The 139,071-nt window shown below is 52.0% G+C and overlaps 5 protein-coding genes across 13 annotated transcripts in view; 3 read left to right on the top strand and 2 right to left on the bottom strand.

Annotated features, from left to right (window-relative positions):
- The first annotated feature begins 19,018 nt into the window (after positions 1-19,018).
- PDE6B (phosphodiesterase 6B) lies at positions 19,019-54,635 on the top strand. 2 transcript variants are annotated; one of them, XM_040490117.1, is made up of 22 exons: positions 19,019-19,622; positions 23,840-23,992; positions 24,296-24,385; positions 41,261-41,401; positions 41,492-41,566; positions 42,518-42,582; positions 43,458-43,524; positions 43,703-43,750; positions 44,452-44,601; positions 44,894-45,037; positions 45,491-45,556; positions 45,956-46,102; positions 47,335-47,442; positions 47,799-47,908; positions 48,093-48,180; positions 48,527-48,627; positions 48,768-48,875; positions 49,458-49,521; positions 49,844-49,918; positions 51,049-51,132; positions 52,403-52,559; positions 53,473-54,635. In XM_040490117.1, exons 1-22 carry the CDS (start codon positions 19,083-19,085, stop codon positions 53,532-53,534), a joined length of 2,643 nt encoding a protein of 880 aa, XP_040346051.1. In that variant the 5' UTR covers positions 19,019-19,082; the 3' UTR covers positions 53,535-54,635. The 2 variants fall into 2 exon arrangements, with proteins under 2 accessions (XP_040346051.1, XP_040346058.1); XM_040490124.1 differs by lacking the exon at positions 19,019-19,622 and adding an exon at positions 22,564-22,824.
- A 597-nt stretch (positions 54,636-55,232) lies between these two features.
- On the bottom strand, positions 55,233-56,855 carry ATP5ME (ATP synthase membrane subunit e). Its single transcript, XM_040490135.1, has 4 exons — positions 56,722-56,855; positions 56,472-56,526; positions 55,809-55,907; positions 55,233-55,317 (listed from the first exon to the last, which is right to left on the bottom strand). Exons 1-4 carry the CDS (start codon positions 56,755-56,757, stop codon positions 55,292-55,294), a joined length of 216 nt encoding a protein of 71 aa, XP_040346069.1. The 5' UTR covers positions 56,758-56,855; the 3' UTR covers positions 55,233-55,291.
- A 3,323-nt stretch (positions 56,856-60,178) lies between these two features.
- On the top strand, positions 60,179-63,794 carry MYL5 (myosin light chain 5). Its single transcript, XM_040490106.1, has 7 exons — positions 60,179-60,313; positions 60,868-60,975; positions 61,164-61,239; positions 62,022-62,126; positions 62,597-62,675; positions 63,294-63,342; positions 63,630-63,794. The coding sequence occupies exons 1-7, from the start codon at positions 60,311-60,313 to the stop codon at positions 63,729-63,731; spliced, it is 522 nt and encodes a 173-aa protein (XP_040346040.1). The 5' UTR covers positions 60,179-60,310; the 3' UTR covers positions 63,732-63,794.
- Positions 63,536-73,525, bottom strand: SLC49A3 (solute carrier family 49 member 3). Of its 5 annotated transcripts, XM_040490058.1 has the most exons (11): positions 73,505-73,525; positions 73,324-73,388; positions 69,011-69,169; positions 68,613-68,826; positions 68,374-68,450; positions 67,238-67,375; positions 66,985-67,101; positions 66,090-66,242; positions 65,691-65,848; positions 65,355-65,464; positions 63,536-64,820 (listed from the first exon to the last, which is right to left on the bottom strand). In XM_040490058.1, the coding sequence occupies exons 3-11, from the start codon at positions 69,137-69,139 to the stop codon at positions 64,648-64,650; spliced, it is 1,269 nt and encodes a 422-aa protein (XP_040345992.1). In that variant the 5' UTR covers positions 69,140-69,169; positions 73,324-73,388; positions 73,505-73,525; the 3' UTR covers positions 63,536-64,647. The 5 variants fall into 5 exon arrangements, with proteins under 5 accessions (XP_040345992.1, XP_040345962.1, XP_040345954.1 ...); XM_040490028.1 differs by lacking the exons at positions 73,324-73,388; positions 73,505-73,525 and adding an exon at positions 72,222-72,416 and having other exon boundaries at positions 63,536-64,780; XM_040490020.1 differs by lacking the exons at positions 73,324-73,388; positions 73,505-73,525 and adding an exon at positions 72,222-72,413.
- A 10,725-nt stretch (positions 73,526-84,250) lies between these two features.
- PCGF3 (polycomb group ring finger 3) overlaps positions 84,251-139,071 on the top strand; it is a 56,320-nt gene continuing 1,499 nt past the window's right edge. The window contains exons 1-11 of one of the 4 annotated variants that reach the window (XM_040490078.1): positions 84,254-84,435; positions 99,838-99,878; positions 100,203-100,352; positions 104,696-104,813; positions 106,076-106,172; positions 109,597-109,652; positions 118,728-118,838; positions 119,777-119,865; positions 129,669-129,806; positions 136,022-136,102; positions 136,556-139,071. The exon at positions 136,556-139,071 is cut by the window's right edge and continues 1,499 nt beyond it. In XM_040490078.1, the coding sequence (XP_040346012.1) occupies positions 104,705-104,813; positions 106,076-106,172; positions 109,597-109,652; positions 118,728-118,838; positions 119,777-119,865; positions 129,669-129,806; positions 136,022-136,102; positions 136,556-136,603 (729 nt within the window). In that variant the 5' untranslated portion in view covers positions 84,254-84,435; positions 99,838-99,878; positions 100,203-100,352; positions 104,696-104,704 and the 3' untranslated portion in view covers positions 136,604-139,071. Of the gene's footprint in view, positions 84,436-99,837; positions 99,879-100,199; positions 100,353-104,695; positions 104,814-106,075; positions 106,173-109,596; positions 109,653-118,727; positions 118,839-119,776; positions 119,866-129,668; positions 129,807-130,880; positions 132,558-135,397; positions 135,535-136,021; positions 136,103-136,555 lie in introns of those variants that run through there. The other 3 variants (XM_040490069.1, XM_040490087.1, XM_040490092.1) reach the window with 3 other exon arrangements.

Genomic DNA, 139,071 nt, shown 5'->3' with positions numbered 1-139,071 from the left:
TGTGAACTTTCTTATGTGTGTGCACTGATGCACTTTGGTGTGCATTTTGTTGGATCATGAGTCATATATATGTTCAGATTTGTGCCCTTTTTTACTGAGATACAATTTACATGCAGTAGCAATCAATAATTTTAAGTGTACAATTCCGTGAATTTAGACAACTGCACACAGTGTGTAAGTCGCCACCCCAGTCATGACGTGGGGCCAGTCCAGCTCCCCCCGAAGCACCTCCTGTCACTCTAGCTCCCGTGCACCTGCACATCTGTGTTCTGTGCTATAGTTTTAGGGTAAAATTTCATATACCTGGAGTCATAAAAGACATATTCTTTTGTGCCTGGATTCTTGCCTCTGGTATAATGCTTTGTTTTTATCCATTTATTCATATTGCTGAGCAGAATTCTGCCAAACTTTGTTTACCCATTCACAAAATGGAGGACATTACAGTTCTTTTCCCATTTGGAGCTGTTATGAGTAAAGCTGCTACTAACATTCACGTACAAGTCTTTTGTGAGCGTGTGTTTTCATTTCTGTTGCATACACACCTAGCAGTGGGATTGCTAGGTCGTATAGTGAGTTTGTATTTAACTTCATAAGAAACTGACAGACTTTTCCGGAGCGGCTGTGACATTTGACATTCCCCACAGCCGTGTATGAGAGTTCCATACCCTCACCAGATCCTGATGTTGTCACTGTCTTCTTAACAATGGTGACCATGCTGCTGGGTCTGCAGTGGTACCTCACTGGAGTTGTAATTTGCATTATCCTGATGACCAATGATGCTGAGCCTCTAATATTTCTTCTTTGGTGAGGTGTCTGCTCCCATGAGCTCCTAAGAAGTTAATAACTTATGGCATTTCATTTATCTTCTTTACTAAAATATCTTTCTGATTCTTTTGCCAGTTTTTAAAAATTGGTCTGTTTTCATTTAGTTGCGATATAAGAGCTCTTTGTGTATTCCAGACACAAGTTCTTTACCAGATACTTGTGCAAATATCCTCCCTGTCATGGACTCGACTTTTAATCTGCTTGTCATTATCTTGTAAAAAGCAAAACCTTTCCATTTGATGGAGTCTAATTTATTACCTTTTTCTTTTATGAGTTTTATCTAGGAAATGTTTGCCAAAACCAATGTCACAAATATTTTGTGTCTTTCAACCGTTTTATAGTTTTAAAACATACATGTTTTCCATACATGGAATGGTCCACTTTGAGCTAATTTTTATGTGTGGCCTGGGGTGATAGTAGAGGCTTTTACTCTTGTGTGTGATGTCCAATTGCTCCAGCACCATTGCTGAGAATACTCACCTTTCCCATTGGACTACCTTGGCACTTGTACTGAAAGTCATTTGTCTGTAACACTGTGGGTCCATCTCCATGTTCCCAGTTCTGTCCCAGTGACCTATACGTCTGTCTTACACCGATACCCTACTGTGTTTATTATTGTTGCTTCCTACTAAATCTGGAGATCAGGTGGTGTAAGTCCTCCAACTTTGTTCTTTTTCAAAATCATTTTGACCATTCTAGACCCTTTGAATTTCCAGATAAATTTTAAATTGGGGCATAACTGATTTGTTAGCAATGTTAAATTTTCTGACCCACGCACATGAGTGGCCTCTGTATTTATTTATGCCTTTATTAATTTCTCTCAATGTTTTACAGTTTTCAGTATACAGGCCCTGCACACATTTTGCTAAATTTATCTATAAGTATTTCATATGTTTAATGCTTTTGTGAATGTTACCTTAAATAATGTTACATTGTCCGACTGTTTGTTACTAGTATGTGGAAATACAACTGACTTTTTAAAATTGCCTTTTTATCCTACAAGCTTGCTAAATCCACTTATTAGTTCTAACAGCTATTTTTGTAGGTTCCTTAAGATTTTCTAGCATAATCTTATCATGAGTAAGTAGAAAGAGCTTTACTGCTTCCCTTCCCACCTACACGCCTTTTATCTCTTCTTGCTGGGGTGCACCTGCTTGGCCCTCATGCAGAGCAGAGGTGGTGAGAGTAACATCCTTGCCTTCCTCCGGATCTCAAGGGAGATCACTTGGTCCTTCATCCTTCAGTCTGATGGAAGCTGTAGGCTTTTGTAGATAACTTTTACCTGGTTGAAATCTCCTGTTTGCTGAGAGTTTTTATCATGAATAGGTGATGAATTTTGTCAAATGCTTTTTCTGTTGTCATAATCTATTATCCTTTTTACACATAGTTGGATACACATATCCTTTTTGCATATTATTTTGTTGAATGTTTTTGAGTCTGTGTTAATAAGGGGTATTATTTATGGTTTTCATTCTTGTAATGTTTTTGTCTTGTTTTAGTGTCAGAGTGATGTTAACTTCATTAAAGGAGTTGGGAAATTCTCCCTCATTTTCTCTTTTCTGTAAAGGTTAGTATAAAATTGGTATTATTTCTTCATTAAGAAATACTTAAGAAAACACTTCCTTAAGTGTTTGGTAGAATTCACTTGTGAAGCCATCTGGGGTTAAAGTTTTCTTTCTGGGATGATTTTAACTATAAATGCAAATAAATTCAAAAAATTTCTAAAAACAATTTTAGGGATATTCAGATTAATTTTTTATTTTTTTTTCTTTTTTTTTTTTTAATTTTTTTTTCAACATTTATTTATTTTTGGGCCAGAGAGAGACAGAGCATGAACGGGGGAGGGGCAGAGAGAGAGGGAGACACAGAATCGGAAACAGGCTCCAGGCTCCGAGCCATCAGCCCAGAGCCTGACGCAGGGCTCGAACTCATGGACCGTGAGATCGTGACCTGGCTGAAGCCGGACGCTTAACCGACTGCGCCACCCAGGCGCCCCTCAGATTAATTTTTTAAATGAATGCTAATAGTTTGTGTCTTTCGAAGAATTTGTCCATTATATTTACATTTTTAGATTTGTTGGCATAAAGTTGTCCACAATATTCCCTTATATATTGTTGTATCTGTTGAGATTATTGTATGGTCTTTCTTTTTCAGTCTGTTAAGTTGGTAAATGACATTTCTCAAGTTTCAATATTAAACCAACCTTGCATTGGGGTGCCTGGGTGGCTCAGTCGGTTGGGCGGCCAACTTCGGCTCGGGTCATGATCTCACAGTTTGTGAGTTTGAGCCCCGCGTCGGGCTCTGTGCTGACAGCTCAGAACCTGGAGCCTGCTTCGGATTCTGTGTCTCCCTCTCTCTCTGCCCCTCCCCTGCTCATGCTCTGTCTCTCTCTGTCTCAAAAATAAATAAAACATTAAAAAAAATTTTTTTTAATAAAAAAATAAACCAACCTTGCATTCCTCAGATAAATCCCATTTGGTCATTGTCAAGCAAGTAGCATCTGTTGCCTATTATCAGGAGGAGAAGTACAAATACTTCTGCCCACTACATCTTGGCATTGGAGTCACAAAAAAGAAAAAAAAAAAAACCCACAACACAGTCAAGTACTGAATGGAACAGGTTCACTCATAATAGAAGTCACAGACCAAGATCAGCTTCAGTGGTGAGTGTCAATCCTCCACGGCCAGTGAGTCCCTCCCAGTGGCTGATGCATGGCCAAGGACCTGCGTGCACCCTTCTTATGCTGCAGCAGGAGAACTCCAGCCCTCGCTGCATGGACAGATATAGCAGTGGACTGGGTCAGGTACCACATGGCACATACACTTATGCAGAACAATGGAGCACACACTGAATCTAAAACAAGGAAAGATATTCCCCCACAAGATGATAAGCCCATGGGCATTTAGAAGTGACTTTCTCACTTCCTCCCACATTAGCCATTGCCACAAGTCAGTTGCCTGAGGTCAATTGCAACGATGGAGGGGGTGGATCTCAATCCTGTTACCAGAGTGTTGGCCACTGCTTTAGGGTCCCAGCTGGGCAACAGTGTCTTATCCTGGCTCCAAGTCCTGAAGCCACCTTGCTTGCAGCTATAGTTTGTTCTGGGCAAACTGATCCTTCGAGCCAGACTATTCCATCAAGGGGCTTTTAGATCTCCCTCTTGGTCCTTGGGTCTGTGATCATCACTTGAGTTTCTCTCTCCCAGTCCTCTGTAATCACACATCTTCTCTGAATTGAGGAACTTGTCCCTTAGTACTTATTTTCTAATGCACTCCATCTATCTCTTCAGTCTCACTTCTCATGGTGAGTCCTACTCTGAGATTCCAGGCTTGAGACATGCCAATCTCCTTGCCCGGCTGAGGAAAGGGGATGAGGAGGGCAACGAAACCTATGGTAAACTCCAGTCCTCAATGGTGCCAGCAGTGCTTCAACCAAAGCCTGCCCCAGCAGGTGCCATTGGATGTTTATGGGACCCGATTTTTGTTCAAACATTCATCTTCTTCCAAGTAGCCCAGGGACAATGACCCTCCTGTTAGTTTGCAACCTCTTTGGGAGCTTCCCAGGTGAAATCGGAAACAGGTCTCCATATATGGAGGGCAGGGAGAGACCAAAGAAAGAGGCAATCTACTTCAGGTTGACAAGTGGCAGGTTTAAGAAGCAAGGGAACTTACATATGAGGGTTGTTTTGGGTGGGCACAAGACAAATAGATCTTCACATCCGCCTTCCGGAATCTTAAATGTTTACATAGAGGTCTTAACAGGATTCGGTCACATATGCCATCTAGATGATCTCAACACATTACTTTCTCAAGACTGTTCTTTGAACAGCTTCTGGGAATGGAGAAGTGAAGCAGAATGAACATTCCAAGGACAGGCGAGGGAGTGAGCAGCCTCCAATTACCCAGGTCCAACTCATGGGTGAACCAGTAGTCACGTCCTCTCAATCACCCCCTCCACACCTCTATCAGCTCTGGGCGGGGCGGGGAGCTATGATCAAACTAAGCCAGAAGATAGCAAACATTTTCTGTCGAGAGCCAGATGGTAGGGGTGCCTGGGGTGGCTCAGTAGGTTAAGTGTCCGACTTTGGCTCAGGTCATGATCTCACTGTTTGTGAGTTTGAGCCCCTCATAGGGCTTTCTGCTGTCAGAGCAAAAGCCACTTCAGATCCTCTGTCCCCCTCTCTCTCTCTACCCCCTCCCAACTCACTCTCTCTTTCAAAAATAAATAAAAACTTAAATATATATATATATATATATATATATATAATTAAAATAAAAAGAACCAGATGGTAAACATTTTAGGCTTTGCAAGCCACATGGTGTCTGTTGCATGGGCTAACCTACAAGTAGCCTATTGTGTGAAGCCCGTTGTGAGCCACCTCTCCCTGGAGCACATGCCCCTCAGGGGTCCCTCCCCTCTCTGAGGTAGGATCTGACGGACTCTGACTTGTTGGGGGCCCAAGCTAAGCCAGTCAGCACATGGGGTTTGCTGGCCAGTGTGGGCACTTGTAGCCCTGACTGCCACCGCCACCAGCTGGGGATCCCCCCAGTCAATGCTGAGGGGTGCAGAGCTGGCAGGAGGAGAAAAGCCAGAACTTGAGCTGCAGGGACCCCTGGTTACCCACCTTCCTGAGCTTAGGTTGTGTGAGATGCACATTTCCTCACTGTTTAAGGCAGTTCGAGCAGGTTTCTGGTACTGTCCTGGCTGCTCTGAGCAGGACCTCACAGCAGCATTGAGCACCCAGATGGCTGGGTCCCAGGTCACCATGCCCACCCCAGGGCAGCTCCAGCCTCATCTCTGAGGCCGCACCATGTAGCATTCACATCCCATACGTGCGGTGCTGGCAATGGTCTCTGGGTGGGAAAGCCTTGTCTCAGTGCTTGGATGGAACTGGGAGGCCTCCATGTGGAAGCTGAGCAGAAGCTCATGAGACAGAAGCAGAAGGGACAATAATGCACGTCTAAGATCAGGGCTGGCTCGGCCCCAGCAGTCATCTTCAGGGGCAAGCATGAGCTTGGGGTGTCTGGTATAGCTGGGAGACTGTGGTCTCAGAGGGCCAAGTCCCACTGGTTATCAACCCAGCTTTGTAGGGTACAAGAGCTGATCTTTAAGTAGCTGCAGTGGTGAATTTTATGTGTCACCTTGTCTGGGCCACAGGGTATGTAGATATTTAGCTAAATGTGATTTCTAGGTGAGTCTGTGACAGATTAGCATTTGAATCAGTAGACCCGGTAAAGCAGATGGCCCTTTCCAATGTGGGTGGGCCTTGTCCAACCCACTGAGGGCATGCACAAGACAAACACTGGAGGAAGGGAGAATTCACTCCTCTGCCTGACTGCTGAGCTGGGGCATCAGACTCCTGTATTGCATCCCTGGGTCTCCAACTTGTGGACAGCAGATTGTGGGACTTCTTAGCCTCCATAACTACCTGAGCCAATTCCTTAAGATAAATCTCCTTCTTGCTCCCTAACATATCCTATTGGTTATGTTTCTCTGGGGGTCCCTGACTAGTACAGTAACTGAACTTTGATGCACACATAAATAAAACTCTCGCAATGCTTTCCTTTGCAGTTACAGAAAAGCTGCTCAAATGGCTGGAATGACAAATTGTTAAGAGAGGGAAGGTTCCAGCTCCAACCCCCCCCCCAAGTTCTTAGGCTCTTCCCTCCTCTGGTCTTGGCTCCACCCTCAGACTTTCCTACCCCAAAAACTGCAGTTGGGATAGGTCCAGAAGAAGGAAAGAACCGTGATTCCGCAACATGGGCCAGGAGCTCCCTTCTGCACCTGTAGCAGTTGCCGGGAAACATTCATCATGGCTCAGAGCTGGTCCCCAACCAGTCTGGCCAGAAGGCTGAGGCTCAGACCAGACAAACTGTGGCCCTTGGGCCCAACCTGGCCCACCACTTATGGGAGTCATCTAGGACTGCCTTAACCAAGTACACAAAGTGGAAGCTTACAACAACAGACATTTGTTGTCTCTCAGTTCTGAATCAAGACCAGAAGTCCAAGATCAAGAGCAGGTTCCCACTGGGGGCTATGAGGGGAATCCACTCCAGGCCTCTCTCCAGCCTCTATGGTGGTTCAGGCAATCCCCGGTGTCTCTTGGCTTTTAGACCACCCCTCCAATCTCTGCTTCCACCCTCAAATGGCCTTTTCCTCTACGCCTCTTCTTATAAAGACACCAGTGGTTGGATCTGGGGCCCACTCTAATCCAGTGTGGCCTTGTTTTCAAGATGTTTTACATCTGCAAAGACCTCATTTCCAGGTAAGATCACATTCACAAATTCCAAGTTAAAAAGCAAAAGGCACAAGTTAATTCACCACAGCTGCCTTTGTTGTAGTTTTTTTAATATTTTATTTATTTTTGAGAGAGAGAGAGCGCGAGAGCACCAGTGGGGGAGGGACAGACAGAGAGAGAGAGAGAGAGGGAGACACAGAATCCGAAGAAGGCTCCAGGCTCTGAGCTGTCAGCACAGAGCCCGATGCGGGACTCGAACCCACGAGCTGTGAGATCGTGACCTGAGCCGAAGTCGGACGCTCAACCGACTGAGCCACCCAGGCGCCCCATCTTTGTTATAGTTTTGAAAAGGAAAGACAAGGCAAACCCCTGTGTTATGGAGGTGTCGCCCTCTCCCACTGCCCTCTCCTCTCTGAGCACCTATCCCAGGAGGCCACCGCTGGCAGTCACAGCTATTGGTTGGGCGAAGGGAAACCACTGAAGTTCTGCAGGCTTGAGAAACTCCACCTCTTCTGCCCTCTTCCCCTGGATGCGAATCTGGTAATAGCCCGAGCAAGTGCTCTGGCCACCCGGCCAGCACACGAGGCCTCTGTTCTCATGGAGTGCCATCGGCAGCAAGGGGGGAACTCAGGGCTCCTCCATCCACTCTCCCGCCTGTTCCAGGATGGGGCAGAGAACAAGGCATCACTTATTCTTCTTCAGATCACAAACAGAAACATCCTAAATGTCCGTGGAAAGGAGATTAAATAAGCTATGGAAACTACATAATAGAATTCTGTGCAGTCACTGAAACTCGTGATGGGCAGGCTACGAAACGTCGTGTGTCCTGTGGTTTCATCACAGAACAATTCACATCGACATGCGTGCAAAGAAGGGGCAGTCTGGAGAGATCTGACACCATCAATACGCGTGAAGCTCTTGGGGTGGAAATGGCATTGGTGAGTGAGGTGTGCATCTCCTACCACAGACCCTTGACCTCTTCGCGGCAGGTGGAGGCATGATTCTGTCTCTGCATCTCTAGCTCTCCAATGACTCATGCTTTCCTATGTGGCTTCTACGTGTTCTATTTCGAAGGAAAAATTGCGTCCTATTTGGTGGTGATACGCTGGGCACATTGTGTCAGACTCACCCAGGCCCTCGCCTCTGGTCCACCTCAGCCACCTCCGACTGGCCCACTGGGCCCACCTGGTGCTGACCAATCTCTTGCCCAAGGAAGCCACCTTCCCCCCCTTAGCAGGCTTCTGCTGCTTCTGGCTGGGATGAAACACCACCCTCTCGTTTTCTGGATGGCTGCCCAAGAGGGTGGGAGTACCCCCTGCAGGTGTGGAGAGCTCCTTCCCCATGGGCAAACTGACCAGTGCCAAGCAGGAGACTGGACAGAGTAGAGAAAAATTCCCCTCCTTCTGCAGCTATTCTGAGGTGTGGTTTCTCTGCAAGCCTGCTGAGCTCCTAGGGTCCTCGAGAGCCAGGGCTCAGGGTGCTAGTGTGGATTTGCCCCAATCCTCCCCAACTCACTTTGTACCCACCCCCATTGCTACCTGGGATTGAATCACCCTTACAAAGTATTCACACTGTGACACCTAGGGGGTTCAGTCAGTTAAGCATCCGACTTCGGCTCAGCTCATGATCTCATGGTTTGTGACTTCGAGCCTCACATCAGGCTCTGTGCTGACAACTCAGAGCCTGCAGCTTGCTTCAGATTCTCTCTCTCTCTCTCTCTCTCTCTCTCTCTCTCTGCCTCTCCCCTGATCACACTGTGTCTCTCTCTCCTTCAAAACTAAATAAACATTAAAAAAAATTTTAGGGGTGCCCGGGTGACTGTCGGTTGAGCATCTGACTTCGGCTCAGGTCACAATCTCACAGTTTGTGAGTTCGAGCCCCGCGTCGGGCTCTGTGCTGACAGCTTGGATCCTGGAGCCTGCTTCGGATTCTGTGTCTCCCTCTCTCTCTCTGCCCCTTTGCTGCTCATGCTCTGTCTCTCTCTGTCTCTCAAAAATGAATAAACGTTAAAAAAATTTTTTTTTTTACTTTTAAGCATTCACACTTTATCCATGCCCCAGGCTCTATTTTCTAGAGAATCCAGGAGTATAAGTTATATTTTCTGTATGCCCCAAAACTTAGTGGTTTAAATAATTTCATTTGTTCATGGTTCTGTGGGCCACTCATTTGGGTTGGGCTCAGTTGGGCAGTTTTTCTGCCAGTCTTGCGAGAGGTCACATTGTAGCCTGGTCAATGGGCAGTTGGCCTAAGATGACCTTTCTCATAAGTCTGGAAGGTGAAGGCAGCCCGTGGCTGGTTGGACTAGGAGACCTCAGCTGCTGCCACAGCTTCTACCCTTCCCCTCCCTGACCTGCTGCCCCTGGGGGTGGGCTCACCAGGGGCAACCTGTCACAAAGCCCCCAAGTTGCTCTCTGAAGCACTCCAGATCCTGCTGGAATGAGGCAAGGGATGCCCAGATCATCAGAGGGATGTGTGTTCCACCTTCTGCCCCCACATCTGCCCTCAGTTTGTTCTCTGTATTCAAGAGCCTCTTATGGTTTGCCTCCCTCTCTGTTTGTATCTTATTTTTCCTTCCCTTCCTTATGTTCATCTGTTTTGTTTCTTAAATTCCGCATATGAGTGAAATCATATATTGTCTTCCTCTGACGTACTTTGCTTAGCATAATCCACTCTGTTCCATCCATGTTGTTGCAAATTTCAAGATTTTATTGTTTTTGATCCCCAAATAGTGTTCCATTGTGTATATACACCACCTCTTCTTTATCCATTCATCAGTTGGTGGACATTTGGGGTCTTTCCATACTTTGGCTATTGTTGATAGTGCTGCTACAAACATTGGGTGCATGAACCCCTTTGAATCAGGGTTAGGGTTAGGGTTAGGGTTAGCTAAAGAGACTTTTTTCCACTGGATACTCTTTCCTGCTTTGTCAAAGATTAGTTGGCCATACACTTGTGGGTCCAATTCTGGGTTCTCTATTCTATTCCATTGGTCTACGCATCTGTTTTTGTGCCAGAACCATACTGTCTTGATCACAGCTTTGTAGTAAAGGCTAAAGTCTGGGATTGTGATGCCTCCCACTTTGGTTTTCTTCTTCAATATTACTTTGGCTATTCTGGGTCTTTTGTGGTTCCATACACATTTTAAGACTGTTTATTCTAGCTTTGACAAGAATGCTGGTGCAATTCTGATTGGGATCACATTGAATGTGTAGATTGCTTTTAATTTTTTTTATGTTTTTATTTTATTTTTGAGACAGAGAGAGACAGAGCATGAGCAGGGGAGGGGCAGATAGAGAGGGAGACACAGAATCCAAAGCAGCCTCCAGGCTCTGAGCTGTCAGCACAGAGCCCGGCGCAAGGCTTGAACTCACAGACTGTGAGATCATGACCTGAGCCTAAGTCAGACGCTCAACTGACTGAGCCACCCAGGCGCCCCATGCTTTTAATTGACATTTTAACACTATTTATTCTTCCAATCCATTAGCATGGAATGTTTTTCCATTTCTTTGTGTCTTCTTCAACTTCTTTCATAACCTTTCTATAGTTTTTAGCATACAGATCTTTTACCTCTTTGGTTAGGTTTATTCCTAGACATCTTATGGTTTCTAGTGCAATTGTAAATGGGATCAATTCCTTGATTTCTCTTTCTGCTGTTTCATTATTGCTGTATAGAAATGCAACTGATTTCTGTACATTGATTTTATATCCTGCAACTTTAGTGAATTCACATATCAGTTCTAGCAGTTTTTTGGTGGAGTCTTTCAGGTTTCCAGGTAGAGTATCATGTCATCTGCGAAGAGTGTGATATGCAGAAGAATGAAACTAGACCACTTTCTTACACCATACACAAAAATAAACTCAAATGGCATGAGAAACCTAAATGTGAGACAGGAAACTATTAAAATCCTAGAGGAGAAAACAGGCAGCGATGTCTCCCGATTTATCTTTGACTTATCTTTGCCAATTTGTATGCCTTTTATTTCTTTTTGTTGTCTAGTTGCTAAGGCTAAGACTTCCAACACTGTGTTGTGCAACAGTGATGAGAGTGGCCATCTCTGTCGTGTTCCCGACCTTAGGGGGAAAGCTCTCAGTTTTTCCCCATTGAGGATGATGTTAACTGTGGGCCTTTCATATATGGCCTTTATGATTTGAGTTATGTTCCTTCTATCCCTACTTTCTTGAGAGTTTTTATCAAGAAAGGATGCTGCATTTTGTCAAATTCTTTTTTTGCATCTATCAAAAGGATCATATGGTTCTTAACCTTTTTTTTTAATTAATTTCGCATATCACATTCATTGATTTGCAAATATTGAGCCAGCCTGGCAGTCCAGGAATAAATCCCACTAGATCATGGTGAATGCTCCAATCAAAAGAGACAGGATATCAGAACGGATAAAAAAACAAGATCCATCTATGGTGCCTACAAGAGACTCTTTTTTTTATTATGAAATTTATTGTCAACTTGGTTTCTATACAACACCCAGTGCTCATCCCAAAAGATGCCCTCAATACCCATCAACCACCCACCCCTCCCTCCCACCCCCCATAAACCCTCAGTTTGTTCTCAGTTTTTAGGAGTCTCTTATGTTTTGGCTCCCTCCCTCTCTAACCATTTGTTTTCTTCCCCTCCCCCATGGTCTTCTGTTAAGTTTCTCAGGATCCACATAGGAGTGAAAATATATAGAATCTGTCCTTCTCTATATGACTTATTTCACTTAGCATAACACTCTCCAGTTCCGTCCATGTTGCTACAAAAGGCCATATTTCATTCTTTCTCATTGCCACGTAGTATTACATTGTGTGTATAAACCACAATTTCTTTATCCATTCATCAGTTGATGGACATTTAGGCTCTTTCCATAATTTAGCTATTGTTGAGAGTGCTGCTATGAACATTGGGGTACAAGTGCCTGGGTACAAGTACCCTGTATCCCTTGGGTAAATTCCTAGCAGTGCTACTGCTGGGTCATAGGGTAGGTCTATTTTTAATTTTTTGAGGAACCTCCACACTGTTTTCCAGAGTGGCTGCACCAGTTTGCATTCCCACCAACAGTGCAAGAGGGTTCCCATTTCTCCACATCTTCTCCAGCATCTATAGTCTCCTGTTTTGTTCATTTTAGCCACTCTGACGGCGTGAGGTGATATCTGAGTGTGGTTTTGATTTGTATTTCCCTGATGAGGAGCGACATTGAGCATCTTTTCATGTGCCTGTTGGCCATCTGGATGTCTTCTTTAGAGAAGTGTCTATTCATGTTTTCTGCCCATTTCTTCACTGGATTATTTGGTTTTTGGGTGTGGAGTTTGGTGAGCTCTTTATAGATTTTGGATACTAGCCCTTTGTCCAATATGTCATTTGCAAATATCTTTTCCCATTCCGTTGGTTGCATTTTAGTTTTGTTGGTTGCTTCCTTTGCTGTGCAGAAGCTTTTTATCTTCATGAGGTCCCAATAGTTCATTTTTGCTTGTAATTCCCTTGCCTTTGGGGATGTGTCAAGTAAGAAATTGCTGTGGCTGAGGTCAGAGAGGTTTTTCCCTGCTTTCTCCTCTAGGGTTTGGATGGTTTCCTGTCTCACATTTAGGTCCTTTATCCATTTTGAGTTTGTTTCTATGAATGGTGTAAGAAAGTCGTCTAGTTTCATCCTTCTGCATGTTGCTGTCCAGTTCTCCCAGCACCATTTGTTAAAGAGACTGTCTTTTTTCCATTGGATATTCTTTCCTGCTTAGTCAAAGATTAGTTGGCCATACTTAAATTGAAGAAGATATAAAGAAATGGAAAAATATTCCATGCTCATGGATTGGAAGAATAAATATTGTTAAAATGCCAATACCACCCAAAGCTATCTATACATTCAATGCAATCCCAATCAAAATTGCACCAGCATTCTTCTCGAAGCTAGAACAAGCAATCCTAAAATTTGTATGGAAGCACAAAAGGCCCCGAATAGCCAAAGTAATTTTGAAGAAGATCAAAGCAGGAGGCATCACAATCCCAGACTTTAGCCTCTACTACAAAGCTGTAATCATCAAGATAGCATGGTATTGGCACAAAAACAGACACATAGACCAATGGAATAGAATAGAAACCCAAGAGACTCATTTTAGATCTGAACACATTTGCAGATTGAAAGTGAGGGGTTGGAGAACCATCTATCATGCTAGTGGGGGTCAAAAGAAAGCCAGAGTAGCCATACTTACATCAGACAAACTAGATTTTATTTTGCTTTTTAAGTTTATTTGCTTTGAAAGGGAAAGAGAGAGAGTGAGTGGGAGAGGGGCATAGAGAGAGGATCCCAAGCAATTTCTACTCTGTCAGCACAGAGCCCAATGAGGGGCTTAATCCCATGAACCGCTGAGCTGAAATCAAGAGTTGCATGCTTAACCGACTGAGCCACCCAGGCACCCCAGACAAACTAGATTTAAAAAAAAAATCAACATTTATTTTTGAGAGAGAGGGAGAGAGAGAGAGAGTGCAGGGGAGAGACAGAGAGAGAGGAAGACACAGAATCCAAAACAGGCTCCAGGCTCTGAGCCATCCGCAGAGAGTTCAATACAGGGCTTGAACTCACAAGCCATGAGATCATGACCTGAGCCAGAGTCAGACACTTAACCAATTGAGCCACCCAGGAGCCCCATGTCAGACAAACTAGATTTTTTTTAATTTATTTATTTTGAGAGAGAGAGAGAGCATGAAGGAGGGAGGGGCAGAGGGAGAGGATCCCAAGCAGGTTCCACACTGTCAGCACAGAGCCCATTGCGGGGTTCAGTCCCACGAACCATGAGATCATGACCTGAGCCAGAACCAAGAGTTGCATGCTTAACTGACTAAGCCACCCAGGCACCCCAGACAAACTAGATTTTAAAATAAAGACTGTAACAAGAGATGAAGAAGAGCATTACATCATAATTAAGGAGTCTATCCTTAAAGTAGCAGAATACACATTCTTCTCAAGTGCACATGAAGCATTCTTCAGAATAAATCACACACTGGGTCGCAAAGCAACCCTTAGCACATACAAAAAGATTAAGATCACACCATGAGTATTTTCAGATCCAGTGCTATGAAGCTTGAAGTCAACCACAAGAAAAAATTTAGAAAGTCCTCAAATACATGGAGGTTAAAGAACATCCTACTAAACAATGAACAGGTTAACCAAGAGATTAAGGGAGAAATAAAATACATGGAAGCCAATGAAAATGAAAACACGATGGCCCAAACCCTTTGGGATGAAGCAAAGGCTGTCCTAAGAGGAAAATACATTGCAATTCAGGCCTATCTCAAGAAGCAAGAAAGGTCCCAAATACACAACCATCCTAACCTTACACATGAAGAAGCTAGAAAATGAGCAGCAAATAAAGTCTAAAGCCAGCGGAAGGGGAATAATAAAGATTAAAGCAGAAATAAATGATATAGAAACAACAACAACAAAAACAGCAAACAGATCAATGAAATTAAAAGCTGGTTTTTTGAAAGAATAAACGAAATTGATAACCCCCTAGCCAGACTTATCAAAAAGAAAAGAGAGAGGACCCAAGTAGACAAAATCACGAATGAAAGAGGAGAGATCACAACCGACACCACAGAAATTCAAGCAATTATAAGAGAATACTATGAAAAATTACATGCCAATGAACTGGGCAATCTGGAAGAAATGGACAAATTTCTAGAAATTCACACACTACCAAAACTTAAACGAGAAGAAACAGAAAACTTGAACAGACCTGTAACCTGCAAAGAAATTGAATCAATTACCAAACATCTCCCAACAAACAAGAGTCCAGGGCCAGATGGCTTCCTAGGGGAGTTCTACCAGACATTTAAAGCAGAAATAATACCTATTCCTCTCAAACTGTTCCAAAAAGTAGAAATGGAAGAAAAGCTTCCAAACAGCCAGCATTACCTTGATTCCAAAACCAGACAAAGACCAGTAAAAAGGAGAATTATAGGCCAATATCCCTGATGTATCTGGATGCAAAAATTCTCAACAAGACACTAGCAAATTGAATTAACAGTACATTAAAAGATTCACTCACCATGGTCCAACACGGTTCTTACCCAAGGTTTGCCCCCCACCCCAGGCCAGCACGTACCCCAGACAGGTGGCTTCAACAGCCCCTCCTCCCACTGCCTCCAGCTTTGCACGTCTCCCTCTGTCGCCCCTCCACTTAGGCCTCCGTCATCTCCCACACCCCATCCCACCCTTCTCCCCCTGCTCATGCGGGGATGGGGTACTCTGCAGCCTGCTGTCAACAGGATGTGCTGATGCCCATACCACATGCTTTACATCACCCTTTCTCACCCCCCCCCCAAAAAAACATGGCAAGATCCTGTTGGCCAGGAGCCAAGCAGGAGCCCAGAGAAGCTGAGACACTGCCCTGAGGTAAGGCAACAGGTGAGAGCAGAGGATAGAGCCAGGGTTGGGGTGCAAGCCCACCTTCAGCTCACACGATGCCCCAGGCCCCACCCTGGGGTCAGAGTCTGAGGCATCTCCCTGCTCAGCCCACCCCCCACTTTGCCATCTGTCCTTTCCCAGTGGCAACCCAGCCAGGTAACACATCTCCCGTCGTCCCTCTGGCAAAACTCATCCTGTGGACACTCAGGTGCCTCGTGGATATGTCCATTTCTGCACTGCATTACACTTCTGCACTGGAAATGTAATGAGATTTCTGAGTGTGAACTCTGATTTTCACATCCCTGCCATCCCTCTTGACTGGTTAATTTTAATCTCAGAGCATAATGCTCCTTATGAAATTGCATCCTCCCCACGGTTTGGGACAAGACACTGGAGTTCTCTTCATGGAATAGCTATTTAAGACATAGTCCTTGTTATAAATGGCTCCCGGGGTGTACTTGGTAATTCTGAGATTCCACATTATGATGAAGTCAAATTAACAGGAACCTAGAGAGCCCGTTTGTCTTCGAACATCTCCCACGTCCATTTGTGGAGAGCTTACCCGTTGTGTCGGATGGGCCCTTGCACACGGGTGTACATCACAGGGATATCCACAGGCCCGCCTCGCGGGTATATCTCATCGGTGCACCTCTCAGGTGTGCTCTGCAGGGGTGCGTCACAGGCGTCACTGACGGCTACCTCTCAGGCTCACCTTCAGGCATACCTCGCAGATGCACCTCGCAGACATTCATCGCAAGAGCATCTCGAAGGTGTGCTCACAGGCACAGCCCACAGGTGTACCTCAGGCACAAGCGCCCCTCCCAGGTGAGCTCACAGGTGCATTTCATAGGCTTGTCTCGTGAGTCTGTCTCCAACCGAATCAAGAGCCCACCCTTTCAGGGCTGTGCAGGGGCCCCAGGTAACATCAGTGGGTGTGTCAGAAAGTGAGACGAGGGAGGGCAGGAGCCAACCCAGAATGTGTTGCTGAGCAGTTGTCCTGGGGCCCCCAAGGTGGGCAGCTGGGGTATTTACACACAACCCCGTGAGTCACAGGTCAAGGGCTTCTCCAGGGGCGTTAACTTCTGGTGCCTCTGGGCTCCCACACCTGCGAATACTGCAGGCTCAGGGGCAAGGAAACCCACAGGTGAAGTGACACAGGTACCACAGGGAAGGTGTGGTGGGCACACTGTGTAACGGAGGGTTGGAGCAGGGCTCACCTATGCTCTGGGCTCTCTTCTGCTCCAACCCACCACCCCAGGTTTCCGGCTAGCACCCTGAGCTCCTCAGCCAGCCCCTCCTCTGCTCCCCACCCGTTCTGCCAGGAGCCCCCTCTGCTCCACCAACACTGAGTACATCGTGCCTCTGAGCCCATGGCCACGCCATTCCCACTGCTGCGCCCCAGCCCTGCAGTTGCCAGACATAGATGCATCCCTCACCGAAGGGCCTCCCCTGCCCCAGGCAGGTAAGCTGCACATCTACACCCCATTTCCTCAGCCCTGCAAGGAAGGAGCCAGCTGGCAGGAGCGGGGTGCAGAAGCAGGGAGGGTTGTGCAGCCCTGAATGAGCCTCAGGATGGGGCGAGCCAAGGATTTGGGAAGCGTCCCCCACAAAGACTCTGCTGCCCTGGGCCTCTCGGCCAGATGGCTGCCTCATTGGCATGGCCCTCACATCAGGCGTAATTTGGACTGCAGCTCTGAGTGTCTGGAGACAATATGCTGGAAGGCTCTGGAAGCTGTCTGGGGACTGAATTCAGGGCAAGGTGACCCCCAACCCTGGCCCCAAATCCGAGCACCACAGCACCCCATCCACAGCACCTGCCTCCCTGCTCTCCTCCAGTCCCCAGGCAGAACTCACTATTTTTAGGAAAAGTGGGATGCTCAGAGCAGATCCCTGAAAGGAGTCTGCTGCATGACTAAGCACAGGCAGGAATGTCATGGCACAAGGGCCTGCGCCGGCGCTCGGCCAGCTGGGCCCATCGTGGCCAGCCCAGCTGCCAGGCGCCAGCCCAGAGCCCACGCGGAAGGTCCCCCGGAACCAAGGCTTGTGCTGAGAAAACGTGTCTGAGCCCAAGAAGCTCCCTGGCCCCACAATCACACATGCATGCACACTCACACGTGTGTGCATATATGCATGCTCCTACATGCACAAACACATTTTTGCCAGCTGAATGCAGTGAAATTCAGAAGCACACACAAATCCTGCATCCTGGTTAAAAGGTAACATGAGGGAACCTTAGGCCTTTTCCTCAGGCAAGGCCCCTGGTTCGTGATTCCTGGTCCTTGGCTTGAAGAGGCCTAAAGTTCTTCCAACAAAACTGTTCTGCCTCTGCCTCTGCCTCTGCCTTTGTGGACAGAAACGTGGCTGCTGCCTCAGAAGATGAGTCCAGAATGCCAGGTGCCCACCTGCATACCTCATGGACGTACCTCACAGACATTCTGCTGGGTGATGTGCACAGCTGGTTCACACTGCGGACGTAGCTCCGACCCCCAACCTTCCAGCAGTCCCTGGGCATGCACACGCATGCACACTCATGCACGTGCACACCCAGCCCACATGCACACGCAGGCACACGCACGCCCAACACACCTGTACGTGCACACCCAGCGTGAACACACACACTCATGCGTATGCACACACATTGCACACCAGCGGCTGGAGAGCCAGACAGACACAGAACAAGCCACCCAGTTTGAGTCCAACCTTTTTGTCACGTCATGGCCCACAAAGAAGCTAATCCCTGTATGGCACCCAGGCAGGTGGATAAGGAGAGAGGCTCTGCCTGCTGTCCAGGCACGCTGGTCACTGTTTGAGGCACAACCAGGAACAATCTCGTCTATAGAACATGGCAGTACCTGCAGTGTGGTTGTGGACTCTGTGAGGAGGGGGTCTGGCAGTTTGAATAAAGGTTGCCCGGTAAGTAGGAATTGGGCCAGGGAAAAAGATGTGTGGTGGGGGTTCACTGAGACTTCTAAGGGCACTAGCTCTTAACAGAGAAGCTCTGTTGTGCACCCAGGTGACCTATTCTCACATGCAAACCCCTCACCTGCAAGACCAAATGCCCAGGCCACCTCCTCACCATCAGAGAGAAAGGAAGGTCTCTGCAAACCCCCATCTTGTGGCCCGACCTCCACACTGGATGCCGGACCATCTTCCTCCCTTCTCACTTCCTTCCATGAGGACGGAGCCATGGAGCTGCATTTGTTGACCTCTGCCACCATAGGAGGGTCCTCCTCTCCCTGCCTGGGGCTGGGCTGCAGTTCCCCGAGGGGGAGAGCTGGTGCCCCACCTCTCGAGCACACCTGAGCCCAGGTATGAGGGCCAGGAGATGTGGGGATGCCTGTTGGACCATCCAGAATTATCAGGCAATCCCCCAGGCAGAAAGGGTCACGGTGTTTGTGGGATGACCCCTCTGGAGGATTAGGTGTGAGGGGCTCCTCCGGTGGAAGCCAACTCCCTACCCCCAGCTTCCCAGGACCCCTGCCACAGGCAGAAGCCCCTGAGCTCCCATCATCACCCACCCCTGGGAAAATCAGACCAAGTCCAAGATCTAAGGCAAGGGGGGCAAGCGTGGGTGAGTCAGCTGGCGTCCTCCCAGTCCTCAGTAATCGTCATTAAGAAAGGCTTTGCTGATGACAGTGTTTGCTGGGAGTCTGTGTGTGCCTGGGGACCGGCCACGACTCCTGGACGGGCAGTGGGACACCATGAGCCTCAGCGGGGAGCAGGTGCAGCAGTTCCTTGACCAGAACCCCAGTTTCGCGGACCAGTACTTTGGGAAGAAGCTGAGCCCCGAGAATGTGGCTGGCGCCCACGAGGACGGACAGCCAGTGGACTGTGCCAGTTTCCGCGAGCTGTGCCAGGTGGAGGAGAGCACGGCCCTCTTTGAGCTGGTGCAGGACATGCAGGAGAGTGTGAACATGGAGCGGGTGGTCTTCAAGATCCTGCGACGCCTCTGCACCATCCTGCGTGCCGACCGCTGCAGCCTCTTCATGTACCGCCAGCGCAACGGCGTGGCTGAGCTCGCCACGCGCCTCTTCAGCGTGCAGCCCGGCAGCGTCCTAGAGGACTGCCTGGTGCCCCCCGACTCTGAGATCGTCTTCCCACTGGACATTGGGGTTGTGGGCCACGTGGCTCAGACCAAGAAGATGGTGAACATCAAGGACGTGACGGAGGTGGGTTCTGGGCCACGACTGGTGCGGTTGGCGAGAGGTCCCTACCCATCCCACGGCCAGCCTGCAGGCCGTGTGGGGACCTCTTCTTTTAGGAAGGCAGCCTGGGGCAGTGGGGTGAGTGGGGTGAGTGGGGTGGCTTGGTCCAGAGCTCACAGAAAGGAAGGAAGCCAGCCTTGAGGTGGCTGGGAGGGTGGCCCAGACAGGCCCTGCTGCCTCCCTGACGCATAGGCCCCTGCACAGGAGCTTGGGGGGGGAGGGGGTGGGGGGGAAGGGGTCAGAGCAGGGGGCTGTGCAAAGGCCCAGAAAGGAAGGGCCAGTTGACCCTGGAGCCTGGAACTCACAACCCCATAGGAGACCATGCTGCTCGCTCGCACAGGCAAGTTTGGGGGTTCGGGAGAAGCAGCAGGGAGACCAGGGCTGGTCCAGGTGGTGCAGGAAGGGTAGGTGGGAATTCGTGTTGCTGAGAAACAGGACAGGCTCTTGTTGGGTGGGAAGGAGGGCGAGTGTGGGGCTAGCACAACAGGAGGACAGGGGCCCTGGGGTGGAGGCCAGGGCGGGTGGCACTTGAGGGAAGGAGGTGCCTGTTGGACGTGTGTGAGGGGCAAGGGCCTCCAATGTGGGCATGGGGTTGAGGAGCTCCTAGAAGGAGCAGGAAGAGGCCGCTGGGGCAGAATGGGAGCCACTGCCTTCTCCCCTCTTCTCCTTTCTCGCCTCTGAGAGGGGCAAGCAGGAGCCCTGAGCTGGACCAGCCTCTTCCACTTTCAGTGAAGGAATCTAGAGGGGGTTGCCCACCAGGGTGGGCTTCTCTCAAAACAGCTTCTGTCCCCTAGTTCCTGGAGGTGAACAGACACGTGCACGTCCCCCCAGGTCCCTTGGGAAGGAAGTGGTAGCAATCCTCTTAAACTTATCTGCTCTAAACAACCCCAGGTCCAGCGACCTGAATATAGTAATCTCTGGGATTAGCTTCATCTCCACTCCCGTTTAAGAAATGGGTCACCCATGCATCAGAATATCAGGAGCCTGAATTAACAGGAAAATAAGGAATTCGGCAGTGGGGAAAGGTGCGGGGGGCTTGCACTGAGTGACTTCCCCTGCTCCTTCTCTCTCTACATCTTGACCCCTCCCTTCTTGAGTCTGAGGCAGACCCCTCAGCCCCCAGGGGCCTGTCCTCCGACTGGCCTCCCAAGCCTGTGCTGGGTGAGGGTCTGAGTCAGTTGGCATGGCCATCCTGGGTCCTGTGTCTCCTCTATCCCTGGGCCCTCAGCTTCTTCAGACCCTCCCGCCTCCATGAGGACAGCCTGCCCTAATCTGTCCCCCGGTGGGCCAGGGGCATAGCACTGGCCTCAATCTTCAGGGCTGTGCTGGCTCTTCTTTATCTCAGACGCGGTAGAACTGAGAACAGAGCCCACATCAGCCAAAAAGCACATTTCCATTAAGTGTGTCACAAAGCTCTAAGCGTTGCCGATGTCAGGCTCCCAGACCCAGGTTGTCGTCAAATGGGATACTGAGACAGAGCCTTGCTCCGTCCGAGGCTCCAGCACCCTACTCGCAGGATGAGAAAAGCATGGAGGCTGTTTTTGGAGGGTAGTGTGTGCCAGCGGGGCAGGGAACCCTTGCAGGCAGCTAGGACAGCCAGTGTGTGGTGGCAGGAGGACACCGCAGGGCTGCAACATCACCCCACCACCACTTTGCAGCTCCTAAGACCCCCAAGGGTTCATGGCAAGCAACCAGGCAGAAGGGACATGGTTCTGGGACAGTCTCTGACTCCCCTCCAAAGAGCTGTGGGCCCAGAAACAGTCCATCACAAGGGTCCTGCGTATTGCCAAGGCATCCAGACCCCAGTTGGGGCAGCCAGCCGTTGGGGGGTCGAAGGAGGCTAGACTGCCATTAGGGGCACGGCTTTGTGGGGAAGGTCTAGGAGCCAGGCCAACTCTGAAGAGGGAGGAGGGCGACAGCACCAGGCCAGCAGTGCAGAACATGGATAGATGCTGCAGGAGAGCAATGAAGAGGATCTGGGCAGTAGGGACAGGGTTGGGGGCACTTTCGAGCAGTCACAGGGCCCCTAGACCCACTGAGGCCGAGGGGGAGGGAGGTGCCAAGGAGACACCAAGTTCCCCTCCATGGGGTGGTGGGTGGCTTCCAACCCCTGGACTGGGAGCACGAGAGGGCAGACGTTTCGGGAATGAGGTTTAGGATGCCGTGGGGCTGGGGCTGCTCCTACTCTCACACTCTGCTACAGGAAGCTCTGGTTCCAGGGCTTCTGGGAGCCTGAGCATAGCCCCCTGCCCACAGTGTGGTAGGGGCTCTGAGTGAGGTGGGGTCTGCTTCAGCAGAGAAGCCGGGGTGGGAGCGTTGAATGGACACAGTGGAGAAGAAGACGCAGGCAGGGAGCCTGATTGGGCACAGGGTACAAGGGTGTGGCACGCAGGTGACTCCAGCCCTGGGGTGACTCTGCTCAGACCGCACAGCTCTGGGCCAGAACCTTCCTGAGGCTCCCTTCACCTTGTACCTAGGGTGTTGTGATAGCTGACGAGCTACCTGCAGGGACAAGGAAAGGCTACAGCCACGGGCGTCAGAGTTAGGGTCCCAGTGTGGCAAGAACAAGAGGGGGTGTTGGTACGGAGGGGGGGCACCTGGGAGTGGGGGTGCTGCTATGGCGGGGGGCACCTGGGAGCAGGGGTGCTGGTGGGACCCCAGGTGGGAAGAGGGGAACACAGCTGAAGGGCAGGAAGGAAAGTGTGGGGCAGAGTCGAGGGCCTGCCAAGAGACCCAGCCGTGTGGCCAGGAAGGTAACTGGAGAGCTCACAAACACCGAGGATGGGAGCGTGAAAAGGGTCCTGAGCTCGTGCCTGTGCTCGGCCTGGGGTGAGGTGGAACACCCCCCTTTGTGTCACGGAACGCTGGTGCCACTCCCCACGCTGCTGCCACCTCCGGGGCTCAGTACTGATTTCCCTTTGTGGCTGCAGGTGACAGCTACCTCTCCAATCATCAGGCAAGGAGAGGAACTGAGAAGATTGGTGCCAGATGCATGCACCTCTTCGTGAGAACACGGGATGTCCTCGTCCCCAGCAGGCTTCCTCTGACCTCCCATTGGCCTGAACTGTGGCCCGGCTGCCCATGCAAGGGAGTCTGGGCAGCGGACGCAGCGTCCTTGGGCCACATGAGGGCGGAGCCACAGAGAAGGCGCGGGAAGTCACATGGGGTCAGTGACTCCTCTGTCTGCCACAGGACCAACAGTCCTTGAGTAAATCCCAAAGAGCTCTTTTAACAAGTAATAATAACCAAATGTAGGGAGCATTTACGGAGATTGCCTCGCTCAACCCAAGCTGACGGGGGAAGAGAACAGCCCAGGGCTGTCCCACCCTTGCTGGAGGTGACACGGTGGCAAGCCCAGGCCCTGACCCAAGCAGCCCAACTCTGAGCCATCCACTGCAGCTCTGTGTCTGGTCACTTGGGCTGCATGTAAATAAATATGAGCACCAGGAAGTATGAGGGTAGAGCTGGAGTCACATCCACTCCGAAGGACAGTCCCAGTCACCTGGGGGACCTCATCCTGGTGACACTCCGTCACTTGTTCCCTGTGGGAAGTCCGTCAATCAGCTCCCAATCAAGGAGCGACCCGGAGGAGCAACCCTAAAGCTAGCGGGACTTGCCCTGGGGGCCAGATGCGGACACATGCCTTATCATAGGGGCAACGGACCCCACGGAGCACCTGCTGGCTGGAGCATGACCCCAGGAGACTCCCAGGGGACCCTCCACCCCAACTCACACTCACTCTTTATTCAGCCAACACACTTTTTGGGAAGGAGCATGTGGGGGCTGGCCCAGAGGGAGGTGAAGGTAGGAGAGGGCGGCCTGATCTAGGAGGGGCTTTGGGACAGGTATCCAACAGACCTGCTTAACCGGATGACAGCAGGTGCGGAGGGACCCAGGCCTGCCACATCCAGGCTTGTGAGGGCTCAGCAGAGTCTATGATGGAGAGCTGGGGTAATTGGCTCCAAATCGAGGGATAGGGACTGCGCCAGGCTAGAGCCACAAGGACAGGCCACGGGCTACGTCTCCCTGTGCTGCCTGGGCTCCCGACGCCAGCACCTGGGTCTTAGCACTGGCCTGGGCAGTGGACTCTGTGCAGCTTAGGCCCGGCCTCCCCAGGGTCAGGGTGGGCCAGGTCCACAGACTGACTGCCTCTCTTTTCTCCCCTCTTGCTGCCTGCCCAGTGTCCCCACTTCAGCTCCTTTGCTGATGAGTTGACCGATTATGTGACAAAGAACATCCTGGCCACACCCATCATGAATGGCAAAGACGTCGTGGCCGTCATCATGGCCGTGAACAAGCTCGACGGCCCGTGCTTCACAAGCGAAGATGAAGATGTGAGTGTTGGGGGCCCTTGCGGGCATGGGTGCCTCCGTGTGTGGGCCACCCCGTCCCCAGGTCTGTCCTGTGCTGGTGGGGTGCGCTTGTGTTCTCTTGGTGTCTGTGTGTAGACCTCCCCTCCTCTTAGCTCTGAGAGCTCGTGCATGTGTGCTCCTGCACGCCATGGACCTGCGTGCGTTGAGATCAGTGCCGCGTATGGGCCCTGCTCCGGGCAGCCGGGCGTCTCTGCACCCTTGCACACCCGAAAGCCTTCTGAAAACTGGGGTTTTAAACTCCTGCTGTTATAATCCCTGTCTCAGGTTTTCCTGAAGTACCTGAATTTTGGCACGTTGAACCTGAAGATTTACCACCTGAGCTACCTGCACAACTGTGAGACACGCCGAGGCCAGGTACCCGCGCGTGCGCCCGGCCAGGGCCATCCCGCCCCAGCCTCCCAGCCCTCCAAGATGTCCAAGTGTGTCCAGGTCCCCGTGCCAGTCTCTCTGGACAGGGACAGTGCGTGTCCGAGCTGGGCCAGTTCCAGAGAGCTCCAGGGAGTGTCCCATGGCTTTTGTGGTTGTGGTGTGATGCCGTGAGTGGGCCGGCTACAGCGAGGCAGTGTTGGGAAGCCGTCGTGCGGCTGGGACCCCAGAGAGGTTGGGTCTCTCATCCCGTCTGCCCACCCTGACTCTCCCCCAGAGCCCGGGCGAGTATGAGTGCCTGTGAATGCTGCAGGCACTCCTTAGACGCTCCCTCAAACCCTCTGTGGCAGGAGCTGGGGCAGGAGAAGAATGGACAACAGCCACTCATTGCCTGAGTCTCCGGGTGGGTTCAGCCCTTGCTACACAGGATAGCAATTGCTTCCAGGGCTGGAATCTGCTTCCCCCCAGCGAGGAGGGTGTGGGGCCTGATGCAAGCAAGGTGGGGCCTTGTGTTTTGGGAAGAGGTGCAGAGCTCACGGGCGCATGAGGTAGGTTCCCTCTGTGTCCTCCTGCCTCGGGCCCGGGCCCCCTGGAGCCCTGGAAGACAGTGAGTGGGCCTGGCAAGAGGACAAAAAGGCAGCTCCTGTCACTCCGGGCCTTGGGCTGGGAAAGCTGTACGAGACGTGGCCTTCAGGCTGAGCCTCAGAAGATGCTGAGGATGAACTGGTCCTCTAGGCCATCCCCACTGTCTGTTCTGTCTGCAAACGCTGGGTGCATCCTGGGCACCTGCTGTAAACTTGCTTAAAATGACGAGAGGTTCCTGTGCTTCTCTCAGAAAGGTTGTCTGGGAGCCCCCTCCCGACCCACGAGCTACAGAAAGAGCAGCCTAGGCAGGTGGTCTGGGATCCCCTGAGGATCTTTTGGCCAGAGGCCAGCCCTATTGATAGAGAACAAAAAAGCCTCTGACAGAGACCTCCCACAGGCTATGGCCACATGGGGCTAGGGCCAAAGCCCAGGGGGACAAGGCTGGCCATCCTGGTGCTCCAGCATGTCTGTGCAGAGGGGGTGATGGGAGGATCCTCTGGTGAGGACAAGAGGGTGCCCTGGGCAGAAAGAAAAACATGGCCTGAGGCCTGAAAGGACATGATTGCTCAGTTGGGGGCTGGTCAGGCAGGGCACAGAGCCGGCGGGGGAACAGCTTAAAGGGCTGTGAGGCCGGCATGACACTGGCATCTAGAAAGGCCACCAGGTTGACGGTGCCCTTTGGAGGGAAATCGCTGTGAGCCCCACACTGTGGGAACAGGGGTTTGCACTGGAGATATGTCTCCCCTCGCCCATTTATTAATTTATGCAATAATTTATTTTCATCAGTTCGGAGTCCTGAGTATTTTGATTACAACCCTAGTCAACTTTATTGATTTTGTTGTTCAATCTGTTCTGACTGTAGCCACTGGGAGCCTCTCAGTGAGCTCCTATGCCATCTGACATAACCCATTGACCCCATTATTCTGGGGTGTTTTTGTTTGTTGGGTTGGTGGATGGGTAGGTTTCTTGGTTTGGCGGGGGGAGGGTTTGCACATCACTTTCTATTTTAATTTTTTTTTTACATTTATTTATTTTTGAGAGACAGAGAGAGACAGAACACAAGTGGGGGAGGAGCAGAGAGAACATCACTTACTTTCTGATGCTCCAGGGTCATTTGTATATTTCCTGTCCAGTCCTGAAATTAGTAATTCCTCAAGGAGCCCTGGTTCCTTGCATTGGGGAATGTCTTAGAAACAAAGATCTGGGCACTGGGTGTGCTCATTGCTACTGGGGTGTCAGCTTCAAGGTCTGGTCAGCTGACAGAGTAAGGAAGTCTATGTGTGCATACTAGCCTGTGCATAGACACATCTACAAATATTTCTACATGTAACCATGAACCCATATTAAGTTAAACTTGAGTTCTTGCTGGTGTCCACAATGTAACCTGACACCACAAGGATGTTCTGGCCTCCTCCTCTTTCTGGTAAGCAAGTTTCCACTCTGACAGTGAGATACCTGGCTTCTGTCATCCATCACTCATTTACTTAATTGTTCAATTCTAGTGCATGTGCACAGCAAGAACACAATTGTTAACCCATGGGATACAACTTTACTAAGCAGAGGACAGTGTTTAGTCTTACAAGTCTCTGCTCATTTCCAAAAATACTTCCATCAGCACCTTTTCTCTGCCTCCTTCAGTGAGGTAATTTCAAGTTTTACAGTTTGTTTTTTTTGTCAGAGTCTGCATTCTTTCATCCCCCCCCCCCCCCATCTGCTAAATGACTGTGCTATTGGCACACATTAAGGTTCATTCTTTGTGCTGTAAATTTCTACCGGTCTTAACAAATGCATCATGATAGTTATAAACTCTCAAAGTATCATAAAGAATAATTTCACTGCCCTGAAAATCCCCTGTGTTCCACCGTTCACCTCTCTCTCCCCATCTCCACTGAACCACTGGCAACCACTGATCTTTTTACTGTCTCCACAGTTTTACCTCTTCCAGAATGTCATATAGTTAGAACCATGCGTGTGTAGCTTTTCAGATTGGCTTCTTTCCCTTAGTAAAAGGCATTTAAGATTCCTCCACGTCTTGGGGCGCCTGGGGGGCTTAGTTGGTTAAGCGTCTGACTTAGGCTCAGGTCATGATCTCACGGTTTGTGAGTTTGAGCCCTATGTGGGGCTCTATGCTCCCAGCCCAGAGCCTGGAGCCTGCTTCAGATTCTGGGTCTCCCTTTCTCTCTGCCCGTCCCCCCCCACCTCAAAAAAATGAATAAGCAGTAAAAAAAATTTAAGGGCACCTGGGTGGGTCAGTCAGTTGAGCATCCAACTTTGGCTCAGGTCATGATCTTGCAGTTCAGTTCACGAGTTCAAGCCCCACATCGGACTCACTGCTGTCAGCGCAGAACCCAATTTGGATCTTCTGTCCCCTTCTCTCTGCTCCTGCCCTGCTTGTTCTCTCACTCTCTCTCTCTCTCTCTTTCTCTCTCTCTCAAAAATAAATAAACATTAAATTTTTTTTTAGTCTAAGATTCTTCCAAGTCTTTTTATGGCTTGATAGCTCATTTCTTTTTAGTGCTAAATAACATTCCATTGTCTGGATGGACCACATTCACCTATGGAAAGACATCTTGATTGTTCCCAGTTTGGAGCAATTGTGAACAAAATTGTTAAAAACATTTGTGTGCAGGTTTTTGTGTGGATGTAAGTTTTCAATTCAGCTGAGTATATACGAGGAGTGGAACTGCTGAATAACATGGTATAATTATATTTAACTCTTTAAAAATTTTTTTCAATGTTTTTTTTTTTTTTTTGAGAGAGAGACAGAGAGAGAGTGTGTGTGAGCTGGGGAGGGACAGAGAGAGAGAGACACAGAATCTGAAGCAGGCTCCAGGCTCCAAGCTGTCAGCACAGAGCCCGACGCGGGGCTGGAACTCACGAACCGTGAGATCATGACCTGAGCTGAAGTCAGCTGTTCAACCAACTGAGCCTCCCAGGTGCCCCTAATTGTACTTAACTTTGTGAGAAACTGCCAAAAAGCAACTGTGCTATTTTGCATTCCTATCAACAATGAATGAGAATTCCTATCATCAGTTTTCAGTATTGTCAGTTACTTGGATTTTAGCCATCCTAATAGGTGTATCTCATTTTTGTTTTGATTTACAATCCCTAATGATGAATGCTATTGAGCATCTTTTCTTTTCTTTTTTTTTTCTGGATTTTTCTTTTTTCTTCTTTTTAACTTTATTTTTTATTTTTTTAAATTTACATCCAAATTAGTTAGCATATAGTGTAACAATGATTCCAGGAGTAGATTCCTCAGTGTCCCTTACCCGTTTATCCCATCCCCCCCTCCCACAACCCCTCCAGCAACCCTGTTTGTTCTCCATATTTATGAGTCTCTTCTGTTTTGTCCCCCTCCCTGTTTTTATATTATTTTTGTTCCCCTTCCCTTATGTTCATCTGTTTTGTCTCTTAAAGTCCTCATGTGAGTGAAGTCATATGATTTTTGTCTTTCTCTGACTAATTTCACTAGCATAATACCCTCCAGTTCCATCCACGTAGTTGCAAATGGCAAGATTTCATTCTTTTTGATTGCCAAGTAATACTCCATTGTGTGTGTGTGTGTGTGTGTGTGTGTGTGTGTGTGTACCATATTATCTTTATCCATTCATCCATCGATGGACATGTGGGTTCTTTCCATAATTTGGCTATTATTGATAGTGCTGCTATAAACGTGGGGGTGCATGTGTCCATTCGATAATGGCACACCTGTATCCCCTGGATAAATGCCTAGTAGTTCAATTGCTGGGTCATAGGGTAGTTCTATTTTTAGTTTCTTGAGGAACCTCCATACTGTTTTCCAGAGTGGCTGCACCAGCTTGCATTTCCACCAACAATGCAAAAGAGATCCTCTTTCTCTGCATCCTCACCAACATCTGTTGTTGCCTGAGTTGTTAATGTTAGCCATTCTGACAGGTGTAAGGTGGTATCTCATTGTGGTTTTGATTTGTATTTCCCTGATGATGAGTGATGATGAGCATTTTTTCATATGTCAGTTGGCCATCTGGATGTCTTCTTCGGAGAAGTGTCTATTCATGTCTTTTGCCCATTTCTTCACTGGATTATTTGTTTTTTGGGTGTTGAGTTTGATAAGTTCTTTGTAGATTTTGGATACTAACCCTCTATCTGATATGTCATTTGCAAATATCTTCTCCCATTCTGTCAGTTGCCTTTTAGTTTTGCTGATTGTTTCCTTCGCTGTGCAGAAGCTTTTTATTTTGATGAGGTCCCAGTAGTTCATTTTTGCTTTTGTTTCCCTTGCCTCCAGAGACGTGTTGAGTAAGAAGTTGCTGTGGGCAAGATCAAAGAGGCTTTTGCCTGCTTTCTCCTCGAGGATTTTGATGGCTTCCTGTCTTACATTGAGGTGTTTCATCCATTTTGAGTTTCTTTTTGTGTATGGTGTAGGAAAGTGGTCCAGGTTCATTCTTCTGCATGTCGCTATCCAGTTTTCCCAGCACCACTTGCTGAAGAGACTGTCTTTATTCCATTAGATATTCTTTCCTGCTTTGTCAAAGATTAGTTGGCCATACATTTGTAGGCCCATTTCTGGGTTCTCTATTCTATTCCATTGATTTGAATGTCTGTTCTTGTGCCAGAGCATCTTTTCATATACTATTTGACATCTTTATATCTTATTCTTTGGTGAAGTGTCTGTTCAGATATTTGCCCATTTTTAAATTAGTTTTCTGTTTTCTTATTGTTTCATTTTTAAAGTTTTTATAAATTTTGGATGCAAGTCCTTTATCAGATTTCTGTTTTGCAAATATTTTCTCCAAGGGTATAGCTTGCCTCCTCATTCTCTTAACAGTGTGTTTGGAAAAACAGAAGTTTTAAATTTTAATAAAGTCCAACTTATCAATTTTTCCTTCATGAATTATAGTTAGATGTTGTATCTCAAAACTCATCACCATGTCAATTGATACATGAATGGATAAAGAAGACAAGGCATATATATATATATATATATATATATATATATATAGTGGAATATTACTCAGCCATAAAAGAGAATGCAATCTTGGCATTTGTAACAATATGGATGGAGCTAGAATATATCATGCTAAGCTAAATAAGTCAGTCAGAGAAAGACAAATCATACCATATGGTTTCACTTGTATGTGGAATTTAAGAAACAAAACAAACAAGCAAAGGGGAAAAGAGAGAGAGAGAGAAAGGCAAACCAAGAAACAGACTTCCAACTACAGAGAACACGCTGAAGGTTAGCATAGAAGAAGTGGGTGGAGGGATGGGGGAAGTAGGTGATGGGGACTACAGAGGGCACTCGTGGTGATGAGCACCGGGCGATGTCTGGTACTGTTGAATCACTATATTGCATACCTGATTTAACATGGCACTATATGTTAACTAACTGGAATTAAAATAAAAACTTAAAAAAAAACACCTCATCACCAAACTCAAGGTCATCCATATTTTCTTCTATATCATCTTTTAGGAGTTTTATAGTTTTGTGTTTTAATTTCTTTCAATGTTTATTCATTTTTTGAGAGAGAGAGAGAGAACATTGCATGAGTGGGAGGGGAAGAGACAGAGAGCACAGAATCAGAATCAGGCTCCAGGCAGGGCTTGAACCCACAAACTGAGATCATGACCTGAACCAAAGTCAGAAGCTTAACTGACTGAGCCACCCAGGCGCCCCTATAATTTTGTGTTTTATAGTTAGGTCTATGAGTTAATCCTTGTGAAAATTGTCAGGTCTGGGTCTAAACACACTTGTTTGCATATGGATGTCAAATTGTGCAAAGATGAACCTTTCTCCATTGAATTGCCTTTGTTCCTTCATCTAACTGCAGTTGTCTGAGTCTATTTCTGGGTTCTCTATTCTGTCTTATTCATCTATGTGTCTATTTTTTCACCAATACCATAGTGTCTTTATCATTATAGTTTTATAGCCTTGAAATCAGAAACATCAATTCTCCAACTTGTTTTTTCTGTAGTATTATGCTGGCTATTCCATGGGTGGGGGGAGGGGCCTTTCCCATTAAACTTTAAAATCAGGGGCTCCTGGGTGGCTCAGTCAGTTAAGTGTCTGACTTCAGCTCAGGTCATGATCTCACAGTCCATGAGTTCGAGCCCCGCGTTGGGCTCTGTGCTGACAGCTCGGAGCCCACTGCTTGCTTCGGATTCTATGTCTCCCTCTCTCTCTGACCCTTCCCCGTTCATGCTGTATCTCTCTCTGTCTCAAAAATAAATAAACTTTAAAATTTTTTTTCAACCTTTTATTTATTTTTGGGACAGAGAGAGACAGAGCATGAACGGGGGAGGGTCAGAGAGAGAGGGAGACACAGAATCGGAAACAGGCTCCAGGCTCTGAGCCATCAGCCCAGAGCCTGACGCGGGGCTCGAACTCACAGACCGCGAGATCGTGACCTGGCTGAAGTCGGACGCTTAACCGACTGCGCCACCCAGGCGCCCCCAAAATAAATAAACTTTAAAAAAAATTTTTTTAACTTTAAAATCAGTTTGTCTATATCCACAAAGTACCTTGCTGGTATTTTAATTGGGACTTCGTTTAATCTGTACATCAAGTTGGGAAGAATTGGCAACAATAATGGGTCTTCCAGTTGATGAACAGACAATCTTTCTCCATTTCTTTAGATTTTCTTTGGTTTCTTCAGAATTTTGTAGTTCTTGCATATAGATTCCATATACATTTTGTTAATTTGCACCTAAGTATTTCATTTTTATGCTAATATAAGTGATATTGTGTTCTTAATTTCAAATTCCAATTATTTATTGTTGATATGAAGAAAAGTAACTGACTTTTGCATATTAACCTTATATCCTGTGACCTTAAAACAATCTCTTATTAGTTCCAGGAAGCTTTTTTAAATTGACTCCTTGGTATTTTCACATAAACAATCATATCATCTGCAAACAAAGACAGTTTTATTCCTTCCTTCCCAATCTATATGCATTGCATTTCTTTTTCTTGTCTTATTGCACTTGCTAGGACTTCCAGTACAATGTTGAATATGAGTGGTGAGAAGGGACATCCTTGCTTTACTCCCAATATTAGCAGAAAACATCCACTGTCTCACCATTAAGTTTGATGCTCACTAAAGGTTTTTGTAGAATTTTCATCTAGCTAAGGAAGCTCCCCCTCTGTTTCTATTTTGCATAGGGTTTTTATTCTGAATGAGTGTTGGATTTATGTCAAATACTTTTTCTGCATCAATTGATATGATTGTGTTTTTTTTCTTCTTCAGCCTGTTAATGTGGTAGATTATATTAATTGATTTTCAAATGTTGAACCGGCCTTGTATCCCTGGGAAAAATACCACTTAGTTGTGGAGCATAATTATTTTTATACATTACTGGATTGATTTTGCTAATATTTTATTATGAATTTTTGCATCTAGGGGAACTGGGTGGCTCAGTCCATTAAGCAACTGAGTCTTGATTTTGTGTCAGGTCATGATCTCATGGTTTGACATAATTTCTTCCCTGTGTTTGGTAGAATTCATCAATGAATTCATCAAGGACTGGTGCTTTCTTTTTGGAAGATTATGAATTATTGTTCTAATGTCTTTAATATGTACAGTTCTGGGGACGCCTGGGTGGCTCAGTCAGTTAAGCATCCAACTCTTGGTTTCAGCTCAGGTCATGATCTCACAGTTCGTGAGTTTGAGCCCCACATTGGGTTCTGTGCAGACAGTTCAGTGCTTGTTTGGTGTTTTCTCTCTCCCTCCCTCTTTGCCCCTCCCCTATTTGTTCACTCTCTCTCTCACTTTCTCTCTCTTTCTCAAAATTAACAAATAAACTTTAAAAAATGTTAAATGCATACAGTTCTATTCAGAGTATTCTATTTCACCTTATGTGGGTGTTGGCAGTTTGTGTCTTTCAAGGCATTAAAAAAATCATTTTACCTACATTGTCACATTTTGGGGCATAGTGTTGTTCTTAATGTTTACTATTTATGTATTATTTTTTTTCCTGCTTGCTTTACGCTTAAATTGGTTTTCTTTTTCTAGTTTATTTTCTAGTTCTTTTTCTAGATTATTGATTTCGGATCTTGCTTCTCTTCTAATATGTGCATTTAATATCATAAACATCCCTCTAAGCACCACTTTCACTGCATCCCACAAATTTTAATAAGCTGTATTTTCATTTTTATTTAGTTCAAACGCTTTATAAATTTCTCTAGAGACTTCTTCTTTGACCCATGTATTATTTAGAAGAGTTTTTTGTCTCATATATTTTGTAATTTTCCAGCTACTTTCTGTTTAATTTCGGATCCTTAGTTTAATTCCACTGTAGTATGATAATATATTACTCCTTGTGGTTTTTATTCTTTCACATTTGTTAAGATGGGTTTTATGGCCCAGAATATGGCCGATGTTGGTGACTGCTCCATGTGACCTTGGAAGTACATATTTTCTGCCATTGTTGCGTGGAGTGTGTGTTGGTGTCCGCTGTCTCCGGTGCTCTTTTGACAACTCTTACTGATGTTCTGTCTGCCAGATATATCGATTACTGAAAGAAGAGCACTGAAGTTGCCGACCTGTTGCTCTCTCAAGTCCCATCAGTTTTTGCTTCTTGCGATTTGCTGCTCTGTTGTTAGATGCATACGCATTAAGGATGTTATCTTCCTGGAGAAATGACCCCTGTACCATAATGTAATGTCCCTTTTTACACCTGATAATTTTCCTTCTCCTGAAGTCTGCTTTGTCTATAACTGACATGGCTACTCCAGCCTTCTTTTGATTAGTGTTAGCATAGTATATATTTCTCCCTCTCTTTACTTACTTTTCTAATTATCTTTCTTGTGCTAAAAGAAACACTATAAAACTTGGTATCTTAACCATTTTTAAGTCTACAGTTCAGTGGTATTAATTACATTTATATTGTGTAACCGTTATCACCATCCATATCCAGAACTCTTTACACATTTCCAAATTGAAACTCTATGCTCACTAAATACTCACCCCCCCCCAGGCCCCTTGTCCCCAGCACCTGGCACCCATCACTCTACTTTCTATCTGAATGATTCTGACTACTCTAAGTACATTATATAAGTGAGATCACACCGCGTTTGTCTTTTTGTGACTAGCTTGTTTCATTTAACATAGAGTCTTCAAGGTTCATCCATGTTGTAGGAAGTATCCAAATTTCTTTATTTTTAAGGCTGAATAATATTCATTGTCTGGATAGACCACATTTTGCTATCCTTTTGTCCATCAATGGACACTTGGGTTGCTTCCACACTTTATTGTGAATAATACTGTTATAGGTATGGGTGCACAAACATCTCTTTGAGACCTTGCTTTCAATTCTTTTGATTACATACCCAGAAGTGGAATTGCTGGTTCATATGGTAATTCTATTTTTAATTTTTGGGGGAATTGCCATACTGTTTTCCACAGTGGCTACACCATTTTCCATTTTCCCACCAACAATGCACGGGGTTCAAATTTCTCCACATCCTCACCAATACTTGTTGTTTTCTGTGTGTTTTTCATAGTAGCCATACTAATGGGCCTGAAGAGGTACTTCATTGTAGTTCTGGTTTGCACTCCCCTAATGATTAGTAGTTATTGATCACCGTTTCACATGTATATTGGCCATTTGTGTATCTTCTTTGGAATATCTGTTCAAGTCTTTTGCCCACTTTTGAATACGTTTTTTTTCTTTTGTTGTTGAGTTTTAGGGGTTCTCTACATATTCTACATATTCACTCCTTATGAGATATGTGATTTACAAATATTTTATCCCAATTTAAAGGTTGCCTTTTTAACCTGTTGATAGTGTCCTTTGATGCACAAAAGTTTTTAATTTTCAGAAAGTCCAATTTGCCTATTTTTTTTCTTTTGTTGACTATGCCCTTTGCTGCCCTATCCAAGAAATCATTGCCAAATCCAATGTCATGAAGCTTTTTCCCTATGTTTTCTTTTAAGAGTTGTGTACTTTTAGGTCTTATGCTTAGAGCCTTGATCCATTCTTAGTTAATTTTTGCAAATGATGTGAGGTAAAGACCCAACTTAATTCTTGGACTCTCTATTCTATTCCATTGATCTATATGCCTGTCTTTATGCCAGCATTAAGGAAGCTTTGTAGTAAGTTTTAAGTGCAAGAAGTATGAGTCCTCTTTGTTCTTCTTTTTCAAGATTGGCTATTCAGGATCCCTTGAGATTCCTTGAGATACAAACTTTAGGATTTTTTCTAATTTCCACAAAAGAACTTATTCAGATTTTGATAGAGATTACATTGAATCTGTAGGTCACTTTGGGAGGTATTGATATTGTAACAATATTAACTCTTCCAATTCATGACTAAGGCAGTTCTTTCTCTTTATTTATGTCTTCTTTAATTTACTTCAGCTATGTTTTCTAGCTTTCATTGTTACAATAATGCTACATTTTATAATTATCCATGTATTTGCCTTTATTGAAATCTTTATTTATTCATGAAGCTCTGAGTACCTGTCTTGTGTCCTTTCATTTCACCTACAGGGCTCCCTTTAATATTTCTTTCAGGGCAGATCTAGTGGTAATAAACGTCCTCAACTTCTGTTTACCTGGAAATGTCTTAATTTCTCTCGCAATTTTTAAGGACAGTTTTGCCAGATATAGGATTCTTGGTTGACAGAGTTTTTTTTTTTCTTTTAGCACTTTGAATATACCAACCCATTGTCTTCAGACCTCCAAAATTGCTGATAAGAAATCTGCAGACAACCTTACTGAGGATCCCTTGTGTGTGACAAGTCCCTTTTCTCTCACCATTCTCAAGACTCTCTTTGTCTTGGCTTTCAAAAATTTGATTATAATGTGTCTTGGTGTGGATATTTTTAATTCATTTTACTTAGAGTTTGTTGAGCTTCTTGGATATTAATATCCATGTGTTTCATCCAATTTAGATGGTTTCCAGCCATTATTTCTTCACTATTTCTGTGTGTCCTTCTGCCTTGGTAGGGTCTAGCCCACCTCCCTCGCAGCTAGTGTCTTGAGTGGCTCTCATTCTGCCCTTGCTCTGTGGTCCCCTCTTCTCCCAGGAGTAGTTAATGCAGCTTTCTCTTGGTCAGGCCCCTTAACTTAATTGCTGTGAGGACATTTCCCCATTTCTTACCATCAGCTGCTCCCAAGCAGTGACCTCAGACTAAGATTCAAATCCAACCCCATCTTCCCAGGTATGTGCCTCAGAGAAGCAAGTCTGGGAGAATTCTCTTGGCCCTATCCCACCATGCACACTTCCCCCCACTGGGTATTCCTCAGAGGCAGGGGACACGGTTCCCTCCAGGAAAGTTGCATCACAGGAAAAGCCAGGTTTTCAGTTCACTGCCCGTCATATCCTGAGCCCTTACCTCCCTCTCCAGCTACCCCTGCTTGAGTGCTCCCCTTTATAAACACAAATCAGGGCCTTGTCTGTTGCTGTCATGGACACATCACAGGGTCCTTCTCCCTCTGCATCTTGTCAGCCCACTCCCACTCAGCAGTCAGAGCCATATTTTGAAAACTTAGGTCATGTCACTGGATGACCTCAGGGGCTCCCCTGCACTGCCCTTTCCCTCCTTCTGGCTCTCCCCACCCTTGCTCCACCCCAGCCATTGTCCCTCAAAGGGGCCTTTACACCTGCAGGTCCCTCTGCCAGGAACACTGTTTCCACACACCCTGTGGCTCGTCTGCAGAGAGCTCTCCCCTGCCCTGAGCACCCCCACTTGAGCCCCGCATTCCCTACCCAACCCTGCCTCCTGTATCCCCTCTGTCTACTCATCTACTTGCAACAAGCCATAAGGCTGTTTATTCTGTTCATGTTCTAGCACCCCCTGTCCCCACTTAGAAGTGGATTCTGAGACTCAGGGATTTTGGTCTGTCCTGTTGTCCAGTTATGCTAGACCTAAACCAGCAATAAGTATCATTCTGGCAAATGAATTGCCAACGCTTAGGAAATGCATTGTTTCCAGCTCCTCAGACCACACGCATGTACAGACATGCTTTAAGTCAGAGCTCTACTGTGGGCTTCAACAATGGATTCATGTTTCATTTGGGTGCTTTGATTTTCCACTCAGACATCACCTAGTCCTAGTAAAAAGCTCTTTCTGACACCTCATACTATGAACAACGTTTTTAAGAACCCTAATTAATTTGTGCAGAGCACAGGGCTCTACCTCACAATCCCTTTTGGAGCAGAAACTCTAAAGTAAGTGAAGACTGGCACCAACACGGTTTGCAGTTAAGCCTGGCACCTGCTCCTTGCTTTCTTTCGCCCTTGTGCTGTAGGAGAGCAGCTACTTGGGAATTAAAGCAGTTCTCACGAAGAGGGTGTCCCCCCCCCTCCTCAAACCTTAGCAGCTCTCAGGGTCCTCAGACCTGCCCTCCATCCCCCAGTCAAGAACTACTCAACCCTGACTATGCTCCCTGCAGACTCCACCCAGGGCCCCCTGCCAGTCCCTTCCTGAAAACGCCGAGGCCTCTTTAGTCAGAGGCGACAGAACCAACAGGGTGCACATTAGGTTTGGTCGGATACGGTGGAACTCTCCCTGATCTACCACATCAAGCTGACTGGCCCGCTTTCGCTGAGTGATCCCCACTCCCCAGCAGTCCTTGTTGCCTCGTCGGTGAGGACTCTGGCCTCTCCACCTTCTAGGCTGCTTGTGTGCCATGGCCTGCTGGCTGGCTGAGAAGACCAGAGAATGCACGACCCCTGCCAGGACTAGACAATTTCAGAAAACCACACAGACAGTTGGGAGGAGATGTGTCCTATTCCAGATCATCTTCCACCATAAGTTAGCCTCAGGAGCACAGGTGATAGCGAACTGCAGTGGGATAACGAGGAAGCAATAAGGTTGCACATTGGTACATTTGTTTTAATATACTTTTCTTATTTTTGAAGTTTACATCATTTCATTTTAATGATGGCCATGTCTAACCACTGGACATCACAATCTCTGAAGACTGAGCAACCAGTTCTCAAAAGCTTACAACTCACTAAGAGCCCTGGGAGCCAAGGCTGACCAGAGCTCACTGGCTCACCATTCTTGTCTGCCCCCCACCCTCCACACATCCTGACCTCTCCCTCCTGGAGTATGAGTGCCAGGTTGGGCCTCACAAGACCAGCCTCTCCATTCCAGGAGGCTGTACAGGCCTCTGTGTTGTCCGTCCCCACATGCAATTGGGTGCCAGGGCCCAACTGGGCTCCTCACCATCACCCCCATATTTCTCATTTTGGAGCATGAATCTATGAGGGGCAACACTGCAGCCCCCGGCTGATCCTGGCTCCCGGTCCCTCAATCACCTGGTGCTGGGTTCACATAACATGTGGCGGCACTGGTGTGCTGATGACAGCAGGCACAGGCTTGAGGTCAACATGTGGTGGCCACTCCCTGGAAAGGAGCTGAGGTCCAGAAGACGAGAAGTGAGCTGCACCCCGAAAGGTGGGACATGTCCTGAGCCACACAAGGCCCCAGTCTAATTCAACAAGTTTTCCTATGTTTTAAAGGCTGGATTTCACTTAAGAATCTGGGTTTCTAACTTCTCTTGAAAGTCTGAGGCCCATTTACTGACCTTATGTTTACTCCCTGAGGGTCCTGGCCTGCTAATCTCCAGCAGGCAACATAGACGTTGTCGGCCAACGGGTGTCAGAACTCTCCTTGGTCTGAAGCCAGGGGAGGGGGAGGCTATGTGGGAACTGGATGAGCAGGAGCAGCCTCAGATGGTCCCAGGTTGGAATCAAGGCGGTGGCAGAGAGGGCAACCGGAAGGCCCAAGCCACTGGGGATTCAGGAACAGCGCCCCAGAGTGACACAGAGCAGGGACTGGATGAGACACCTCGCTGAAGTTCCAGAGCACTCCGGGGCCAGAGGTCCCAAGAACCGTTGCCAAGACAGAGAGGGTGCTATGTCGACCAGGGACTAAAATGCTCTAAATTCTGACTGCACAGGTGTGTGCCAACATAAAAATCCACCCAGCTGTGTTCCACCACACTCGCCTACTGAATGTGCCAGACTCAACTCAGAAAGTTAAAAAAGGAAACAGGGAGAGAGGGGAATGCAGAGGCCCTCAGTGAGCCAGGACGCCTGGCTTCAGAACACTTGGATGTGTTGCCTAACCTGCTAAGCCCCTATTTCCTCAAGGCCATGGAGAACCTGCTTCAGAGCAGAGTCCAGCAAGTGGCAACGGGCCCCTGGTCTGACTGGAGCAGCCGAGGGGCAGGGCGTGACAGGAGGCGCTCTGCAAGGAGGGCAGGATGGGACAGGGTGGGGGTCGCGGAGGGTGTCCCTCAGATGCTATACTGTGAGGCACAAGTCCTTCTGCTCGCTGTCCTCCTCCGGGGGGGACAGGCTTTGGGGACCAAAGTACTCAGGTGACTCAAAACTTGGATGTGCAGCTCAGGCATACACCCCTCCCTGTGCTCCAGCAGGACTGGGGACAGCTGACCCTGACGTCTCTGAGCACCCAGCCTTCCCCCAGCCTGACTCCCCCAATTCTTATATCTCTGGTGTGTGTTCTGGTCCTAGTCAGGGCTTTGTACCCAGGGGAAGCTTGGTGAGTATCTGTGGAATGGACACCCAGGTGACTAACACACTCATGTGCACACTCATAGACATGGGCTCCTGAAAGCCAAGCACTCTTCTCAGAGCCCGACTCCTGTTCCATCATTCCTCTTCCCAGCATCGTTATCCCCATTTTACAGGTGGGGAGGCTGAGGTCTGGAAGTTAGCCAACCTTCCTGAGGTCATAGAGCTGAGGGGAAGCAGATCAGCACCCTTATTCACCATGTGTGGGGGAAAAGGATGAAGGCTTCTGTGTCCAAGCCATTAGCCGCGGAGGACCAGGTTGCTAAGCCAGCGGCTCAAAGGTGAAGGAGACACAGTATGGTGGGTGTGGGTGACCACAGAGTCCTGCCCTCCCCTGCCGTGCATGTGCAGTCGTCCAGGTGGCAGCTGGCTACAGGACCTGGAATTCAGACAGTCTGCCTTAGAGCTTCAAAGCTCACAGCCTTCTGTGCAATCAAGAAACACACAGGTTGCAAGGCACTCAGGCGTGAAGTACTGTGTAGCCATGAAGAAGCTATGCCTTCTGGCCTCATGGAGCTTGTGGTGGAGTAGGGAGACAATGAAACTGCACCTGCATGAGGTCAGAACAAAATGGAGTGTTGGGAGGGGTCAGGTTTGGTGGGTGCTCAGACACGCCTCCCAAAGATAACTTTAGGCTGAGACCCAAAGATGAGGAAGCCCTGGAATGAGTGCTGTAAAAGCAGAGGATAGAGCTTGTGCAAAGACCCTGTGATCAGTCACAGTGAGTGCTGAGGGCACTTGGTAATGCCTTGGAGAGGGATGGGCAGAGAGGGGGTGGGGCCAGGCCACCAGGTAAGCCTCATCCACCAATGGAGAGTGGTGGGTGGGACCAGATCTCCATGAGCCTTGTGCACCAATGGAGAATGTCAGGGATAGGGTTAGGGTTAAGCGCCTCCTGGTGAGAGGCTCCAGGGCAAGTGGGGCCGCCAAAGCCCATTCTGCCATGACAGTAAAGGGTGGGAGCTGCAGAAAGCCTGAGAGGGGCTGGCAGGAGGGGAAGCAGCATGGCGGCAGGAGGGGCTTGCACCAAGCAACACTCCTTACAGGCCAGAAGACATGTGCGGTGGTGGGTGGCACAGGCTGGAGTCACCTGCCTTTGGGCCCTGGCTGAGGAAATAGAGAAATTCCGCCCGGGCAGGAGAGGGGAGAGCCCCACAGGGTTCACCTGAGCCTGGTCAGTGACCCTGGACAGCAGCCAGGGTTCAGTTGGGGTGTCGACGTCCCGGGGAGGGTCTGGCCAGGGCCTCGTGGAGCATGTCAGTGACCTGTTGCTCTCAACTTGCTTTGTGACATCCAGAACACAATGACCCCATGTTCTCAAAACCCAGCTTCTCAAGGCTGATAAGGGAAGGCTGGTCAAAGCTTTACCTTTCAATTCTAATGCATTCACTCTTTCACTCACTGACCCAGCCCAAGGCCAGCACGAGACAGTGAGGGTCCGCAACGCGGCCGAAGCTTGGAGGGTTTACCTTCCAGTAGGTTTCAGGGCACCTGGGTCAAGGAGCAGATAGCCTTGTGCTTGGATGAAATCCTGGGTGATGGCACTCTGTGGAGATGCTGTTGGGAGGGGCACCATCAACCAGTGTCCCTCTGGGGCTCTGTGGTCAGCTGCATGTGTGCCTGTGTATGTTTGGTGTGACAGTTCACACCCAGGTGCTGCTGTGGTCACACAGGTGTGTGTGTGTGTGTGTGTGTGTGTGTGTGTGTGGCACCACAGGCTCACCAGTGTGCCCCCCCCCCCACCAGGTGCTGCTGTGGTCAGCTAACAAGGTGTTTGAGGAGCTGACAGACATCGAGAGGCAGTTCCACAAGGCCTTCTACACTGTGCGGGCCTATCTAAACTGTGACCGGTACTCAGTGGGCCTCCTGGACATGACCAAGGAGAAGGTGAGGCCCCGCTGTCCCACCAGCCTCCTGGCCAGGCTTGACCTGCTCCAGACTGACTCACTAACTCTCTCCCCTCTCTTCCTGGCTCAGGAATTCTTTGATGTGTGGCCTGTGCTGATGGGAGAAGCTCAGCCGTACTCAGGCCCACGCACGCCCGATGGCCGCGTGAGTCATGGTGGAGGGGGGACAGGTCCACTTGGCACACTGTGGTTTCCCTGACTCCAACCTAAGTTCCAGGGCAGGAAGGGGTCTGTCCCAGCTTGACCCAGGGTGGGAGAGGGAGGGTTTTAGGAAGGGTGTGGGGAGGTGGGAACAGACCACTGGGGCCGGCTGGCTGCCTGACTGCTCTGAGTGCTTGTCTGCTGTCCCGCCTGACTCCACCCCATGCTCTTGGGCCAGGTGGGGCAGGTGCTGGTCTCCCAATAAGTGTCATCAGCCTGGTTGGAATAACCAGCATCCGTCCTGATTGGGTGGTCCTTCCGCTGCCCCTTGAAACCACTGTAGCTTCTCCCTAATGGGGCCATGTGTATGTGTGTGCACACGCGTGTGCATGTGCATGACAGAGGCAATATGAAAAGTGCATGGCAACATGGGCAGATACCCGTGCCCCTTATCATGTGTGCATCCAACCTGGTACACACCACCCAGCCTGGCCATGCTTCAGTCTCCCCACCTGCTAACTGTGCCCTCCTCACAGGGTTGTGTGTCAAGTGTATAGACGAGTTCCTGCACAAGGCTGGGCTGTGACCATGACCTGCCACAGTTTGTGTGTGTGTGTGTGTGTGTGTGTGCGTGCGCGCGCACGCACGCAGGCCTGGGTGGCTGTATGCACATGTATGAAAGGGTATGGGACCCAGTTTTTGTGTGGGCTTGAGTAGGACACAGACAGAATGAAGATAAGTGTGTAATGTATGTTACACAAATGTCATTGATGGTCTGCACGTGTGTGTGCACGTGAGGGTTGTGTATAACTCTGGGTGTGGAATGTGCTGTGTATGCACATGCATGTGTGTGTCTGGGTGGGGCACCTGGGTGGCTCCTCTCACCCCTCAGGGAGGCTCCCGCTGGGAAGCTGGCCCGGGGAGCACCTCACGACTGCTGTGGTCCATTTCACAGGAAATCGTCTTCTACAAAGTCATCGACTATATCCTCCATGGCAAGGAAGACATCAAGGTCATCCCGTAAGTGCCAGGGCTTTGAAGGAAGCACCACCTGAGGGTGGGAGCACCCTCAGACCCATGCTGGGTTGGCTTTGGGGATTTATCACAATGGATTCAGCAGCCTTTGGCCCCTCGCACAGACCATGATGCTCCCTATGCTGTAGGGCAAGGCAGAAATGGGGTGGGAAGGGAGGGTGACTCACCAATATGGGAGGAAATGAGTGAGGATGTGGGGAGGGAGGCACAGAGCATGTCCAGGGCGCACTTTCAAAGGCTCAGGTGAGCTGTCCAGGTAGCCCTGGCAGCAGCAACTGACCTTTGAGGCCTCAAGTCTCATCCTGGTTCACCCAGCCACCCACACAGGTGGGGTCCCCAGAAGGCACACCCAGTGGGGCAAGATAGGGGGGATGCCTGTCCCAGTGGAGGCACAGCTAGGCAGAGGGCAGGGAGGGGCTCCAAACTAGACAGACTGGGGAGAGGTGTTGGCCATTGCCAGCTCTATAGCTGCATGACCATGTGACCCTGCAACCCCATAAGCCTGTCAGGACCCCACCCTGCAGGTCCCACGAAGGGTCTGGGATCCAGGTGCGAGGCCACAGGACAGGTGACTGACACTGAGCCCTGGGGCTGGGTTGAAGCGTGGGGCCCCCAGTGGTGAAGGGGGCTGCTACAGGGTAAGGGGCCTCAGCATAGGCAGAAGAGGGATAAAACAGCACAGTCATCCCCAAACTTAACCCCTGGCCTCCTCCCGATCTCCCTGAGGCACAACCTGCTAGCCTTCCCGCCCCGCCCAGAGCTCAGAAAAGGGAATGAACGTTAACACACACACTGTGCCAAATCTACATGCACGCATCGGACAACCCATCCACCATCTGCCCCTCTGTTCTCTCCCCCAGCACACCCCCAGCCGATCACTGGGCCCTGGCCAGTGGCCTTCCAACCTACGTGGCAGAAAGTGGCTTTGTGAGTCTGCTGAGGCTCTGTCCTCAACTGGTGCCCCAGCCCTTCCCACCAGCACCTGCACCTCTCCCAGCTGCCCTGCTTCGCCTGCTTAGAATCCATCAGGCTGGATAGTCTGGTTTAGAATCATATGGTACATTTGGCTGCTTCAGGTGAAACTGTTTTCCTGATCCTCTTTCAGATCTGTAACATTATGAATGCCCCCGCCGACGAAATGTTCAAATTTCAGGTATCTATCCATTCATTAGAGAAAGTATGCCGTACTTAGGGGAATGATGGGCTGAATTAGTTTTCGCTCCTCAAGAAAATCTCAGGCGCTAACAGCAGCAAACACGTACCTTCCGTGCTCAGGTCTCGGGTTGGTGGGGCAGGGCCAGGCCACGGTGAGGTTTCCTGCCCCTTGGGTCCTCCTCTGGGGACACAAGGCCCAAACACGCTCCTTTCTGGAGGGGGCCAAGAGTCAAGTGGGCCAGTGCAATCGGCCTTTGTCTCCAAGGCCTCTCCCAGGAGCTGGCCACTGCTCATATCTCACTGGCTGTGACCAATGGACGGTGAGACGATTCGTGGGGCCCAACAGAATGGGCTGCAAGGCCCCGTGCTCGACAGCCATGAAACACTTTAAGAGCATGGCAGCAGAGATTCAAATGAGCGTGGGAGCCTTCCAAGAGAAGGATCCCGTGTGACCACAGAACTCACACCATGAAGCCGCCCTGGTGGGCAAAGAGCGTCATCCTTCGCTGGTGGGAGAAGGCACAACACAAACCCATAGACGTGAGGTGCTCGTGCACGGGGGGAGTGAACAGACAGGAACAACAGCCCAGTCACCGCAGTTTGAGGGCAGCAGAAAAGAGGTTCACGCTCTCTGGGTGACAAGCCTGGGCCAGGGCCAGGCTCAGAGTAGCAGGTGTCTCTGGACGCCTCTCCCTGCAGGAAGGGCCTCTGGACGACTCAGGGTGGACCATCAAGAATGTCCTCTCCATGCCCATCGTCAACAAAAAGGAGGAGATTGTGGGGGTCGCAACCTTCTACAACAGGAAAGACGGGAAGCCCTTTGACGAACAGGATGAAGTCCTCATGGAGGTAAACACCTGTCCCAGGTGCGGCTCTCAGAGGTGACACCTGTGTGATGGCATGGGACACAGCCATGTGGAGTCCCGCCCCCTGTCACCTACTTTAGCATTAGGACCCAGCGTGAGGCCCAAGGAGAGTGGGGACAAGGGGGAGCTTGAGGCCCCATCCTGGAACCCCCTTCCACCCCGGAGACCCCATTAGAAGCACTCACTGCCCCAGAGTGACACTCCACACATCAGGACACAGGGCCTGGCACCCAGCGGGCACATGGCGGGTGGTGACGCTGCTTCTCTGTCTGCAGTCCCTCACTCAGTTCCTGGGCTGGTCAGTGCTGAACACTGACACCTACGACAAGATGAACAAGCTGGAGAACCGCAAGGACATCGCGCAGGACATGGTTCTCTACCACGTGAGATGCGACAAGGATGAGATCCAGCTGGTCCTGGTACCGCTCCTGTCACAGCCTGGCCCCCTCTCCACAGGCAGCACATCCCAGTAGTTAGGGCACGTCCTGTGGTCAGAGGGCCCAGCCGGTCCTGGAGTCCCACATGCTCTGCGTGGCCAGGGGCAGTCCCTGCCCTGTGTCCTCAGCTGTGAGCAGCGTCCAGAGCCTCCTGGTTGTGCTGTGCAAGGGCTCCATCAGTTGTCCATGTGGACAGCACAGAACAGTGCTGGGGGTGGGGGGGACACGCAGGAAATGTGAGGTACCCCATAGGCACTGTCACTTACCTCTGAAGCTAGAGGCTCCAGCTGTGGCTTCCCAAGGCAATTGTTGTCTTGTGCCAGATGTCACCTTGTCTCATAGTCATGAGGGGTGTAGTGCTGTCACCTCGTCCCATGCTCGTGAGGGGCATAGCTGGCACTTTCTCTGTCTCAGCGCCTTTGTTTTCTCTCCTAGCCAACAAGGGAACGCCTGGGGAAGGAGCCTGCTGACTGTGAGGAGGATGAGCTGGGGACAATCTTGGTCAGAACCTGACTCCCACCCCTCAGGTGGAGACTGGAGGGGCCTGAGGGTCGGGAGAGACTTCCTCATTCCTAGGAGACCAGAGCATGTCACGTCCTGATGTCTGCTGCTGTCTGCATATCCCTGTGCCTGGGTCCGTGTGTGTGTCTGTGCATCACGTGTGTGCCTGGATCTCTTTACGTGTGTGTTTTTGCATCTGTTTTCCTGACAACACCCCTGTACTTGTTGTGGGGCCTTGGGTGGGGGCTGAAGCGCAGGGCATGTGAGTGTCCCAGCCACAAGCCAAAGCAACCGCGAGGGGGGATGTCACCACACAACTGGGGCATCTGAGGCTGGACAGAGGGTCCTGGGAAGGAAGAGAAAAGCCTGCCTCCCTCAGCCCCACAATTCTTCCCACAGAAGGAAGTGCTTCCGGGGCCCAACAAGTTCGACATCTATGAGTTCCACTTCTCTGATCTGGAGTGCACAGAGCTGGAGCTGGTCAAATGCGGCATCCAGATGTACTACGAGCTGGGCGTGGTCCGAAAGTTCCAGATCCCTCAGGAGGTGGGGTGGAGTCGTGGTGAGGGGTCCCAGATCCACTATGAGGTGGGAGGTCCTGGTCAGGGGGTCCCAGATCCACTATGAGGTAGGGGGTCCTGGTCAGGGGTCCCAGATCCACTATGAGGTTGGAGTTGTGGTGAAGGGTTCCAGATCCAGTAGGAGGTAGAATTTGGAAATGGTTGGGAGCCCCAAACCCCACAAGAGGTGGGAGAGATGTGGTCAGGAGTCCTAGGTCCTATAGGAAGTTTGGCCACATGCTCATTACAGAATACACACAGCAGGTATGCCTAGAACACATCCCCGGATGAATGTATCCACGGATAGATACATGGATGGAATGTCTGATAAATACTTGTTCCTGGCAATTTGATCATCAAGTGCCTTGTTGGGCAACAGCAGGGCTTTGGCGTGGGGTGGAGAGGAGGAAACAGAAGGAGCCCATCAGCTGTGCAGAAAGCACAGACCTCTCAGCCTGAACACAGAGACCCCCAGAAGTCACCCCAGGGAGGAGGGGTGGCCCTCCCAGCTCTGCCCTGAGCTCTGCTGCTGTCCTGTAGTTTTCTGCCACCACACTTCCACCTCGTGTGCCCCCCCCCCCCGAGAACAGGTGCAACAGGCTGGCATTGTCAAAAGAAATTTTACTAAACACTAAAAGAAAACACAAAGGAAAAAGGTGTAGAAATCATTAACTGAATTTCTAAACTTCAGAATCATTTTCTGACACTAAAAATCACAGTGGAAGCAGCAGGGGCTCCCTTGGCCCACATTCTGTTGTCCGGAGATAACCGCCTGGCAGAAAATGTGTCACGTTTTATTTCTGCATCACCCTTGCCAAGTACCCACAAATACTGCCCCATTCAAACACGCATGCCCAAAACAGACCTTTTCTTCTAAAACACCCTGTAGCCCTTGCCTGGGGTCCTCTTCCCAATTTGGGGCTGGGAAGTCAGGTGGAGACCCGGGAAGCCCCAGGAATGCTGGAGCCATTCCTAGCTTCGACTCTGTGCCCCACAGGCTGCCTGCCACCCCTCATGCACCCTGCAGTGACAAGCAAGCCCCTCCCACCCAGGAAAGTCGTCAGGGGCCAGTAGTGTGAAGCGTCGGGACAGAAAGGGTCATGGAGGCCTCGGGTACAGGAGTGAGCAGGGTTTTCACACCAAGCTGTCAGTCTGCGAATGCTTTGGCGGGACTGACGTTCAGTGTCCAGGGCCCGTGTTTCTCTTGGCTTCCCGCAGGTCCTGGTGCGGTTCCTGTTTTCCGTGAGCAAAGGGTACCGGAGAATCACCTACCACAACTGGCGCCATGGTTTCAATGTGGCCCAGACCATGTTCACTCTACTCATGGTGCGTGTACCGTCAGGGGCCAGACATGCCTCCCTGTCATCCCTCCCATCTGGCCAGGGTCCTAAGGCCTCTCCTGGTTCCATGGGCCGTGCCCCAGGTGCTTGGAGGTGGGGATTCCTCTGCGTGGGGGGTGGAGGCCTTCAAGGGCAGAGGGGAGAGGAAGTGGAAGCCCCTCCCACCGGGGTGCACCCCCCGGCCCCGGAAATAGGTACAGAACACCAAGTCTGGGGAGGGCCCAGCTCCCCCCCCATCCTGCTTGCCCCCCCCCCCCCCGCCGCCCCCGGCCCAGTGAAGGGAGGGTGGGCGAGGGGGCTGACAGAGCTGAGCTGCAGAACTGTAGGTGCGTGTCTCCTCAGACCGGCAAACTCAAGAGCTACTACACAGACCTGGAGGCCTTCGCCATGGTGACCGCTGGCCTGTGCCATGACATCGACCACCGTGGCACCAACAACCTGTACCAGATGAAGTAGGTGGCTCACGTGGGCGCCCTGGGGGCTAAGCAGGAGAATCTGTCACGGGGTCCCACGGGAGGCGCCTGCCTACAGCTGGCTGAGGGGCAGGGAGGGGAAGGACAGGAAGCCTAGAAGCCGCAACCAGACACTCTGGGGGCTTTTGACCAAAGTTTCATTTTAGTAAAACCTCTGTAACAGATCCCAGAATCCCTTAGCCAAGCTCCATGGCTCCTCGATTTTGGAACGGCATCACCTGGAGTTCGGGAAGTTCCTGCTCTCAGAGGAGGTTCGTGTCCAGTTAGTTACTCACTCAAGGCGTTTCTCCACCCACTGACCGACTGACTGTCGCCTGCACCCCTGGCCCCTCCCACCTCGGTATCCCGCGGGGGCGGGGGGAGGGGGGCTGGAGGAGGGTCATTGGTGAAGCACCCACCGCAGGGCGGGGTGAGCTCAGCCCTCAGGCCAAGGTGGGGAGGGCCAGGGCTAGGGGTCAGCGAGCCAGGCCACCGGGGTCTGGTGCCCACGACCCAGGGGGAGGAGCAGGCCAGCAACGTGCGAGGGACAGACGGACGGATCCTGGGAGGGGGAGGGGACAGGCGGACCGCTTCTACCACCTGAGCCCCTTCCCGCAGACCCTGAACATCTACCAGAACCTGAACCGGCGGCAGCATGAGCACGTGATCCACCTAATGGACATCGCCATCATCGCCACGGACCTGGCGCTCTACTTCAAGTGCGTGCCGCCCTCCCTGCGGGGAAGCGTCGGTCAGGGGCTCTGGGAAGACCCAAGGGACCCCTAGGAGGTGGTCCTGGCTCAGGGGTGGGGTGAGGGGCTGGGGGTCGATTCTCTCTCTCTTTGTTCTTGGGGTTCAGGAAGAGGACGATGTTCCAGAAGATTGTGGATGAGTCTAAGAACTATGAGGACAGGAAGAGCTGGGTGGAGTACCTGTCCCTGGAGACTACTCGGAAGGAGATAGTCATGTGAGCAGCGGGGGAGACAGGGGCCATCTCTGCCCTGCTTAATCCTCAAACCTCCCGGGACAAAGATAGGAAACCCCACCCCACCCCACCCCACCCCCCACCCCCATGACCCGCAACAAGAACAGCTGATCTCCAAATGGCTTTGACACGTCAAAATAAATGCTCCATCTAACCTGCTCCTCCTCTTCTGGGAAGACCGTACAGGATTTGGGGTCAGACAGTCCATTTCCTTAGTTTGTGGATTTGGCAGTATTTTACTTATTTTATGAACCTCCACAGATGCATGTACAAAATGGAGATTCAGAACTACAGTCCTCCCCCAGGCCTATCCCAGAGATCCACCAAAGAAAACTGTAAATCACGGGCACTTAGAGGCTGCCTGATAAATATTTGTTGATTTTAGTTTGTAGCTGCAAGAAGGAGGGAGAGGTGGAGTATGAGGGGGGTGGGCTGAAGTGTGTGTGTACAGTAAGATGCCTACTACTAGAAGGACTCTGGAGCTTGGACCTGTGCCCAGCGGTGGAGGTGGAGGGGAGGGAGGGAGGCCAGCCTCGGCATGCCTGGAGCTCCATCTCCCTGCAGGGCCATGATGATGACGGCGTGTGACCTGTCTGCCATCACCAAGCCCTGGGAAGTCCAGAGCAAGGTCAGAAGTCATGCAGGGCCCCCACCTCTTGTCAGTGCCTCTTGGGATTGCATCTAGGGGAAGCCTGAGATAGGCGGACAGAGCCTTCATTTGCAAGTAGCACTGAGGGCTGCCCCTTTGCTCTGGGATGGGCCAGCAGCCACCATATTGGAAAGTGCCAATGTGCTCACTGTGTATTAGGCCCAGTCTGAAGAATGGGGATCCCAGAGGGTCTGGGGCAGAGAAGACTGAGGACACAGAGGCTCCAGGCAAGAGCCTCCTTGGTCATTCTCTGACCAAGCACTAAGCTCCACAGGATGACTGCCTTTTACGTACCTCCCAGGTAGCTCTGTTGGTGGCGGCTGAGTTCTGGGAACAAGGTGACTTGGAAAGGACAGTTCTGGATCAGCAGCCCATTGTGAGTGTTAATTCCAGAATCCCCATTGTGGTCCCTGGGAAACTCAGGCCTCACTTAGTGGAAACAGGGGACTCCCAGGGATTTGGGGGTCCTGGGACCTCAGTCTCACTTTGTGGGGCCATGTGACATGAGCTGAGTGTGAAATTAGGTGACTCAGGAAATGGGTAAAGTTATAGAAATAATAGGGTTTGGATAAAGCTGTGGTGCCCATGCAGAGATGGAAAGCCATTATCAAAGCTGGTAGAAGCAGGCTGTGGCCCGTAACCCAGAGCCTCCATGGCCTAGGAAGCTCTACAGAACCTCAGCCAAGCTGTGAGCTGCTCCAGAAAGGCCTTCAACTGGGAAGAGTACGGTGCCAGAGGGAGCCAGTGGCTGCAGCCCAGGGCAGCAGATGGGCAATGCTGAGATCTTCGGGTCAGCAATGTGGGGCCAGGAATATGCTGCTAGACTACAATGGTACCTGCATAGGAACCAAGGGTATGAGGAAAGCATAGTGTTGTCCAAAAGGCATGTGGAAGAAATGGAAAGTCAACTCCAGTCAATGAGTAGCTGTCTCAACCCTATGGGGTTGAGAAGGCTTTGGGGCCAGGTACAGACTGCAGGTAAGGGTATCCTGACCAACCAGCCAAGTCCCTTGGGGGCCAGGCCTTTAGGTCCTGCATGACTCACCCTTGCCACATGGAGCTTCAGACAGTGGGTAGCTATGAAGAACAGACTAGCAAGGGCCAACTCAGGCAGCCTGGAGTGTGTAGACAGTATGGACAGCCCCTCCAGAGGCATCTGAGTTTTGCCCCCCAGGGGTCTCTGGTCAGGTCTTGAGTCAGCACCATGGATAGCTCCCAGGGGACTGGGAGACAGGGGCTCAGGGGACAGGGAACTGGGAGCACCACGGTGGACCTAGCCCTGGAACTACTAGATGGCTCAGAGGGGACAGGGGTGTCCTAGCTGTCTCCTTTCAAGGGCCAGCATCTATCAAGGCAGGCCAGGCCCCAAGGCCAGAGGCTTCACCTTCATCCCATGGACACTGCTTAATCTGTGTTTCTGTGGACATGTTCATCCAAGCTGGGTGGGGCTGAGTGAGCCCTGTGGGCTCAGAGAAAGTGTCTCTGCTCCCCCCCCCCCCAACCAAGCCAATGATGGACCGGAACAAGGCAGCCGAGCTCCCCAAACTACAAGTTGGCTTCATCGACTTTGTGTGCACATTCGTGTACAAGGTGAGCAGGGCCTGACTGGGTTCACAGGAGGAGGAGGGGACTGGTGTGGGTTCACCCAATGGCCTGACTTGCCATAGCCCCTATCTCCTCAGACTTGCACTTAAAATCTGAAATCCTCAGCGTCACCCCAAGGAGAACCTTCCCACCTTCACCTAGCCAGCCCCTCAGAAGCACTTCATGCTTACCCACTGGCTTCCTCCCTCTGGAGGGTCCTCCTGCTCTCCATCAGGTCTCACCTCAAATGTGCTTTCCCAAGACCCTAAGGCACCCCCACTTGTGGCCTGCATGTTATTTTCAGGGCACTGACTGCAGTTTATCTGTGGGTGCATTTGTTCAGTGCCTGTGAACCCAGGAGGACAGGGATGGGTCCACCTGTCACAGCTGGGAATTCCTTGCCCAGCAAACACATGTTGCACAAGTGACAGTGGGACACTGTGCTGAAGACATGTGCTGTGACGTCACTGGCCAGGGAGTATGTTGGCGGGGGTGGGGAGGGCTCTGCAGTCAGAGGGGCCGCCCCCCCCCCCCCCAAGTGATGCCCACATGCCCATGGGCTCCACTCCATCTGGTCCTGGGGGCTGCAGGGTCCCACGCTCTGAGGAGGAGGTTGTCTGGTTCTGAGTAAAGTCACCCCTGACTGGACCAGTCCCACCCCCCCTTTGACCCCCACAGCTCCTGTGCTCCCCTTTACTGAAACACCATCTCCCTTTGCTACCCCCTCATTGGGGCTATAAGTCCTGGGAAGGAAGGCAGGACCAGGATGTACATCCCAGTCCTGAAGGTCACAGGTCACAGCCCCACTACACTGCTCCCCTCCCACTGCCTTCCCCAAGTCCATCCACATGCTCCATAGATTGTATGTGTGTTTGTGTGTGCACACATGTGTACATGGGTGATGTGTGCATAAGAGACCAGAGAAGGAGCCTCGGGACTTGCTTGTCTGCCCCCGTGTTCCCACTCCCTCTGCCAAGGGACTCCCCTTCCGCCATTGTTATTTTCTATTTTATTCTTGGGGGCCTCATCTGTGCCATAAGCATTCATACCCCACATCTCCCCATCCTATCTTCTCCATTTCCAAGGCTTTGCTGGGAAAGTGACGTCTCAGTGGCAGGCAGACCCCCCTCCCAGGTTCTCTTCTTGGGGGAGTGGGGCAAGGTGGTGGGGGGACAGGCTGGTGCCAGCAAGGGCCAAGACGTGGGGAGACCACCTGCCCCAGCGGCCCAGGAACAGTCAGACGGTGTGGGCAACTTCTTCATTCCCTTCATTCCAGGAGTTTTCCCGTTTCCACGAGGAGATCCTGCCCATGTTCGACCGACTACAGAACAACAGGAAGGAGTGGAAGGCTCTGGCTGATGAGTACGAGGCCAAAGTGAAGGCCCTGGAGGAGGAGAAGCAGCAACAGGAGGAGAGGACAACAGTCAAGAAAGGTCTGGGCTGTGGGGGCGGGCACTTGGTTAGTCCCCACGTTGAAGTGTATGAAGAGATGGAGTTAAAGACCAGAGTCAAGTCTCAAGAAAAGGCAGGTGCCAGACAGCACTGTGGCTGGCGTGCTCTGGTTCCTCACGGCAGGGGCGGCCATCCCTCAGGATCGGCCCTGCTCAGGCAGTGCACCCAACACTCCCAGACTGGAAGGTCTCCTTGTGTCTCTAGCCAGGAACTTTCATTTTCCCTAATGAAGTAACTGAATGTTACTTCCCTTGTAAAGGGGAGGAAATCCCAGCCAAACATGGTGAACTCTCAACAGGTCTTTCTTCCACCATCAGGCTGCAGTTCCCTCCTAATTAACTCAGAAAATCTACCTCTACTCCCACGCTACCCTCAGAAACAAAACAGAAGACCTTAAAAAATAAGCGAGCTATTTAAAAAAGAACAAAGAAAATTAAAAGAAAAAAAGTGAGCTAAAAGAGTCAAGTGTGCATGACACCCTTCCCTGTGCCGACTCAGAACGTTTCTTTACCTGTCCGCCCCTCCCCTTGCTGTGGGAATGTGGCTTCATCGCAATGAGTCAGCACACCCCCAAGATGGAATCCCCGAAGTTGTTGCCTGTGCTTGGCCACCTCAGCTCTGGGACTTCTGTTGCGATTTCCCGCTATGGGGAGGGAACCAATGTAAACAAGACTGTTTCAGGGTTGGGGGGCGGGGCGGGGGCGGCAGAACTGAAAGTGTCACCAGAGCTAAGATAAGAAAGGCTGAGCCCGGGCTAGACTAATCGGCTTAGGCTCCCCGCAGGTCCCACACTCTGCCCTTCATCCTGCAGGGCTGGTAGAGGACATGGGGTGGAAGGGAAGGAGCAAGGCCAGTGCACACGGTTCTCACTCAGCGTCTTGTTCTCTCTTGCAGGGGGCACAGAGATTTGCAATGGCGGCCCCGCCCCCAAGTCTTCAACCTGCTGCATCCTGTGAGCTGCTCCGGGGGTTCGGACCGCTCTTTCATCCCGTTCACCTCCTGGGACTCCACCTCTAACCCTTTGCTACAGGTTAGGAAGCCCAACGAAGTGACTGAAGACAATTTTGAATATTTTGAATTTTTTTTTAAGGCTTGCGTTTTTATAAATGAAAGTCAACGATGAATAATTTAAACACTTTAGCCTACCTTACGCTCATCCATCTTTTGGGTACATAGCAATACCACAGAGATCTTCGGAAAGGGTCTGCGAACTGTGTCTGAAAGCATTGGGTGAGAACATTCACGACTGCACATTTATGTGTGTATGGGCAAGTAAGATACGTAGGTACCATTGCCTATCTGGTTTAAGGGAAAATAGGACCAGAAATTCAGAATAAAAACAAAATACATCACCCTTGTTTTAATTCGGCAGAAATTACAGGCACATCACATATGACCTGTTGGAAAATTCTGCCAGAAAGCTCAAGGCCATGAGTGAGGCAGTGATCAGACACAAGTGACCTGTGCATAAATACGTTTAACAGCCCTGTGCACAGAGGTGCACTGACAGACCCTGAGATCAGGGGGCACACTGCCATGCCTAGGGTCTGCCCAACTCCTGTACGAGTGAGGGCTCCCTTAGTATTTATGAATTGGCATAGCCACACCCAAACAGAACACTACTCCCATTTGAAACAGGTACTGATTATCTGGTAGAAATTAAGGGCTTTTAACTTGAAGTCCTTATAATGTGAACTCCAAAGCATTTGTTCCCCAGACACTAGACACTTAACCCCTCCTCTCAGCTGCAGGTTGAGACTGGTCGCTGTAAGGCCAATTCAGATGCCACCCAAGCCCTCTCCTAGAGCTCCAGAGCTCATGGGGTAGGTGGGGAGAGAGAATGGGGAGCACCCCCCACCAAGCCATCCAGTCACAGATGGAGGTAGTTTCCATCTCAGCAGTGACACCTGGTGACCGCCTGAGATTAGGGCCAGGTGCTCCTCCAGAGGGACTCAGCACCAGCTGGCCACACTGGAACAGATCCCACCAAATTCAGGAGGAGCTGAGGTGGCCTCACTCAAACCTCACCAAAACTAAAACCAAGGCTTTAAAGCGTTTATATGCTTGCTTCTCATTTTCTCCTCACATTTGCAAGTGAATTCGTCTTACCAATGAAATTTGGGCTCAAAGCCTAGGGAAATCTGCTCAAGTCCTGTGACTGGGAAATAGTAACATTCCAATACCAGGCCTCAGAGGTTGGAAGGGGCACAGCCAGGAGGGGCAGGACCCGGCTATCAGCTCGGCAAGAGCCGGAGTCCGATAACGAGCTTGTGCAGCACCCCAGTCGGGTCCCCGGGCGGCCACATGCCTTCCTGTGGGTTGAGGAGAGGATTCACAACAGGGGGATAGAGATCCAGGTCCCATCCCGACACTTGCACGGCCCACCCAACGGGTGGCCTAGGGCTTAGCAAAGACCAAGCAGCACTCACAGCACCCAAGCTGGCTGTGTCGCTACTATAAACTGCTCCCTTTGGGCCACCCCCCCCCCCCCAGATGCCCAAGAGAAGTGGAGGAGTTTCACAGGCTCATTTGTGCACTGCATCCTGAGTCTGTGATGGCTAGTCAGTTCTTCTGAATTCCCCCTCCCCATCCCCACTCCCACTGCACATAAACCAAGCCCAAGTCCAGAAATGAGACAAGCGGGGACAGTCCAGGAGAGCATCACATAACAAGAAAGAAAATTTTATTCATCCACACTTCCAGGGAGGCAGGCTCATTTTAGTATGCTGTCATCTTGGGCTGAAAGGTTCAAAAGAAAACATACGTGTTATTACAGCCTCAGGCGATCCCAACAGACCATCTCAGCTCAACATCATCCAGTATCTAGTTACGGTGCAGCCCGACTACGCTCTGCTCAAAGCCTCGTCCTTGGTCTTCCTTGTGCCCGCATGTTCTCACTGGAACCTGCCAGAGCAGTCAGTGGGATGGGTGTGCCTGGTTCCGGTCCTGTGGGCCCCTCTCAGGTGGCACCACCAGGTCACATTCCCAGACAACTAACCTCTAAGGCCCAGGGACCTGAGCCTCACCAAAGGCAAGGTGTCATCAAGTCCCCACACCCACGCCTCTGCTCCACCGCCCCCCCCCCCGCCCCCACACACCCCCAGGACCCACTGGGCCGGTGCTGGATGAAGAGAGGGGGCTTCTCCCTCCGCAGTGGGGCCCCACGAAGCAGCACTGTGTGCCTAAAATCTCGCGGAGGGCAAATCTGTACGATGCAGTAATTCGAGTACCTTCTGCCAGCTCTCTCTCAATCCGTTTCCGTTCATCCTGCTTCTTCTTCTCCTCAGCGGCGAGCCTCCTTTCCTCTTCCGCCCGGGGTTTCAGGTAGCCTGTTTAAGGCAAACGGGAAGGTGGGGAGACACTTGAACTTTCTCACTGAAACGCTGCCTAGCGGGGCTTCAGTCTCTTCAGGTGCACTGGAAATGCCGACGCCCCGGCTTCCCACCCTTTACTTCGACGTAGAAGGCCTGCCGCTGCCGCTCCCGCTCCGCAGAGAGCCCAACCCAGAGGGCAGCTGCAGGGTCCCCGCTGCCACCCGGCTCGTACTTCGCCCAGTCCTTTAGGTCGCCAGAGGCCGCCCCGCGTCAGACCGCAGCACTCCTCCCACACCCACCTGGCACCACGTGCCAACTGGAACTCACCGCTTTTCTGTTCCCCGGGGGCTGCCCTGCATCAGGATGCACTTGGGGTCCTGACCGCCTGAGCCAGTCCCAAATCAACCCACACACCTGCCGCGTCCGCTCGGGTTTCTGGCGCCTCCCACTCTGCCCCCCTTCTCGCCCTTCGCTGGGGTTTAGCAGACGGCCCTGGGGAGCCCCAACAGGCTTTGAGAAGCCCCAGCGCCCCCTCTGCCGTCGGCCGAGACAGCGGCGCGGCCGCCCGAGGTCACTCACTGTAGCGCTTGGCTCCGTAGGCCACGCCGAGGAACAGGGCGGAGTAGCGGCCGAGCTGCGGGGAAAGGGCCGTCAGAGGCGGGGTCAGGGTCCAGTGGGGGTCTCAGCCCGCGGCGGGGTCGGAAGCGCAGGGCGGGGATCGGGGGAGCGCGGGGAGGGGGGAGGGGGGAGGGCAGGTCGCACCCGCGGGGGCGCGGGTCCAGGGTTCCCTGAGGTCGCGCACGCGGCGACGGCCGCAAAGCCTAGTCACCTTGATGAGCGGAGAGACCTGCACCGGCGGCACCATCTTGACGGTAACCTTCACGCCGGAAGCACAATCAGAGGAGGACGCCGCAAGGGCTCGGAGAGCCGCGGAGACGTAAAAGCGTACCAGGGCGAGCGCATGCGCCGTTGGCGACGAGCAAGGGCACCGCTGCGCCCCCCGGTGGGCGGAGGTGGAACGGCGTGCGCCCGCTCGGGGCGGGGAAGTCACCGGGCGCGCTGTTCGCGACCAGCTGCGCGTGCGCGACTGCCGAGCAAGCCGGTTCTGGCTGGGCGGCGCGGGTGATTTTGTCCTGGGTGTGAGGCGCTGGCCTCCCGCCACGTCTCCTGCAGCCCCGGACGCTGTCAGGCCGGGTTGAGCAGCAATCGAGCCCGCCCATTATATGTCCAAATATTTGAAAACTACAAGTCAAAGTCACAAAGTGTAAGACAGATTGCACCGTATCCTCCTGCTTTGCCAGGGCTCTCCCGTCAGGGCCTGGAAAGTCGGGGAATGAGCCCACCACCACCCACGCCGGGCGGCTGGAGTGCGGCCTGAGGCCTCGCCCAGGCCTGTCCAGGTCCCTGGCCGTCCCAGGTCAGCCTCAAGGACCGACTGGGAGGGGGCCTTGGCCGGGAAAGGGGTTTGAGGTTTTGGACAGGGAATACCAAGTCTAGGTACTAAGTGTGACCTGAGCGCTGGCCCCCTGGTCCCCAGGCTCCTCGCGCATTTGGGGGGGGAGGGCGGGGGCTGTGGCCAGACCCTCTGCACTCAGGCCTCGCTGATTATGGTGGCCTCAGAACCCACTGCTGGGACGGCACTGCCTTGGGAGCCCCTTCCAGCCACCCCCCGCCCCCAGTCTCAGTCCCCAGTCCCCTGGCAGAGCAGAGCAGGAGCTTCTCCGGCACAGGGGGCTGGGGTCTTCCTGGGAGCTAGCAGACCTGCTCCCTGACTGCTGCCCTCCAGACCCTGCAGTTCGAAGCTCCAAGGTGCACCTCAGTCAGGGCCCCTGGGTCCACAGAGCCCCCAGATGGGCCCTCATTCTCCCACTTCTGCTGCTTAAGTGGGACGGGTAGGGGGTAAACCTGCCAGTTACTCTGTCCCCCTCAGAGTAGCCGGTTTCCCCCACTTCTGTGGCTAGTCCTGGTGAAGACGTGACAGGTCAGCTGCAGCTGTGCAGAGACTGCCCAAAGGTGGGGCAGTGGTGACCAGCCAGCCAGGCTCCCAACAGCGCTGGCTATGCGGATACATGGTTCCCAAGGCGATCAGGTGGGGGTGGGCTGACAGGAGGACCGCTCACCCCCTTGGGCCCTGCACGGATCCAGGCAGAAGCTCCCTGAGAACCAGAGTTTGGGGCTCACTAGGGCCCCCAATGCGACGGAGGGAGCCCACTTTTCCCTACTCTTCCATACCCTTCTGTTTCCAAAGACAGCTTAACTATAAATCTAAAGAGAATGGAATGCAGAGGCTAAAACTCCAGGGCACAAAGCAGGTGCTCAGTAAATCTGCATGGAGGGAGGCCCTCCTGGCTCGGCAGCTTGCTCTGGAGTCCTGGCTCTGGGACTCCAGCCGAGAAACTGGAAAATCACCTGCGCTGTTTCCTGGGATGGCAGTGGGAATAAGGAGGCCCATCCTACAGGGTCACCAGGCTCTTCCCTAAGGACTCTGAGACCTCTGCCTGATGCCTCCGCTGGTGCTTCTGCCTGGCCTGGGGTGGGGGGAGGGCCTTCCCAAGCCCCCTCATTGCTCCCTGAGGAGACTGTCCGCACATGTTGACCCCACGAGGCACAAAATAACCCTCTTTCACCAACATGCCATGCGGCAATCCAGAGTGCACACCCCTACCCCCTTGAGCAGCTAGGCAGATGACCTCGGGTGATGAGTATGTTTTCCCTTCCCTGGATTTTAAAATAAACAGGACTCCTCAGCAACTCCTGCTTCCAGAATCAAAAATAAATGTCTCTTGGGCTGAAGATGAGGCCAGAGTGCTGGTAGGGAGCACATACCAGTAGCTTCCAGTGGGGCGGGGGAGACGGGGAGGGGACCAGTGGAGGGCACACACAGGCACACGTGCCCTATGTACATGGCTGCCCAGGGAAGACCCCTAAAGCTGAGGGAGACTTCCTTTGGCCCAGGGCCCTTCCTGAAGGCTGAGGGGGCTCCCACCTGGCTCAGAACACTGGGACCGCCTGCTGATGCCCCTGCACCTGTCAGGGCCAGCTGTCCATGTTGAATCCCGATATTCTCCCAGGAGCCAGACTCCACGGCTATCTTTAGTGCTACCAGCCCAGGAAACCTCCCCAGGGTCCCTGCCAGTGTCTTCTGGCCTTCCTCACATCAGGGGCCTTCTGAGCACAGATCCTACGTGCCTTCCCTTCTCGTTGCAGTGGTCCCCACTCCTGCAGCCCTGCTAGGGTCTCCCCAGGCATCACGGTCAGACCCTGCCCAGCTGAGAGTGCAGCCCTGCCTGGGTCTCCCACATTAGTGACAGGTTGTCCCTCTGGGAGTCCTCCAGGCAGAACCCCAGGAAGCCCCCAAGTCCCCCCAGGCATGTCACGCCTCCCTAGGTTCTGCGCAGTGTCTGTTGTCTCATACTTAGTGGAGACCAACAGTGAGCTGCCCCTGGGATCGCCTCAGGGGTGTCACGTGATGGAAGGTATGTGCCCCAAGGGGCACGACCCCTGCTACAGTGGCACTCACATGTGATGTGGTTCCCAGACGCACCTGCAGACTGGCTGCAGCTGATGCTTCCCTACCAGGTGCAGGCACAGGGGCTCTGAGGGCTTGTTCCCCAGGTATGGAACTGCAGAATCCTGCCTGCCCACTTCATTCGGCCACCAAGCGCCCTCCTCCTGCTCAGCCTACAGACCCCACCCCCGTCCTTTCCCACCCCTGACCTTCACTCCCCTCAACCCAGGACCAGGACATCCAGCCCCCGATTCTGTGGTGACCTTGGTACCTGGCACCATTCACAGGTACCTGTGTGCCCTCCCCAGCTTCTGCCTGCTGGGCCCAGATGTAGGGGGGAAACTTGCCCGAGTAATGGCCCAGGGCCCAGCCCATGTGGATGGCCCTTCATCCCAGAAATGCTATCCCCACTGTGTTCCAGGCAAGGAGTTCCCTGCCATGGGGACGGGGCCCTGGGACTTATCTGCCACCGAGGCAGATAGGTGAGGGTGCACACAACATGCTCGAGGAGTGCATGGTGACCAGCCCCCAAGGCCACTCACAGTAACTTTGTGCAAATCTGGGAAAGGTGCTCCTTCCTCTAGTTCCCATAGCTCCCGGGTCTTTGGTCCACATGTAGGTGGCCCTGGAGATGTACAGAAAACAGGAGAACAAAAGCTTCTGGGTGAGGGGCAGTGGGGAGGTGCCTGGAAACCTGGGGGCCCTGCTGGGCAGGGCAGGATGGGCATCTGAGTCACCCGCCAGCTGCCAAAGCTCACTCTGCAGTTGTCCAGTCCCCAGGGTAGCCCTGCGCCTGCCCTTGTAGGGAGCGGCAGCCGGAGCCTGAAGTGTCCTGGGGGACTGGGTAGGAGCTTAAGACAGGCGACCTAGGCAGGGAGGGCACAGACCATCGCATCAGGCAGACCTAGGCATGGTGAGTGTGGCCCGCAGGCCACTGGGGCAGGAGCGAGTGTGAGTGTGTGTGTGTTTATGCACAGTGTGCGATTGTGACTATGTACACTTGCGTCACATGCACAAGCGTGTGGTGTGTGTGTGTGTGTGTGTGTGCACACAAGTTGAGTCTGTTTACATGTGTGAGGGTGTGTGCAGTGGGGAGGAAATCTGTGCTCCGTGGCTGTCTCCATGCAGGTCTGGGGCTGAGAGATGAGGGCCCTGGCCTTCACCCTGGCAGGGTCCCGAGAACAGCCCCACCCACTTGCTGGCCACCTGCACAACCCATCCGCTCCTTGGGTATTCAGGCCCAGCTGGTTCCTCCTGGCTGGATGGCAGGGCAAAGCTCGAGATGAGCTGCAGGTGCTGTGCTGTCAGGGCTCCTCACACCCACACCGGGCGCCTACAGCCATCCCAGCCCAGGGACCCGGGCTTGGGGTTCCCCCGGAGCCCCTGGTGCTATAGTCCCTGCGTCCTCTGCCTTGCCTTCCAAAATGCCAGCCTGGAGGGCCCTCAGCCTTGCTGCTCTCACATTAGGCCAGCAGGAAGACCAAGAAGAAGGAAGGGGGGGGCCTTCGGGCCCAGAGAGCATCATCCAACGTCTTTTCCAACTTTGAGCAGACCCAGATCCAGGAGTTCAAGGAGGTGAGGCTTTGCTCTTGTCCCAGGTCCCCTCCACCCAGAAGCTCCTGACTCAGGGGCCCCCTGGGAATCATAAGGCAGGTGACCCAAAGACCCTATGGGAGCCTCGCTCCAGAGCCAATGAGAGTAGATGCCTGTCCTGACATGGTGTGGCTGGCCTGGCAACCTAGTCACCCCGGCTCCGGTTTCAGGCATTCACACTGATGGATCAGAACCGAGATGGCTTTATTGACAAGGAGGATCTGAAGGACACCTATGCCTCCCTGGGTATGTGCCGTGGCGCAGAACCCCGCCACACCCCACCTCAGAATGTCCTCCAGCCCTGGAGAGCCTTGCTCTACACTTGGGCCCTACAGCCTGACCTGACATCCCACGTCCCATGGGCCATGAGGAGGTGGGCCGGGTCTCCCCTGGGGGACAAATCCCTCTCTGGTTTGGCCAGGGCATCACTAGATGCCCAAGCACAGGCATCATGGATGGGGGGGTTGGGACAAAAGCTCCAGGGAAGGGCCAACCTCCCAGAGGGACACCACTGCCTGGGGAGGCTTGCCCTCCTGCCCCCAGGCATGCTAAGGAAGCCCAGAAACAGACCCAGGAGAGAATGTGGAGCCAACCTATGCTCCTCTGAAGAGCCAAAGACTGGCCCTTTCCCCCTCAACTTCCCATCTGGGGCCATGTTCTCAGCCTGAGGCAGTCCCAGGGGAGGACAGGTAGGTTTCTTTCCTCTGGGCCCCCTTACACCCAGGTAAGATCACAGTCTCCCTGGACCCCATGCGTGGCCTCTTCCTCCTCCTCAGCAGTCCATCTCCCCGGGGCTCAGGTTTTGGGGTTATGCCGACGTGCAGAACCTGTACCCCACCACACTTGGGCCAAGTGTCCCCCCCATCTGCTCACTGCCCTCCTTCTGGTCTCCCCAACTTGATTCTGGGGTCACCTGGAGAATGATGGAGTTGGGAGGCCAGTGGGGACAGCAGACACATCAACAACAAGAACAGCCAGGGTGAGTGTGACATTCCTACCCAGCGTCCCCGGTCTTGTATTGGCAACAGGCAAAACCAACGTCAAGGATGATGAGTTGGATGCCATGCTCAAGGAGGCCTCAGGACCCATCAACTTCACCATGTTCCTGAATATGTTTGGGGCGAAGCTGACGGGTGAGAACCATGGGGTGGGGAGCACCATGGAGCCAGGCTTCTCCCTGGCCAGGGGCAGCCTTCAGGCCAGTCTGCCAAAGCCATCTGTATTTCATTAGCTCCTAACACTTACAAACCCAGGCATTTCACATAAAAATCCAAATTTTCCAATTTGATGAAAAGCCTAGCATTCTGGTACCCACATCTGTGGGCCACACGCCCAGCCTACCTCCCATCTGCCTACTGGTGACAGCCTCTGTCCCTCACTCGCTGAGCACTCGCTCCACCTCTGGGCCTGGGTAGAACTCTAGGGACCCCCAGAACAGTCCCCTCAGGGTGGGTAGAACTCCAGGGACCCCAGAACAGTCCCCTCAGGGTGGGAGCTGCAGAGTCTCCCAGGCGCTCAGGAGCTGGAGGGGGGAAGGCTCTGGGATGGCCCAGAGCAGGACTGGAGCCCTAAAAGCCCCTGGTTCAAGGCCTTTTGTGGGCAGGTACGGATGCCGAAGAGACCATCCTAAATGCCTTCAAGATGCTGGATCCTGAAGGCAAAGGCAGCATCAACAAGGACTAGTGAGTTTGGTCACAAACGCCTGGGTGTCTCCCCTGAGGGGCACCAAGCCCCCCCCCCAACCTGGCATCTCTCCTGAGGGGCGCCAAGCTCCCCCCACCCCGCCCCAGGGTCCAGGTGTTGGGCTGCCTGCCCCAAGGTCCCAAGTCCCTCAGGGTAACTGAGGGCAAAACCAGTCCTACCCACACCAAGGCCGGGGCACCCAGTAACCCAGCTGGTCATGCCACTTGTACGATCACTGGGTCTTCAACCCCCTTTGAGGGCTACATCAGCCAAGCACTGGGAGTGGGCACATTTGGTGTGCCAGGCACTCGCCTCTAATCCCTCCTCAGTCTCCTCCCTGCAGGTGGAGCCCCCCACAAGGGGTAGTGACCCCTGAGTGTCAGGAAGGACTCCCAGTGACCACTCCCCGGTGCCTAGGACTCCCCCTAGAGCCAGGCTTCCAAAAGACACCTGCACCGTGAGTGGGTGGGACTAGAGGGTGAGCGTCCCCCCCCTTGAGGCATCCCACACAGAAGAGCCAAGTCACGCGGCTCCCCTGGGGCCACCCCTCCGGTTCTTCTGGTGATGGTCCCTTTCTTCAGAGCAGCCTAATTTGGCTTCTCCCTCCTTGTCCTCAGCATCAAGCGGCTGTTGATGTCTCAGGCAGACAAGATGACCGCTGAAGAGGTAACGGTCCACTCCGCCCCCGCCCCACCCCCTCCCCCATGACCCTCCGTGCAGCTCCAGTGTGGCCCTCTGGGCTCCAGGGGGGATACTCCCTGGGCCTCCAGAAGCTGCACCATCAGGGTGGGCAGGACACCCAGTGGCTGGGCCCTGGTCCCACCCCTGGCTCCCCACAAGCAAAAACAACACTGGGAGCTGGCTGGAGTGAGTTGCCTGTAATTCAGCGGACCATTTTGCTCCTTCGCCTCCTCCCTGGGCCTGACCCGCCCCCACACCGCCCGGGCTTGCAGGTTGACCAGATGTTCCAGTTTGCCACCATCGATGCTGCAGGCAACCTGGACTACAAGGCACTGAGCTACGTGCTCACCCACGGGGAGGAGAAGGAGGAGTGAGGGGCATGGCCCCATCCCCACCTGGGCTGCAGCCAGTTCAATAAACGTGAACCCACAAACCTGCCTGCCAGTGTCTGCAGAGGGAGAGGAGGATGCGTCACCTGGGGGTGGGACAGTCTACAGGTGGGGAACTTCCGCCTGGGTGGGGGAAGTGTCTGCCTTGGCAGGGAGAGTGTGGGGAGGGTCCACTGTGGGTGGGAGTGTTTGCTTGGAACTAGGAGAGTCTGGAGGGGAAGGGCCTGCTGGGGTGGGAGCATCTGCCTGTGGGGTCCTCCCTCTGCTTCCCCTCCCCACCCAGCCTGTGCCCCCCCCCCCCCCCGCACTGTGCTAGCACTCATCCCAGGGCATTAGGCCACTCAGTGGTCAGCGGAGGTTGAGTAAAGCTACGGGTTAAGAGCCCCCAAACACGGCCTTTCTCACAACTGTCGACTCCAGACTCGGTCATGCTAGGGGCCCCCAGGGCCCCCAATCCCTCCATGTCCCCCTCGGCTCTTGTCTCTCTTGCTAGGTCCACTCCCACACGCTGCTCCAGCACCAGCCACCCTGGGTCTGGCCTGGCCACTGGGGTGTCTGCTTGTCGCACGGCACCAGCAGTTCTTGCCACAGCCACAGGGTCCTCTCTGGGCCACCCTGCCTTGCCCCAAGTCCCCCCGGCACCTGCATGAAGCTGTCACCCTGTGACCAAAGCCTGTCTCTCCTGGCCTCCCCTTCATGTCCCCAGAACCACTTCTTGATGCGCTAACTGCTCTCTTAGCTTCCAGATCTGGTCAGGGACCCTTGTGACATCTCTGCAAGTCCTGAGGGTTCCAGGGGCTCAGGGCTCCCAGGAACAAGAAGGCGGGGCCAGGAGAACAGCTCTAGGGATGAGTGGCCCCAAGCTTCCTAGGGCGCCAGTGCCAGAGGTCGTGTGGATGCCTCAGGGGGTGGCTGCCGGGTGGGGTTCGCGGTCCACGGTCGCAGGGGACATGTCCTCCTGGATGGAGCAGCTCGCACTGGCCTCAGCCTGGAGGCGCCGGTATGGTGTGTGGAAGAAGAGAACCAGGAAGCAGCTGAAGAGGGTGCAGAGGCCAGCCATCAGCAGCATGGACACTGGGGAGACACAACCCAGCTCTGTTCTGAGGCTCGCCCAAGCAGCCAAGCTCCCCACACAGGACCCAGAGTAGCCACACGGCTGGCAGAGCCCCCGCGGACCCCACTGGCCACGACCAGAGAGTGACCTGGAAACAGATCTTGCCCAGCATCCAACGGGCCCTGAGGGCATGTTCACAGACCCAGGTGTGGTGAGATCCAAGGTCAACGGCATGGGGTCCCTGGACGTGGCCATCCTCACCTCTGTCTCTCTCTCTCTTTCCTCTCTTTGCCTCGCTCTCTCTTTCCCTGATCTCATTTTTAAACAACTCACGTGGGCTTAAAAGTTGAGCTTTCATCAGGGCCTCAGGGCTGCTCCCACCATCCTAAGCCTTGGTGGGGAAAGGTCGGCCTTGTTGCCCTAGCCCTGTGCGTGCCCTGCACGTGCCAAGGGGAGCAAAAGATGCCGAGAGGAAGGGGCCCGTGGAAGGGAGTTTCCAGGGCCGGAGGTGGGGGGGCTAGGCCCTGAGGTCCCATGCAGGCCGGGGCACTCACCCTGCCAGTCCAGTGGGCCCTGGCCATCCTGGCAGGTGGAGACAGACGGCTCCGCACGGCGCACGGTCAGGGCAGTCAGCAGGACCATGATGAGCACGCCCTCGGCCTGCCTAGACAGCCACGAGGCCTTCAGCCCTGCCCCAGGCACCGCTCACTGCTCTCAGTGCCGTCGGTCATTCTGAGGGCAGCGTGCTGTTCCGGTCAGTGTGGACCCCAGCAGCCAGCCTAGGACTGCACGCAGCTCAGAACGTGCAGGTGACCCACTGTGTAGCCTGGAGTGGGGTGAGGGGAGGGTCTCTGGGGTCCCAGGGAGGTGGCAGAGGGACCGACACTCACCCCAGCACGAAGATCAGGCCCGCAGCCGCACCCTCACCCACAGGGAAGGAGCACTCAACGGCCAGCTCCATGGCAATGGGTGCCACCGCGAAACCAAAGAGGCCAAGCAGTGAGCAGATGGCAGCCAGCGCGAGGGTCTGTCCCTGCAGCTGAGACACCTAGGGGGCAGTGAGCCACACAGAGGGATGGGACACCCAGACCCAGCCAGGCCCTGTACCAGCACCCTGTCTGAGCTCAGCAGGGGACAGGGTCAGGGGACCGGGGAGCCCATCCCACCCAGGGACCACTCCGGTGGGCAGAAGGTCGAAATTTCTGCTTTGACCCAGTTGCCAGCTGCCCTGCCCCAGAGCACCCCACTCCCACCACTGTAGGGTAGTCTTGGTTCGAGGGGACTCTCACCAGAGCAAAGGCCACACAGACCACGGAGGTCAGACAGAAGCCAATCTTGACAGCTTCGGTGAAGAGCTTGGTCCGGTCCACATACAGGCTGAGAACCAGGGCCCCCAGGACCCCAAACACAATGAAGAGAGCCCCGCAAAGGCCTATAAATTCCTGGAGGGGAAGAGGGGGTGGGGGGCACCCCATCATTGGGGCACAGTGACACCGGGGCCCCAGGAGGAGGCACTCACCTTCAAGACACACACCATCACCAAGAGGCCCATGGCAGGGTGACAGGGAAGGCTCAGCTGTAGGATCAGCTATGAGCGAGGGGTAGCATGTCCTCCACTGGAGGCGCCGCTTTCCTGTGTCGCCATGCCCCGGGAACTCAACAGTTGCTAAAGGCAAGGGCCTGGTTGCTGTAGACACCCTTCAGTGCCCACGGGCCCCTCATGAGCTGGGAACATGCCAGGCCTGAATCCCACACCCAGGGCTGATGCCAGAGGTGGGAGGGCTTGGCCAGAGATGCTATGAGCAGAGCAAGGCCTTTCCAATCTCCAAATATCAGAAGAGGACCCTTCGGCCCTTCAGGGTTGAAGCCATCCTGGGTGGGACGCTGGGAAAGATAGCGGAAAGCACACACAAAATCCCAGGCCACTTGGGCACCGCCACCATCCCCTCCTCAGGGCCACCACTCATCCTCAGACTGTGTTTGGCACCTGACACAACTTTTCACACACGGCATCTCAATACCACCCACAACAGGAGGTTACCCTGTCTAGGTGTGGAAATGCAGCACTGGGGAGGTCCTGGGCCACCTGACAGAGGCAGAGGCAGACGGCCTTCAGGGTGACAGTAATGGCCCCCAAGCCCCACCCTTGAGCAGGAGAAAGGGCCAGGGTGGGGCAGCACTCACGTTGGAGTAGCCCCTCACACAAAGGACCTGCTCCAGGAGGGCCGAGAAGCTGGAGAAGATGCCGATGCCGCCCCCGAAACACACGGCCAGGACGACATAGGCTCTGTTACACGAGAGCTGGGGGAGAAGCGCCGCTCAGCACAGGAGCTCCCGCAGGACATGCAGAGGCTCCGACAGGGCCTGTCCTGACCCCCTTCCCTCCTCAGCTCCTCCCCACCCCGGTGACCCCAGCCCGGGATCCCACGGCACCGACCAGCTTCAGCCCATCCAGGAACTTCTCTGAGGTGGAGTGGATGGCCCTGGCGGAAGGTGGGGTGGGGGGCACGCTCTCCAAGAGGCAGGTGGTGGCCAGCAGGCAGGTGATGCCGGCAGGGATGATATAGATGCCCAGCTGGGGAGAGGGTGCACGTGAGTGTGCGTGCGTGTGCAAGTGTGTCTGCGAGCACACGAGTATGTGTGCGTGCGCAGGCCCTCGCAAACACGTGCACGTGCACACGAGGGCTTCACGTCCGCCGCTCTGGGCACCAGGTGGCACACAGCCCCCCTTGCTAGCCACCCCCACCGGCCATCCCTAGGCAGACAAAGGCAAGCCGGGGGGTCTGCTCGGCTTTGCTTCATCCGGAGCCCTGGCTTTCGAAATGTCACCCAGAGATGACTTCCTCGGTGACAACCTTAGCCCCAGACTCACCCATCCGCCTGCCAACTGAACCTTCCTTCCTGCCTTTGTGAATGACCCCAACACTTACCTGGCTGCACAGCTGGAAGCCCCTCGCCTCTCCCAACCTGGCCTGAGCTCCCCCCCCCCCCGCCCCACCCAACCGAAGTCCCAACGCCCCGCCTGGACACTGCAACGGCGTCTTTGGCTCCCCGAGTCTTTGGGCCAGGTTGAATCACTCTCCCCCTAGACACCCCCGGGGTTTCCATCACATCAATGGCAACCACCTACCACCTGGCTGACCCTTCCCTCCACGGCAGACACGCTGGCCTCTGGCTGCAACCCCTACCCCTCAACCTCACATCCACCTCAGGGCCTTTGTTGGTCCCTCGTCTCCCTCTCCGGCCCGCCCCATAAACACTGCCTCCTGCTCCAGTCAGCCCCTCAGCTCACCAAAGGCCTCTCCCCACCAAGGAAACCAACATCCTGGTCCCTAGAGCTGTGTCTGACGAGGTGCCTAGGACTCGCACATGTGGAGAAATCCTGCGTGCACCGGGGCCACTTGCTGGTGTGGCCACAGGGAGGGGCAGGTGCATACTCACACTGGCTCGTGCACACATTCCACACAAACACTCACGTACACATGTGTGTGCACACGCGAGCCCATCATGCCCACACACACACACCCCACACAAAGGCACACGCGTGTGCCTGTACCTCATGAGCTCCCTCACCATCATGGGGATGTCCTCCTCCTTCTTCACCAGGGCAGGTGACAGCAGGTTGGCCACCAGGATGCCCAGGGGGTTTGCTGGATGGACAGATGGAGACACATGTCAGCTCAGCCGTGGCCAGTCCTGGTCCCCAGCCCACAGGCAGAGCCCTTTGCTCTCTGAGAGCTGGGAGCACAGAGGTGGCAGGACCCTCTCCCTAAGCCGCGGGAGACCATCAGCCTCACCCCCCCGCCACTCACACATGGTGCCAATCATGTTGGCCGTGGCTCGCTGGTGCTCGGGGAACCACAAGGCAGCCAGCTTGGCCGGCGAGAAGATGACCAGGGTCTGGGCCAGGGCACAGAGGCTCTGCCCACCCATGAGGAAGGCAAATGGGTCCTGGATCCCGCCGACCATGAAGGGCAAGGTTCGGAACACACTCCCGACAAAGTTCAGCCATGCGCACACGATGGTCTGCAGGGATGGGGTTGGAGCGCTGCCTGGCCAGCCCGGACTCCCGGCCCAGCACCCTGCCCTCCGCCCTGCCACCCCAGTGGCTCTGCCTGGAGATCCCCAGAGAGGAAGCAATGGCTCTCGAGCCCTCACTCGAGGACCCTGCCCCATTCAAGAGCTGACCCTCATGTGGGGTCTGACTCACTGCCCAGCGGAGCCCAACAGAATCCAGAACCCAGATGGCCACCACGCCGGAAGGGATGGACGCCACGAGGTAGACTCGCGAAAGCCAGTTGATCTGCTCGGTGGAGAGGAGGAAGTGGTGGGCAATCATGTCGGCCACGGGTGCGAAGCTGAGCCACAGCTGTGGACACACGCTGGCGTCAGCCCATGGGGCAGGTGCCACGGACACCATAGCCACCCACTGTCCCAGGCTCAGCCAGCCAGTCTGAGGGAGAGAAAGTGCCTGGCGATCCCGTAAGGGCCAGTGTCTTCATCCAGTCACCTCCAAGGGAGTGCACCAGGTTGGGCGGGGGGGTGGTCAGACAGTGTGCCCGGGATGCAGAACAGCACCATCCTGCAGGTACGGTCCGGTGGGGGAGACAGAGGCTGAAGATCCGGCCAGAGCCTGCAGGATCGTAAGCCCTACCAAGACTGACCCTCTAAGGAGAAAGCCCAGGGGGCTGCCAGTGAGAGGCAGATGTCTGAAGGGGGAAGGGGAGCTCTACACAGTGCATGGGCATGAAGACGCCTAGACCAGGTACTGGACAGCACTGGAGCCTGGCAGGGTAGAAGAGGGGGTCTGGATCCTGGCATCCCAGTCGCACAGATGGCCCAGACTGGCTGGGCAGAGGAGCGCATCTGGGGGGACACTCGGTGCCTGTGGTGAATACCCAGATGGATAAGGGTAGGAGGCTGGGTGGGCCTGCAGCCATTGAAGGGATGTTTCCACGGGAGGGCGGGGGGGGGGGGGTGTAGAAAGGGGCCCAAAAGGTATCTCTAGCTTGTCTGCAAACTCAGTGATTGAGTCCCAGGTGGAAACACCTGGATTATGCGCTGGCCCTGCCCAAAGCCAGCCCCACCTGTCCTACAGGAGACCCAGGTGTTTGGGACGTGAGGCCCTCCCTGCCAGGTGACATTTCCCAGCTGTAGGTGCTGTCAAGTGCTGGGACTCAACTCCACAGACCTTCGGCCAGCAGACCTAAGGCAAGACCTTAAGCTCGACTGGGTCAGTGGGGAAGACCACTGACCTTCCTGGCGGAGCTGAGACCCTGCACGGGTGAGGCAAGAGGGGAGGAGGGGCTCTCCAAGGATTACTGCAGGTGGGAGAGGGGAGATGGGCCAGGGATGGACCAAAGACAAGGGCAGCACAATTCAAAGTGCACAATCACTGCAAATCTGAGAGACCCAGAAATGCAGGGGCTGGCCCCAGACCACACCCTCCGTGGTGAGGCCAGTGAGATCCAGGCTTGCTGACCCAAACAGACATTGACCACAAAGTCTCACATGACAGAGAACTTGGGCAACAGCTGCCTTTTCTTCCTTTTCCACCCCCTTTTTTAGGACAAAACAGAGGACAGATCTTCCAGGTTCAGAAAAAGACCTGTTCCTGCCCAACTGATCCAGCAAAGACAAACCGCGGGGTCTGTGCTCCAAACCCGCCCTGCTGAGCCGAGCCCATTCCTTGCTCCTCCCCAAAGCTTGTGGCTGGCAGGGCAGAGACAGGTCTAAACTGTGCAAGGCAACATGGGGACAACAGTTTATCTCCACTGCATACAAGAATTCCCTTCAGGCCACCCCAGCCCTGCCGGGTGCCTCCTTGTATCCCTTGAGTGTGCTGACAGATGCCCCACGTGCTGGCTCTTGCCCAGACCACGAGGCTGTCTCCTTGGGTCACTCTGAGGCCACCCAGACCTCACTCCAGACACTGTTCCACCTGCCTCTGACACTGCCCTCTCAGAACCATAGAGCTGTGGTCACCTGGCTGCAGACAAGTCCACGAGGGGACATGGCTGGGGTTAGCCTCATGGTCGGTGTTTATCGTGGTGACCAGAGCAGGGACCGTAATTCCCGATGAGAGTCCTGCTTGCTCCGTAACGATTTGTGGACCAAAGGAGATTGTGGACCAAAGGAGAGTGCAGCAGGATACTGCCTCAGTGTCCAAGGGACTTCTCGAGGCCATTCATGATACCCGTCCCCTCTCAGAGTCATCAGAGCAGTTCTAGGGGCTGCGTCCTCAGACCGCTGGGCCCAAAGCCAGCTCCGGCTTCCTAGCAGCTAGAAGCACCTGGCCGACAAGCCACTGTGCAGAGTCCCATAGAGAAAAGAGGTTTCCAGAGTCACAGCAGACTTCAGCCCAGGCCATGGATGCCACCTGGCCCCAGCACAGGGCTGGCTCTCCACACGCAGTCAGCAAGGAAAAGAGGCAAAAGGCCCTGATCAGTTTGGAATGACATCCAAGAGTGGTTGGACAGCTCCCTGAGGTGTCTGCCCACACTCAGTTCACCCCCACTGAGCCCGCTGTACGTGTCGGGCTAGGGAAAGAGGAGCCCGAACCTCTGCACAGAACAGCTGAGGGCTCAGGGGTGAGCTGGAAAGAAGCAGATTGGGGAGCTGAGCCCCTGTAAGTGGTAGACCCTGTTCTCACTGCTCGACCGGTCTCCGGTCTCTGCTCTGTGTGGGTTTCCAGGGCAGGGTCACTGCCAGCAGTGGGAACCATTCTAGAACAGGTAACGGGTCACTGGGGACCCCAGCTGGGGAACTGTGGAGAGGCCGTGCACACAGGTAAGGAAGGCCCCCTGTGAGGGTCCCACATACTGACTCAGAAACCCAGCGAAGGCTCCAGGGCACAGGTAAGCAAGGCGGCTGAGCCCTGCCTGCCTTGCAGACTGGGGTGGGGAGTTTGGAGAGGGAGGGCAGGAGCCAGATCATGAAGGCCTGTAGCCAGACGTTGGGTGTTCCGGAGGAAGACCCCTCTCCAGCTATGACAGTGACCCCCACCTCCTCCTGAGGAATGGAGGGACTCTTTCGAAACCACCACAGGTCACAGGACCCAGGCTGGGCCGCCTGGAGGACAGATGCCAGCTTTACTGCCTGTGCAGCCGCAGCGGGGAGAAGGGCCTCTGGTCCCACGGCCGCGCGCTGAGGTCGCCGGCGCCCCCACTCCCAGCGGTCCCATAGTGCACACCGACCCCGTCTTGGGTGCAGCGGGACACTGGAAGGTGCGACGCGCGCCGACTCAGGCGGGGTCCCAGCTCGGGCCGCCCGCCCCCGCCCGGAGGCGACCCCAGACCCCCATACCGGGGCATTGGAGACGGAGGCGACCCCAGACCCCCGCACCGGGACATTGGAGACGGAGGCGACCCCAGACCCCCGCACCGGGGCATTGGAGACGGAGGCGGCCCCAGACCCCCTACCGTGGCGTTGGAGAAGCTGAGAAGGCTGAGCACCAGCAGAAAGACCCAGCGACGCGCGTAGACGCGGTAGTCCCACAGCGCGCCCAGGGCCTGGGTCGCGTCGGCCCCCGGCCGGTCCCCCGCGGGCAGGACCATCGCCCGCCGCTCCCGCCGCCCGGGTTGAGGAACGCGGCGCCCGGGCCAGGACCGCCCCGGAAGGTGGTGCCAGGCGCGCGGGGCGGGGCGGGGCGGGACGGGGCGCTCGGGGTCAGTCCCCGCCCCGAGGGACGGCGGTCGCTGCTCCGCCCAGGGGGAAAGATACCAGTCATGAAGTTGGACCCAGCTCCGTTGGCCAGGATGGAAGTGTCTGCCACAAAAACAGGGACAAAGTCCCCTCGCCGAGGCGAAGGAGGTCACGGCCTCTGTGTGGTCGCAAGGCGGACACGCCCACGCGGGTGGGTACAGGAGAGGGCACCCATGAAGTAACTCTGCCCGGCACGAGGTCCGCATTTCCTGAAAGGGGTTGTGGAAAGGTCCCCTACACTTCCCCCCACCCCAATTGCTGCCGTCCAAACAAGTCACCAGGAGCGGCAGGAGGCCAGCGTGGAAGAGGAGGCTGGGGTCAGTTTGCCAAGAGCCTCGAATCCAGACAAGGCATTAGATTGGGCCCTTGTTGGCGGCAGGAACCAGGGGACTGGGCAGAGTTGGTGCTGCTCAGGAGGAAGGCAGGGTCCAAGGCTAGCCTGGCCTGCCCAGGGAAAGGGCCTGGGGACCTGGGGGCACTCAGCCTCCCCCATCCGGTTATTGTCTGCAGTTTGCAACTGAGGAAACAGCTGGGGCAGAGTGGGGCGAGAACCGTGAGCTGCAAGGCAGAGAGGAGGGGATGTCTGCTGTCTCTCCCACAGAACACGCTTGTGGTGGGCCAGCCTCCTGTCCAGCTTCCTCCTCACCCAGAAGTCCACCTCGGAAATCTTCCCTTCTACTCTCCAAATACTACTCTTCCTGAGGTCGCCCGTGATCTCTATGGGGCCGACATAAATGGACGAGATGCTATTCCTGTCCACCTCTGTGACCCTCCTGCTCAGCTTGAGAGGGCCCCTCCTCGCATCCTTAGGGCTCTTACATGGAGTAGGCAGTTCAGTAAGGTCGCAGTCGTATTTTTTCATACCAACGATGGACATGTGGAAACTAAAATTAAAGACACAATACCATTTAAAATTACTTTGGACAATTAAAAATTTTAATCTTTAAAAAATTTTACAAACCCTCCCCCCCCAGGTCAGTAAAAATTAATAAAAGGAAACCTCAATAAAAATGGAGTCAGTGGGGTGCCTGGGTGGTTCAGTTGGTTAAGCATCCGACTGCAGTTCAGGTTATGATCTCCTGGTTCATGGGTTCGAGCCCCACGTGGGGCTCTGTGCTGGCAGCTCACAGATCCTGAAGCCTGCTTCAGATTCTATGTCTCTCTCTCTCTCTCTCTCTCTCTGCCCCTCCGCTGTCTCTCAAAAAAAAAAAAAAAAAAAAAAAATTTAATGGAGTCAGGAGTCCAGAAGGGGGAGCTCTCATGCAGTACCATTCAATATCAGAAATTGCCAGTACAGACCCTAACAGAAGAATTGTCAACAGGAAAGAATCATCAGTTACAGGCCCCAACAGGAAAAGATACGCATGATGCATCTCCTACAAGGAATTAACCACCCCTGCAACTCAGCCAGTGAGGAACTGTCATGACTGTACACTCTTGTCTTTTTCCAGTGGACTTTAATTCAAAACAACCCCTCCCAACTTCCTCCTTCTCTTTAAAATAACATTCCTCTCCTTTGTTTGTTCGACTAGCCTGTGATTTTGGCCGTAGCTTGCTTGTCCCAAATTGCAATTCTTTGCTATTCTCGGGTAAACTCATTTTTTTGCTGGTAAAATAATTGACTTATATTTTTAAGGTCAAAAGGTATAAATTTAGCAAACTGTACACAGAACTTGTATGCTAAAAATTATGCAACACAAATGAAAGAAATCAGTGAAGACCTATAAAAAAGGGAGAGATGTACCATGTTCATGGATCAGAAGTCTCAACATAGTAAAAATGTCAGTTCTCCCCAGATTGATCCGTAAGATTAATACAATTCCTATCAAAAGAGTTTTGTAGGGGCGACTGGGTGATTCAGTTGGGTAAGCGTTGGAATCTTCTTGATTTTGGCTCAGGTCATGATCTCCTGAGTTCATGAGTTCCAGCTCCTGGAAGGGCAGAGCCTGCTTAGGATTCTCTGTCTCTCCCTTTCTCTCTGCCCCTCCCCTGCACACAAGCACACACATTTGCTCTCGCATGCTCTCTCTCTCTCTCTCTCTCTCTGAAAAGTAAATAAATAAACAATCAAACAAAGCATTTTTTAGACATAGAGTGGGAGAAAATATTTGTAAACCACATATCCAACAAAGGACTGGTATCTAGACTATATAAAGAACCCTCAAAACCCAACAGTAAAAAAGCAAAGCGAAAGTTCAATTAGCAAAAGACATGAAGAGACATTTCACTGAAGAGGAAATACAAATGGCAAATAATTATGAATGGCTAACATCATTAGTCATTAGGAAAATGCAAATTAAAACCACAATTAAAAAAACACAATGGGGACGGCTGGGTGGCTCAATCGGTTAAGCGTCCGACTTTCGGCCCAGGTCACGATCTCGTGGTTCATGAGTTTGAGCCCCGAAGCCAGGTTCTGTGCTGACCGCTCAGAGCCTGGAGCCTGCCTCAGATTCTGTGTCTCCCTCTCTCTCTGCCCTTCTCCCACTAAAGTGTGTGTGGGGGGGGGGGTGCGCTCGCTCTCTCTCTCTCTCTCTCTCAAAAATAAATAAATATTAAAAAAATTCTTAAAACCACGATGAGATACCACTACACACTTCTCAGAATGGCTAAAATTAAAAAACAATGACATCAAATGCTGGTGAGGTTGTGGGTAACTCGGTTACTCATCCATTGCTGATAAGAATGTAAACGGTACAGCCACTGTGGAAAACAGGTTGCCAGTGTCTTATAAAACCAATAAGCAGTTATCTTATGACCTAGCAGCTGTACTCTCAGAGTTTATCCCAGGAAAATAAAAACTTATTTTCCACAAAAATCTGTACCCAAATGTTCACAACAGCCTTATTTGTGATACCTAAAAACTGGAAATGACTCAGATGGCTTTTAGTGAGGAAATGTTTGAGCCAACTGCAATGCATCCAGACCGTGGAGTGGGCTCACTGGGAATGGACTGTTCATACAGGAAGCAGTCTGGGTGAATCTCGGGGCAATTACGCTGGGGGGGAGGGGCGCAGAATCCAAACTCAGAAGGTTATATCCTTTATGATCTATTAACTTTAGGGGCGCCTGGGTGGCGCAGTCGGTTAAGCCTCCGACTTCAGCCAGGTCACGATCTCGCGGTCCGGGAGTTCGAGCCCCGCATCAGGCTCTGGGCTGATGGCTCGGAGCCTGGAGCCTGTTTCCGATTCTTTGTCTCCCTCTCTCTCTCTGCCCCTCCCCCGTTCATGCTCTGTCTCTCTCTGTCCCAAAAATAAATAAACGTTGAAAAAAAAATTTTTTAAATAAAACTGCCACTTATTTTACCAGCAAAAATGTGTTTATTTGGAAACAGCAGAGAATTGTAGTCCAGGGCAAGCAACCTACTGAAAAACCATAGGCTAGTTTGGAGAACAAAGCAGAGGAGGCTCTTTCGGAGAGGAAAGAGAGAGTCAGGAGGGCAGAAAGTCCAGCTAGGAGCTGGAAGTGTAGTGGCTTCTCATTGGCTGGGCTGTGGCAATCTCTCATTGGCTGGGCTGTTGCTGGGGGAGAAGGAAACCTTCCTCCTGGTGGGATAATAAAGCAGTGGCAATCTAGCACTAACCTAGAAGGTCCCCCCCCCCCTCCTGTTGATTCTGCAATTAAGAGCTTCACTTGTGGAAACTCCCTATTCCATTTTAGTGAACTTTCCCTTTATTAATTTTCACAATTCCATTTGTTAACATTTTTGAAAAGATAACATTTTAGAAGTGGAGAGAAGATTAGTGGTTTTAGGCATGAGGGGGCAAGTGGGAGACAGGGTCCTCCTGGTGATGGAAATCTCTACCTTGGCTGTGGCAGTGGATACAGGAACCAATATGTGTGAAACAAGCACGTGAAGCTAAGTACACACATATGAGTGTAAGCAGAACTGGAGAAATCTAAGATTGTGATTCATCAATGTTGGTATCAGGGTTGTGATATCATACAGTTGTGTTTTGAAGATGTTATCTTTGGAGAAACTGGGCAAAGGGTACAAGGAATCTCTTTATTATATCCTACAACTGCATTTAAATCTGTAATTATCTCAAAATAGGTTTAATTTTAAAAACTCACATAGGGCACCTGGGTGGCTCAGTTGGTTAAGCGTCCAACTTTGGCTCAGGTCATTGTTTCACGGTTTGTGAGTTCAAGCCCTGAATAGGGCTCTCTGCTGTCAGCTCAGAGCCTGCTTCGGATCCTCTGTCTCCCTCTCTCTCTGCCCCTCCCTTGCTCACACACGCACAAACTCTCTCTCAAATAAACAACATGAAAAATAAAATAAAATAAAAACTCACATAGGGTGGAAAGCACATTTGTTTGGCAACAACTCTTTCCACTCTCACATTTTATTGAAATTATGGACAACTATCTCCAACATAGCATCTAAGCTTTTCAGATTTTGAATCCAGGTATAGCACCATCCACAGAAGTGTCTTCCTGAGCCCAGAACACATCCGCACACCTTTGGGACCACCGCGTCTTGAAGAGGCCCTTTAGTGATCTCCACCTGGTGTCTTCCTTTTGACATGAGCTTTAAAGACTTGTTTGAAATAACACTCAACACACAATTATGACTAAATGTGTTTCAGTTTTTTATCTCCTTTTTTCTTAACCAAATATAGACTCCCATCAGCAACCCAAACTAGCACTAGTCAAGACTTCTTCAGGCTACCCGTGTCTTCCCTAAATAGTGTCTTGTTCACAATTAAGCGATCGAGAGCAGTCCCTTTGCCAAGAATAGAGTAGAGGCAACGCCTTCTCCACTGACAGTATCAGGGAAGAAATCTCACCTTATCTGATGAGATGGCCACAGCCCATCCTGTTTGTTTGGTCTTTACTTGTCTTTTATCTGCTCCTCTCAAGAGAATGTCAACTATTTGAGGGCAGGAGCTGGTATGTCCACGCCCAAATCCCTGGAACAGGATACAGCCAGCACACAGCTGCGGGAGAAAATAGAAGTGTGTGGGGTGGGTGACCTTCTGGCCTGTCTAGCAGGTTCTCCACAGGGCGGCCCACTCCCCTGACCCCACCCTGCAACGCACATCCTGGACAACAGCCTCTGGCCTGTCTGATTCCAGAAGCACACCCTCCCTTCCCAGCACCCACACCTTCATCCACTCCGTGCTGCTTTCCCCGAGTTCAAGGCTGCTGAAAGCCCACACACACCAACACTGCCCCACAGCGGGGAACTGAGCAAGCAAGCAAATCAGAATCTGGATCCGCAGGCTGCCTCAAAAAGGACGGCGTGCCCTAGTCCTTATTCTTCTGGGAGGCCAATCGGGGAGTCGATCTGAAAACAGTTCACAAATCTGCACTGGAATGTGTACCTGTTTAGTTAAATGAACAACACCTCTGGTCGCTGTGGTCTGCACTCCAGTTGGCTCTCACCAGCAAAGCCCTTGGGGTTGCCTCCCCTAATCTGCCCTCTGTCTCTCTGCCACAGTCCAGGGAAGTCAGCCTGGGAGGCTCATTACATCTCAAAGTCATGACAAGTATCCTCCGCCCCAGCTGGCCAGCCCCTCCCAAGGAGGACTCTGGGGTCCATTTTTTTCGTGCTGCTCAGACCTGTTCAGCCAGCTAAAGAAGAGGGGGGATCAGAGTTCTCACAGGTGCATATGCACACACTGTGAAGTGGCCAGTTGTTCTGTATGTGCATGGTGTGAAGTGGCGTCTAGTATGTATACGAGAGAAATAAGGATCTAATGTTGCGCATGGCCTGATGTGCACCTGTTTTGTGTGTCTGGTACGGGATGGTATGATAGTGTGTGTTCGTGGTGCGTTATGTAAGACTGTATGGTTTTTGGTACGTGCGGTGCAAGATGGGTCTCTCGCACGTATACGTAATGGTGTGAAATGCGTATCTGTTTTTTTCTGTCTGAATGTGTGGGAAAAACAGGCATCTAATTCTTTGATGTGTTTTATGTGAAGGGTGTGTGTGTGTGTGGCATAAAATGAGCATGTGTTAAATCAGAAATTGTGCTGGGTCTGAGATTTTGCTCTACTTGTAAGCTAACAAGGTAGCCTACCACAGGTCACGTATGTGTGTATGCAGGAAGCACGGGACCCAGGTCAGAGGTGAAGGGCAATGCCTTGTGTTGGCTCCTCGGGTCTTATCTCCATGGGCAGACAGGTGGCATGCACTGCAGTGGGGTACGTTTCAGAGGAACCCTGAAATAGGAAACTCTTATCTTAGGACTACTGTGACCCTCCCCACCCTGCGTTCCAGAGAGAGACCTTCTCTTCGCACTGGAATATGAGCAAATCTTCTCCAGGGAGGGGAAGGATGGGTATTTTTCCTGACTATATTGGAATGTCTCTGAGACAAACATTCCTAATTAGGCTCTAAATGACTTTGCTCTGACGACCTGGACCATGCAGAAACAGAAACATGAGATATTCATGGAGAACTGCCTCCCAATAGGATCTACCCTTCAAAAACGCCTCCACGAGGACCTAATTTTTTGTTTGAGGATATGGCATGATGAATCTTTTAGCATGGTGTTCTGAGGTGGAAAGTATTGGGGGGGTGGAGAAAAGGGGGAGACATGAGTGTTTATTTGTGAGATGGGTGTCTAACCTTTTTCTCTGTATGGTTGAAATTAGTATCTCAGTTTTCTGTGTATTATGTGGTATGACATTTTGTGTAAGTATGATATACTTAGGAAATTTTTCATGTACATTGGAAATGAATGGGTATCTGTTTGTGTAGAGTGATGTCTTTATTTGTGTGTGTGCTTTGAGGTCATTGCAGCCCACCTGATTGTTGTTTTGTTGGGGTTTTTTTAAAAAAATGTTAATGCTTATTCATTTTTGAGAGGCAGAGATAGAGCATGAGTGGAGGATGGGGCAGAGAGAGGAGACACAGAATCCGAAGCAGCTCCAGACTCTGAGCTGTCAGCACAGAACCCACAGGGCTCGAACTCACAAACCATGAGATCATGACCTGAGCTCAAGTCGGGCGTTGAGCCAACTGAGCTACCAAGATGCCCCGTTTCTTTTGTGGTTTTATCCCTCTCTGTTTTATGAGGGGATTCAGAGAGACGCAGAAGTCCTGCTACTGCCACCAGCCTGCGGCAACCCACAAGGATTTTAACACGGGCAAGCACATAGAAAACAAGCAATAATCCCCATTTACTGGGCAAGTGGCAGCACTCTGCACACCCTCTGTCCACACTGCTTATCTCAACAATGTGGTCTGGCTCTCGTCGCTCGTGGCAACCCCGTGACAGCATAGATGGGTATTTGCCTCTCTGTTTGCAGCCGCGGGACCCACGGGGTGCAGACTCGATTGTTTATTAATTACCACATGTGGTACCATGTGGACTGGCTCGTTTTTTTCTATTACAAATTATGCCTCAATTAGTAGCCTTGTTCATGCTTCAAAAAAAAAATTTTTTTTTTGCATTTTTGCCAGTGTTTTACCAGTTTTCCCAATTTATCTTTGGGATAAATTCCTACTTGGGGATTGCTGGGCCAAAGGATAGATGCCCACGTAGTTTTGCAGGTTATCGTCAATCTCCCCACGGTTTCCAATAGCAACGTATGAGGGTCTTGCTATTATATATTGGCACCGTTTAATAAGGTGAGTTATCAAATGGTGAGGCTTTGTCACCAGACTGGTCAGGAGAGGCCTCAGGTGATATCTGACCATAGGCCTGAGGGAGGAAGGAGCCCCACGGGCACCAAGGATGGGCCATCCAGGTCTAGGAACGGCTCTGCCAGGCCTTGAGATGGGAGGGCCTAGCGTGTCCAGGAGAGCCATGTGGTTGGAAGAAGTGAGTTGGGGAGAGCAGCCAGGGCCGGGCCAGAGTCAAGGCAGGGCTTGGGCCCAACGCAAGACCTTGGAGGCTCAGAGCATCCACTGGGCTGCTAAGCAGAGGCCTGGCACCCTCTGACTTAGGCATTGAAGGATCAGCTTATTGGCTGCTCTGTTCAGCACAGACTGGGGGCGGGCACAGAGGCTGTGGAACCAACCCAGACAGGATAGGTGGGTTCAGGCCACGGCGGCAGCTGTGGAAGCCATGGCTGGATTAAGGCATATTTGAAGACAGAGCCAACAGGACTTCCCCAGGAATTGGATGTGGGAAAACAGAGAAAGAGAGTCATCAGGAATGAGTCCAAATGTTTGTGCCCCAGTAACAGAAAAGGTAGAGTGGCTATGAGAGAGGAAAATGGAGGGAAGCGGGTCACCCGGGAAGGCCCAGAGTTGTGTCCTGAACCTGGTGGGAATGATGTCTGCTGTCCACTGGAGGGACACATAGTGCATAAACATTGGAGGGCAGCCAGCATCTGGACTGAGCTTAAAACCATGGATGGAGTGGGGCGCCTGGTGGCTCAGTCGGTTAAGCGTGTGACTTCAGCTCAGGTCACGATCTCACAGTTCACGAGTTCAAGCCCCGTGTTGGGCTCTGTGCCGACAGCTCAGAGCCTGGAGCCTGCTTCAGATTCTGTGTCTCCCTCTCTCTCTGCCCCTCCCCTGCTCACACTCTGTCTGTCTGTCTCTGTCTCAAAAATAGGTAAACATTAAAAAAATTTAAAAAAAAATAAAATAAAACCAACAGGGGCAGAGCGATCACCGGCCAGGAGAGGAGCCTCAGGGAGAGGAGAGGAGGCCTGACAGGAAGAGCCCAGGAGGAGAAGAGGATGGCAGAGGGGCCAAGAAGGTGCTAGTCAGGGGGCAGAGCATGAATGGAGAACCAGGCAAAGGGAAAGTGTTTCAGGAGAGAGCAGCGCAGGGGTCACAGAGATGACCCTTGGAGATGGAGATGACAATGGCCCTTGGTACAGCTGCACAAAGTCTTGGGTGTCTGGACAGAGCATTTTGTTGGAGTGGGGGCAGGACAGAAGTCTGAGGGTTTAAGAGAGAACATGGAAAGGGAAAATGGAGAGGCTGAGTGTAGACAGCTCTTCGGAGAAGTCATGCTGTGAAGATAAGCAGAGAAGTACACCATCAGGAGACAGCCTCACTCTGAGTTTGTAAGCAAATCGAGTGACCCAACAGAGAGGATGGCCTGTGGGGGAGGGGGGGTGAGGAGGGACAGCTAGGTGGGTGAGCAGAACAGGCCAGTGCCCAGGGATGGCTGGGTGGCATAGGAGTGAGGACAGCTCACCTTCCAGGGAGGAGGGAGCAGTGGGCTGGGGGGCAGCCTCCTCTCACTGCTTGTACCACGGTCTCTGGCTTCTTCTTTCTTTACTGCTCTATCGGGGTATAACCACACATACGTAACCTGTACACTTCGATGAGTTTTGACCCACGGATACACCCATAAACTCATCACCACCATCAACACAGCACACATTTCCATCTTCCCAGGTTTCCTTGGGTCCCCTGTAATCTACCCGCTCTTGGGCTTTTGTTCTGAGTGACACCCCTTTTGAGCAGAGGAGAGACATACCTTGACTAATGTGTTCTGGCAGTTACTATTCTGTGTTGAGAATAAGTTGGGCGGGGGGCAAGGAAAGAAGCAGAAAGACTAGCCTGGAAGCACTAATCCAGGAGGAATCAGTGGACTTGGGCCAGGGTAGGGATGGAGAGCCATAGCCAGATTCTGAGGGGTCTGCTGACAGCAGTTTTGGGGTTGGAAGAAAAGACCCCCACTGTCTTGGCTTAGCCGGCATGACGGAGCCCTCTCCTCTGCAATGGGGGCTGGGGTGGGGAGCAAGGTTGGGGGAAGATCAGGAGTTGATACTCTGATATCAGAACCTGAGCTCCCTAAAGATATCCCAGTAGAGATGTGGCCAGCCAGTTGAATACAAGAGCCCAGGGTTCAGGGTCAAGGTCTGGGATGCTGTTGCCGACAAGGTCCCGGGAGAGAGCAGGCGGGCCAGATGTCTGGTCTGCATCCTTTGAGAGAGACCAGTGGCCATGCGTCATGCACACGCTCCTGGCTCTCCCCCCTTTGCAGACAGATGGCTACGGTGTCAGAGGGCCCTCAAATGACTTCCTAGGGCCACTGTGCCCTCCACCCAGAGCTGATCCCGGCCTGTCGTCCCCATTTTTGACATCCAGGCCTCTACTCCAGTCTGGGCCAACTTAGCTGCCGTGTCACTGGAAAATAGAGGCAGCTGGATGAGATGGTGCACAGACCCCCCACCTCCTGCATTGGGGCTGCCTCCTGCAGCGTGAGGGCCGCCACGGCCCCATCTCCAGATCTGGCCCCTGGCCCCAGGTGAGGACTTGGGCTCAGGCAGCCTTCCCTCTCTCCAGCGTGGCCAGCCTCCCCCTGCACTGCACCAGTACCGCTGAGGCTGCAGCCCAAATGTGAAGCAGCCCTCTAGTCCCAGAAGCTCCTCCACAGCAAACCACCTGGAAAAGTTGCCTATATTTACCCTCCTCTCTTGAGCCCACCACAATCCAGTTTTTACCCCTACGTAACCTGTACGTAGGCCAAGGCCCCAGAAGGGTCTCACTCCCCTTGCCCCTTTCAGCAGCTGACCAGACATCACTCCTTCTCTCCAGCTGTCTCAGTCTCAGTCTTTCTTACTGGATCCACCTGGACTTGCTGATTTTTCCACGTGGGCAGGGGGCTCAGCCCCCCAACCCTCACTCACTCTTTTGACCAGCTCACCCATCTCCACACACTGCAAACTCACACTACACGTACTACACAGCGGCTCCACTGGGGGGCCAATGCACCTTACAACTACACTCTTGACTCCACCCTTGTGCACTCCATCATGCTGCCCGGACTGTCAGCAGCTGCCCACCCTTCCAGTTGTTCCCCACCCATCCCTGCCTCTTCTCAGGCTGATCCCCCAGCAGTTCACACTTCCTCCCCTCCAGGGCACCACTTGCCTCCTGCTCTGCTCCTGCCAGACAGACACAGCACAGCCAGAGGGAGGCTTACAATGCCCGCACCATGCCGTCACCCCTCTGCTCATAACACCCAGGGACCTCTCCCTCCGACCTCATCTCCTGCCTCCTCGTGCCCCATTCCCTCTGGCTTCCATGCTGGCTCTCTTCAATCTCCCCACTGTGCAGCTTGGTGCTGGCAGGACAACTTGCCTGTGAACCCCACCTGCCGATACTTGCAAGGCCGTTACCTCTATGTTCCTACTCTGTGCTTCTATGGCTCCTTCCCTCTGTCCCTTCCATGCCCACCCACCCTATCGTAACTAACACTCCAGACATCCACGGCCTCCCCCAACCAGTTTATCTGGCTCCCACATTATATCAGATTTACTTTTTCTTGTTATTGTCACCCTCCCGCTAAGGTGTGGACCGCACGAAGGGGTGGACGTCACGCTCCAGGGCAGGGCCTGCGCAAGGGTGGACACACAGAGTTTCAGGGTCGGCCCTGCTGCCCACTGGACCGGGGCCCGGAAAGCAGGGCCCTGTCCGTGTGCGGCCCCCGGCTCCTGCCTGGTGCACGGAGAGCTCTCGCTGCTACGTCCCAGGAAGGACTGAATTGCAAGAACGAGACGGATTCCGCCAGAGGAAAACCCCGGTCAGGTGCCGGAGCCGGAGTCGGCGTCAGCTGCCTGCTGAGTCCAGCGTACAGCAAGACTCATGCCGCAGACCTCACCCCCTTGGTCCACGCCCCCTCGGGCCACGCCCTCACGAGCCCCCGCCTCCGTTGAGGGCCCCGCCCCCGACACCCTCCCCTCTCCAGATCCCTCGGCCTAGCCCTGCCGGAACGCGCCTGCGCCTTATGACCACGCCCCGGCCCCGCCCTCGGGCTCCGCCCCCTCCAGATCCCGCCCCCCTCCCGGCTGCGGGGTGGGAGCCGGGAGGGCAACGCGCATGCTCCATGTGCGGCGCCCCCGACTCGCCGCTCGGCTCCGCTCGGGCATTTCCGCCTCTTTGTTTTAAACTCCGGACGGGTTTTTTTCTCCTGCTCTTGGGGGGGACCCGGAGGGAGCGGCGCCCCCCCCCCCCGCTCCCGGCGCTGCCCCCGCGTGCGCCCCGCTCGCCCGCAGCCGAGACGGCAGGTCAGTGAGTCCGCACCCCGCCTGGCCTGGCCCGAGGCGCCCGCTCCTCAGGCCGCGGCCTCGGCCCGTGTGCGGGCCCCTGAGGCTCGGAACCCCGGCCCGCGCCCCTGCGCCCCTTGTTGGCCCGGCCCGCGGGAGCCCCGACACCGCTGGGCAGGCCCCGGGTGCGGGCGCGACCCACGGGGTCGGGACCCCGGGCAGGTCACGGGGAAGGTGGCCAGACCCCAGGACGGGTCATCGGGGAGGGACCAGGGAGGACCGGATCCCGGGACGGGTCAGCGGGGAAGGCCAGACCCCAGAACGGCTCACCGAAGAGGGCCAGACCTCAGACCCACCATACAGGGACCAGGAAGTGCTAGACCCTGAGATAGGTCACTGAGGAGAGTCAAACCCTGGGATGGGTCATCCAAGAGGGTCCAACGCCAGCTTGGGTCACTAAGGGGGATTGTGACCCTGAGACCCGACAGGAACCAGAGATGGCTGGACTCTGAGACAGGTCACTGAGGGGGGCCAGCCCCCAGGATCTGGCAGGACCTAGGGAGGGCTGGGACAGGAGGCTGGGTCACTAAGGAGGGCCAGGACACCGAGACTGGTCCCAAAGAGGGCTGGCATGCTGGAACAGTCCTGTGAGCACTTCTGAGACCCTGAGACAGCCCCTTCTGAGTGGGAGGCCAGGACCCTGGGATCTGCCATGAGGAGGGTTCATCCCATGTGACAGGCTCCGGGGATGACCAGGCCCCAGCTAGGTCATTTAGGGGTATCTGGATGCTGGAGCGGGACCATGAAGAAGCGAGGCTCTCAGGGAGGGCCAGGACGCTGATAAGAGCTGGAACTTGGAGACCGGTCCCTGCTAGAACTCCTGAACAAGTCAGTGGGATGCACCCAGATCCCAGGAGCAGAAAGGAAGGCTGGGGCCCTAAGCCAGCCCTCCAGGGGTTTGGACCCCTGGGGCAAGATCCAGAGGTGCCTTTAATGTGCCCATTCTGCTCAACTGGACCCACGGCTGTGAAGGCTTGGGGGCATCAGGGACCCTGCTCACCTGAGCCCCACAAGTGCAAACCTCCCTGAGGCCCCCGATATTATGAACACCTGGGCCAGCCCCACAGACCTTCTGACCTTCAGCAGATGCTGCCTGGCTGGGCCCCAGGGGCAGGTGTGAGGCAGGGTTAGGGTCTTTCCTCTTCGTTCTAGGGGTTCAAGTGGAGCTCCTAGTCCACACTGGCTCCATGCCCCGGTGCCCACTCCCCAGATCCAAGAAGCTGTCTCCTACCCTGTCCTTCCAGCCCCTACTGCAGGGCTGCTCTTCTTTTCCTTGTGGTCAGTGTCCATCACCTTCAACCACTCCTGGCTTCCCCGCCCTCCGTTGTTGGAGGTCAAGTGGTTGGGTGGGTGTACCCACCCTCCATCCAGGTGTGTTTTTAGTGTCCAGGAAGTTCCAGGAGGAGTGGGGTTCCTTAAGGAGTGTTGGAAGCTTAAGGAAATATTTGGGGGGCACTGGGCCCAGGGTAAGAAGGTTGGAGTAGGTGAGCAGACATGTCAGGTGAGTGGGTCAGGCACCTTCTCCACTCCAGGAAAGGAAAATATTAAAGGACCTAGCAATGGGGGTCTTTGCTTCTTTGAAACCTTTGGATGAGACTTTCGTCTAAAATTTGCCCGTGTGTTCCTTTAATTTGGAAGTGTTGATGAAAAAGAAGGGTATTCTATGTACTGCTCTTTGATTGGGTAATGACTCCAGAGCGTGTCCAGTAAGGTAATGCTGGAGGAGTTTAAGAGAATGAAGAGCCAGGAGGGCAAGGGCCTCGTCCAGCTCAGCTGCCAGAACTGGTTCCCTGGCCTGAGGTCGGCCGGCAGTGCAGGACTATTGAATGAAGTGAGTGCGTGAATGAATGGATGAAAGGCGGGAGTACTTTTAGAACTTGTGTTAAGTTTGCAAACTTATCCACAGGTTGGACAGTGGGATGAGGTACAAGTCTAAAACACTGAGCTGTATGGACTCCCAGGGGAGGCACCTGAATCGGTCACTTCAGCGTCTCATTTTGTGCCACAACGTTGCCGCTTGGTTACTTAGGAGAAAACCTAAGATTTGCAGTTGAGATTTTCAGATTGACATTTCATAAGACCGAATCTTAACCAAATGGAGTCCCTGAATGGTCTAGATTAGGAACTTTTATTTGCCAAATGTATCCATACTTGGGACCTTCCTACTCAACACTTCTGATTTTTTTTTTTTAATACACACTTTACCTTTTTAAAAACTTAATTTGTTTTGTGAAGTTTTGGAAAAGACTTGCAAAACTGGGCATTCAAGTTTGGTTAGGCTCTGTTTTCCTATTTTGGGATTTTTAAAGGTACAATAGTGCTGTGTGGTTGTATTATTTATATATTGCTGTCCAACAAATTACCCCCAAACATAGTGCCTTTAAACAACATCAGCTATTATCTTACAGTTTCTGTGGTTCAGGAATCTGGGCGCAGCTTAGCTGAGTCCTGTGGCTCTGGGTCTCACAAGGCTGAACTTAGGGCGCTGGCTGGAACTGTGGTTTCATCTGAAGGTTTGACTGCGGGATCTGCTTCCAGGCTTGCTCACTCAGCTGTTGGCTGAAGATGTCAGTTCCTTTCCACATGGGGCTCTCCACAGGGCAACTCAGAGGGAGCCAGTGATAGAAGAAGAGAGCAAGCAAGGAGGCCACAATCTTGATGACCTAATCTTAGTGGGGACATCCCATCCGTTTGGCCACATTCTCTTTGTTAGGGCCTAGTCACTAGGCCCAGCCCTCACCCAAGAGGAAACACGTGTGTACTGGGAGGCGGGGTGACACACACTGTGGCCATCAGGGTTCCGCTGATCTAGGGCCTGCACCTGAGAAATACCCAAGTAGATTAACACTTGTGTAGCGGGTAGCACGTTGAAGTACAAGGTTGCGGCAGCCCGGCTGTCTCTTTGATTGTATCGGTTCCTCTGTTGTCGCCATAATGACTGAAACCACTGGAACTTACACATGAGGGAAGATAACTTATAAATAGGGAAGATTGTTGGGAATTAACTTCTAATGTAACACACCTGTAGCAAACCGTGAACCGCCCCCTCCACCCCCACTCCCGCGCTCAAATTAAGTGAAGTGGTGTGGAATTCACTGATAGCTTCAAGTGCAATGATTTCAATGTTTCCCAAGAGTCATTTTATTCCTAGCAATGATTTTGCTCCAGAAATTGTAAACTGACCTTTGTAAGAAGTTTTTAAGAAGTCAGATCCTGAGATGTTTTGGATATTGGACCTTTGTAAGGAAGTCATGCTCCAGGAGCCTGTATGCAAGGTCCTCGGTGCTTAGGACCTGTGGCTCTGGGGTACCTCTGTCTGGCACTCTGGGCTGGGCTGTAGCATGGGGCTGGAAAGGACACCATCCGGGGCCCGTATGGGAGGCCTCCATGCAGGACTTGTCCCAGGAGCCCTACGTGGACGGAACTGTCACCTGTGCCCAGCTCTCTAGATCTGCCAAGACCCCACCCAGCCAGTGTGAGGCGGGGCCCTGGGCCAGTGACTGGAATGACTTATTTGGGTTGTTTGGGTCTATACTGTTACTCTTTAATCTATTAAATGGCAGGATTTATTAATTCATTTGGAGCTATTTGCTTAGTGGTGAGAATCAAATTTGAAGTTGAAAACGTATTTTTCTTTTACTGTTGAAATATGTTGAGGTTTGGGGACAGTTTCTTATTACCCTTCTGGTATTTGCTGTTAATAGTCCAAAAATGCTTCACAATCCCTTGTCCTTCAGAAAATGGAACCACAGGATACTGTTGTACAAGTGATAGTGTATCAATTCAATTGTAAGAAGACCTTTAAAAATAATAGGACTGTCATTTCTGATGTGGCATGTTCCTCCCTATAGAACTGAATTATCTGAAGGCCAAAATGACAAAGAGCTATAATGAAACACTTAACACATGATGAGAGAGTTAGTTAGGGTGTGAGCCTTGCTTAGACACATTTTCAGAATTGTCTGTTGAATTAAGCAACGGCGTCTGTTGAGAAGAACTAAAACTCACTTGAAAATACAGTCCTTAAAAACTGTTGGGTTGATTGTTTTTTTTGAAGAGAATTTCTAATATTTAGGTGAATTTGGAGAGTGGAGGTTAATTGGATTATTTTGCAAACGAATCAATATTTGCTGGACTTTGCTACATGAACAGCAAGTTCCAGATGTTTAGCAAGAAATATGCAGACTGTGGAAAGCTGTCTGCCTACTTCTTTGAAGCCCCTGCTAACTGACTGTGGGCTTCAGGGAGGCAGTGGGTGTTGTGGTGAATGTCAGCCGAGCCCTGGCTGGTGTGTGTGGTCCCGTCCCCGAGGCACGGTGTGTGCGAACCTGTTTAGTTCTCAGAGCCATCCTAGGACTGCTGTTTGATCCCCCCGCCCGCCCCCCATTTGCCTGATGAACATGCAGGCACAGGGCACAGTCACAGCTAGGAAGGCAGGAGCAGAGAAAGGGTAGCCTTTCCTTTTTTTAAAGTTTCAAGTGATTTCATTTTACTTCCCCCCCCCCCCCCAAGTTTTAATTTCAGAGAAAACACAGTGGAGAAGAACAGAAAGAATTCTGCACTGAGCAGTCTTACACCCCTGCTCTGACCCAACAGTTATTCATGCTTTGCCATATTTGCCTCATCTCTTTTTTTCTAAATACATATGTATCGTCATTGAATCATCTGAAAGTAGTAGCCACAGACAATCTACCGTGTCCCTTAAGTAGTCTAGAGCACACAGGTCACAGGACAACCACGACATCATTATCACACCCAAGAAGTGGGCTCTTACTTCACATACTAGCTGATTTCCTGTTCATTTTCAAGTCTCCCCCCTTGTCTCAAGAATGTCTTCCATGTGTTTCCCTTAACCAGACCCAGGCAGGTTCCTGGTGTGGCACAGCGGGTCACGTGCCTCCTGAACCAGACATAACTGGGTTCCCAGAGTGGCACTGGGGGGTCATGTCCTTCCTAAACCAGACACAGGCAGGTGCCCTGAGTGACACTTAGGTCATGCCCCTCCTGAAACAGACAGGTAGCTTCCCTGCATGGCACTGGGGGTCATGCCTTTTCGGAACCAGACAGAGGCAGGTTCCCCGTGTGGCACGTCCCTTGGTGTCTTTTCAGGTTCCCCACTTGCCCTCCACAGGGTTGACTTTTATTTATTTTTTTTTTTTAATTTTTTTTTTCAACATTTATTTATTTTTTGGGACAGAGAGAGACAGAGCATGAACGGGGGAGGAGCAGAGAGAGAGGGAGACACAGAATCGGAAACAGGCTCCAGGCTCTGAGCCATCAGCCCAGAGCCCGACGCGGGGCTCGAACTCACAGACCGCGAGATCGTGACCTGGCTGAAGTCGGACACTTAACCGACTGCACCACCCAGGCGCCCCCAGGGTTGACTTTTCTAGGCCACCTGTTACATCTGGATTTTTCTGAGTCTTCACTATTTGTGTCCTCCACTTTTGTCTGTTGTCCCTGTGTACTCTGTAAACTAAAGGGAACGAGGGAGAGGCCGAGTCAGGCTTGAGATTTGGGAGATCACTTCATAGGAGCAGTGAGTGAGTGCTTCGCGCGACTTTGGGGACATGTGTTCAAGCGGTGGTTACTCGGGTCAGTGCTGCAGGCCATACTTCTGGCGCCCCGGTCCCCAGTGCCAGGAGAGATGTGGAGCCCCAGCACAGGAACCCAGGGGAGAGTCCCACTGTCTTCAAACAAAAAATTTTTTTAATGTTTTGTTTATTTTTGAGAGAGAGAGAGAGAGTGGGGGAAGGGCAGAGAGAGAGGGAGATACAGAATCCGAAGCAGGCTCCAGGCTCTGAGCCGTCAGCACAGAACCCGACGCGGGACTTGAACTCAGGAACTATGAGATCATGACCTGAGCTGAAGTTGCACGCTTAACCAACTGAGCCACCCAGGCGCCCCAGAGAGTCCCACTGTCTTGCGATAGGGCATGTCCTTCCGGGCCACCTCATCCGTCTCTGATGGGGAGGTGCCCTTGGCCCTGTTAACCCTTCTTCACAGGCACACAGGGGCAAGTCCTACTTATCGGCTTCCATAGTTTTTAGCAGACTTCATAAAAGGTTTAGTGGGTGGAAAGTGTTTGAAATTGTTCGTGGAAATAGGACTTCTGCTGACAAATAACATTTCCCTTGCATAAAGCAAGTGCCTTTCTTGCTGTAGAGACACGGCTGGCTAGAGGCAGTATTTTTCCCCTGGCCTTTTATTGAAGGCAGCCTGGTGAAGAAGACAGACATCAGAAACCAGGAAGGGGCTCAGTCAGCTCAGCCGCTGCAACAGAACATCGTAGATGGGGTGGGGTGCTCACACGGTGGAGACTGAGAGGCGGCGAGCCCTCTTCTGTCTCTTGTAAGGGCCCACCCTTGGGAACCTAACCCGAATCGCCCCATGGGCTCCGTGTTTGGAGATGGGGGCTTAGGGTTTCAGCACATGAATTTTGGGTAGACACAGTCCAGTCCCCACCAAGGGGCTCTGGCTTCTTCTGCTGGTTTGTTAACCTGTTCCTTGTCGCTCCAGTTGGGAGAATAGTTGCCTAATGAAAATGTTTCCGGGGTTGGTGGCCACTCTGTATTTTACATGCTGGGGAAACTGACCCTGTCTTCTGCTATTAATTCCGTTTCTTTTAACACCGTGACGTTAATTTTGTAATTCTGCATCGCAAATTGCCACAGAATTAGTGGCTTAAAAGGACACCAACTCATTAGTCACAGTTCCATGGGTTGGAAGTGTCGTGCAGTGTGGCTCCCCCCCTTCCCCCCCTCCCAGGGCCTCAGAGGCCGAAATCAATGCGGTGGCTGGGCTGCAGCTCTCATCTGGGACTCAGGTCGTCTTCTGAGCCCGCCCGCTGTTGGAAAACCCATGTCCTGTGGTTGTGGCACTGGGGTCCTGCTGTTCTGCTCGCTGTCGGCTGGGGACTGCCCTCAGCTCCTGGAGGCCCACGGCTCCTCGCCCCAGGGCCGTGAGTGCTTGACGGATCCAGTTGCCCTGTGCCAGGCAAGTAGGACTCGTCCCTCCTCTTCTGCCACCAGCTGGGAAGAACATCGCTTTGAAAGGCCATGCTACTTGGCCAGCAGATACTTGCTCTGTTTCAAGGTCAGCTCATTTGGGACCTTGATTTGCTCCTTAAAAATCCCTTTGCAGCAGTGCCTGGGCTAGTAAGGCAAGAGGTATGTGTATGCCAGGGCCTTCTCGAGGCTACCTTGAAATTCCGCCTGCTACAGTCCCGGCCCTCTGATATTGATATCCCCCCAAATGCCAAACACACCTGCCCTTCTTCTGAGGTTCCCCGGGGTCTCCTCCCACTGCAGCACCGGCTCAGAGTCCCAAACCTTGCCTGAGTCCCAGAACTCCAGAGTCTCATCCCCTGGGTCCCCCGCTGGGTGCCGCTTCCGGGCACTTGCAGACCAAGCGACACAGTTCGCCTTCCCAGCGACCCCCACTCAGCGGACAGGTTGTGGGACCACAGGTGTAGATTGGCCAGTTCAGAAGTGGGAACTGGACACAACAGGAAGTCCTGGGCCCAACACGGTTCTGAAACCCAGCGGGGGATCCCCAGTCAGGAGCTCGGGGTGACCCCCCTGGCTCCCTGCTTCACTCCCTGGGCTCCCGTTTCTGCCCTGAGTCAGCCTTCCTCGTGAGGGGGATGCGTGTCTGTAGCTCAGCGTCCTCTGTTGGTAGAAAAGCTGGGGCCCCACAGCCCCTTTCACGGCATGTTTTTTGTCTTCTCCAGGGGTTGGATCTGGCAGTTAAAATGGATGTGATTGTATCATGATCTGTTATACAGCTGGCTTCTAATCTCCCTTCCTTTTTCCTTACATTGCCTGACGTTACTGTCTCCTGTTCCAAATTCTCAAGGGTTGCGTCTGAGCCCTTGTCCTCCCTGCTCCTCTGTCCTCGTCCCCCTGCCCTGTCTGGATGCCTCATCCTCCGGGCCAGCCGGCTTCAAAGTGGTCATAGTACGCTTTGGGGGATCCCTTGCCCCGTCAGTGGGGTGTCTGCTGCTCTGGCCCCTGCCTCCAGGCCCAAGGTCAGATGTCCCTCTGCACCGGCTCTCCTCTGGTCACTTTCTAAAGCAGCCCCTCCACCTGTTCTCTGCTTCGCTGCCTTGACCTACTTTCTCAGTGGTGCTCATCTCTCTTTGCTGATGAGTTTGTCACATCTCGTCACCAGCTGGAACGGAAGCTCCATGAGCACCAGGCCCGTGATAAGGTGTGAGCACCCTGGTTGGCTCAGTACGCATGCTTCGGCTGAGCATTTGAGCACTTTCCTCAGTGCTCTGAAAGAATCGCTTTCTTACTGGTAGGGTTCACTGTTGCTGATGAAAATGCTATCTGATTCCCAGTCCGTCGTGGGGAGGGACCTCCTCTCCTCCCAGAACCTTCAGGGCCCTCTCTTGTACCCTTGATGTCTCGAGATTCTAGGACTTGGTTAGACATGGGTCATTTTCATTCTCTGTGCCTGGCACTCAGGCCTTTGCAACCTCATGGTTCTTCCAGCGGGGGCAATACTTGGATAATTTTTTCCAAATCATGAAATAATAAAATATTAAAGTATATTTGGAAGCTCCATAGCTCGGTTTTCTGTTTTTTCTAAAACAGCTGTTGCTTGGATGTTGGCTCTTTTCTATTTCCTGTCTTTATCTGCTCTTGGAGAAGGTTTCTCAGCTTTATCATATTAACCCTTCCATTGAATTTTTAATACTGCCAGTCACATGGCTGGCATCGTAGTATAGGGAGATGGGTAGTAACAAAATAAGTAAATTATAAATTCGAGGGTAGTGTCTTAGATTTGTGGTGTGTACCCACATAGCATGTAGTTTTAAGTAAGATGGTCTCTAACAGTGTCGCTGGGGGTAACATCTGAGGAGAGGCTTGACAGAGATGAGGGGCCCCATGTAGCCATATGACAGAGAATGTTGCAGCTACAGTAAGTGCAAGGGCCACGAAGAAGGAGCACACCTAGAATGTTCTAGACCTAGCAGGGTCCACCGTGGCCACGGTGGACTGCGAGGCAGCTTGGGCATCGCTGGCCACTGGAGCCACTGGAACACTTTGGAGAGTCTGTGCCAACCTGCTCAGGTGCGTTTTCATGGGATCCCTGGGAGCTGCGTGTGGGCAAGTGTGGCACGGTATGCCTGGACAGCGGGGCCAAATGGGGTAAGTGTGAGGGGTACAGCTGCCCCTGTCTCTTGCACACGGGTGTGAGGTGGGCAGAAGGTGCAGGAAGGATGGCGGACACGCAGAGGAAACTTGGAGATGCTGGCACCCGCGTGGAAATGCCCGGCCTTCCCAGTGGAGCATAGGGAGTTGACGTCTGAATTTGGGGTCCGGGAGTGTCGAGCTGGAGGAACAGGAGGCACAAACACGGAGGTGGGGGGCCAGTGGGACGTGACTGGAAGTGAGGGTTGGCGTGGGCTCGGCCGCAGGGACTGGTGCCTGGGAGCAGCTCGGTCCGCTTGCGGTGGATGTCACTGATGTGGGCGGGCCTTGGTGCTGCTCAAGACATGTGCCTGGGATCCCACCCTGGACTGTATGTCAGGTCACTAAGTTACACCCAGATACTTGTACAAACTCTTAATTTAAGAAGTAAAAATTGGGAGTAAACTCACCAGTAGAAATGACCATCAGTCTGCCATGTCGTTGAGCAGGTATTCATCGAACGCATGTTAGTGGGGTACTGTGTGATCCTCCGAGCACCCAGTGATGCAGGAGGAGTAGCCGGGGGGCGGGGGGGCACGGTGTCCCTGAGTGGGGAAGCGAGGACGAGGCCTGGGGAAGGGAGCCCCGTGCAGCTTTCTGCAGGGCTGAGACCATGGTGACCTGGGGGTGATGGGATGGCAGGGGTGGAGGTGGGGCGTCGGGTCCAAGTTAGGGGAGAAGGTGGAGCAGGGATTTCACTGTCCTTTGAGTCACAAACCCTTTTGAGCGTCTAAATTCAAAGCACTTTTGTTATTTCATTACTTTTTTTAAAACCTTTGATGGTGGTATGTAGCCATGTAGAAATACATTTAAAGTTTCCTTTTTTCTCGTAATCTTGACCTGATTTCAGTGACCCAGGGAGGAACATCCGTGATCTGGTTCTGTTTATCTGGAGGTTGCGATAAATCCTGGGTGTTTGGCCCCCGTGCAGAACCCTGCTGGCGGCTCCTCCAGGCCCGGCTGGAGGACCTGGTGACGCCCTCACGGGGCGCGCTGGCTCGGCAGCTGTCAGTGCCACGGCCCCACTGGTGAGCAGGACTGCACCGCGAGCGGGCAGCAGTGTGCGAGTGAGTTAGCTGGGTGTCGGAGGGAGAGCAGTGAGGAGCCGGTGGTCTGGGAGGTAGGCCCCAGGCAAGAGGCTGCAGTGGACCAGGTGGCAAAAAGTAGGGTTCTTTCTTAAGCACCTGCTGCGTGCTGACTCGGGCCCTCTGGCCGGTGGGAGAGAGAGGCCCATCAGATGGGGCACGGCGTGCGGAGGCAGCTTCCCTCGGCCTTACACGTAAACATCCCAGACCGTAGCAGACTGGTTTGTGAGGCGAGGGTGTTGGACGTGGGGCAGGTTCAGCAGTTTGGTGATTTTTGTGTAGAAGTAAGTACAAACAGGACTTCTAGAGTGCTTAGGTGAAGATAGAAATCTCTCTCGTTGGTTGCTCAGTGTTGACTTCCTGAGCAGCAGCTCTGGGGCGGGCGCTTGCCGGACACGACGTCCCCCAGGGAGGTGCAGCCTCAGCCTGCCTGGGGGTTCACAGTGCCATGGGAAGCGGCCTGGGCATGGCTCTGAAGATGCTGACGGCGTGGGAGTTAGAACAGCAGCTGGCTTTAGACCTGGGGTTGGGGGGCCGGGCTGGCAGGAATGGTGCACACCGGTGGCACTGGTACGGACGAGCGCTCCGACACGGACGGGCTCTGCCCGTGGATGGAGCCTGACCTGGACAGACGTTGTTAATGGACGGGGCCGGTGTGGACAGAGCCTGACGTGGATGGAGCCTGACCTGGACAGACACTGATAATGGATGGCCCTGATGTGGACAGAGCCTGATGTGGACGGGGCCAGTGTGGATGGGAGCCCTGATATACATGGGGCTGGCGTGGCTCATCAGGAGTCTGGACCCTTTCAGGGGTTTCGTGCAGGAAGGACATGTCTGATTGGCTTTTCTACATGTTGCTTAAACTTGTCCATGAGACTGGGTGTAGGAAGGCCTGTTCTGGATGGGTCTGCCATCCAGATGGGAGCCATGGAGTGTCCAGGGAATGGCCGTGGGCTCAGAGGGCGTGGCATTCAGGGAGGAAGGGGCAGGACTGGGGAGAGGATGGTGTGGGGAGGAAGGAGAGAGGACAGAAGGACCCCCACAGGGCAGCTGGAGCTTGGAGGTGGCGGGCGGGGGGGAGCAGGTTGGCGATTTCTTAGAAAGTTGTCAGATAGCCGTGTGTGGCTCCCCGTGGTGGGCATTTACTCTAGAGCGTCTGTCCACCCAGAGGTGTGGCCGTGAGTGTTCACAGCAGCCTTAGTCCTCACAGCCCCACAGGAAACAACCCAAACATCCATTTGCTGGTGAGTGGGCCAACAAAATTTCAGTGGACGCTGCTCAGGAGGAGAACGAGCTGTTGATGTGACAACGTGAGCGAGCCTGGAAACAGGATGAGGGAGACAATTGTGCTGTGTGACCCACAAACACAGTGCCCAGAACACGCCCCCTCGGTGCAGTTGTTGGGCAGACCGGGGGTCTCTGGGGCGAGGGTCCTCATCTCCGTCGTGGTGGTGGTTTTCAGGCAAACGTCAAAACTTACCAAGTTGTCTCTTTAAAATACGTGCAGTTTGTTTTGTCAAATATTTCTCCTTAAAAGCTGTTTAATAAAGGTTATGGGATAGATAGATGAATAATCTAGAAAAATACAACTTAGCAAAGCTAATGAAAAAGCAAGTGAATGGGACGCATGGGGGGCTCAGTCAGTTGAGCATCTGACTCTTGATTTCAGCTCAAGTCCTGATCTCATGGTTCGTGGGATCGAGCCCCACGTCGGCCCTGTGCTGACATCTCGGAGCCTGCTTGGGATTCTCTCTCTCACTCTCTCTGCCCTCCCCTGCTTGTGTGTTCTCACTCTAGTGCAAAATAAATAAATATACTTTAAAAAAATAATTGGAAAACTTTAAGATTCTTGTAAGATGTGGTTAACGAAAGGAAGGGATGACCCCTGGGTGTTTGCACAAGGGGGTGGATGCAGGTCCCTTCTCCTGAAGGGTCCCCGGGGCAGGTGGGCCTAAGGAGGGTCCGAGCCGCACGGGAAGTTGGGACCAGCCGGAGGGGGTGCTTCCGTCGGGGACCCCACGGTCACGGAGCCGCCATCGTGCCCCGCATCTGTGGGCAAGGCACACCACATAACGCTGTCCTCACTCAGCTGCGGCTGAGGCCCGAGGGCCTGAGCTCTGGAGCCCACTTGCTATGTGTGCTGGCACGGGAAGGTACCCCCCGTGGTTGACTAGTTATAAAAACCGCATTGTAATGCATCATATCGTAGTCCGAGGTTGGCTTTTCAGTAAAGATGGAGATCTGTGTATACATGTGAAAAGTATTTAAGGGTGAACCCACAGAGGGAAATACACCATCACGCTAAGGACGACAGCTCCTTTTTGGTGATTAGGGTTGTAGGGTTCTTTTTTTCCTTAATATTATTCTTTACTTTCCAAATCACGTTCAGTAAATGTGCGTATTGCTTTCATATTGCAAAAGAAACCCAATGTACTCACCTAAAGGACAGTAATGCAGGATGTGGGTGTGACACGGGGAGGGCAGGGCGGGGAAGTATCCACTGAGCAGTGCCCAGGGGCTCGGAGGGAGGGCGTGCTCCGGATCGCGGAGCGGTGTGCAGCAGAGCGGCCGGGACGGAGGCACTGGCCTAACAGGAAGGACTGTTCGTGGTGGAGGAGGCTGATTGGAGGGGCGGGTCGAGGTGAGTGGACAGGGAGGCAGGACCTCTTCACACAAGTATGGCTGCCTCTGGGTCCGCGGTGTGCCGGACACACCACCCACACCCTTCTGGAATGCTCCGGCACCAGTGCAGCCAGCCTCCGTGCACCACGGCAGGGAGCCACGTGGGAGAGGCTCGGGTCTCAGACTGGAGGGGTTGGCCAGACCACGGTCGGGGCAGTGACCAGTGATCTTGGATACAGGTTATGTTGGTAGCGTCCTCGTCACTGGAATCTTGTCAAGAGCAGTTTGATGGAGTCAGGGGGTGGCAGATGCAAGGGAAAAGAGTGCGCTGGTGTGGGGGGCCTGTAACACCCTCACTGAGTTTAGCTTGCATTTTCTGGGTTACTAGTGAAGCTGAACATTTGAAAATATGCTTGTTTGGATTTCCCCTTTTGTGAAATGCCCGTGGTTCCTTGTACGGTCCAGAGCCGATGTTGGCAGATGTCTTGTGTAAAGAACCAGACAGCAAATACCTTAGCTTTTTGGGCCATCTGGTGTCGAGAGTCCTCAGTCCCAAAGCGGTCACAGATGGGACACAGGTGAGGGGGCGCAGCAGGCCCCATCTCGCTTTGTTTCCAGGCCAGCCTTGCCGAGCCCCGTCTGGACTGTAGTCTTACCCACGGGGGTGTTTTCGTCCACCGTGGCCTCTTCCACTCTTGTGGTTTTCGATTATCTGCTGCCCTTCTCTTTAACAAAGTTGCTCTTCTTAGGGTAGTCCCTCTGTGGTTAGCGCCTTCTGACTGTTTGGTAACCTTTTCTCACTGAGGTCAAGATGATGTCCTCCCCGGGATCTTCTCACGTTTTGAATTGTGCTTTCACACGTGGGCTTCATCCACCTGGAATTGATCGTTTGGGGGTAAGGTAGGGGAGATCCCTGTTACGAGGTAGTAAGAGTTGGTTTTCGTTTCGGTTTGCCTGTTTCATCACTGGGGAAGGTGTTGACGGCAGTTTTCTTCATTGTAAAATGCACTTTTTGTGGAGGTGTCGTCTACACAGCCTGAAGCTCACCACAGTCTTCGGTGTGGCTGGCGTCCCTTGGTGCATCTGTGACCGCACCCCAGTCCCGACCCCAACTGTTCATCCCCTCAGCCTTCCAGCCACCAGTCCCTGCCGCCAGCCGGTCCACAGGCACCCACATCTGCCTTTTCTAGAATCGTGTGTGTGCTGGGACACGCACTGTGTGGTCCTCGTGTCTGGCTTCTTTCCTGCAGCACAGATTTCGCCCCTTGTTCCTTTTGGTTGCTGAGAAGTACCAGCTGTGTGGATGGGGCACTTTCCGACTCCCACCACCCGTTGATGGGCACTGTAGCTGTTTCCAGTGCGGGCTGTTATGAATAAAGCTGCTTTGAACATTCAGGCATAAGCCTTTGAGTGCGTATTCGTGTTTGTGTCTCTTTTAAATTAGAGAATTTTTATTAGCTTCTAAATTGGTGAAAAGGTTTTGGGTGGGTTTTTTTAATGTTTATTTTTGAGAGAGAGAGAGAGAGAGAGCGCCCGCAAGCAGGGGAGGGGCAGAGAGAGTGGGAGACAAAGAAATCCAAACAGCTCCAGGCTCCGAGCTGTCAGCACAGAGCCTGACGTGGGGCTCGAACCCACGAACCATGAGATCATGACCTGAGCCAAAGTTGGACGCTCAACCGAGCAAGCCACCCAGGCATCTAAGAGTTTTTTTCAAGTCATGAATGGATAATGAATTTTATCAAATGATTTCTGTAATCTTTGGGAAGATCTTGTCATTTTTCTCCTTTTTTGTCTTTTGTGATATTGCTTCTTTTTCTCATATTAAGCCCCCTTGTATTTTGGGGTAAACCTAGCTTGTGAGGCACGAACCTCCTTCTCAGACACTGCTGGGTCAGGTGACTCCACGTGCTGTGACTTGGACACTAATGTCCACCAGTGAGATCAGTCTGATTTTCCTTCCAGTTCTGGTCTGGTGTGTGTGGATGTTAGTTTCATAAAAAGAGTTGGAAAATACTGTCTTATTGATTCTCCAAGTGGGTTTGTTTGAGTAGGTTTGCTTTGGCTCCTTGAACCCTTGTGCCCTCGAGATGGTAGGCCTTCACAGACCTTCCTCCTGTCTCCTTGGGCTTCATAACATGGGATGTCCCCTGCCTGCCCCCACAACTCCCACATGCTCCCCGTGCACTCCCCTGTCTCCCACGCCCTTCCAGCCCACCAGCCCCTGGGCCTCAGTGACACCAGACTGCCACTGAGATCTGCCCGTGTGTCTTTGGTCGATCCTGGTTCTTCACTGTCTCAATTCTTATTTTTCTCTGGGTTGTTTCAAGCAAGCAAATGAACAGACCGGTGTAACTGGGCAAAGCCAAAGCTGCTGGTCTGGGGACGTGGGGGTACATGGGCTCTGTGTGGTCAGCACGTGTGGGATGACGCTCCTGTGTTGTGTGTCTCCACAGGCTTCAAGATGTAGCAGAGGGCTCCGGGCTGCCGTGTACAGGTGAGTGCGGTTTGAATTTTCTTTCAGTGCACGCGAACTGCTTAAATGTACCTTGGATTGTACTTTGTGAGATTATGGTAGCCATAGAAGAAGTCAGTTCCTTCTGACTCCTTTCACACGTAATCTCTGACAGCTCTGGAGGAGATTAGGGCACAGCTACTTTACATATATTCAAGTTTTCTCTTCATTAACACTTCTGCTTGACTCTGTCGTGTTGTTTGCTACGTGGGACTCACCTAAAAATTCTAGAAAGAACTTAATGGCAGGACTGTGTGCATCAGACATAAAAGACGTGAAATAACACGTGCGTTTCTGTGCCAGAAGATGGACAGAGAGCAAGGGACGGAGGGGAGGCACAGAAGCGAAGACCCGCAGGGCAGAGTACGGCCGCTGGCGAGGTGCCCCAGTGTCAGAGCAGCGGCCTGAGCGCCCAATGCGAGGGCAGGAGGAGGGGGCCGAAGACGTCTAGAGGAGGTGAGGCACGGTGTCCCCAGGGTCCCCAACCCTCCGTTCCCACAGCCACTGGTGTCGGGTGGGGAGGAGTCCACAGCCGTGAGAAGCCCACCGTTGAGACAGGGCCATGTGCTCACATTCGCTGCCGACATCCCCTACTGTCCCTCCTGCAAGGAGGTCGGAGACGGGCCAGGCGAGGCGTCTCAGGGTTTGCCGGCGGGTGCAGCTTGTGGAGGGTGCGGGACTGAAAGCTTTGCACCCCTTTTGCTATTTGCACCCCCACCTGGTGTCCAGTGTCCGGTGCTGAGCAGGGGCCGCCGAGCATGGGAGGTGCAGGGACGGTGACAGTGGACATTTCCCTCCTGAGTGCAACTCCTTGTGGGCCTGGGGGCAGGACGGTGGCTGGCCATGGGGCCCAGCGTGGGCCGAGCAGGCACTCGGCGGCAGGGGTCTCTCAAGTCCGCTCTCGTCTCCGAATGCGGTGGTCAGCAGGCAGAGGGTTCCTCTTCCAGGCTGTCAGGGCCGTCCCCTCAGCCAGGCGCTGCGCTTGGGTGGCCCACCCCTCCACCTTCCCTTGTCCCCGGTCACCTCCCTCCCTCGGGGCTCATCCGGGGTTCCCTGGTGGTGAGACTCTTGTAGCGGGAGTCTCCGAGGGATGCTGTGTCTTTCGCAGCTTGAAGGCTCTCCTGCCACCCATCTGGTGCCCACCTGCTGTCACCTGGTCACTCAGTAAGTGACGTCTACGCAGTGTCTCCACACTGAGGCCCTGCTCTCACTCTGCCTGAAAAGTGGTAGGGGGTCTTTGAGACTGAATCTTCTCTTCCTCAACAAAGCCTCCACTGGTGACTCCCGAATAAATTGTCACCGCAATTACTAAGGTGGTGGTGGTGACTCCTACTCCACACGATCAGCTCACCTTCTGGAAAGACACGTGTTCCTTTCTTACTCATCTGTCTCCCTGTGGACTCGTGAGCTTCTGGGTTATTCTGTCGATTATAATCTGATTCATTCTGTTCACCTAACGATAGTTACTGCTTATCTTGAAGTTCTAGTTGCCCCGGGGTGTCTAGTGGGGCCCCTTTGAGCTGGGGCCAGGACCCCTGCTCCAGTTCTGTTACCTTCCGGGCCCAGCCTTGGGTCAGTCACCTACTCACGCACCCTGGTTCGTCATGGTGGATAGTGCTGTAAGCTGGGACCTAGGCTGCCAAGGAGCGCTTACTCCCAGGCCCTCTCAGTGGATAGAGCTGGGGAGTGGGTGTGGAGTCCACAGCCACATGCACCCACACGTCTTTATCTCTTTACCCACCTGCTCATAAGCATGAGCTCACACTGACCCTGGTCCCTCAAAGGGGCCAAAGGCCCTGTCAGTGCCAGCGTGACCGTGGCCTCTGTTTTGTCCTTATGAATCTGCTTGTCACCCTCATGCAGGGCCACGCCAGTCTTCTCCACGTCGTTCTGATTTCAGCGTGTGTGCTACTGAAGCGAGCACTGTTGTGGCTTTCGTTTCGTGGTTCAGTTACCTGGGGGTTGGGAAGACACTTTGTCGATGAGCACATTCCTGTCTGACGGGAATATTTGCGTGTGGTCACATCCTCAGTGGCTGGCTTGGAAACAGCTCCTATAGAGGGCTGTGGACATGAGGGCAGCACTCCCTGGGGCCAGCGCGGGACCTCACGTCAGAGTCCTTCATGTCGGCAGGGCCCCGTTTCCTGCTCTGCTTTGCTGGGGATGATTCCTGGATTTCCCTTCTCTCGGGTTGTTCTCTATCTGTCTTTTTTTTTTTTTTTTTTCCTTTTTCCTGGCTCCACACGGTGGTGCTGGGTTCCCAGGTCAGTCACCTGGCTGGCCTCAGTGCACACACTCGCTGAGGACAGGCTTTACTAGATTCCTAGTCACGTCCGTGAACCCTGACCCACAGACACACCTCGCTGCAGGGAGTTAGGAAGGGTCATCTCCAGTGGAGACCGTGTGTCTGCTGCAGCCTGATGTGCAGGGAGGAGAGATGTGGGCGAACGCCCAGGAGTGTCAGCTTCCACCTCACTCTCCGTGGAAAGCCCAAAGCGGTACTGTGGTCGAGAGACCCGCCGCGTTCCATCAGCGACGTTAGTGGGGCGGTCTTGCTGATTGCATTCGTTTGCTCTGATAGTTTGGGGGTGCCGCTGGGTCTCAGGACGGGTGACAGTGTGCCTCCAGATCCTTGCTCCCTCCGGGTCCCTCACCGCCTCTTCCAGCCAAAAGCCCTGGCCGGGCCCCCATGCCGCACTGCACGGTGGCGGGCGTGGCGGGCATTTGCCCTCGGACTTCACGCGAATGGAAGTGGGTCTGAAGTCCTCCAAGTGGTTTGCTTTCTTTTTCATTTTCCTTAAATGGCATTGAGCAGTGAATGTCCTCGCTGGCGGCCTGGGAGCCGTGTGCGTGATGGCTGCTGGGTGCGGCCAGCCACCCTCAGTGATGCCTTTGACTCTGATGTTTCGGAGCATCTGTTTCTGTTAGTCATCTTACCGGGAAGACATCCATTCTGTAAGTATTTTCTGGAGCAGCGTTTTGTGTGGGTTTCCTGCTGCTGCTGCTGCAATGAAGGGCCACAGGCTCAGTGGCTACAGCAGCACAGATGTGTCACCTGACGGTTCTAAATGTCAGGGGTCCAAAAGGGTCTCAACTGGGCTATAGTGAAGGTGCCCGCGGGGCTGGCTCCTCCTGGCTTCAGGGGAAAATGGATCTTTGTCTCTTCCAGGCACCCCACCCTTGGTTCATGGCCAGCAGCCTACCACTCCCAGTCTCTCTGACTCGGACCCTCCCATCTCCTTTTTAAGGGCCCTGTGATGACAGGGGGTCTGTGAGGTCATCTGGGACCATCTCCCAGCTCAAGGACTTTTTGCCTTGTGAGGTGACACGCAGATTTTGGAGTAGGACATGTAGTAGGACAGTAGTTACACCTCCTGACACAGCTCCAGAGATGCGGTGACAGAACCCAACCTCACGGAGCCTGTGGTCTAGCCAGGGAGACGGAGAAAGCTGGAGCAGAGCAGGAAGGGGCCCCGAGATAGAGACAACATGTCGGCACTTTGGTGCACAGATGATTGGACTTTGACGATGCCATGTTGTATGCAGTGCTGATGTTCTGTGTGATAGTGACAGGGATCAGCAGGCGGCCCAAGGTGGGGGCTTCTGTGTGCCCCCCTGCTTCTCGGCCTGGGCTTTCCTGAGCCAAGAGGCTCCTGAACCCCAGGGAGGGGTCCTGGAGGGCTGGTTGGGCTTTCCCTGGACAGGGCAGAGGGAAGTGGGGGAGGGTCTGGAGCTCATGCCGGCTAAATGAAATCACTTTCCGAGCCAGTCCTCGGTGGCAGTTTTCTGTGATTTGCCATTTGAAACAATTGCAGCGAACATCTTTTTTTTTTTTCCTTTTTCTTCTTTTAACGTTTACTCATTTTTGAGAGACAGAGAGAGACAGAGTGCAAGCAGGGGAGGGGCAGAGAGAGAGGGAGACACAGAATCTGAAGCAGGCTCCAGGCTCCCAGCCGTCAGCACAGAGCCCGACGTGGGACTCAAACTCATGAACTGTGAGATCATGACCTGAGCCACAGTCAGATGCTTAACCGACTGAGCCACCCAGGTGCCCCTGCGGCAAACATCTGTTGAACTTGTCCAGTTATTACGATAAATGTCTAGAATGGGATGGCTCCTGTTCCATCTGGGCACATCTGGGCCCCTCTTACTGCCTGCTTCCCTGGGCCTTGTCGGGACTGGACATTGACTTTCCTGACCCTTCTGATGTCAGAATCACGTGGTGTGACTGTTTGTATCAAGGTCTCATCGAAGGACTTTGCTTCTCCTTCAGGTTTGGCCGGTGCTGCCCTTGCTGGTGCCCGTTGGGGTCATTCATCCCCTAGGTTTACAGAAGAGCCAGAAGCTCTAGGAGTGACCCCTCAGCCTCCTGCCCCAGACTCAGCACAGCCCGCCTATTCTCCCAGCCTGTCTCCCTGCACCTTCACGATCCTCCTTCACTTGCCTGCCGCCTCACCAGCTGGCCTCAGCTCAGTCCTGAGCAGGAGGGGTCAGGGGAGCCGAGAGGGACAGTGCCACAGGTGGTTAAGGGAATAGTAACGTTTGCAGAGTGCTGCCCATCAGGTGTTGGGCGGGACAGTCCCAGTCCTCTGTGAGAGGACTTTTGGCAGTTCCTTCTCCAGACGGAAGTCGGCCCACAGAGCCTTTGTGGCTTGGACCTGCCGTGGCAGGTGGCAGCCTCTGTCCACATGATGCTGTGCCCTCCTGGAAGGATGTGCCGTAACTTGATTTACATTTAGCCTGAACCTTTGACAACACATGGGAGTATTTCAGATATTGATACTGGTTTTCTCTTCTAGAAGCCAAAGATGTTGACCAGAAAGATTAAACTCTGGGACATAAATGCCCACATCACCTGCCGCCTGTGCAGTGGATATCTCATCGACGCGACCACGGTGACCGAGTGTCTGCATACGTGTACGTGGAGAATATTCTAGAACATGGCCTTTGCCAGCTGTGGGGGGGGGGTGTGTGTGTGAACTATCTGCATATGTGTATGGTGGAATGATCTAGAACATCCCTTTGACACCTGTGGGAGGTGTGTGTGGACTGTCTGCATATGTGTATGGCGGAATGTTCTAGAACGTGGCCTTTGACAACTTCCAGCCTTATGCTTTCTTAATACTTGTGGTTTCTTATTTTTCCTTCCTTCCTTCCTTCCTTCCTTCCTTCCTTCCTTCCTTCCTCCACCAAAAGCTTTTAGCTCAAGCACAAAGCAAAACACAGAAGCAGGAATAAAGATCTTAAAAATAAATCCGAAAAATTACTTCAAATTAAAAACATTGTGGGTAATTTCAGTAGAGATACCATTTAGGAAAGCTAAGTACAGGAAAAATTTAATTATTTCTATATAACAGCAAAACCAGTAACTGTTATGACAGAATATTCATTTCTAGTGGACAGAAATGCTTACTTTTAAAATTTTTCCAAATGAATTCCTTAAACGTTTTAAACACAAGAATGTGGTTCGGCTCCTCACGACTAATAAGCCTGTGTTCTGATGTTTAGAAGACTCTTAGCTGTGCTGAGCTTGCGGTTTTAATGCCCCAGCTCAGCAGGAGATGCTGCTGTTTACCCCGAAGCATAGTCACCGCTGGGGTGGTTGAGGAGTCAGGCCGGAGTGTCTCCGCTGGCTGTGGTAGGCACGCCGTGTAGATAGGGTCCTTGCAATACAGCCGATGCGTGTAATGCAGATGACTTTTGACTGTGTGTTTTCCACTTCAGAAAATAAAATATTTGACCCCTTAGGTAGAACTTTCATTTTAAAGGTAACTATAGTTTTTGGATTATTATTTTCATTGAATTGCCTTGAATTTTGGTGTACAAAGAAAATCTTGTGATCTTTTTTTACACACATGAAAATTGTAATTATTGGCCCCTATGGTGAAGATATTTGGAGGAGACAAGTACTTTCTGATGATTTCTCAGCTCTTGGCCTCTGAACACCTATTCACTTAGGTTCTTCGCCCCTCTTATCCCTGCACCTCAAATCTGCCGAGTGAGGCCGCTGACTGAGCGCCTGGGGCTTCTCCGTCGTTGCTGAGACCTGAGAGGTGGCTGCTCCATCACAGCAGCCACGTGCAAGGTGTCCTGCGCCTCAGCCCCCGTGTGTGCCGAGCCCGAGGGGGTGCTGGCATCTCCCTCCCTGGTTACTTTCTGACACAAGTGTGCTTTTGCAGTCTGTCGGAGCTGCCTGGTCAAGTATTTGGAGGAGAACAACACCTGCCCCACGTGTAGGATCGTGATCCACCAGAGCCACCCGCTGCAGTACATTGGGTAAGTGTGCCCAGGTCCCGGTCCCAAAGCCACAGCTTCCGGCATCTCCCGGTGTGTCAGGGACCCGCCCAGCACGGGACACGTACGGCAGCCGATCCAGCCAAGTCAGGCCAGTGAGCGCTGGAGCTGTTCCCACAAGTTTCCAGGAATATTTGCTCAAATTGAGTATTTTGAGGAACCTCAGGACACACCTGTATTTCACTAGTCTTGCAATAAATTGGCTGAAGTTTACTCTGAAGTGGATAGCAGCCCCTGGTCCACCTTCCTGTCATGGGACAAGTGGTCCTAGGTCCCGGGTGGCTGCCCCCTGTGTGTGGCCTGCGTCTTGCTCCCTGCAGCTGGTGCTGCAAGGAGTCACCTCCTTTGGTTTGGGGGGGGGGTTGGACCCCCTTGGAATCAGCACCATTTGTGAGGGAGGCGCCAGGGAGTTAGCACGACCAGACTTGGGGGTCAGGCCATGATGGGCAGGAAGTGCTGGCTTATGGCTTTTATGCAGAGTTTTAAATGACTTCAGATTTGGCGGGGGGGGGGGGGGGGGGGGGGGGGGGGGGGGCGGGGGGCGCTCTAAAGGAAGCCAAGCGCTGCCTGCACCACATGGGAGCAGCAGAGGTAGGGCTGAATATATGTTTTGAAGGAAGAGTGGGACGTGTGTCTCTCCACTTCCCAAGTCGTGAAGTATGTCGTGTGCGCACAAGGCGTTTAAAAACACATGAATGGCTTATAGCGGCACAGCAAGAAACCACTCCCAGATGGAGAAGTAGAAATCACCAGGCCCAGAAGCCCCCGCCCCACCCTGGCCGCTGTCCCCACACAACATAGCTTAGTCTCCTGTGGTCCGGCTCGCTACATGGGGAACCAGCTGTGTTTTCGTGGCCTTTGCCCTTGACCCAGCCTGTTCTCCAGACTGGTCTCTGTTAGTGGGGAGGTCTGTGCAGGTGGACATCAGGGTGTCCTCTGTGGGCCCTCCGTGCTGCTCTGGGCATTCCCGTGCAGGTGTCCCCCCCTGTCGGCCCTCCGCAGGCTGCTGGGCTGTGGAGCTCCCGTGCCTTCCTGTGCGCTGCTGGGCTGCTGGGCTGCTGGGCTGCTGTGCCGTGCACCGTCTTGATGTGTCCTGTGGGTGCCTGTGGACTGCGTTCTGGCCACGTGGTGGCTCCGTAGGGTATCTTGGCCTGTCGCCCTGATTACCAGTGAGCACGGTCCTTTCTCAGATGTCACCTGGCCACTCGGGCTGCCGGGAGATGTCTCTTCACATCTCATTTTTCTCTTGGGCTCTTTATTTTACTTGTTTGCTTTGAAGAAATGCTTTATATGCTCTGGGTACTAATTGTTGGCAGTGTGTGCACGTTACCTGCGTTGGGGGCATAGTCTTGCGGAGCGCGGGGTTGCTTTCCTGACATGAACTGTAGAAGGCAGGTGGTGGTGGGGGCTTCGTGCTCGTGGGAAGCTGTGGAGACCCTGCCCCCACCCCACCCCGTGCTCTGGGGAGACAGCAGGCAGGGCTGTCTGGAGAGCTGAAGCCCTTTAGCAGTCTGAGACCCCAGTGTCCCAGGCAGAGCCTAGCCTGCTAACACACAGGAGGGGGCCGATGGGAAGAGAGCTGGCCAGGTGTGCAGGCCTGAGTCCAGAGGGCCAGGGCCAGCGAGACAGAGGTGCAGAGCTGGCAAAGATGCGCGGCCCCAAGGCCTGCTGTGGGCCCTGGGCTCCGGGGTGGCTCTTTCCTGGCAGTCCTGTCCCTTGCTGTTTGCTCCCTGTGCTCTGCCTAAAGCTACACTGGCCCAGGGTGGTTTTCTTCTCCCCTCCCGATGCCAACTCTGCACTTGGCTCAGAGCCTTGTTCCTGACGCAGCTTCTCCAGCCACACCTGGCCCAGCCTCCTGCTCGGATTCGCTACCCCCCACTGTGCAGCTGCCCCAAGGGAAGGGCTCTCAGCTTGGGGCTGGGGCAGTGTGGGGAGAGGGCAGTTAGGGCAGGGCAGCGGGGCCTGGTGGCACCGTGCGGGGCCCCGGGCAGTGACTTAGGCCTTACGAGGTGGGGTGATGCCGAGTGGTGCTGGCCGCAGGCGGGTGCTGGGCCTGAGCTCCTGGTGCCTGTTGGATCCCTGAGGCAGCTCCACACTTCAGGCCTCATCTTAAAGCCAAGGGCTCTTGTCACGTGGGCCCAGTAGAGACCTCGGCACAAGCGAAGGGCTGGGAGAGGGTGTGTGGCCTGTGGCCTAGAGTGTAAACACGAAAGCCTCTTTCAAGGGGCTGCCCCTCCAAGAGCCTGGATGTGGCTGACACCAAGAGAAGTGCGCTGTGCTGTTCTGTCCTGCCTGCCAGCACCCTTTCCAAGGAGAGCCCCCCCAACCCCTCCCCTCGGCCCTATGGGTCTGTGGCCAGGCAGGCAGGGCCTGGCACGGTCATTCGGAGGACCCAGAGTCAAGCTCTGTGGCGGGGATCTCTCCACCATCCTCTCCTCGTGCAGTGGGGGGAGCTTTCCACAAAGCCGTGGGGGTGTCCTGCGTGCTGCGGGCCGGCTGTGGTCCATAATCTTCGCTGTGGGCACGTGTGCATCGTGGTCGGAAATTTGAGAAACCCTGCTTTGGTCTGCCACAACACAGGCTGAGATGTCAGACTGATGTCTATTAGAACTTAAAAGTTCTTCCTGGAAATGGCGAATGAGGGTCTCTGCAGGCCCTGGTCACCCGCCGTTTGTGGCCTAACCGTGAGCCCATTGAGTGGCTGCTGTGTGCCCAGCCCTGGACTAGCCCTGACAGCTAAATGTCTAGAAGTTTTGTGGAACCCCATCGTTTGTCCGTTATTTACATGCTCCTTGTCTGGGTACTTACAGGTTTTCATTTTAACGCATGATGTTTGGAAATTAACGTTGATTTGAAAAGTTACTTAAACATATTAATAAGTTATGTTTAAAAATAGCAAACTGGAGTAGAAACTATATTTGAAATAGTGTGCTTATATAGCCTTTTCAGAAAACCTTTATAGGTAGATCTTAAAGACCACAGGGAGGGCCTGATCTTAGGGCCTTTCCTCTACATTATTCAGAACATGAAAGAAAAGTTTCCTTTCTAGTGGAGGCCCAGGAGGCACCCGTGGAAGAGGTGGGGGTGGGGGCCTGTGTGGCCCCTGGAGGCTGCATCTCTGGGTGTCCGGACCACATTCAGCAGGCAGAGGGCACTCATCATCTAGAGGGTCTTGTCTGTGCTGCCATTCCTTGAAACCTCTAGAACCTGAATTAAATGATACATTGATTCAGGTTGTTTATAACTTTTGCTAGCACAAACATTTTTTTAAGTGCAAACTAGAAGCAAAACTCAAGCAAAATTTCAAATTCGCGATTGTGGAGTCTGATACCGTTAATGGAAAATGCGCACGGATTGTGGAAGTGGCGTTTCTAGCTAACCTCCCCTGTTATGTTCTCTTTGCCAGTCATGACAGAACCATGCAGGACATTGTTTACAAACTGGTTCCAGGCCTTCAGGAAGGTAAGTGTCAGAACGTCCACCTGGACCCCTGAGTCTGAGGCTCAGCCTCTGAGCACTTTGCTCCTGGGGGTCCCGGCCCCGTCCCCTCTTTGGGAACAGCACCATCTCGCTTGTCCCTGCTCTGAACTCGTGAGCGCCGTGTTGCTGGCTTCTCCCACTGTCTCTGTCTTGCCGAGCGTGCTGCCTTGTTGGGGCAGTGGGGGCACAGCAGGGCACGGGGGCAGCCTCCTCAGTCACGCACACGGACGTGAAGCCGGTAACAAGTGTGTGGATAAAGTTTGACTGTATTTAAAGCCAAGTCTCACTGAGAATGAAGAAGAAACATTATGCAGTGCGAATACCCTCAAAGTGGAAATGGCTGTTCTTTTTCAACCTTTTCTGCAATTCCGAACGCAGAGACTGTTGCTCCCCCTCTTTGTGGGGCTGGTGATGGGGGAGGGGAGGGAGACACTGGCCTCAGAATCCCACTCAGGGTCTGATGGTGGACGGGCGTGGTGGTGCTGGCTGATACAGCTCAGGTACACTTTCTTTTAAAGATAAGATATGTTAGGGATTCACTTGCAAGGGCTGTGTTTTCTCATTGTAATGTTTCGGAAGAGGGTTAAAATTTAAAATACAGCTTACTACCTTAGATCAAGAGATAGATATTACACCTGGCTTTTCCTATAGAACTGTTCCCCCCCCCCCCGCCCCCGGTTTATTTATCCTTGAGAGAGAGAGAGAGAGTGACAGAGACAGAGCGTGAGTGGGGGAGGGGCAGAAAGAGAGGGAGACACAGAATCCGAAGCAGGCTCCAGGCTCCGAGCTGTCAGCACAGAGCCCGACGCAGGGCTCGAACTCACGAACCGTGAGATGACGACCTGAGCCGAAGTCGGAGGCTTAACCGACCGAGCTACCCAGGCTCCCCTCGTACAGAACTTAAAGAATAATACTGTTAAGGTCTTTTTTGTGCCATTCACCAATTCACTCATACAAGAAGAATTCAAGTTTCCCGTATAATGCGGACAGAAACAATCTTTTGATACCTAAAAGTTTTTGAGTCCTCAGAAAAGGCAAAGAATGCGTCAAAATAAAATGCCAGTACCTTGAAAAATGATCACAGGGTGTTTTAAACATAAGAGCAGGCAGAACCACATGTAGAACCCCATGTGTTTATTGCCCAGCCCCTGCAGCTCACGCAGAGCCCCGTTTCATCCTCTGCTTCCAGCCATCTTCCTGTCCCAGAAGATACCCTCTTTGTAACACGAGTAACCACAACACTTTGTAAACCTAAGGAAGTAATAGTAATCCCTTAGGATCAAGTACCTGCTCAGCGTCAGCATTTCTAGCTGCCTCGTGAACACCACATGTTTTGAGTTTCCTTGTTGTCGTTTATTTTAATCAGGGTCCAGGTCAGGTCAGCCCCCAGGCCGACTGCTCTGCCCCCTCTCAGCCCCTCCTGTCACCAAGTCTGGACTTGCTGAGGAGGCCCCATTCCTGTGAACTGCTGGCGTCTGCAGGCCCGACAGGATTCTGGCTCGTGTTTTTGGGAAGCCCACCCCCGGGGGTTATTCTGCCTGGACGGGTGCAGTCGGCCTGGCTCCCGTGTCACCCCAGCCGCCCTGCCCCGGCAGAGCATCAGTCCACGATTCGTTAGAAGTGGCCGACCCGTGCCTGTCCTGGCGCCCAGCCCGGCCCGCGTGCCAGGTGGACCGAGGGGTTCCTGAGGCCCGTTTTGTACCGACCGGCAGATCGGAGCCTGTCTTTCCTTTGCGCACGGCACGCTGCCTTAGTTCTGACCTCTCCGGCCACAGTCAGGGCCGTGTAAACGTACACGTGTGTTCACAGTGCTTCGTGGTCCTTGTCCTTTCTGAAGCTCGCGCCCCCCCATTCTCCCCCTCCCCTGTTGGCAGCTCCCGATACTGCCCTGGGAGTCTGGGGTGACCGGGCAGGTCCCAGGCTCCTCCTGTTGACTTCCTGCCCCAGGCAGTGCCGGCCATCTCCCCACGGAGTCCAGGTGCCCTAGTGTAGGGGTCGCCCGGTGACAGAGTTGTAATGGAGGGTTTGTGAAGAACGTGGTGCGGGTGTGTGATGACCCCGCATGTGGGACGTGCCCCCTCTTGCCCCTCGGGCAGGATTTCTCTTCCAGCAGGCACTCAGCTTCTCTCTTGCTCAGGCTCTCGGTCGCTTGCTGCCCCTAAGTAGAAGGAAACCCTTCCCGGCGGGAGGGCTTCCTCCACACAGTCTGTCTGCTTGTGCCAACAGTCGCAAACCCGGTTTCTCAGACAGAGGCCCCTTCCTGGCAGACGAGCTTCAGCTGACAAGGGCCGGGGGCAGCAGGACGCCTGCCCGTGCCGCCGTCCAGGCCTCCCGAGTGGCCGCTCCCCAGGGTTCGCTCCCCGCTGCTGGCCCGGCACCAACTCTGTTTCTCTGTTCCCTTGTAGACAAGGCCTTTTTGCCAGAGAGTTCATTGTTCAGTGGTCTGTTTCCTTTTTCAATAGTTTTTAAAAACCTGTCTTTTAGAGGCAGCATTTTAAGTTTTTATTTACTTTGAGAGAAAGAGCATGCATGCACGCGAGCAGGGGAGGGACAGAGAGAGACAGGGGGAGGGAGAGAACCCCAAGCAGGCTCCACACTGTCGGCACCCAGCCCGACACGGGGCTCGATTCCACCAACCATGAGATCATGGCCTGAACCAAGATCAAGAGTCAGACGCTCAACTGACTGAGCCCCCCCGCAGGCGCCCCAAAAAGGCAACATTTTATAAAATTTATCAAATTATTTTTTTATGTTGAGCCACCCCCTCCCTTCTTTGCCTCACACTGCCCAGCTGGCTTCTTCTGCCGGCATGGCCGGGACGCCGGGCTGGGCCCTGTCGTGAGGGTGGCTGCATGGGGTTTGCTCACTCCCGTATGCCTCCTGAGGGACACTCAGGACGTTCTTGTCCTTGGCTTTAACAGAAGAGGGGGTGCGGTGACACCTTTCGCGTAATTTTGTGCGGATGTGGGTGGATGTATTTGGCTTTATTCTGGAAGTGCAATCACTAGGCCAAGGCTTCTGCATTATTTCTTTCTCTTGCCTTTTCGCCCTGGCTGGAACAGGGTTGGCAAACTGCAGGCCAGATCGGGCTTGCTGCCCATCTTTCCATGGCTTGTGAGCCAGGAATGCTTTTTATACTTTTAAATGGTTAGAAAAAAGTCAGTAATACTTGTGATGTGAAAATCACAGCTCGCTCGCTCCTGTACCGTTTGTGTTCACGTCACAACGCAGAGCAGCAACCGGCGGCCGACGGGATGTGCACTGTGGCCGCTCCTCGCGCTGCAGAGCTCAGAAACGCAGTGCTAACTCGACGGTGTTTCAGGAGCCATGTGCGCCACTGGTGCGACTCTCCTTGTTGCCAGTTCGTACCCGTCATGTCGAAACAGGAAGAAGGGAGGTATGGACTTCAGATGTTGCCCTTTTAAGCCACAGTGAAGCGTGGACGGTTTTGTGCTCGTGAGCCGACTGCGCCATGAGGCGCGGCCGTGCCGAGCTGGAGGGGCAGAGCGTGTGCAGGCATCGCCAGACGAGTACACGGCGCTCCCAACGCACAGGAAAGCGACGTTTGGAAAGAACTGAAAATATCAAACGGAATACCTCATCGCGGAAATAAAATGTGGATATCAGGCTACAATCGAAGTAGGTTTCTGACTGACTCCTTTGTTAAGCCAAACGAGGAAAGTCGCTTCGTAACGTAAGTTAATCAGATCTCGTTTGATTGTAGCCGCTGTGCCGGTGCGTCCAGAGAAGACGGGCTTGTTTTGGGGAGGGAGCCTCTGGGAGGCAACATCAGGGGTCCACGAGAAAACGGGGCAGGCGGTTTTGAGTGGTTTTCCTTGGCCTTGGTGTCGCCAGTCTGCTCAGTTGTTCATTTGGTGAGTCCGAAGTGACTGAAGAGATAACATCTCTGAACAGTCTGCAGAGAGCAGCTGCGGGCAAGAGTGTCGTCCGGGGGGTCCAGAAAATACTAATTCAGTGCAGCCTGAAGTGGGGTCTGCCAAGACGTGTTCCGTCCAGCAGCACTAGAAGCGTCTGGGGGTCAGGAAGATGCTAACTCGGACAGACTAACCGAGCTGGCAAGAGTGTGAGGTATTCAGAGGGCATCGTATTCTGCATCAGAGCAGGTACTCTGTGGACGACGAGTCTTTCCTAGGTCACCGAACCAGCGGAGTCCGCGGCAGGCTTCCTTCACTCTTTCAGATGTCACTGTCGCCAGGGAGATGAATTTGTCAGGAGCGGAGCCTAAACACCCTGACTTTCTCCCCCAGACGGCACTTTAATAGTGGCTTAGTAGTGGTGAGTGTGTGTGTGTGTTGTTGTCATTTTGAGCTAAGGACAAATTGAAGTTTTTTGGAATGGAAAGAAGTTCCTTTAACCTGGAATGACTATGGAAATTAGCTTTTGCTAAAGATTTGATAATGTTTCCCAACATTATGTTGGGATGAATCCAGCCCAACATCATAAGGCACAACAGGACTACTTGTATGCAAACCTCTGTTGCGAGTGAAGTCACTCAACAGCAGTGAGTGCTGTCCGTGCTACGTGACTTCAGACATCCTGCTTTCAGAAGAGGGGGAGCGAGATCTCTGATCCCATTCAGGTTTGTCGCAGGCTGATCTGAGCTCTGGCTCCAGGCCCAGGAGCTCAACACACATGCGAAGGCAGTTTCCATATTTCGGAGTCCATTAACTGTGCCACGGAGGAGCTTTCGTCCGCCCTCTGCCAGGTGCGCTGGCTTGTGGTTGGCGCCACAAAGGCCAGCACCGGGAGGAGAGTCTGACGGAGCTCCCTGAGCGCCCCCACGCTGACGCACGAGCCACACAAAGTCACGTGCTCGTGGACTGAGGTCAGCATTTCCGTATGAAAAGACACTTCCAAAAATGAAATGTGTGAAATATCATCGAGATGAACACGTGTAGTCAGTTTTGATGATAAGGAACACTAACTTTTAACACCAATTAAATATTATTCCCCCTAAAAGGAGCCCATTCTTCTTGTCAGTAGCCTATATTACAAAAATTGTACTCAGTTATAATTACTGTTTTTTGAATTTCGTGACTTCTGGTTTCTACTTCCTCATATAAGGAACTCGGAAGTCTCCACTTTGGTCTAACAAATAAAAAGCTGAACAGCCCGAGAAGCCAGCCAGCTTTCTTGGATCATAAAGAGGGAGGGACACAGGGCAAAGTTCTGCGTCAAGAGTAGAGAGACTGACAGTGGATTTGGGGACACGGCTTCCCGGAGCAGAAGCCTCTGCAGGAACCAGCTCAGGGCTGAAAACCTGAGCTGTGGTTGTGGAGCTGCTGGAGGCCCCGTGTGGACAAGTCTGGAAAACCTGTAGGAGATGTAATCACGGCCAGGGCCTCACGGTATCGTGAACGTCACCTCCAGGAGCTCGGCTGAGGTCTCTCAGCAAATATCAGAGAGAAATCTCTCATGCTTCCAGCAGGGGGTAGAAAAGGAGCCATTCTGAAATATTTCTAACAAGGCCTGCCCCCGGGGACACTAGTTAACCAGAGCCAACCTGAGCAAGGGGAGCCGGTCAGCTCCGCTCACCCCTCCCCACCGAGGGAGAGAACACAGCTGGGAAGCTCTGGTGACGGTCAGTTAGGAGGCGCCACCCACGGAGCCCTTCCCCCGCCCACCCTGCCCCACATCACCGCTGGCCTGGGCACACCAGCTCTCTTCCCTGGCACATCACATCTGGCTCACAAGAAAAAAATCAACAGGGCACACTAAAAGACAAAAACACAGTTTCTAGAGACAGAGGAAGCATCAGAACCAGACATGGCAGGGATGCTGGTGTCGTCAGACTGGAATTTAAAACAACCGGGATAGGGGTGCCTGGGCAGCTTCAGCTCAGGTCATGATCTCATGGTTCAGTTTGTGAGGTCAAGCCCCGTGTCGGGCTCTGTGCTGACAGCTCGGAGCCCGGAGCCTGCTTCGGGTCCTGTGTCTCTCGCTCTCTAACCCTCCCCTGCTCGCACTCTGTGTGTGTCTGTCTCTCCGAAATGAATCTTAAAATAAAAAATAACAACTGTGATACATGTGCTAAGGGCTCTAACTGGTAAAGCGGACTGCGTGCCAGAACAGGTGGATGGTGGAAGCAGAGAGAGAGAAATGCTGAGAAGGAGCAAAAGATGCTGGAGCAGAAATGAGGAAAGCCTCAGGTGGGCCTCCTAGTAACAGGACTTGTATGTGGAAGAATCTCGAGGTTGAGGACCTGTCAGCAGAGACTCGGAGGCTGAAAATGAAAGAGCACACACTAAAACAAAGCCAAAATCTCTGAGGACATGGGGTGGCCCCAGAGGTGTGTTGTGTGTGTAATGGGAACAGGAGAAGCAGAAGAGAAGAGTGAGAAGGAACAGCAGTGAAATGAGAATGATGAGATTTTCCCCAAATTAATGTCAGACACCCAACCACGGATCCAGGAAGCTCCGAGAACACCAGACAGGGTAAATACCAAACGCACAACACCTATGCATGCTCTTTTCAAGCTACAGAGAAACAAAAACAAGCCAGAGTACAGAGGAACAAAGATCAGAATTCACCTGACTTCTCCTCCAAAACTGTGCCTGCAAGGAGAGTAGAGGGTGAAATGTTTAGTGTTGAGAGAGGAAGGCATCCACCAAGAATTCTGCACCCTGAGGAATTACTCCCCAGACGTGGAGAAGTAAAGACTCAGTCAAACAGAGATGAAGGGAGTTTGTTGTCTCTAGACCAGCTTTGCAAGAACAGTTCCACGAAGTTCTTCAGAGGAAGTATAGGTTGGAAACTCTGACCCACAGGAAGGAGCAGCAGTGAAGGTAAAGTGAGAACTTTTGTTTTTCCAAATCTGACAGGTGACCATTTATTCAAAGTGATAAGGAGCAAGAATGTACTCAGTGACTTACTATGCTCGTGGACGTGTGTATATTTCAATAAAAGTGCGCCTTCTTCCTGTTATACAAGTGCCTGCCTCGTTTCACAGTTTTGCTGCTAAGCTCACACATCCCCTCCTCTAAAGACGTTTGTCAGCCTGAGCTCTGACTGTGACGTTGAGTCCGAATGGCGAGCGTGGACGTGGACGTGGGTGGGGCCGGGGTGGGAATGCAGTCCACCTTCCACACCTGAGTGTGAGGTCGGCCATGGGGCCCCGTAGGTGCCCTTCATCATTGAGGAGGTGCCGAGAGCGTCAGGAAGGGACGCTGGCTTGTGCCCAGGGCCACATTGCATTATCGCTCCCCTGGATTCTCACAGCATGGTAGTCACACCAGGATTACGACTTGGAATTTTTACCTATGACATCACATAACCTGTCCTTTGCATGACAGCATGTCATGGTGCTGGCTCCACATCAATAAATATGATCTGTATCATTTTTTTAAGGTTTATTTATTTGGAGAGAGGGTGTGCGCCAGCAGGGGCGGGGCAGAGAGACAGGGAGAGGGAGAGAATCCCAAGCAGGCTCTGTGCTGTCGGCACAGGGCCCGAACCGGGGCTCGATCCCATGACCCTGGGGTCATGACCAGAGCAGAAAGCAAGAGTCCTGATGCTCAACTGACTGAGCCACCAGGAGCCCCTTAAATAGCAAGTTACCTTGCTGAAAATCATCCCAGTTAACATTTCTATGCTGGCATATTCCTGGCAGAGAATATTGTTATTTTCAATCTTTTTTCATTCTGACAGGTGAAAAATGTTTAAATGGGAATTAAAGCAAGGTAATGGGAGCTGCCCCATTTCTACAGGTGAGGAGAGAATTCTCTCTCACACTGACCAGCAGGGCTCCGTCACCCTTCTTGGAGAACCTTGGGAACAGCCCCACACCATCTCACGCCTTTATTCCTGAGCCAGCTCTTACAGGATTGTTTGATTTCTTTTCAAGCTAATCCAAATTTTCCAGACCAGCCTTTTGGTTTGGCACTTGCCGTATTTGGTTCCAGCAGCCCATCCCTCTCTAGTCCGGCAGTGCTGTCCCTTCAGTTCTGAGGGCCACCCTCTTTCCGCCAGAGCCCCACCCCCTGCATCGATGCGCTCCCACATGACTGGGCACGCCAAGCGTCTGTGTGGGTCCAAGATGTGACCAAGATGTATTCCTGGCTCCGTTGAGCTCATGGCATATGGAAGACAGACGTGCAGGTAAAAAGTGCAACAGTTACCAAGTGAGCTCCACAGAAATGTTTTTCATAGAGTGATTTGTAGGTTATTAGTTGGAGCAACTTGGGTGTGAATTTTCTTTGCTGCTGCTGTGCGGCCCTGAGCAGTGACTACTTACTTCATTCCCCGGGTGTTCGCTTCAGAGTCACTTGTTGCTAAAAGCCCATCCGTAGCTGCCTTGTGTCCTACGCTCCTGCCCTCTCATTGTCCGGCCCGGCCCCCGCTCCGTTTGGGGAGCCTCCTCCGGCGTAGCCAGCAGTGACTGGAGTGCTGACTGTGGGGAGCAAGAATGCTGACTGGCATTGCTTCTGAGGAGGAGATCACAGGGCCCTGTGGTGGATGGCCTCTGTTCCCCAAGGAACCTTCCTCTGGCTTCCTCCTCCGGATGCGGCGAGCTGTGATGGCTGGCCACGGACACCAGGGGGCAGCGTTGACACACCGCCGGGCACACCTGGGTGGCCATCTAGCTGTGAAAGCACAGTGCGAATCAGGGGCACTGCTGGTTTCTAAGCTGTGGCCGTAGGCGTGAGGTGCTAGAAGGCCCGAGTCTCCTACTGAGCAGCCTAGAGGTCAGCGGGTCGTGTTTGCTGTGCCCCTGGGGAGTCCCAGAATGTTGACCAGACGCCACATGTTGAAAACAGCAGTCTTGGGTCTTGGGGGTAGGGGGGGGATGGGGGCGGGGGGGGGGCATCTCTTCACACAGCTGCCCCGTCCTGCAGCCGGGAGTCTATGCATCGACGGGGCGGGGTGGCAGCCGCTCCAAGATCCCGAGGATTCGGTCCAGATTTCTTCTCATTAGTGGCAGCCGTCGAAACCTCCCAATCCCGATCTGTCGTTTTCTTCATGTGGTGTTTGTGAACAGCATTTTAACGTAATTCATTGCCTCCTTAAGATTAAAGAGTACATGTTCATTTTTAATAGCGGAAATGAGAAAACAGAGGGAATTCTACCACAAGTTAGGCATGGAAGTGCCTGGAGACATCAAGGGGGAGACCTGTTCTGCGAAACAGCACCTAGATCCCCATCGGAACGGTGAGTGGGCTTCTGCACACCTGCTGCCAAGGCCGGCCTTTATTATGAGCCCCTTTCTCAGGTGGCCCTGTGCCTCCCTCCAGCGGCCTCTGGCACTCCTGGTGCCGATGGGAATGCGGGGCAGAGCTGAGAAACGGCTTGTGGACAGAGGGGTCCTGTGTAGGCGAAGTGAGGGAAGCATGGGGGCCCCGAAAGTACCTGGAGGTGGGGTGCAGTGCAGGCGGGCCTCCTGAGACTTCCCCTCAACTGTCCTGTTGTAGAATGGCAAAATGACATTTGGATTCACTGAAAAATTAGTGGTATTTTTAAATCGACGTGCCATAACAAATTATTCAAATCTGTGATGCCATGGTACTTTTCTAGTGAGCACAGGGATTCCTGAGAAGCTTCTAGACCACTCTGTGTGTTTCCCATAATCTTAGAAGAAAGGAGAAATCCTGGCTGGGACCCCTGGGAAAGGTGGAGCCCTGCAGAGACGGAAGGAAGGCAGTTGGGGGCTGTTTGGGAAGCCAGGGGTCTTGTCCCAACTTCTTACATACAACGGAGTCTTCATTTTAAAAGTAGTGTTGGAACAATACATATTGTGGGAGTCCTGCATTACTCGTGGGTAGTTGGTGTGTTAAGCATTGAATAGTATTGGGTGTGGGGGGCTTCTCTGCCCCTTCCCCTGTCCCTGTCACCCTGCTGTGCCCTTGTTCACACACTCACAGACCCATGCACAGCTGACTTCAGCTTCCTGGGGCCCCTGCACTTAACAGAATATGGAGTTTTAGCAGGTGCTTTGGAGACCAGCTCTCCCCAGTTGCATATGCTCTTAAAGGTGCAACTGTCTTATTTGAGTGAATTTTTATAGCATTTTGAGTATACCGTACAGTTAAAAAAGGAATGGTTTAACATTCTGGATTTCATAATATAGTGTCTTCTGTTTTTGCTGAAAGGTGAAACCAAAGCAGAGGACAGTTCGAACAAAGAGGCCGCGGAGGAGAAGCAGGAGGAGGACAACGACTACCACAGGAGCGATGAGCAGGTAGGTGGCGCTCTGCCTCCATGGCCGCCCCGCCCGCCCCCTGCCGGTGCCTCGTACCCCTTCCCGTCCCAGCGAGAGAGGTGCTGCAGACTGTCCCGCAGGGGGCTCCCTCCACTTAGGAAGGAAAGGCCAAACAGCCAAGTAGACATGTTAAAACGTCCAGCGTCTTAGTTTTTCCTTCTCTTTCTTTTTTCTTTTTAATTGCCACAGTAATATCTGCTTACTATAAACCATCTTAAATATAAAAACATTAAAGTCCATTCTCCACACATCACTCCACAGGTGGGAAAATTTGGTGCCGGGCGTTCTTCCGTGCATGTGCCCATATTATATAAAAGAAGGTACGCTCCAGTCATGTATTAAAGGAAAAGAAAAAGTGCAACATTGAGGAAAATCTGTGCAGAAAATGTGTCATTTACTGCATTGCCAATTTAAAAAAGAAAACAATCACAGAGATGCTGTTAAGAGCATTTGATCAAGCCCTATAGCCATTCCTACCCAGCTTTTAATACAGCATCCTATACCAGTGAGAAAATTAAGAGGCCACAGAGTGGGGGAAAATATTTGCCAATCATATTTTTTGTCTTTTTTTTGTCTTTTCTATCTGTGTATCTATTATAATTTATTGTCACGTTAGCTAACATACAGCATATACAGTGTGCTCTTGGCTTCGGGAGTAGATTCCCGTGATTCATCGCTTACATACAACACCCAGTGCTCATCCCAAGTGCCCTCCTCGATGCCGTCACCCGTTTTCCCCTCCTGCCCACCCCTCTACCCCCACCATCAACCCTCAGTTTGTTCTCTGTATTCAGGAGTCTTTTATGGTTTGCCTCCCTCTCTGTTATAACTTACTTTTCCGTTCCCTTTTCCAATGGTCTTCTGTTAAGTTTCTCAAATTCTACATATGAATGAAAACATATGATATCTGTCTTTCACTGACTGAATTATTTCACTTAGTATAATACCCTCCAGTTCCATCCACGTTGTTGCAAATGGCAAGATTTCGTTCATTTTCATCACCAAGTAATATTCCAGTGTATATATAAACCACATCTTCTTTATCCATTCATCAGTTGATGGACATTTGGGCTCTTGCCATAATTTGGCTATTATTGATAGTGCTGCTGTAAACATTGGGGTGCATGTGCCCCTGTGAATCAGCACTCCTGTTTGGATAAATTCCTAGTAGTGCTATTGCTGGGTCATAGGGTAGTTCTATTTTTAATTTTTTGAGGAAACTCCACACTGTTTTCCAGAGTGGCTGCACCAGTTTGCATTCCCACCAACAGTGCAAGAGGGTTCCCCTCTCTCCTCATCTTCACCAACATCTGTTGTTTCCTGAGTTGTTAATTTTGGCCACTCTGACTGATGTGAGGTGGTATCTCACTGTGGTTTTGATTTGTATTTCCCTGGTGATAAGTGATGTTGAGCATCTTTTCATGTGTCTGTTGGCCATCTGGATGTCTTCTTTGGAAAAGTGTCCGTTCATGTCTTTGGTCCCTTTCTTCACTGGATTATTTGTTCTTCAGGTGTTAAGTTTGATAAGTTTTTTTCTAGATTTTGGATACTAACCCTTTATCTGATATGTCATTTGCAAATATCTTCTCCCATTCTGTCAGTTGCCTTCTAGTTTTGTTGATTGTTTCCTTCACTGTGCAGAAGCTCTTTATCTTGATGAGGTCCCAATAGTTCATTTTTGCTTTTAATTCCCTTGCTTTCGGAGATGTGTCGAGTAAGAAGTTGCTGCAGCTGAGGTCAGAGAGGTTGTTGCCTGTTTTCTTCTCTAGGGTTTTGATAGTTTCCTATCTCACATTCATGTCTTTCATCCATTTTGAGTTTCTTTTTGTGTCTGGTGTAAGAAAGTGGTCCAGGTTCATTCTTCTGCATGTTGCTGTCCAGTTTTCCCAGCATCATTTGCTAAAGAGACTGTCTTGATTCTGTTGAATATTCTTTCCTGCTTTGTCAAAGATTAGTTGGCCATACGTGTGTGGGTCCATTTCTGGGTTCTCTGTTCTGTTCCGTTGATCTATGTGTCTGTTCTTGTGCCAGTACCATACTGTCTTGATGACGACAGCTTTGTAGTACAGGCTACGAGGCTGGGATTGTGATGCCTCCAGCTTTGGTTTTCTTTTTCAACATTTGGCTATTTGGGGTCTTTTGTGATCCCATACACATTTTAGGATTGTTTGTTCTAGCTCTGTGAAGAATGCTGGTGCTATTTTGATTGGGATTGCATTGAATGTGTAGATAGATTGCTTTGGGTAGTATTGACATTTTAACAGTATTTGTTCTTCCAACCCATGAGCATGGAACGTTTTTCCATTTCTTTGTGTCTTCTTCAATTTCCTTCATAAGCTTTCTATAGTTTTCAGCATACAGATCTTTTACCTCCTTGGTTAGGTTTATTCCTAGGTTGTTTGGGTTTTTTTGTTTGTTTGTTTGTTCTTTTTTAGCATTTATTTCTTCTTGAGAGACAGAGCACAAGTGAGGGAGAGGCAAAGAGAGAGGGAGACACAGAATCCGAGGCAGGCTCCAGGCTCTGAGCTGTCAGCAGAGAGGCCAACCAACAAACCGCGAGATCATGACCTGAGCCAAAATCGACTGCTTAACTGACTGAGCCATGCAGGCGCCCCATGCCTAGGTATTTTGTGGTTCTTGGTGCGATTCTAAACGGGATTGATTCCTTGGTATCTCCTTCTGTTGCCTCATTATTGGTGTATACCAATTTCTGTCCATTACTTTATATCCTGTGACTTTGCAGAGTTCACATATCAGGTCTAGCAGTTTTTTGGTGATGTCTTTTAGGTTTTCCATGTACAGTATCATGTCATCTGCAAAAAGTGAAAGTTTGACTTCTTCAAACTGCCAATTTGGATGCATTTTATTTCATTTTGTTGTCTGATTGGCTAGGACTTCCAACACTATGTTAAATGACAGTGGTGAGAGTGGACATCCCTGTTGTGTTCCTGATCTCAGGAGGAAAGCTCTCAGTTTTTAACTGTAGGCCTTTCATATACGGCTTTTTTGATGTTCTTAATATTAAAAGAATTCTTCACCATGACCAAGTGGGATTCACTTCTGGGGTGCAGAGCTGGTTCAGTATTTGCAGATCAATCAACGTGATATATCACATTAGTAGAAGAAAGGATAGAAACCATATGATCCTGTCAATAGGTGCAGAAAAAGCATTTGACAAAATACAGCATCGTGTCTTTATAAAAACGCTTAAGAAAGTCGGGATAGGAGGAACACATATGTTAGAATGAACATGGCAGAAGATGCTCTTTTCCACAGTAGTCTGCAGAGCTGCGTCTTTGTGGAGAAAGTCACGTTACAATTGGGCTTCAGTAATTTAGGTTGTGCTTGCAGTGATGTGTCTGGTCTTCTGTAGTCTTTGCTGCTTTCCACTCAGAGTCCCCCTTAGGATCTCCTGCAGGGCTGGTAGTGGCCATGAACTCCCTTTAATTTTTGTTTGTCTGGAAAAGGCTTTATCTCTCCTCCTATTCTGAATGACAGCCTTGCTCGATAAAGGATTCTTGGCTGCATATTTTTCCTGTTCAGCACATTGAGTATTTCCTGCCACTCCCTTCTGGTCTGCCAAGGTTCAGTGCACAGCTCTGCTACTACCCTTATATGTCTACCCTTGTAGGTTAAGGACCATTTGTCCCTAGCTGCTTTCAGAATTCTCTCTTTATCCTTGTGTTTTTCCAGTTTCACTATGCTATGTTGTGGTGTTGACCTGTTTTTGTTGATTTTGAAGGGAATTCTCTGTGGCTCCTGGACTTGGATGTCTGTGTCCTTCCCCAATCTAGGGAAGTTCTCAGCCATAATTTGTTCAAATAAACCTTCTTCCCCTTTCTCTTCTTCTAGAACTCCTGTGATACAGATATTATTAGGTTTCATAGAATCACTTAGTCCTCTAATTCTCCCCTCGTGGTCTAGTAATTTCCTCTTTTTCTCAGCTTCATCATTTTCCATAATTTTATCATCTCTTTCACTTATTCTCTCCTCTGCTTATTCCATCCTTTATGTCACTGCATCTAGTTTATTTTGCCCCTCATTTACAACATTTCTTAATTCATCGTGACTATTTCTTAGGTCCCTGATCTCTGCAGCAAGAGATTCTCTGCTGTCTTCTATGCTTTTTTTTCCAAGCTAATGTCTTATGGCTATTATTCTAAATTCTTGTTCAGATATGTGGTGTATATCTGTTTTGAACAATTCTCTGGGTGTCATTTCTTCCCAGAATTTCTTTTGAGAATTCTTCCGTTTCGTCATTTTGGCTAGTTTTCTGTCCCTTATGTGTTTTAAAAGCTTGTTATGTGCCCTGCACCTGCAAGCACTACTATATTAAAAAGAAGCCATACAGAGTGCAATGCCTGACCCTTGAGGAGGTGTTTTTGGAGTGTGTTGCATGCTCTCTGTTGTTGTGACTCTGGTTGCTTTATCTCCCTATTTGTAGTGGTGGTTTGGGCCTTCCATCAGGTGTTCTTTGATTTGTTTGTTGAAGTAACCCTGGAAAAAGGAAAAAGGAGAGGGGGAGAAACATTATCCCATACAAAGAGAGAAATGAAAGGTGTGGAAAAAAAAGACCAGGTAGAGAATCGAAGAAACTATAAGGCTTAATCCAGAGAGAGAGAGGAAAATAAAGAAGAAAGAGATACAGAAAAGGTAAAAAGAATAAAGATGCCTGATTAAGCAAACAACCAGAACAGAGAAAGAAAGAAAAAAAAGAAAAAAATATATATAATAAGAATTAACCAAAAGTCAAATCAGAAACCATGAGGCTGATTCCCAAGGGAGGAGAAAAAAAGAGGAGAGTGGAAAGAAAAAGAAGGGAAAAGAGAGAGAAGAGAAGAGAAAAAAATAATAATATTAAAATTTTTAAAAGTACCAAACAAAACCACAGGACGATTCTGTGTTGGCGCCTGGGACCGGTGGCAGCTCTGGTCTGGAGGAGGGGCCGTCTGGTCGGGTCAGTGTCAATCTCACTCTGGTCGACACGCAGTTACCAGGCACGGGGGGGGGGGGGGGGTGGGTGTAAGCAGGCCCCGCCTCCACTGGGGGCCGCTGTCCTGTTCCCTGAAGCCCCAGTGTGTTGGTGATTGGGAGAAAAATGGCAACACCCCAGTCTCTCCTCCCTGGACTGGGTGTCCCAAACCACGCTGTTCAGGTGGTCCTCACAGAGCAGCGTGGGAGGCCAGCTTGTCTCGCTCCACAGTCTCCCGTGCCTCCCGGGCACTCAGCTGAGATTCGAAACCTGACGTCTTAAAGAGTCCCATTCTACACGGTCCTGGTTCTGGAATAAAGCCACTCCGCCCAGCCGACAAAGGGCATCTGGCTGGCACCTGCAAGGTCTTTTTTCCTTGAGGAGGGCAATACACCTTCTTCCCACAGTACTCAAAGGAGGGACCGCTCTCTCCCAGTGCGCCCCTGAGATCGCTATCACGCCCAAGCGGGCTCCCTCCCCACCAGGCCCATGCACCCGGCTCTGGTCTGGAGAAAGTCACACACCCCTGATAATTACCATCTTTAGCTTCTGAGGCTGTTTGCAAAGTAGAAACTGGCACTCTCTGTGTTTCTCGTCCCCCCGTCTGTGGTCCGGAGAGGTTTTTCTCTTGTCCAGATATAACGCCACACTTCCACAGCCTCTCTTTCTCTTCCTTTTGTCTCCACTAAAGGGTTTCCCCGCTCCATGCTTACGCTGACCGTTTTATCTTTTCTGATTCGCATACACACACCTCTGTCCTGCCAAGCTGTCTCTGTCCACCTGTGGAGATTTTTCTGTCTCTCCGCAGACTGATTTCATGGGTGTTCCACGTGTTGTGACGTCGATACTCCTGTGTTTGAGGGACGAGGGAAATTGCGATCCCTCTACTTCTCCACCATTTTGACTCCTCTGCAAATCATATTTCTGATAAAGGACTTGTATCTAGACTATATATCTGTTATAACTCAGTAAGAAGATAATCCAGATAAGAAATGGATAAGAGATTTCGGTAGATGTTTCACCGAAGAAGACATAAAACTGGTTAGTAATCACGTGAAAGGACGTTCAATGTCATGAGCCTCTTAGGGAAATAGAAATTAAAACTATAATGAAACCCCGTTTTATACCCACTAGGATGGCCGCCATCAAAAAGACAGCCACTGGCAAGTGTTGGCAAGGATGTGGAAGAATGGGGCCCTTGTAGCGTGCTGGCAGGTGCTGGCAGGTGCTGGCAGGAACATAAAATGGTGTGGCCACTTGGGAAAACAGTGTGGCAGTTTCCTAAGGAGTTCAGCATAAGCTAACCATCCAACCCTGCACTTTTCCTAGGTGTATATGGAAACCTATTCACACAAGGATTTGTACATGAATGTTCACAGCAGGGCTATCACACTCATGATAGCCAAGCCAGGGAACAGTGCGAACTTCAGATAGACAAAATGTGGTCCACGCATACAGGGACGTTCTGGTCAGCAGTGAAAAACAATGACCCCAGCACCTGCTACACCACAGTGACACTCGGAAGGACTTTACGAGGCAAAGAAGTCAGATGCAGAAGACTACATGTTGCACAGTTCCATTTGTGTACGCTGTCCCCCAAAGGCCAATCTTAGAAACAGGAGGTAGTTGGGTGCCTGGGGCTGGGCAGGAGCAAGGGTTGAGCACAAAGCAGGATGTGGGTCTTTATGGGGTGGTGAAAATTATGTAAAACTGGATTCTGGTGGTGGCTGCACAGGTCTGTAAGTTTACTAAATACTATTGAAGTGTATGCGAAAAACATACGTATGAATTATACTCCAATGAGGCCGTTAAAAACATACTTTAGTGTGTTTAAACAGGTGACACACTCATGTACTTCCGAGTTCATATCATATGAAAGATATAACCTGAGCACCCCTGCGACCATCCCTGCTGCCCCCACATCCACGCAAACCTGAGTGAAGCAAATAGTTTCTTACCCCCCTTCCCCTGTGCACACGTAGAGCCCAGCGGTGGTGCTTAGGGCTTCTTGTTGGTCTCTAACTTGCATCTGCTTACCGCACCCTGGTCTGCATGATGCCTGTTGCTCTGGGCTTGGGGAACAGATGGCCAGGTGTCCTGTGTCCTGACAGGTGTCCACTGCTGGCGACAGAATTCAGTCTGGCACTTACAGAGAAGCACACAGAAGGCCCCCATCACACTTAAGGATTTTACTGTCCCTCAACCTTCATTCAGTTTAAGGTTGTTCCCAGGTGCACTCAAGTTTAGAAGTGTTTCCCATCCTTAGGGAATTTTTTGTGATTACGCTTTCTTTCTTCAAGTCTGCTTTTTCTAATATCAATGTAGCTGTGTCAGCTTTCTTTGGTTAATATTTGCTTGGTATTTCCATTTTTTTCCTAACTTTCTTAAATGTGACGCCTGTCACAACACAGAACTGGGTTTTTTTAAAAAATCAAATGAGAAACTTTCTTTAGCTGACAAGTTATTTCACGTTTTCCATTTACCGTGATTAACAGTAACTCTGAGTTTCTTTGTGCTGTCCATTCATGTTTTTTTATGTTCCCCCCATTCTTACCTTCTATTGAATTAGTAAGTTTTCTTCAATCCCTTTTTTGCCTCTACTTAGCAACTAGTTGACAAGTTATATGTCCTATTTTTATTCTTTTAGTGGCTGTGAAATTCTAAAATGAATGTTTACATTTTTTAAAGGTCTGAAGTTAACGAGAATCTCCCTTTCCCCGAATGACACAAGGGCCTTGCTCACTCTGCCTGGGGCCACCCTCCCGCCTCCTTTCTCTCTTCCCAGACCCAAACCGGCCGCGGACTCTTGTCCCGCCTCCCGGCTCACCTTTCTGTGGCTTCCCATGTCTTCCTCCTGGACATGGGTCTCTTTTCTTCAACTGTACCCCCTCCTAGTCGTTCTCTGTTTTGTTTACAGATGGCTTTGTTTCATTTTAAGTCTTGAGTGGTAATTTCTCTGTGCATTTTCTGCCAGCGCCTTGCTTTCCAGGCTCCGTGGCCACATCTGGAGAGCTGTCCCCTGCTCCTTCCTGGCACCTTCCCCACTTGTGTGTAGGTGTAGGGTTCCTTTTCTTTCTTTCTTTCTTTCTTTCTTTCTTTCTTTCTTTCTTTCTTTCTTTCTTTCTTTCTTATTATTATTTTGCTTCCTAAATCTGAGAATCTATGTCCTCCATTATTTGGGGGAGATCCTTAGTCGTTATTTCTTAAATTTTGCCTTTCCCTTCTCCTGCCTTCTTCCTCCAGAACCCGTTACAAGTTTGTCAGACACCTCGGTCCATTACCCTGTCTCTTACTTTTCCTTTGTTTTGTTATTTTAATTGACCCCTTGGCCTCTGTACTTCTTTTACGTAATTTCTTCATATTGGTCTTGTAGGAAATTAGTCTGCCTTCAGCTGAGACTAATTTGTGGTTCGGCCACCTGTGAGTTTTTAGTCTAAGTGACTCTGCTTTTATTTTTAGAAGTTGTAGTTGCTTATCTTTTATACCTGTCCTTTATTCATAGTATGTTCTGTTTTTAATTCCTTCTTTTGTATCTCTAGTGATTTTAGGCCTACATATTTCCATTAATTCCTTGTTAATTCTTTTATCTGAATTTTCGAGAGTCTGTGCCAGCTTTTAAATATTTTTTAATCTTTGTTTTTGAGAGAGAGAGAGCGGGGGAGGGGCAGAGAGAGAGGGAGACACAGAATCCGAAGCAGGTTCCGGGCTCCGAGCTGTCAGCACAGAGCCCGACGCGGGACTCGAACTCTGAATGGCGAGATCGTGATCTGAGCCCCCCGGGCGCCCCTGATTGTGCCATTGTTTTGTGGCTGCTACTGCAGACTCACTCTTTGGAGGCGCTGTCCGGCCGGACCTTCTCTGCAACGCTTTGTGGCCTTCGTGGCCTGGGGTCCTTGGTATTGCATCTGCCAGGCATCCCGTGGGCTAGAATCCCTTTTATTTCGTTACCTTTTGGTTCCTTGTTACATGACCTACCGTGATCCCCTGTCCTGTTGATCATCCAAGAGGGACTATGAACTTTCAAACTTTGTGGTTTCGCTCGTGCTTTTTCCTGTGCTAAGAGTACTTTTTCTCTAGTCAGTCTGCCATCCTCCTTCAAAGCCATGCTTCACACTTACTTCCTTTATGAAGCCTTCTTTGGTGCATCTCGCGTAGGCAGGGGCACCCGCTTCAGATGGCCGTGTGTCCTTCCCCCTCATGCCAGCAGAACACTCGGCCCGGGCCCTGTGGGAAGACGCACATGTGTCCCACCAGCCGGAAGCTCAGGACAGGCTGTGTCTGCATCAGCTAAACTCTGAGACCAGCGCCATCTGGACAACGGATAAATAATTCTCAGATTTACTTTAAATATTTATTTGTTTATTTTTCTTTGAAAGAGCGAGAACACACACGATCAAGGGAGGGCAGGGAGAGAGAGAGAATCTCAAGCAGGCTCCGAGCTCGGTGCGGAGCCTGACGAGGGCTTGATTCCACGACCCTGGGCTCTAGACCTGAGCTGAAATCAAGAGTCAGACGCTCAACCGACTGAGCCACCCAGGTGCCCCTCAGATTTACTTTCAAGTAGTATGTTTATAAGACAGAATACAAGACACTGTTAGATTATATTTCACAAAATGGTAAACAGAGATTTTAAGAGAATGTGAGTAAAACGAAACCCTCTCCCACAGTGTTGAGGTCAGACAGACGTCTGATTTCACGAAGTCCGCATTCTCGCGTCTGACGTAACGAGTGGGCACGGGAGCAGGGGCCCTGAGAGGCAGCCTGCGGACCCCTGTCTGCGGGGCTGCCCAGCTGTGTCCTCCTCCCACAGGTGAGCATCTGTCTGGAGTGCAACAGCAGCAAACTGCGGGGCTTGAAGCGAAAGTGGATCCGCTGCTCGGCCCAGGCGACCGTCCTGCACCTGAAGAAGTTCATCGCCAAAAAACTTAACCTTTCGTCTTTCAACGAGGTAATAGTTAGGCCACAAACAGAAACTATGACAAACCGGTTCTCATTTGTAAAAGCGATACTTCTACGGTTCTTTGTGGGGTTTTTGTTGTTTTGACGTCAGAAAACAAAACTCTCAGTTTGTTTTGCGTACCACCAGACAGCGTGACATGAGACATGGTGATGACAAGAGTGGAGGGAAGGCCAGATGGAGTGTGGGGAGCCCCCACAACGGGAGAGAGTGCTGGCGGGCGGTGGGGACAGTGTGACCGTGCGGGGGGGTTTCATCTCAGAGAGACTCTGTTCTTTCACAAATGGAGGGCTGACTGCCTGCTGGGTGGCAGTGAACAGGTGGGCAGGTCAAGATCTTGTGGGGATGATGGGCGGCGGGTATGCGCGGGGCTGGTGGACGGAGGGCTGGGCGAGCACTTACGCTAGGATGTGAGTCGTCAGTAGGAGTCAGTTGTGCGTAATTAAGTGCAAGGAGAAGGAGGCAAGAGGTATAGCTTTAAAATAGTCCTCAGGCCGTGAGGAAAATGGGTCACTGGGGCCCAGAAACGGAAGCAGGAGAGGCCAGCAGGGGCATCAGTGGCAAGAGTCCAGGGGAGGCGGACCAGGGTGGTGCACTGCAGACGGCAGAATTGGACAAACTTGAGGAATGTTTCAGAGGGAGTAGTAGGTTGAGCAGTAGCCCCCCAAATATGTCCACATACCCCAGAATCTGTAAATGTGACCTTTTGGGGAAAAGTATTTTTTTCTAAATTGAGTAAGGATCTATAATTAAGATAAGAATCATGAGATGAGATAACCCGTGAATGTCCCGAGCGGGCCCTAAATCCAATGACGAGTGTCCTTACAAGAGAGAGCAGAGGGAATTTGAGACACACACACAGAGGAGGAGGTGATGTGAGGGCAGAGTCACAGGGGGTGATGTGGCCACAAGCCCAGGAGCACCTGAGCCACCCAAAGCTGGAAGAGACAGGAAGGATCCTCCCCTAGAGCCTCCAGAGTGAGCTCAGCTTTGCCAGGGCCTTGATTTTGGGCTCTGGACTCCACATCTGTGAGGAAGTAAATTCCTGTTGTTTTAAACCACCAGGTTTAGGGTACTTTGTCACAGCTGCTACAGGAAACCAGAACAGATTTTGGTACCAGGAAGTGGGGTGCTGCTGTAACAAATACCTAGAAATGTGGACATGGCCTTGGACTTGAATCACTGGTGGAGGCTGGAAGAATTTTGAGAGACGATGAAAAAGGCTGGGTTGCTGTTGGAAATAAGGTCATTTAAGGTGACTCTGGTGGCCCCAAAGGAGGTGAGGGGCGCAGGGAAACCACTCTGTCACCTAGGAGGATACATGTCACCACAAGCACAATGTTGGTAGAAATAGGAACGTGAAGTATGCTTCTGACAAGGAAGAGAGGACGCAGAAGAAAAGCAGTCACCATCACACGGTGGCAGCAAGCACAGGGGGACTGCGCCCTCTGACCACGTGGAGGTGATGAACTTGGGTATTTGGCCCAGGAGGTCTCCAAGCCAAGTGTGAAGGTGTGGTCCAGTGTCTTGCTGCTGTCAGTAAAATATGAGAGATATGAGTTGGGGAAGGGACTGCTAAGCAAAAAGGAGCCAGCACTTAGGCCTGTCCCGACTACAAACAGACCGGAATACTAGGGTTTCACTGTTGGGAAAGCATGCTCTGGAGGGAAGGTGGAGAGTGTGGCTGGACAACCTTTTGCTGAAGACATTGGATGTGTGACTCGACTGTCTCACAGAAACTAGGAATGGATCTGTGGAGAACCATCCTGTCTAATGGCCTGGATCCATAACACATATGGGAGACCCACAACGTTTTTGAGAATGTTGTACCAGCAGAATGACCATCACCTTTTCCTGAAGGGGACAGAGACGGGAAGAAACAAGAACAGGCTGTCGGACTTCCAAAGTTTTGCAGGCCGGAGATAGGCTGACAGAGCTACGCTTCGTGAAGAAGAAATGAGTCCCAGGGCAGAGCCTTAGGCCCAGATGGTGAGGCCGTCGTGGGCCCAGAGAGCAGAATCTCACTCAACCCACAGTGCTGTTTCTCTGCCTGGTTTACAAACTTGCTTGAGACCAGTGAACCCTCTATTCTTCTAATATATTACCCTTTGGAGGAGGAATATCCTGTGTTTTTCCCAACCTCGTATATGGGGAGCAGACAATGTGATTTTAGTTTCATAGGACCCACAGCTAGAGAAGAATTTCAACCCAGGTGGATACCCAGAGCCTCACCTCTGCATGATTCATATGCTTTGGAAGGGAAGGTCTGGGACTGTTGGCTAATGGTGTCCAAGGAGATTTTGGAATTTGGAGCTGCTACTGGAATGGGTTGAGACTCTTGGGAATGTTGGGATGGGGTGAGTATATTTTACATGTGGGATGGATGTGGACTTGGGGGGACCAGAAGGCAGACTGTCTGTCGCAGGTGAAATGATGACTCCACTAAAAGATGTGTTCATCTCCTAACCCCTAGAACATGTGAATATGACGTGATTTGAAAAAAGGCCTTTGTCGATGCGTCAAGAATCTTGAGATGAAGAGATCATCCTAGATCATCTAGCTGGACCCTAAATTCAGTGACAAAGGTCCTTACAAGAGGAGGGCAGGCACACATTGCCTCAATAGATTTTAAAAGATAGATACTTTACAAAGCACCTTCTCTGATCACAGCAGCGTGACATTAGAAATCACTAACAGAAGGAAGACTGGAAAGTTTGCAAAACTGTGGAAATTAAACAACTCACTTTTTTTTTTTTTTCAACGTTTATTTATTTTTGGGACAGAGAGAGACAGAGCATGAACGGGGGAGGAGCAGAGAGAGAGGGAGACACAGAATCGGAAACAGGCTCCAGGCTCTGAGCCATCAGCCCAGAGCCCGACGCGGGGCTCGAACTCCCGGACCGCGAGATCGTGACCTGGCTGAAGTCGGACGCTTAACCGACTGCGCCACCCAGGCGCCCCTAAACAACTCACTTTTAAAGAAGTCGTGAATCAAAGAGGAATTGGAAAATACTTACAGACAAATGAAAACAAAAACACAACTTACCAAAACCCTTGGGGTAAAGCAAAAGCAGTGCCAATGGGAAATTTACAACTGTAAATACTTACGTTAAGAACAAGAAAGGTCTCATCAACAACCTAGATTTACAACTTGAAGTAGAAAAAGAACTAAACCCAAAGCTAGCAGAAGGAAGTAAATAATAAAGATCAGAGCAGAGATAAATGGAGTAGAGAACAGAAAAACAGTAGAGAAAGTCAGCAGTTCTTTGAAAAGATCAACAAAGTTGACAAACTTCTAACTAATGGACTAAAAAAAAATTACTGAGATCTGAAATGAAAGTAGAGGCATTGTCATAGTTCTAGAGAAATCGAAAGGATTGTGGGGCACCTGGGCAGCTCAGTTGGTTAAGCATCCGACTCCTGATTTCGGCTCGTGTTGTGATCTCGCAGTTGTGGGATCGAGCCCCATGTTGGGCTCTGCGCTGACAGTGAGGAGCCTGCTAGGGACTCTGTCCCTCTGTCTCTGCCCCTTCCCCGCTTGCGCATGCACTCTCTCTCTCTCTTTCAAAATAAATAAATAAATAAACAAACAAACTTGAAAAAAATTGTTAAAATGATAATATTACCTAAACAATCTACACTCAAAGCAATGCCTATCAAAATCCCAATGATGTTTTTTGCAGAAATTAAAAAACCCATCCTAAATTTTATATGAAATTTCAGGGGACCCTGAATAGCCAAAACAATCTTGGCATAAAGACAGACATCTAGGTCTATGGAGTAGAATAAAGAGCCCAGAAATAAACCCTCACGTATGTGGTCAAATGACGTCCAGCGAGGGTGTCAAAACCACTCAATGGGGAAAAGACAGTCTTCTCAACAAATGGTGCTGGGGAAACTGCACATCCATACGCAGAAGAATGACGTTGAAGAGGTGTGTGCACCCCACGTTCACAGCAGCACTGTTCACATCAGCTAAGATGTGCCAGAACCCAGTGTCCGTCGACAGATGCGTGGGTAAGAAAACGTGGTCCATCCACACGGCGGAATGTTCCTCGGCCTCGAACGAACGGGAAAGACGTCCTGCTGCCTGCCACCACACGGATGGACCTGGAGGACATTGTGCTCCGTGAAATAAGCCGGTCGCGAGGGGACAAGCACCGGATGATTCCACTTACAGGAGGCCCGTGGGGGACGCAGATCATAGAGACAGACAGTGGATGGTGGGGGTCAGAAGCTGGGGCGGGGGGGAGAGACGGGGAGCTAGTGTTTCATGGAGCAGAGTGTCCCAATGATGAGAGAGTTCTGGAGGTGGAGGCTGGGGATGTTCACAACTGCGAATGTGCCCAATGCCATGGAGCTGCCCACGTAAAAAACGGTTAAAATGGTAAATTTTATGTGTATTTTATCACATTAAAAAAAAAAAAAAAAACCAGTAAAAAGGAATGAACTGGTGATAGAAAGCCCCAGAGACCCCAGGGGAGTGTGGCCTCCTGGCGTCCAGGCAGAACTCCAGGAGATTAAGTGTGAAGCCCCCCAGTGGTGGTGTTTCAGGGAAGGCACAGGAGACTGATACTGAGAGAGCCAAAATGATGTGCTGGTGTTTTCGGCGGGGCTACTAGAGGGAAGAAGGGTCGGGAATGAGCACCCAGGTGGACGGCCTCTCGAGACAGGCCGCTGTGGCCACTGCCTGCACACAGTGGAGAGGGAAAGTGGGAGGTGAGTGTCAGGGCCCCGGGTCAAGGTTGGGGTCCTTGGTGTGTGGTGCCATTTGGCCCCCGGGGTCATGGTGAGGTTGTCCAGAGGAGAGGGTTGGTGTGGGTGAGAGGCACGCCTGGGGGAGGTGGGGTTCGGCGTCAGGACAGTCTCCTCCTCCGAGTTGGCCCCAGGTGGTCCCACATGTGTCCCCTGCCCAGCCCTCATGCAAGTGTAGGGGGCTTCTTCCCCTCGTCCTGAGGGAGTTGAAAAGACCACTTGAGTCCACATCATTTGTCATCAGGGAAACAAATTAAAACAGTGAGATTACACTCCACACCTATCAGAACACCAAAGTCCAGACCTCTGACCACCACACGCTGGAGAGGGTGTGGAGTAACAGACCCCTGTTTGCGGCGGTGGCAACACAGAATGCTGTGGCCAGTTTGCAAGACAGGTTGACAGTTTCCTACAAAATGAATTACACTCTTACCGCATGATCCAGCAGTCCTGCTCCCTGGCGTTCACCTGAAGTAACTGAAACCTTACGTCCACACGCACGCACCTTGCCCACAGTGTTTGTAGCAGCTGTGCTCGTAGTTGCCCAAACTAAGAAACAACCAAGATGTCCGTAGTAGGCGATGATAATAAACTGTGATCCACCCAGACAGCGGACTCTTACTCATGCTAAAGAGAAGCCAGCTATGAAGCCATGAAGAGACCGGGGGGCGGGGGGGGGGTGGTGCGGATCTTAAATGCACGTTATGAGGGAAAGAAGCCAATCTGTTTCCAGCTGTGGGACATTCTGGAGAAGGCGGAACCACAGGGGCTACGGTGGGAGGGGAGGGGGGAGGAGGGTGAACAGCTGGAGCCCGGGGCATTTTTAGGGCAGCGAAGCAGCTCCGTGTAGCGCCAGGGTGGTGGGCGCCTGCCATCACGCGCTCGTCCAGACCCACGGGACGTGCACCACCAAGGGTGACCCTGCCGTGGACTCGGGGCGATGACGACGCATCAGCTCCAGCAGGTGCACCACCTGGTGGGGATGTGGGTCGCAGGGGAGGCTGTGGGGGGGCAGGGGGCGTGGGACATCCCCGTGCCTCCCTCACGTTTGCTGTGAGCCTAGATCTGCTCTCAAAATAGTCTTTTTTTAAAAAGAAAGGAGAAAGACCATCTGAAGAGCCCATTACCTTTCTCCACTGAGGTAAGAGGAACAAGCTTGGCCAAGAGGTGGACTGAGGTGGAGAGACAGGTGCTCTGGGGTGACAACAGCTGAGCGCCCCCTGGGGGCCGTGTGGTGGGTGTGGACCCAAGCTCCAGGTGCTTTTGGACCTGGGATAGGTTGGGGCGGGGCCTCCCGAGTGCTCCCCACCTGTGCCACCTGGAAACGGGGCCCGTCGGCCACAGGCAACTGACTTGTGTGACCCGACCGGCATCGCTGGCGCAGACCGGAGGCCACGTGTGCTGAGCGCCGTGCCCAAGGCACCCTGACTGAAGCCTTCTTCTCCCGCCAGCTGGACATTTTATGCAACGAGGAAATCCTGGGCAAGGACCACACGCTCAAATTTGTGGTTGTCACGAGGTGGAGATTCAAGGTGAGACCCGTCACTTTGTAAAGATGGGGTTATTTGATTTTCAGAATCTGCTACAAATGACAACTGCTTTTCTGTGCATATTTTCAACTAAGAGCTTAGAAATGACAACTCAGTCACAGGATTATTCTGGAATCATCAACACCAGAGTCGGTGTGGCCGGGGCCCTCAGGCGAGCACCGCCCCTCCTGGCCAAGCCGGCTGCCCGCAGTCAGCTGTGGGGGTCAGAGGACGCCCACAAGCCTTTGGGTACCGCTCTAAAGCAGGAAGCAGATGGCAGGATCCCCGGCTTGAGGGACAGCCCGGAGAAGGGGGTGACAGCCAGTAGGACCCCAAGAGGAAGGGCGGGACCGGGTGGGGCAGCAGCTGTGCAGAGGGAAGGGGCCCGTCCCGTCCCCCTTACCTGTCCCCGCAGCTGGCGATGGTGACGCGCCGCGCTCTGACTTTGTCTTGCAGAAGGCGCCTCTCCTGCTGCACTACAGACCCAAGATGGACTTGCTCTGAGCTCGGCCCTGGGCCGGCCCCGCCGCGCCCGGGCTGTGGCCGCCCTGCAGGTGTCGTGGGGACCAGATTTCTGAACAGAGTATTTATAACTTTTGTATGAGAGAACTCACACTCACCAAGACACTACCAGCACCGCGGTCACGAGACGACGAAACGCTTTACTGCACAGTCTTAGTGGCCGAAGAGGCGCCTCTCACAGACTGGATGGTAAACACAGTGGCCACGCGACCTTCGCTTGCTTTCCAGGCCTTGGAAATCTGGTCATTTCAGTTTAGTTGATGAATTAGGGTTCACGATAAGCCTCGAAAATACTTGGATGTTTATTGAACCCTTCCTAAGTTATTGAGAAAATATCTTTTCCTGGTGAATGACGCTATTTATGTTGCCTTTAGCTTCCTGAAGACTTAGAAGGTATATAAAGGTTTAATTTAAAAGCATACCAAAAGGGGTTTCCATTAATGAGTTAGCCACGGTATTTAATTTCCACATTAGGAAACGGGAAAAGCCGACGGCGCCTCTGCCTCGCCTGGCGCTCCGGGCTCCGAGGGCCACACGGCCCCGAGGCGAGGAAGGGCCCCCACCGCCCCCCAGACGCCCCCGGACGCGGCGCACTCAGCAGGGTGGGGTGGCTAGGCCGGCCGCACGCTGCCTGGCGGAGCCGCCCTTGTTCTCAAACATCACTGGTGCGCGTCGGGTTCCGAGGGCTGAGGGCCCCACTTAATTCTTCCTATCTGCATCTTGCTGAAGGGAGGGGTGGTGGCTCTGGGGGGTGTTCCCGTCGGATGAGGGTCGGTGCCCCAGGCGCACAGGCTCCGGTCCCCACCACGTCCACCCTTGGAAAGCTGTCCCCCGCCCCTGCTTGTGCACAAGGCTGGCACTCTGTTGCTGTTCCCAGCCGAGCCTGGGAGGAGCCTGCTGGCTGCTTTTTCAGTGACTTAATGTTCTCAAGTGCCGGTCACAGGCAGCACACATTTTGTCAACCCCTTTCTCCTCCCAAGTGTTAATATTTTTGTGGAATTAGAGAATAAATATTTGTTCCTTGAAAATAGTAACTTGGAACACGTAAAGCAAGAAGGAGAAAGCAACCATTTTCCGGGGCAGTGAAAGTGTTGTCCTGGGTTCTGTGTCTGTCCTTGTCCTCTGCCCCCCGCACCGTGCTTCCTCAGTGAGCTTTGGGTTCCTGCCCCCCCCCGACCCCCCGCCATCACCTCCGCTCACCCTGCAGGCAGGCTGGGGGCCCTGGGTCCATCAGCCCCCGTCCACCACCTTTGTTCATGGACTGTTTCACCTTACTGACCAGAATTTTTTTCTCCATTTGCTTCGAAAGTTACGGTTGGGTTTCTTCTGCTTCCCATTTCGTACAGGTCAGGAGCAGCTACTAACGAGACCTGATCTGGGTGACGAGAAAATCATCCCAATTAACTCAGTCCAAGTGATTCTGACGTAAGGCCTTTTACAAACGTAGCAACAGATTGTTAGGGATTGGTCAAAATTCACGTCTTCATTTAAGCCCATGGACTCCCAGTACTGTTCGAATTGTTCAGTTACCTAAGCTTGCTACTCATCCAAATCGTGTTTTAGAGTTGCTCTACTAGGTTTAATGAGTAGATGTGTATGAGTAAATATTACCTGTCTACCTCAAAATACACATCACTGCTGAAGCGCTCTGCACAACCATACATTACCACAGTGCGGTTTTAGGGTTAGCGTTAGAACTTGGGGATTTGCCTGTGTAGTTAGTGGAGGGGGGTTAGGGTGAAACAGTGTAAGCACCCAAATTCAAACAGAATCGGCTCACGGTTCAGATTAGACTGAGTATCGCCGTAATCCTCTCATAATATATATTTGTAACTTTGTAGCTATCTTTGAAATCACTTGAATTTGCTATGGTGCTAAGTGGACGTACTTAAATACACGGAGAGGTGGAGATGGTCGGAGCCAGTGCTGACATGGCCGGCAGGCTGCTGGCCCTCCTGTGACCCCTTTTGTAATCGTGTCAACCTGACGCAACCTCAGCAGCAGAAGTACCTATTTTTCTAAGATTCCTCGTGCAGACTGTCTTCACTACAGGACGGCCCCGGGGACCCCGCCCCTCAGCTGACAGGAGCCCAGAGCCTGCGTCCCAGGGCAGCTTCCGTGGCCCCTTCCCCGCTGTCACGCTTTCGTGTCACATCAAAAGGCTGAATTTAATTTCTTCCAGCATGAAAGCCAGGATCAGTTAGTGATTGGATCCTACGAGGTTTTTTTTTTTAACAGATGGAGTTACTGTGAAGTAGTTTTCACGACCGTTTATGCTGGTAAGCAAGAGCTGTTCAGTTACCTTCCCGCGTCACTGTCCGCGGCGGCGGGACTCCCTGCCCAGCACGTGGTCTCGCTAAATGCAGTTTTCATGAAAATAGAAAATTCAGATAGAATATATAAATATTGAATTTAAGATTTGGGGGGTTAAAAAAAAAGAAAACTTTATA

The sequence above is a fragment of the Herpailurus yagouaroundi genome, unplaced genomic scaffold, assembly GCF_014898765.1.
Source record: "Herpailurus yagouaroundi ecotype Mexico unplaced genomic scaffold, PumYag 28, whole genome shotgun sequence".
Classification (NCBI taxonomy): Eukaryota; Metazoa; Chordata; class Mammalia; order Carnivora; family Felidae; genus Herpailurus; species Herpailurus yagouaroundi.
This window is presented reverse-complemented; position numbering and strand designations above follow the sequence as displayed.

What these genes read in the sequence shown, in the direction of transcription:
- PDE6B (XM_040490117.1), top strand. Translation starts at nt 19,083, where the DNA reads ATGACAGTGTTTGCTGGGAGTCTGTGTGTGCCTGGGGACCGGCCACGA. An exon ending in GTGAGACACGCCGAGGCCAG is followed by an intron (nt 24,386 to 41,260) that starts GTACCCGCGCGT and finishes CCCCCCCACCAG; the next exon opens with GTGCTGCTGTGGTCAGCTAA. An exon ending in CACGCACGCCCGATGGCCGC is followed by an intron (nt 41,567 to 42,517) that starts GTGAGTCATGGT and finishes TCCATTTCACAG; the next exon opens with GAAATCGTCTTCTACAAAGT.
- MYL5 (XM_040490106.1), top strand. An exon ending in GGACACCTATGCCTCCCTGG is followed by an intron (nt 61,240 to 62,021) that starts GTATGTGCCGTG and finishes TATTGGCAACAG; the next exon opens with GCAAAACCAACGTCAAGGAT. An exon ending in GGCAGCATCAACAAGGACTA is followed by an intron (nt 62,676 to 63,293) that starts GTGAGTTTGGTC and finishes CCTTGTCCTCAG; the next exon opens with CATCAAGCGGCTGTTGATGT.
- ATP5ME (XM_040490135.1), bottom strand. Translation starts at nt 56,757, where the DNA reads ATGGTGCCGCCGGTGCAGGTCTCTCCGCTCATCAAG. An exon ending in CTACGGAGCCAAGCGCTACA is followed by an intron (nt 55,908 to 56,471) that starts GTGAGTGACCTC and finishes TGCCTTAAACAG; the next exon opens with GCTACCTGAAACCCCGGGCG. An exon ending in TGAGAGAGAGCTGGCAGAAG is followed by an intron (nt 55,318 to 55,808) that starts GTACTCGAATTA and finishes TGAACCTTTCAG; the next exon opens with CCCAAGATGACAGCATACTA.
- SLC49A3 (XM_040490020.1), bottom strand. Translation starts at nt 72,356, where the DNA reads ATGGTCCTGCCCGCGGGGGACCGGCCGGGGGCCGACGCGACCCAGGCC. An exon ending in TCAGCTTCTCCAACGCCACG is followed by an intron (nt 69,170 to 72,221) that starts GTAGGGGGTCTG and finishes GTGTGTCCACAG; the next exon opens with CTGTGGCTCAGCTTCGCACC. An exon ending in CAACATGATTGGCACCATGT is followed by an intron (nt 68,451 to 68,612) that starts GTGAGTGGCGGG and finishes CTGTCCATCCAG; the next exon opens with CAAACCCCCTGGGCATCCTG.